The sequence below is a fragment of the Vanessa atalanta genome, chromosome 4, assembly GCF_905147765.1.
Source record: "Vanessa atalanta chromosome 4, ilVanAtal1.2, whole genome shotgun sequence".
NCBI lineage: Eukaryota > Metazoa > Arthropoda > Insecta > Lepidoptera > Nymphalidae > Vanessa > Vanessa atalanta.
The window spans coordinates 5,899,282-6,043,460 of record NC_061874.1 but is presented as its reverse complement, the minus strand read 5'-3'; the positions used below and the strand labels follow the sequence as shown (position 1 = coordinate 6,043,460).

Genomic DNA, 144,179 nt, shown 5'->3' with positions numbered 1-144,179 from the left:
TGTATGATGTATGCGAAAGCGGATAATTAATATTTAAGAGTTTATGGACAATTTTTATTCACGTTTCGTGTTGCATAAAATATCGTCATGACGAAATACATACTGTAACGTATTAAAATCTGAAATACTTTTTACTGTAAAGGCAACTTAAAAACAAGAATATGCAACATATAGCTTTGTACCTTAGAGTAGTTTATATATTTTTGTAAATTTAATTTATCGCTTTAGATGGATTATTGTAGTAACTACGAAAATTATAATAGATTTGATAATGTTAATATTTAGCTATCGTACATTTGTAAACATAATATAATTAATATATTTCATATAGTAAGTATTTATTTCATTTATGTTAACATATGACCTTATTCTCTTTAGAAGAGTATATATAGCATACGCCCTAGAATAATATGTTCAGTACCTACAGGCCAAGCACTTAGTTTACATGGGCCATATTTGTGTTAAAATTAACAATTTATCTTGTATTCGGCTGCGAACAAAAACATCATATATGTGTCTAATCAAATTCTGCTATTTGTCACATAAAATATTGGATCATTGCGGTAGAAGAAACTCCAAAATATCTACATCATGATTAGCTTTGCAGCATTTTTTAATAAATATTACATTGTTAATGGGCTTTCAACTGGCTCCTATTTTACCTTTCAAACTTGAACACAGCTGTGTGAAGAATATATGTTCGGTAGTAGCATAAAATTAATGTCGGTGTTACATACATAAACGGTCTTGCATATAACCTCTTCATATTCAAATAAATTAAGTTGAATATTATCAAGTGCTAGCTAAAATTGATACATTTTTACGTTAACGTTAAAGAGTAAAAATGAAAGACATTCTATTAAAATTGGTTTAGTACGTCAATTTTAATTCTTGTAACAAAGATTTACAAGGTTATAACTATTGTTATATATAGGAATTGTGATACGATGAGATGACATGTACAAAGCGGAAGGGTGACGAGACGGTGACCGCGACCAATTGCTTCAATTGCGAAAAGAAATCAAGTTTTGCTTGTGTGCGGGTCTTCGTGCGCGTGCGTGTGCTAGATGAGCTTAATTTGTGATGGACAGTTCGAATAATTTTAACAATGTTGTTTGTGCTTTATTAGTATTTGTTACGCAATGGTTTTATTGTATAAATCTATATTTTTGATTAACTTTTTTGCTATATACCTATGTCTTATGTGTTGAATTTGAATGTATTATAATTTATTTTGTACATTTCTTTTAATTTAAGGGCCAGGGTTACAAATTATGGTGTAAGACTGAGTTCTAAGCTATAAATGTTTTAGTATGTACTACGCCAATCTAGGATTACTATTATTATAGTTAATTATTCAAATAAGCAGCAAAATGCGTTTAAAATTAAGTATTATTTAATATGAAGTTTTTTTAGAATTAAATTTTATTCCAAATACAAGTTCAAATTGTAACTAATGATTAGAAATGTCTCTAGTAAGTGAGACAACTCTAATTAGGTGTTTAATTAAAGAAATGAAACTAAAATGACAATACTTGTTGAGTTTGTTGTTGAACGACAGATGTTAGTGGATGATGACGATAGTTCGAAAGCGGAAGGGTGGCGGTGTGTTCAATTGGCACAATTGTCAGTAATTGTGGGCGGAATGTCCGGGCGCGTCGCGACCCGTCGATGCTAGGGATGTATGTTTGATTATTGAAGGAAAATAAAAATAATACGGTTTTAGTCGACATCATTCGGAGTACTCATATTATTGTATTTTGAAACTGAAACTTAACGACATCGTTATTTTATGAATAAGGATGTTGTCAGGTTTCAGATTATATATTGAAGTAACAATTAAATACGTTTATAAAATTTTTACCATTCTTATGCTAATTTTTTCATAGATAAAATATTACCAAACAATAATTGTTGGTAGAGTATGTCAACCCTAACTGACACCCGTCTGCTCTAACGCACACCATGTATATCACAAAAACGTATCAAATACATTTCTACTGTCTGTGTGTTGAATGTAAGAGTGTGAGAGACATTGATAAAAGTCGGTTTGATTTGCTTTTATGATAGTCTGGGTTTTAGTTATTAAAATAAAGATAACCGTTATCTTTATCTTTCTACCCGGATATAATATTTCGCTTCAATATTTGCAAATACAAAATATAGTCGTTTTGTTCTATAAAGTTATTACGACTACTTAGTTTTCTTTGTATCAATACCCTAACCACGACGCCTTTAGTATAAATATTATGAAGGTTAACTTATTAGAATTCGATTGTATTTAATTAATTAAGGATACAACGAAGAGGAAATCGGTCTCTTATAGCTATTTCAATTCCGTGCCAACTTTAGTCAATGTAATGTAATAAATAACTAAAGCTATCTTAGCAATCGTCGCTTGGCGCTATTAAGGTAGATTAAACATCATTGGAATCCGTTGTGCGTCAAATTATAAATCACAAATCAAATTTCGGTCAAGGTAAAATATTCTACAATGACACAACGAGCTTACTCTATATTTGTGAATCGAATATTATTATGCGTTATAAAAACTATAAAAGACAAGTCGGTTTCTCTCTAATTATATAGCTTTTTAATTAATGGCAATCGTATATTCTTCATTTTTTGTTCATTTACTTATAAAATAATTTGTAAGATATTTAATGTGGCCATTAATAAGAAAATTCTATTATTAAATATGTTTTTTACCTTACCTGTACATGTAAGTATTCTTGCAGAGTGTTGCTCCCTGTAAAACCTATTCCTGTACACCTCACATATTGTACCTAGTTCTCAAGAAGCATAATAAGGATGTTGCCCGCATTATTTTGAGTAATTTCCAGTCATGAAAGCACTATTAACCGATTTAGCCGGCGCGATTCAGACATATGCACCTTGTTATGTCTTAGATACATTCGATGTACATATTATACACGTTAAGAATTTTTTTTTGTTAAAAAGTGTCAGTACTTAATGTTTGGGTAAACCTATATTAAAGTGGTAATTTCCAAAATTTGCTCACAATGTAAAAGTTTTTATCATTGCTTTATCTTACTATAATATAACAGCTTTATTACGTCTCTTTTAATATTTTATTTCAAATATCATCAATGACCTAAGTTTTTTAAAAGAGGTTTTATAAATGTTATTTTAAATATTTCTTACAATGAATCCAAAAAAAAGATGTTAACATTTAAATATCAAACTTATAAATTCCTTGCAAAAAAAGATCCAATCTAATAATGTCCGTCGTGTTTGTATGGTTTTTATTCGATACCATTAAATGAAGTCCTGTCGTAGTGTAGGTTTTATAATGTGTAAGAGTTAGTTAATAATGCATATAGTAGTCACGATCGGTGTGCACGAGCGCGGGCGCAGGGCGACGCGGAAGTCGCACACACTTCCGCGTGCCGCCATCTTGGCGACTCGCGAGATTCGCCCGTCTGATCTTGCTATTGAATGTCCTATCGACGTATTTAACTGTACCTACGTGCTAATATTACAATGTCGGATGAACATAAATGAGGAGTAACGGGTTATATAATGTAAACTTAATTTATTTTAATCATAGACTAAACAATAATTTTGTGACAATTTAAAAAAAATCAGACATAATATCACAGTCTATATGTATGTTTGTGTTAATAAAGAGAATAGTAAATATAAAGATTTGCTTAAGTTTTTCAATTTAATGTTGTGGGTCTCTTTTCCACTATGTCAATATTTGATTATGCATATACTGCATTTATTCAATGCACGTGATTACGGATAGAGTAATTAGCATTCTATGTTATAAATACTTTTTTGAATAGCACTAATCAACTAGGTGCTGTAAATCATCGTAATACTACATTAGGACCAATTATCAAATTCCAATTAATTCCAATCGGTTTGTGCAATAGATAGACTAATTTACATGTAGCATAATACTTAATGCAATATCTATGTGAACTGTATATGTACCCTCACCCTCTCTTTCTAATTACGGAATATGTAGTGGAACAAAAAGAGATGACCTACATTTGGGACCGGTCGTGCGAGATCGGGTGCGCACCGTTGAGCATATTACGTGTTAGAAGATGAGGTTATATACTCAACGAATGAACTCGATTAACGGAATTTATCGATGTGAATTTTCTCGCCCTAGAACTTTTTTGCGCGATTCTCCCGATTTTGTCAGCAATGCTCACGACTATGCTTGTGTAACGGTTGCAGTGGCACATTTGATATAACTGACATTACGTTTAATATGTTTTTTTTAGATGTTAATAAACTAAACTTACTAAATGTTTGTATGTTGTCTTACTAAATATGAAGATTCCTAAAGGATGTAAATTGATACGAATGTAAATTTAGACTTAGTAAGCCAATACTTCCGATTAAATTAAATGCATAATAATTCGAAATATTAAGTACGAAATACGGAACTATTGCAAAATTTGACAATTAAGATTATTTTTTTAAAGCTCGTTCATTACTTTCACTAATCAGTCACATTTATGAAACTTGAGAAAACAATTACTTACTAACTACTTACTATATATTTGTGAATTGAAGCAAGAATCGTTTAGACAAATTACTTTGTTTGTCTTTTGATTGAGTACTTATTATAAGTTAGAGATGATACTTTGAATATAGTAGGGCTCGTAAAGCGAAGGCGGGAGCACAGCAGGCGCAGGCAACGGCTACGTAACCCCTCCGCAACGGCACTCAGCACTTCCTGAAGGTGGCGCAAGCCTGCGAATGTCGGCCGCCGAGCATTTCGCGCCACTTTCGTAATTCGTTGCGTGGTGCGACCGGCCGCCTTGCCTGGCCCGCAGGAAGTAAAAGTTCGAAGGTAAGAAAGTAGGTCTCCACTGTAATTGGCAACGCGCCTGCATACTGATGTCTGCGTATAAATAGGCTGCGAGCACCTGTGTCTGTCCGCTCGCAGGACATGAAAAATTACATTTTAGTCCAATCAAGGAACACATATTGTATACAATGTAAAGAAAATTTAAATTCGTAACAAATTAGGTTTTTAATTTTAAGGAGATCAGCTGCGCTTCGTTATTTTTAACATTACTGACTAAGTAGATACTTATTGCGTAAATAGCTTACTTTAATTTGCTTAAATTACTGATTTTAATTTGGTTATAATAACTTTCTTGAAGTTATGATGTATGTTTTTTCATTGAACTGATATCAACAAATTGATACAATTTTATTTCTTTTGTAGTCTATCTCTAGGTATCGCTTTGTTGCGTGTTCATTCTCACATGTAACCGATTGAAACGAAGCCCTATTCTGTTAAGTAATTACATGTTAGCAGTATTGCCTGCTATTGAGAGGGCTCACACGGCACGTACGTTACGTGTGCGTATGACATAAGTTGCGTAGGCGCTCAGGCGCCGCTGACCCAATCCGTTCCATATGCTGTATAATAAGCCGTAAACTGGGTCACAAAGATGCGCCGAAACTAATTGTTTACGTAACTATGTCCCTTTTACTTGTTTCATTTGGTACAGAAAATAACTGTCATTAAAATATTTCTATATCTGCAAGAAAACGATTCGTGTAGTTCTGATGAATATCAAATATTTATTTCTATTAGAAATGTAGCCGCTAGCTGTTGTTGGTAAGGTGGTGTAAGGCTTATAATATAAATTTTATGTAGGAAGTGTCGGTCGTTGAAGAAATTGGGCGGAGCGTGCGGCAATACAGGAAGCATTGGTAACTGATGAGCTCTTACAACAGTCGGTTTACTTACTTTCAAAACTTGATGTATGATAATATAAGAACAGTAAATCTGTGAGGTAATTGGTTGAGGCGGTTTTGCCTCTTTATACTTCATGCAGTTTAATGTGATTTTCTATGTTTGACGAATATATAATTCAACACAAAATCCTCTTGGTACTTTATTTCAAAGATTAACACGAAGTAGAGCCAATTTATCCTACTCTAGAACATGTTATATACCACTAAAAGATACGATTTTACCCAGGTGACCTTGACACAGCATACTGTCTATAAAACAAACAACACTAACACTTTACTTACATTTATAGGATGCATAGATAAGTGTTAAACAATAAATAATAATCTACACATAAACTATTAAAACGAAAGTAAATAAAAAGAATAACATTCATAAATCCAATTGCAAATCTAGCGCAGGTGTAGAAATTTGGTGAGTTTCAGTAATGCAGGAAGCGCTGCTGCATACCGCTACCGACTTGAGACATACCGGAGGTCGTTGAAATAACATGGATAATGTTATAATCCTTTTTTTAAAAGCGACAGTGTACATAAGATGCTTTTGTACTATATCTGGTACCTTTAATTCATATACTTTTGATTGAAATTATTATTTTCCAGCTTAGCCGTACGCTTTCGCTTTGGCTTTAAAGTAATTTTTTTAAATGTATTTTGACCAAGGCGTTCAAGAGGACACCTCAATGGCTACTAACTAGGCAGGAAATAGTACTATATAACTTATTGGCTAATAGTAATAACACTACTATATAACTTATTGGCTTCAGGAATAATATCTTATATATTTTTTATTATTGATCGAATCTATAGTTTAACCCCATGATCTCGCGAACTTCAGCCTAATAAGCTAACCGTTAGAATAATGAGATGATCAGTTGATTCTTTGATGTTGATGTTTTTTATACTAATTCATAAAAAAATTTTAGAGGTTGTCTTGTCTCCCTTCTTTTAGGTTCTATATAACTATCCCACCACTAGACCAACAAGGCCATAGCTATCCCTTGGGCCACCGCCGTAGTTGGGGCTGATAAAAAGTTATTGGATTTTTGTATTGAAAAATTCTAGGTAACAGCCGAGAGTCTGGAAGTTGGAACTATGTACGTACACTTCCATGCTTTCCTAGGGAAAGCACGTAAAGCCGTTGGTCCTGCGCTTGAATTCTTTGGTCAGGGCGAAATCATCACCTGTTTTTATAAGTTAAAGATATATTGATAAAAAGTTTAAGTTAATTTAATACATTACTTGCGTTATCTTGTCGCTGGAAAAAACGATTGTTTCTAAGAATTATTATCGGTTTATTATGAGGTATAAGGATTATAAGTATAATACCTACACGATATTAAGGAAAATCTTCAATTCTATATTTCTTATGTTACCTTTATAAGTAAGTCTCTAAATAAAACCACCTTCATTTAAAATTATTTCAGTGGAGTAAGCCAAGCGAGCTGAAAACGGTATAGAACTAGGAAAATGTGATTTCAAAGGAAAACGGAAACCGGAAGCGTGGTAAGGGTTAGACCGGAGACGACGCCCGTTTCCGGCGGAAGTGCGGCGCCAGGAAGGTGGGTAGTAGATAAATATACAGACGCCATATTGCCATTCGCGAATCGATAAATCTGATCAGTTTTGCATGTTTGTTACATATTCATTCCGTTTTTTTTCTGTTTACTGAAGTTAAAAAATAAAATTGGTTATTATTATGTTATTTTTTATGTAAATATAGCATATAAAATGACGATAGCACCGGAAATGCGTTATTAATATTTTAAATCGTAACGAGATTATTTTTAATATTTTTCTTTAATTGTACTTGTATATGTTTTATTACATAATTAGGTATAAATGTAGGAGCATAAAAAAGTAATAACTCATGCATTGAAAAGTTATATACAAATATCGACATTTACTAAAATTAATAAAATAATTTACATTTATGACAACAGCCTTTACTTGGTTAAAGGTTTTAAGTACCGAATGTGTTATTTATAAAACAGCTTAGCACGAAATAGTTAAATCAACAGATGACAATATAATCAGATATTAATTTAAGTATCTGGACCGATCAGTACCTCAACAAAAAAATATATTGAGATTTCTTACAAATTATAAATTACTTCTTATAAATAAATACCTACAGCTTTAAATCGTTTTGTTATCGCAAAAAATATGTATTAAGTTTGAACAGGATTTTTAAAGGCGGAAAAGGAAATGAAACCGTTGCAAAGGTTCTGTAAAATTTGTAATAAAAAAATTATGTAATTTTAGGAATTTATATAAATTGATCAAAATGTATAGAGATTTTTTATAACCTATTTAAGATGTAGACTTGAGAGCGTATAATCTGTACAGTACGAGGAAGGAAACGTGTTTATATTTGGTCATGTCCAGTGCGACCGGTTATACAAGTGTTATTCCGAAAACGAGATGGCTCTGGACTTTCCGGACGTGTTATTTTTACTCATTCGTCGTCTCGCTTGTGCTCATTATTCGGAGGACGACGACAGCTTTTTATTGACGGACGTTGGTGAAGGTCACACGGAACATTGGTCTAGGCTTGTTTGACAAGTAGGTAGGTACGTTTCTGGTATAACGAACATCTTGTCTAAAGAAAAAAGGCATAATGATCATTCGTTTCAGTCATGTCATTTTTATTTTTATTAAAAAGGTATGCTGTTTTGGTAATAAGTCTGTAATTTATGTTTAAATAGCTTGTGTATCCTTAACTTTTAAATGAATAGCCCAATAAAAAATGCGACGTAAATGGTATTTCGGTTGCTAAGAATAAAATCTAAAGCCTAACAATGAAATATAAATCTAATGATCTATAAGTTTTAAAATTAATAAGGATTCATCTTTAGTAGCAAAACATGGGTTTTTTATTATTTTGAATAATGTCAATTCAGAAAGACTCAGCGTTCTGTGTCTGTAAGAAAATTTAGAAACTTACGAGAAAACTTTTTTTCCACATTTGTCTTTATAAATCAATTGTAAGTTTTAAAGTAGAGAATGCGAAAATATTTTTGTCATTAGATTTAAAAGAATGAAATCACATCATAGTTATATTTATATAATAGGACATGTGACACATATTTAATGAAGCTCTTGTTTGTCCATTGTTGTACTAAACGCTTAAAAAAACTTAAGTTATTACATAATTATAGATAAATTAATGTATACGTATACTCATTTTGCATAATATGCAGATGATTTTCTGAATAAGTATGAAGGTTACAAGAAGTCTCAGTGACCGCTCCAGAGGTCAATGTCGCATGAATAAGACAATCAGATATTTTTAATTTTAAGAAAGTATTTCGAGTATGAAACTGATTTAAGTTAAAATACTAAAAAATAAAATAAAAATATATATATAATAATAAAAAAAGAACAACGAAATATGTTAAACTGAATAATTTTATCTTATATTTCTGCCGGAATTTTGTCAGTTTTAAATATGTTTCTTTTGCACGCGCAAAAACCAAACAGTGTTGTAATAAAAATACAAGAAAAAAAAAAGCAATTTCCTTGTTTTGTATAATTGTAACTTTAAACAATAACATGATAATTATGATAGGAAACATAATCAGAGATAATGTAGATAAGATTATAGAAGTCATAGCAGTAGCAACAATGCGGAAATGTCCCACGACTAATGCGTTCTCTCCTATTATGCAAAAGGATTCTGAGTTTAATCCATTACTCTTTTCTATAACTATTTTATATCATGACGTTTTTATAATATTAAAATTTGTATAGTCTATGTAAGTACTGATATAGCAGTTTACAAAGTCAACAAGTTAACGAAGTCTTGAACTTGACCGTAGAGAAATGTGATTCATTACAATTCGCAAACAATTAACTTGTTGTTTCTTTTACTCTTTTTGTCAAGTTAGGTATGCAATTGATCTAGTAACTACTATTATAAATATAGAACCTCTTTTAAGCTTCCTCCTTTCAAATACGAGTTTACTTTCGAGGCATAAAATAAAGTGAATTACTAAGTTGAGGTTACAATCATAACATTCAGCAATGTATATACTTTGGTAAGTTTATTATAAACACTTAGCAAATATTTTAAACAAACAAGTCTAATATATCTTACGATATTTTTTTATCGTCGCATCAGAAATATTTCTTGATTTTTTGTACGAAATAAGGAGATTCTTATGTAATATTTTGTACATATTCAACTTAGGTTACGTCTCCACCTTTGTCGCAACTCTTTTCATAGTTTCACCTTTGTCGTTATTAATGTTGATATCTCAATTTTTCAATGTCGTCGTATTTGTCGTTGGATGGCTAAATGTTCACATTTTCTTGACAGTCTTTCCTCAAACGGCAAAAAAAGTCGAAGATGATAGTTAACCGTACAGTGTTGTATGTGAACACCAAGATTTGAATAAACAAGCCACGACACTTTAGCCAGAACGACTATTGTCACGACACAGTGGGAACTCATCCTTATAAATTATTTCTCTAAGGAGAAATCAATTTCGTGGTATTTTTTTGTCTCATGAACTTAACGTGTACGATGAGTTATCTAAAATAAATAATATTTATGGACAGAGCATTATTAACAGACTCGAAACGTGAAATTTGAATATAAGGGTAAATTGAGTAGTTGTATATATGTAAGTGTTAGGAAAGCTTGGTCTCGGCATGCGCGCGCGGCGTGACTCGGCGATCCAATTGGTCGAGATTGCGCATTTCCGTCGACTCGCTTCCGGCCGATAACAGCAAGTCCGTGGATCGGACTTGGCTACGGTCAACGGACTCTAAGCTACTTAAAACGCTATTAAGAGTAAAGTTAGCTCTCGACTAGATGCTCTCAACCTGACAAGTGACTTGGCTTCTAATAAGTGAGGCATTTTATATCGATACTCATTACTAAAGTTCATTATATGATATGTAATATTTGTTTTACTTTTATTTTATTTTAATTTGCATTAATGTTACGAATGATAAATTAGCTTTTAGCATAATAAACACATGGTTATACCTACTTTATTAGCTAAAAGGTTACTTTCTGCCTATACTCCTGTCGTGTATTTATTTTTAAACATGCCATCTTCACTTCACTAAATATAAATAAATAAAATATTGGACAACATCATATACATTACTCTGATCCCAATGTAAGTAGCTAAAGCACTTGTGTTATGGAAAATCAGAAGTAACGACGGTACAAATACCCAGACCCAAGATAACATAGAAAATTAATGAAATTTTTCTACATCGACTCGGCCGGGAATCGAACCCGGGACCTCAGAGTAGCGTACCCATGAAAACCGGTGTACATACTATTTGACCACGGAGGTCGTCGAATATTTAATATAAAATAATTCACTCAACTTAAACAAAAGTTGAAGATATACAAGATATATTGATTACTACAATATGTTTGCCTGTAAGATTGTTAACATTCAAGCAACAATTAAAATTAAAATATCATCTTTCGAATATAGATGTTACAATTCAGTTTATATTAAACTAAATGCAGTTAGTTGGCATAGTTTCATGTTAAATTTTCAAAATTTTATAGATAAATGATAACGTGGTATTTTTCAATAGTGAACTTTAGTGTTATTATATTTAAAAAGCTATAAAACTAACTGATAATGATGGCTACGTGATATATATGTACATATATATATTAAAATGAAGTGAAGCGAAGACATTGCAAAATGACTTCACTGCGCAACATTGAGACGGTCCGTTAATAAGCGTAGAGGGACCAAAATATTTGATTAATACAGAGACACAGTGTATTGTATGTATTTATAGAAAATAATCGTTTATGAATTTATTTACTTGTGACTAATATAGTATTGCATATTTTAATATAAGATATATTTTGTTTATCTCTGTTTATAATTATATTTCATTATATATTAATATAATTCGTCTGCACTTGCGTGTCTCTAAAAAACTACTTAATAGATGAATCATTTTTTTATATAGGTGGATGTTTTAAATTGGAATCTGAAGGTGGCGCTACAAACGTTCCAAAAAATTAAAAAAAAATATTCGTCCGAAATCAGGACAGGTGGACAGTAAGTTGAGATACTAAAATAGTACCTAATACACTAAAATCAAATCATGCAGAAAGGATTGCGTAAATATGTTTTATAATATATGGAATATATCTTTAAATGAATTTCTATCAACACATTACCATATGATGCGCGAGCTTTTAAGCTTAGAACAAAAAAACTCTTGATGATAAAAAAAGAAAAAATATTTAGCTGTTGTTTGTTGTCCTTGTCCTTTTCAAGGAAGATCCGGGGCCAGGTGATTCAATGCAAAAGGTCAGACAATTCCGACTTATCATTGGAACGTGACATTCTTTATAACCTTTTATCATATACACTTTAATATCATAAAAAATAAATAGGAAGTGCGTTTGTTTCTTTTGCCATGTTCGTTAGGTTTTTTATGAAAATTTTTGAAAAAAATATGCGGCGGTTATAAAAATCAAATTAGATATCAATGCTAATTTCAAAATAATAGTCATTATTTATCAGTTTATTAAATATATACCGTTGTTGTGTAATTGATAGCCAATTACTAAGAGAAAAAACGAAATATGTCAAAGCGAAAATAAAATAATTGGAAGAAAAATACCGAACTACGTTTGAAACACGTTCAAGACAAACAGGAAAATGAATAATTTCACACATAGATGTTATTTCTGGTGAGCAACACTAATGATAACTTGATAGTTAAATAATGATTCTTTTGTCATGTACATAATGTATTAGTAATATTTATATTTAAGAAGTAAAGCTATTAATAGTACATAGAAAAACTTGTATATTTTTTGTATTCAAAATTGGACGAGCCACGTATTGGTAAATGGTTACCACCCTCTTAAGACCCCATATCTTAATGGAAAAAATGTTTACTATTGTTTGTAGTGCTCACTCCCGCTACAAACTGGAAAGTTCAAACAAAATATTGCTCTTTGGCGAAACTCAGTGAGAATTCGATTAAAGTCCATTAAAATATCCGTACGAAGAGTAAACAGATATACGGATAATATGAATGTCTTTTTTGGTAAAGTCATTACGGCATAGGAATTTTTAATGTCCAATTTATTGTTTGTTTATAGAATAGGAATTAAGTCTTTTAATATCGCGTGTATATTGCCTTTTGTAAAACATATTTCAAATAGTCATATAGTAGATATTATGAAAGTGTGAGACTTGCATTATAAGTGTAATTGATTGCCACAAACTGGTCACCCTACATAAAGGAAATAGCTGAGAGTGTCGAGGCGCGATCGCAAGCGGAGCGGAAGTGGCGGCCGTTCCCACGGACACTCATCCGTTACTTCACCTCGTCTCCTGCGAGCCTGATACTTCTTGTTCGCTTTCTTACACAATTTGCGGATATTCGAACGAAACACCGTCTATGGAATTTCAATCGTTAATCTTTATCTAAACAAGATATTCAATCGCGATTTTAACTTGTTATGTTTCAATTTCTTTTTTTACTTTCCATTAATAAGCGGCAATTACTTTATTTGGATTGACCTTGTAAATCAGATTAAAAAATATTTATTTATGATTAAAATAATAGTAAGCATATAATTTTTTTTACAAAACTATGAACAAATAGGTATCATTCATTGGGAACAACAATAGACTTATTGTATTTATGTGCTTCGAAGTAACATCAACACAGTTACATTAAAAACTGTGTCCTCGAATGTTAAATAACAAAACAGTGTGGCTAGTTGTTTACACGTAACACTATTTTAAATGTGTTCCAGAATCAATGTCGTTCGAAAACACCATGGTTCGTGTACTACTGTATAGGCTCAGCTGATCTCATTGTTTAGTCTACATCTCAACGTCGACCGAATAGTACATTACAATTTGATTTGTATATGTGCATACCGTTTAATTTTATAAAGTCGACTCTGTTAACGAATATTTTGGAACAGCTCATATATTTATATAATATTTTCTTGAATATATTATTATGAAGTGACCCAAAAAAATAATGGTAGACACAGAGAGCGATGTTAGGATGGGCAAAACTCACCCTTTATAAGCATTTTAAATATAAATATCGTATATTCCGCAATTGTTTTTATGGATACCTATTTATTTATTGGTAGAATATGTCACCTTATATCCGGATTTAGTTAAAACATATAAATCTGATACACATATTACATATAATTATCATATAATGATAGCTTATTATGGCAACAACGTTTACGTCACGATATTTTTTTAAATGTTAAATTATAATATGACGAATAAATATTATTATACAATCAGTGTCGATTGTCGAACCAAGTGATTTCTCCGCTGGTACTGCTATAACTATTTTTTTTCTTATTTCTTGAAAAATATACGATAGTGGTAGTCTAATTCACATTTACAAAAAAAATATATAATGTCTCAAAATTGAGACAGTGTTTCAATAAGCGTTTTTTGGTGAGAATTAATAAAAACATTGAACTAATTACCGTTTATCGATTCGTTTTTAAAAAAAATGGTTGGTGTTACTTATCTATAAAAAAATAAAAAATATGATGTCAGACTGTTCTCCATGTATATACATAAAAATCATTTTTAAATTTCATAATTATCTCAGGGACCTAAAAATATTTTCATACTATGTTTTCGTGTGTCTATTACAGTATTGAGCGTTCGTGTGGAAAGTGCGATGCCCGACATTTTTTTCTCTAACTATCTGGAAACTCAAAAACTATGAAATTTATAAACATACATCTTAGCCTATAGCCATTCTGAATGTATAAACTATCATAATGTGAACATATAACATAGATTAGTATTTATGAATGTATGAAATACCAAAATATGACAAGATTTATTTTCAATCTTATTTTATCCTTTAAACATTAGTCATACCACTGAATACAAAAAGTATAAAAAATATTTCTATTGCTTTAGGACGTTTTTATTAGATTTAGGTAGATGGATTGGCAAATGGGCCACCATTGCTGCTGTAAGAAATATCAACCATTCCTTACATCGCACATACAACGTACAACCTCGGGAACTATGATGTTACGTCCCGTGTGCCTGTAATTACACTGACTCCGGTACACAACAATACTAAGTATTGCTGTTTGGCGGTAGAAAATCTGGTGAGTGGTATCACGAAGTGGCACCACCACGTAACTTTTACAAGAATATTAAACTAATTCAAATGATAAATCTTTAGTATTTGGCAATAAATATCATATGTCCACTTTACAATTTAGACGCATCATATACATTTCAAATTTCATGTTTGTATAAATCCTTAATTTTCTTAAACTTAAAAAATCAATCAAATAAATTATTTAAAATAAAACAATAAAATATTAACGGACTATATTCGCTTAATATATCGTTTAAACAATCGGTCATCGTGCTGTGCTTGGGCTGCTTGGAGCGTGACGGTAACTCCCGAGGGAGCGGAAGTCTTGCGCGCTTCCGGACGCACGACCCGGAGATCCGTTGCCGCCCGCCGCCCGCGCTGCTGCTACCCAAGTACGGTGACTTATAAGATATACGTTAAGAAATTATTACAACCGACATTTTTATTGTTACCGATGTAATTTAATAACGAAAGTAAATCATTAGTTAAATTTAAATATGTCTGTACTTTCCGTTTGGTCTCCTTTGAATTTGAACTGGTATGGATTGTTATAATTATTTATTTTAATAATATTTACATTGAATGTTTAACTAAGTATGTATATACAACTTAAAAAATAAAAATGCATAGCTGTGGTACATGCCGCGAAGAATCGTAGTAAGAATGCTGACAGTATTTTGCCGTTGAGTGGAAAAATAGAATTAAAAATAATGCTTCAAAATAATGACGACATATTGTGCTATATAGGCATATATAAGGTTTTACGTATAAGTGTAATGTCAATGTCAAATTTTATACTAAATATATTTTATTGTTAACATACAACGGATTTGTCTAGTTATTAATAAATTATGCACACTCGAAGTTGTGACATGTTTGTTATTAAAGTAAAGTAATAAAAATACTACTAATTTATAAAACGATGTCATATTAATAATGCAAAATCAATCAGAACCTACAGAGAATGAAGTACAAAATACGTTGCCACCGGTGATAACAAATAATACCAGAGAAAAATTATTACCTGAACAGGTAGCTAATAGATTTAAAATAACGTCATTTCCTCGAATTTGTCCTTGGGTTTTCCTATGATATAACTTTAAAAATTTTATTAGCATTATTTTCATTTTTATTTACATATCATATGTTTCCTGTTAGTATAACAAGTTAACTTAGAGGAAATTATGTACATAAGTACCAATCAATTCTAGAACAATTTTTATTCAGGTTTCACTTGGATTCATAATATCACCCAAGAAAATACACGATGGAAGAAATAAAGTAAAATTCATACATTTATCTACACAGGCGCCAAAAAAACAATTACAATCTAATTGCCCTATAAATGTTGTTTATCATCCAAAAGCATTGAACTATGAATTAGGAGATATAACTACAGTTCACAGTTTAAGGTTAGATTTAAATACAACATAATTATTATGTAAATTATATTATAAATCATGCAGCAATTAATTTATTATTTATGTAACAGTGCATGCAATGTTTGTTTATGTATGGATTTCAACAATGATTATGTAATATTTTTTACAATTTCCGAGCCATAGTTAAAAGACAAACTATCCATGCACGTCTCAGACTGTCTGCTAGAAGTCAATTTCTTAAAGTCAAGTCTTAAAATTATTAATTAAAAAATATTATTAAGGGAATAATTTAGTTATACATAATTAAAACACGTATAACTTTGCGGCTTAAAATGGCAATTAAATAATTAATGCAATTAATAAAATAACTACACATTAATAGTATTGGGAATAAGAAGAGCTTCATAAACAAAATATATATAATATATATTTTACATCTAAAATAACAGCACACGCAGCATATAATTATAATGAATCGTTTTTTACATTAGTGTTGTCTCCTTTGATAATTCGAGTTCTTTGTTTTCTTTTAGAGTATGGAATGCTTCTATGCGGTCTCTCTACGTCAAATGTAACGGTATTTTGAATAATTCCGAAGATCATGGCGCAATTTGGTTTTGGTATCCACGAACTAGATCTCTTCTTGCCCCCGGCCTTGCGACGATATTTTATGTTAAAGCTATACCTAAAAATGTTTCAGCTGTAAGTTATTTGCGTTTAGGTCTACAATTAGCAGCGGCCTATAAAAGAGATAGCGATGTGAGATATTTTACAATACCAATAATAATAACATTTTTGAAATACACTCCGCCTTGCCTACCTGAAGAGGGAGAAAGCATCTCATGCCATCATTCATTATGATAACATTGTAATTGCAAAATTGGTTTAATATAACGTACCTACGAGTTACAATATGAGCTTTGATTGACTGATTGACTTTATTCTTAAATAACAGAACCTAGAACAGAATAAATAGAAAGCTATTTGTCTATTTTCGTTTATTTTTTCAATTATAGAAAATATGAGTCGATTTGTATATAATGTTAAAAATAATTGAGTTTGATAAATATAATAATTTAATTAAACATAATTATGATATTTATCAATCTCAAGCATAATTTTTCTTATAAATCTTATATGACATTGAGATAATCAATTAACTTGTTAATAATAGGTAAAATATTTGCCCTTAATCGTTTTTCTTTATCAAACTTAATAATTTGTGATCATCTAATGGAAATTTTATTCAGTTACTTTTGTATCATTCTAAGCTTTATACGCTCTCGTATTTCAAATATATTATTATAAATAAGTTACGTCATGTTTCAAGAATATGTACACAAATATAAGGATAGTAGTATGGGCGCTCGGAATAGTAATCAAGATGGATCACAATCCTCTTTCGCTTTGTGTCCGCGTGTGTATAATATTAGGCTTAATAATCTCGTCGATGAGTCAGTCGTCAGGCCTGCCTTTGTCCTCGAGTCGGTAGAAAACCGTGCAATTGATGATACAGAACGTAAAGACTGTTCCCTCAATTCACGCGCCATGTACTTCAATAAATTACCAAATAAACCCTTCCATTGGGTTAAAAAATAACACAAACGAAGATGTACAATTAATAAAGTCCATAATTGTTTTCTTAAAAAACTATGTTCGAATTTTATTTGTGCCTACCTATACATTTGACTTTTGTGTTATGTACTAAGTGAGCCGAGATGGCCCAGTGTCTAGAACGCGTGCATCTTAACCGATGATTTCGGGTTCAAACCCAGGCAGGCACCACTGAAATTTCATGTGCTTAATTTGTGTTTATAATTCATCTCGTGCTCAGCGGTGAAGGAAAACATCGTGAGGAAACCTGCATGTGTCTAATTTCAACGAAATTCTGCCACATGTGTATTCCGCCAACCCGCATTGGAGTAGCGTGGTGGAATATGCTCCAAACCTTCTCCTCAAAGGGAGAGGAGGCCTTTATCCCAGCAGTGGGACACTTACGGGCTGCTAATGTAATGTATGTAATGTTATGTACTAACTACTTGTTCTAATATTATAAAATATACTCGATCAAGTTATTAAATAAAGCGCACGGATAAAATTCTAATTATATATTAATTGTTTAAACGAGATTTCCGCGGGTTGAATACAATAAGAAATTCAGAACAGTTGTAATAAAGTCCTTATTGGATATTTCTTGATACATTGAAGTATGTATTGACGAAATGTGTTGATGGTTTTTATATAACAAAAAAAAATTAAATAGTACGTGCCGCAATGGCGCGAGAAATAGATTTTACGAGTGCGTGCGGCGCGATATTTACGCTTGTTTACACTTCAGACGATTTTATAGGCACAACGACACCGTCTCTGTACCATATTAGCATATTGAGCTAGAATGTATGGAACACTTAACGTTTAATGTATTAAGTTCTCAAAAAGATAATATTTTCAACTTTATTAGCTATTGATTTTAAGATGTCAGAAATTAACTAAATATAAGTTATAACGATTAAGTCTTTAAATTTTATGTTGTGAAACTTGCTTTTATTTGGTACTTTTCTGAAAATATAATGTACATTTTATATTTTATAATTATTGTATAGGTAGTCGATAATATTTTATCTTGTATTTATTATATGGCATGTGAAAATCAATTCAAAAACAGTAGCGGTAACAAATCAAACAAGTAACAGGGGCAATCATTCCGCCCACCGGTAAGGCTTCCTGCTGCAGATTGATGCTGATTGGTATCGATCTTTGTTAACAGGGGCCTCACTACTTTGAACACAATCTGCACTTTTGTATAGCTATAAATATTGTATTCGGTTCGAGAACAGAGAATAAAAATAAATTAAGATAACTTTCACGATAATTATTTAAGAGACATAATTATTTTGTCAACACAGCGTAATAATGTGACTGATATTATTTTTCTTTTGCAACGCTACAATTTATTAGGGCACCTTCATCTTCTAAACACGAAAAGGAATTTCTTTAACAATTTAGCTTCACAGTCGCCTGTGATGTTCTATACGGAACACAAATTATCGACTCGGTTTGATCCCACGGCCAAAATAAAATATCATATTTCCTGTCAGACGAACGAGCTTCAGCGTTGAAGTGTCTTTTTTCTACATTTTTTCAGGGCACCGTTTTTTAAAGGAACTGCGTCGCACATGTTTGTTCAACATAGGCGACGTCTTTCAATTATGTGTTTTTTGTCGTCTCATGTTCAACTCGTTGAATGTTTTTGGACTTAAATTTTATGAAAGTAAATTGGGGAGTTAGGTTTTCAATATGCATGTCACATTATGAAAATTCCTTATTTAATTTCTTAAGGTAATATACTTTATTATATTATAATATATTCTTGTTTTATGAAATGTGCATTAGGAACTTTAATAGAATTAACTGTGCTTAGTGAACCAGAGTAATAAGAATTGCTTATTGCCGTTAGAATGAGCATGCTTGGTGTTAGCGGGTCTCAGTGTTGCGAATGTTGCGCCGCTTCTCACGCGCGGCGTGCGCCTGCGCCGGTTCCGCGCGCCTTGCATAACGGCCGTGCACGTAATACGCCGTAACATCAAACATTATGCATGTAGGGCGCGTGTCGACAACTACACGAGCCCCGCTATATGAAGTTAATCTATCCGACCGCAAACCTAATGCATAACAAGCATCAATATATCAACTAATTATATTTTCACGGTCAATTTTATTTAGGATGCAAATATTTTACAGAAAGAGAAATATGCTATTTGTACCTGAATTAGGCATATGTAATATATTTTTGAGAATAATAGAAGTTTTTGGTGACACTTCATTTATCTATTCACAAGGACACTTAACGCATGTTGCTTTTATTGTCTTGCTACCACAAAAGGCTGCCTCGTATCAAATTTCAAACGGAGATGATGAGCGCACGAGACATCGCAAATCTGATAAATGTATATCGCCTCCGACAACAAAAGATCGGATTGCAGAAGTGCAATCGAATCCGCATGCAGTCCTCGGAAGCTCCAGGCGCCAGCTGCCGATCCTGTATCAAATACCACACAGATAATAAAGGATTCTTTAATACGAAAAACGTTAAGCGAATCGAAGGCATGTTCGAAATGTTTTTACGCTAAATCAAATTCAAACAGAGAGATTCTGTTGTAAGTTATACCGACCTCGCTTTAAGTAATCGCATTGAAATTCTCCTTAGCATTTCATACAGCCGAGTATTATAGGTGATGTAACGCAAGTATACCTACCATTTTCGGCTTATTACGTAGGATGTTGGGAACGTAACAGACTCAACAAGTAAGTATTATTTATTACATTTATTTATAAATATGAATTAAATATTTTTGACTGCCACTGAAATCATGATTCATAATGTACTACGTGATTATATTTAAAGAATAAATGCCTACTTTTTTGACGGATGAATTTATGGTCAACTAAAATACCAAATATTACGTTTACGTGCATCTATTACGCTGGATCTGTATCTAGCGTAATTGAATAAGAATGATATTTAGCAAGAACTTGATTTATTTTACTTGATTATAGTAACAGCCCTTAAATGTGTCACATGGACAAAGATCTCCTGCCCTGTTTAGTAGAATATACTCCATTTTTTTTATTCATCACCGTTTCTCTACTATTGGTAAGCTGTACGTGTGTTTTATAGCTTTCCTTACTATGTATAATTTCATAAAATTTATTTAAAAAAAATGAAATACACCAGTAATGATTGCTCGGTTGTAATCCCGCGATTTTCGATTAAGATAACCACGCATTCTATCAAATGAGCCCTCTTGGCTTATTCAATCCCGAAATATTTGGATAAGTATCAATCATATTAGAACTCGTATGATTCATTAGCTAAGCAAGTATAATGATTTATTATAAAATTATCTAATTTATATTAAAAAAATCGTAATTCAATAATTATTCAACTATAAAACGAAATTAATAGAAATAATTAATAGATATCGTTCCTTATAATAGTTTAATCTGCCCGCCCTGCAGGTCTCATGATCGCATCCTTTCTTTTCATTAACTTGCTCAAATATGTATGTAACATATTCTTGAAATTATTTTTATTATTACTTCCTAAGATATCATACTACGTTTAAGAGGTGTTATAAGTAGGAGACGAGGTGATCAACCATCTTAACCTTCCGTCTCAAACCGGAAACTTACCTCTATAATTATGATAATATGGTGAAACAAAGTACAACATTTGTACCTACCGGTTAACATAGTTCATAAATTAATAGTTGTAGATTATATTAGTTGTAGAAGATTGATATTATATCAACGAGGACGGTAAAGGTAAAGGGTAATTGGTTTATTGGCGCAAAGGTTATAGACGCCGCCATATAAATACAATTTAGCCAATAAATAAATTGAGTTATACGCAAATCATATTTATATAGAGCCGAGATGGCCCAGTTGTTAGAATGCGTGCATCTTAACTGATGATTTCGGGTTCAAACCCAGGCAAGCACCACTGAATTTTCATGTGCTTAATTTGTGTTTATAATTCATTAAAGGCGGTGAAGGAAAACATCGTGAGGAAACCTGCATGTGTCTAATTTCAACAAAATTCCGTCACATGTGTATTCCATCAACCCGCATCGGAACAGCGTGGTGGAATATGCTCCAAACCTTCTCCTCAAAGGGAGAGGAGGCCTTAGCCTAGCAGTGGAAAATTTACAGGCTGTTAATGTAATGTAAAATATTTATGTATATATTGTTAGGAAACATTTATGATGTCTATATATAGCTAGAATAGAATAAAAATCTACTCGGTATACTAATTATAGGCGGCCGAAGAAAACATTTGACATTAGATTTACAGGATACAGTCTTTGTCTTTGATTTTTACAGGTTACTGTCCATTGTGTTTAATATAGTTAAACCCCATAAATCATTTTGGAAACATACTCCTTCAGTTTTAACGAGACCGCGGGAGAGCTTGTGTTATTAATATTATTACTTTATTATAGTTCGATTGAAGCGAAGTGCATCTCATCTTCTGGCAGACATTTGATGGTTTAGATAATATTATAAATATAATTAAAAAATAAGCTTATTTGTTAGTAACACGATCATAAATTACATTTTCATGGCGCATTAATTACTTATAGATAAATATTTTATTGTAGCTCCATAATTTTAGAGTATAAAGATCATTCAACTTGTATAAATGTAAACATAAATATGATTGTTCTATTTATTATACAGTAGTTATTTCTGATTATAACAATTTCTTTACTTCTAAATCTTAAACGTAGTCTACGGAACTTATTTTTCAAAAGTAATCCATTACACTATCGGATTTTATTTCAAATATAAGTTTGAAAACCGCGAAAAATCACTAATGAATGCGGACATAAATTCGAAAAGTCAGATGTGCGTGCCGTGCGATCGATCTTTTGCGTTGCAGTGCAAAAGTCTCAACACTAGGTTATTGCTGCTTCCTAATATTTTAAATATGTTGTGTCTATAATTTAAACATATATATATATTTAATACATAAAAATAATAATAACTAAAGTTTAAATTGGCACGTAAGCAGTTAGAGGATTTTTATCACAAACTGAATGCTTTGCGGGCAAAGCTGCGGAATCAGCTAGCTAGTATAACGCATACAAAGTTGCGAAGTTCGTGTGCCCGCGCAATCTGTTATAACAAGTGCACTGACACAACGTTTTCGTTTATTTCTCTGAACTGAGTTTATTCTCAGCGTGACGTCACCTTCTGCTCGCCACTTCCTTATCCTACTAGCTTTATATTTAAATATTATTCATTTTATATTATGTATAATTTAATTCATAATTTAAACAACCGATAATGACAAAGGCAATACAAACTTTACGGGAAGAAATGTAAATAGAGTCGCACATAACAGATAGTAATTAAGGCTTAAGGTTTTATGTTACATGCATTTGGGATAAAGTAAAATATTTTGCAGCCCTATTTAAGATGAAAAAATAGTATATGTAGCTAAACACGACAGATGTAGGAACAATAGGGCGCTGCGGGATGTCCACGGTTATGACGCCTCATTGACTTCGCAATTGACGTACATTCACACTGCATTATTATTTGTACCCCTCGAGGGTCCGAAACAAATAAAAAGCCACTTCATTCAAGGTATGGCTTGGTAATGTTGAATGAAACTTATGAGTGTTGGGCTTATCTATATTTTGTATACATATCGACAAGAAATAATCTAATTGAAACTTTTAACACGCATTAAAATAACAAAAATTAAACAAAAAACTTAATTATCTAATTCTTTCTAAGTCAGGCACATAGTTCAAAAATAATCAGTTACTAAATTAGTAAATATTGATTGAAAAAGTTAAAAGCCTCGTCGAGCCCTGATTGGAACCATATGACGTCGCCGAACGATGAAATAAATTAAAAAACAATCACCAGATCATTTAAGTAAACACAAAAAAAAGTTTGAAGCCTCGATGCCACCGAGACATTTGCTCCCGAAAGCATCGCGTTGTCGATAAAAAAAGTTAGAGTAACGTGTTCTAACTAAACTTTTACTGTTTGTCGTTAAGGAAGCGAACATAAACGTTCTCGTTTTTGTTTCAAGGGCTCAGATATTCTCAGCGTGGGAAAGCTCAGTGAGGTCAGGTGGCAACACATGTGGTTCTCTTCTGTTTATGAAGTTTAAAAATAATATTTAATAAAATGAAGGTGCCGAACAGACACTGGAGTACGTCTTTGCGGGGGATAATACGTATTACACCTATCGCATGCCCGGTGGTCCGTAAACAATAACAACGCATTATTTTATCTTCTGCATTCTAACCATTGTTTAGAATTGAATCACAAAATGATATTTGTGGCTTAGCCGTTATTTTCACGATATGAATTCGTGTTATAATTCTTATTACATTTTTAGACAGACGTGGCTATGGTAGGAGCTTTCGAAAATTTTAAGGCGCCATTAAAATGTAAACCGCAATTAAATTTTTTGTTACGATGATGATCACTTGCGAAGCCATATAACGTTGCTTACATAATTTTGCGAAACTTTTATGGAAAAATCAATTCATGTGATCAGCTGAGAAAAAATTTACTAAACAAAAACTAAATCCCTGCGCTGAGGCACCGCCCAGTGCTAGCTCCTGTTCGATACATGAGCCCGTGGGATGGAATGATAATGGGCAAGAATTGGCAACGTGGGTGTCCGGCTTGCTTACGTATTATGCAGCATTTTTTATACTTTCACGATGCGTGCGCTTCTTAAATTCATCGATGCATTATAATGCTTGTTTTGTCAATGAAAGCCAGCACAAGCACACCAAGCCCCGGGCATGTTATCGCTATTGATAAGTAGAGACGCGTGTTACCGATGTCAATGTACAACCACGCATTTTAAAGTAACTGTTGTAAAGATTACTTAGAAAAGTTGTTTTATGGTAAAATTGCGAAGAATTAAAAGCCTAAAAAAATCTATGTTAGTTTTATTTACCACGATAAATCGGTAGCTTGCACGAGTAATGTGCCGTGAGATCTATCACAACAGCGATAAGGAAGTTAAAATGTTAATGTATACATACCTCCTTATGTATATGATTGCAGTTGCTTACGTCACATATAAGCTCCATATAACGTAAATATATAAGTATTATAAATAAAAATCGCTTAATAACATATTCAAAATTTAGGGTACATTTTAATAAAACTATATTTTGTGTTGTAAGTTCAGTGCTTTTGAAAGATTTTATGTGTTGTTTACATATTTTCATACATATACAATGTTGTTAACACCTTTAAAGACGTATCACTTTGAATGTTACCCACATCAGTTATTAATTTTAAGTGCTTAGTGATAAATTGATGGTGTAACTTGTTCAATAAATAAATACATAAATAATTAAGTAATGAAGTAGTACTAATGATTTTGCAAAAGGAAGTTATTTACTTAGTTAACTAAATATGTGTACTAAATTTATAAAGACTATTGTGAACCTAATTTTGCTAAAACTGTTACCATATTGAACGTATATTTGAATGTTATAAAAATATTATTCTCTCCAAGTGTTCACTGACAGAATTCATTGTTTTTTTTTTTATTGAGTAACGCATGACATGATTTATTGCGAAAATCGATTGTATGTATCTACATATCTATTAGTTTAATGTAAGGAAAATATCCGTATTGTAAAATACATGAATTTCATAAATTTAGTGAAATTATATAAATAATTACGTTTATCAATGTAAGTATGTAACAGTTTAGTAGAGTGAGTCATTACTTCAGTATCAGGGTCATGATAGGGAAATACTGGTCTTAGGAAATCCTATCTTGCAAGTTATGCTAGGAAATATAAATTGTTATTCTACACGAACGGCATAATTTTTTGTATGTATTAATTTTATAATAAAACTAATAATGAATTCATTTACAAACGAAATATTGGAGATTATTAATATAAAAGAAATTAATTTACGTTTTAATATTGAATGTCAATAAATGCTGTTCTTTAAATTTGTGTGCTTTATTGAGATTTATATAATAGTTGTCTTAGTTTGTAAATAAAAAAATATATATATACGTAAAACACATAAACATTAGTCACGCAAATTTAGTATTTTCGTAGTTTATCATAAGAGATATTTGTAATGAATATGGACTTCGACATAACTCTATGTTCACCATTAAATAAACTATAATTCTAAAGTTAGTATTAAATTAAGTAATTTACTATACTAACTTTATCATGTTTATTATTTGGATTTTGGTTTATTAACGAGAGATGCGGAAGCGCGCAGGTGACATCAAAGTACCTACTCGATGTTTAGGTCAAGAACAACCACCAAACATCCTTCACACTATTACCCTTGTATTTCATAAATTACTAAAAATAGCTTATGTCCGATAGTTACAATTTATTTTATAAAACTAAGTTTGTAAGGTTTACAAAACTAACAAAAGTAAAAGTTACAGCCCTTATTTATGTAATAAAAATAAATTTCTGCGCAATATAACGCCGAAACTGATTGGTGCACCTATTTGGAACACGATTGCAGTCATTTTTTGTTAAATATTTTTTAATTTTATTGTGTAATGTACACTGTGCATAATTTTTCGTCGGGCTTTATATTTATTATTGATGTCTGTAACTTTTTCTTTTTCTCATTATTATCTAAGCATACAAAATAATTCAAGTACTGTTTTAATTAATAGACGAAACATTCTTAACATTAATGCTAAGTAACGAATATAATTTATTTAATTCAAAACCTATTACCTAATCATAAATTTTCATTATCATCACATAAAATTGGTATTAAAAACACACACAAAAATACAAACATTTTCATAATATTACCATTCAGTAGCAATATTAGGTAAATTAGTACGCTGCGTTTTTCTCTACTGAGTAAGTTTTTTGAAATTCTTTTAAGAAGTGAAGTTTTAAACCACTTTTTCACTGAATATTGTTCAAGAAAAGGTTAATTGCTGATTAAGTACTTGTCTTAATTTACATGTGAAGTTGCTGCGTGGTGATTTATTGAAAAAAAAAACTTAAATACTCGCATTTCAATTGACGAATTGTTATCTTAGTTACATCAGATCTATAATGGTTTTATAAGTAGCACGTAACATCGTATCGTGGAGAAAGCACGGCCTTGGCAGTGAAGCGTGCTCAGCCGGGCGCGTCGCGCCGTCGCGCAATGAGTGCGCCCGCGCAGCAAGCTTAGTATTCGATACACTAAACTTTAAAACAAAACATCATAAATGGTTAACTTCAATTTGGTAAACTTGGAGTTATTTACAAACAACAACTGTGAACAGATGAATGAGATATTAAATTTGCTAATAATTATTAGATATAGGTATATCTTTTGTAAAACATGCATCCCGTTTATTTACCTATGCTACGTTAAATTATTTAAACGTAGCTACCAGTTAGATTAATAATATATTTTAAAGTATGCGTTAGCTAAACCAGAATATGTATTCATAAAAAAATTATTCATTCACCCAAGATAGTCTAATAGTTGGAGTATCTCTAACCGATGATAGAGTGTTTAAATTGGATAAAATTCTACGTAGAGATGAAGCCTTAACAACCTTTTATTTTCATTCAGATTAAATATTACCACTCATATAGACGCAGTAAAAATATCTAAGAGCAATGATTTAATAGATCTCGCTGTGTAATTGTGTTCTTGTAACGCGCGTTTTCACGCATACAACACTTTCGTTGTCATTGAACTTGGAAAGCGGGGATGCGCTCATTGTTATTAGATAGCTGAGAATGCACTCTCGCTGCGTAACCTGCTATGATCATAAGCTATTTACACGCAATCGATATAAAAATGAAACAGATGCCATTGTATGTGTTATAAATAGAAAATAAACTTCTGCTACGATATGATAACTTGTATTCACCGTTAAATTATTACTATTTAACAAAAATAAAATGTAGATCAACCTAATGTACCTATTCAATTAAATTATTAATGAGTAAATTTGTATTATTTTAATGTACATTTTTAAACTATAATAGTCATTTGAAATACGATAACAATAATGTTTTTTTATGAAACCTTAATAACTTATTTATTATAGGCACTTTGATTTACTTTTTATTAGCTAATTAAGGTAGAATCGTTGTAAGGCTTCGGGTGACAGAGTACGGGTCGCCCTCTCGGTGGGAACGTGTAGGCGTTTGGGCGCACTTGACGCTTCAGCGACCACGAAAACTGCGCTCCCGAGGTTTAAAAATACCTTGAGACGCACATTTTTAATATAAAAATTATTTTGTATTATAAAAATAAAATCTATACTATATCTAAAAAAATTATAATAATGTATCATCATAAAGAGGTAAAATTTGTTTGTTTGTATGTAGACGGTCCGGAACTAATGATCATCAACTCTAAAATATTTGTTAGAAAGTTTCATTAATAGAGTGCATAAATCATATTTATACGATATCGTTTTCCTTATAAACAAATCTCACCTGTGTGAAGCCGGTGGGCTAATAACTTATTATAATAAATGCCGAACAATAATTCCGAACAATACACATTTTATGAAAGTGCAATTGATGTTTAAGAAGACGTACTTTGGTACACTAAGTCATTAATTGTATCTTTTTGTCTAACTGATAAATTCTAAACTATTTTTAAAAAGGGAAGGCGGCCTTAGTTTAGCAGTAGGACATTAACAGGCTGTTAAACTTATTAATTTGTTGTTTAGAACTCAGCATTAAAATATCCATTAAAAATGTTAATGTTCATATTTAATTTTTATGTAGACCAATCTGACAAAGTGCTATAGTAATCATACAAATAATCGTAGATGTAGTTGTATGGATACAACTACTACAGCTCTCAGTCAGACTGGAGTGTGACTGAGAGCTATAGTAATAAATTATTCTTTTTTGGCAGCGTAAGAGTTTTTTGTTGGGTAGGTACGAACGAATTCACTGTATCTATAAACAATTTTATCATAATATTTATACATAAATATACATAAATTCTCTACAGTTTTTCTTATCCTTAAATCAGTGCTTATCGAAGAAAGGCTCAGGATCCACGCTCCATTGGTCGCAGTTACGGCATCCCTTCTACACAACCAGAACACCATCTGACGTTTGTAAACAAAATACCTACGTAAACTTGTAGTTTTGACTTTTAATTCCTCGATTAATTTTATAATTTAATTTATTTTTTAAATATACAATTTTTATAACAATTACTGAAAAGCGTTCAAATTTATATGGTAAATAGATGGTTTTTAAAGAATAAATGAAAAATTACAATAAAAATAACATTCGTGTTTTTACAGCAACATACAATAGCGTGTTAGATTTAAAAATCAAAATTTGAATAATCACCATATCACTATTATGACGAAAATCCTCATAAATGATTTTCATCCCACATAAGTGTAGTGGCACAATACGTGCAACAGTCCCATATCGCGTAACTAGTTGTCCTATCAAAACATTATATTACCTTTCACTAGAATTAATCGCATAGAGTTTTGGCAAAGTCTAAATTATTAAATAAATATAATTACAACTAGTAATTATTAGGTACAGATCTGGTAATTTTTCTGATAACTATTGATTATATCAAAGTGTAAACGAAGAGGAATAAACGAAAGTATAATGATTAGATCAACAATAAAAATAAGTACATGTCAATTTTTAAACCATTTTTACTACATACTTGGTTTTATATTTTCTTTTTTATGAAAACATTGTTGTATATTACATTTGTTATTCTTAAATGCAAGCTGTGTTACGAAAAAAAAATGTTGCCTATTTACATTGAGTTTCTAAAAATACATGATACTATAATGGAACAAATAATTGCTATGTACATAAATAAATAAATCTTTGTTTATGTAATATTTTATAATAGGTACAGTTTTCATATCAAGTTTATTCAACTGATTCGTATAAAGTAATAAAATGTTAGAATTATATTCGTTCATGCCGAAGTGATTTAAAATAAAAAATAGGTTACGTAACATGACTTTCAGTCAAACGAAATGAGTATTTTAAAAAACTTATAAAAGTGATTTCCGCACAGCTCAAGATTAACGCGGCACTGAGGTAATTAATCATCAACCTTGACAATCTCTTATCGCTCAGGAAAATACTCAGGAAATTACTCAATAACTACGTACATACTTATACTAGAAATTTTGTACGAATAACAGCAATCTGCAAAAACTAACATTTCCTTCGGGGTTTGATAATGAAACCTTAGAATAAAGTAATTATATAATTCAACATTCTCAAATACACTCTTTGTGCTATAAAACAAAATATTTGAAAAATATATAATGCATGTAAATTACTAAAGTGAGAAGTCAGCTGTTCAAGAGGCTTATATATAAACACCGTTGTTAGAAGATAATTTTATAAACATAGATACGCTTGCAGAGGTAAACTGACTTCGTCAATGGTAAATTCCATTACATTTTTCCGCAACAGTTGAATTTATTGCTTATATTTATTATCTATGAGACGGTAATCACAATCGTTGGCAGTAGGAGGCAAAGGAAGTGAGCGGACGAGGCCTTGACATTTCCCGCCACGCAACGCAGACATAGCTGATACGAGGAAGTGGGAGGCAGCTCCTTTACTCCTACCAGCCTTCCATCCTTTGTCACTGAAAAGTAACTAACAAACAACAAGCTTTTAAAGCAACCGTTACCGAGCATTATATTTTTATAAAAGTAAAAGTAGTGACTATAGCTGTTTACATACTATACTATACCTAACATTGAAGATGTGGGTTTAATGTTCCCTTATACAATCATTAGGTAATTAAAGGCTTTATTGCACAAACATGTATAAGTATCTATGTATATACCTGTCATATTAAATATTACATAATCTTTTAATACAGAATTAGCTAAAAACGAAGCTTTATATAAGAGCAAGCGATCGCGGTATCGTAAGGAAGGGTCCAATGACGTCTCAATAACAAAATAAAAAGTCAATACGGCATACGTACAGATGAGTGCATTTATGCACACAATATGCCCGCAGACCACAGCTACTTGAATCGGAACGGATATGTGATGAAGAGATGACAAAACCCCTTTTAAGACCTTTATTACTCGGCTCTGGCACACGAACACGGCAATAAAAAAACTGACCGAGATCCGGCTTCCTAATGTTAAATTACTTAAATTTAGAAAGAAGGCACAAAATAACCTTCGAGTTTTTTTTTATTTTCGTTATAACGTTTTATTTTATTCATAATTTTATAATTATAATTTTTACTAAGAACATATATATATATATATATATATATATATATATATATATATTGAAATTACTATATTCGCTTTTAAATTAATTTATTATAAAAGATATGCTTATCAATTACATATAATTGAATTGCAACGTCATTGAATTATAATTGAAAGTATAACCATCACGGTTTTGTTTTCAAATATAATGGGTTAGTATTGTACCACTAGCGCCATCTTGTGTTGAATAGGATATATTTATACAAGTTATTCACGTGTAGATGTCACTCGATTATGTTCATCAATCTGAGTGATGATGAATGATGTATTAGAAGTACATAGGTATTTCGATAAGAAATTGAATCTAAGTACATTGAGGTAACTTATGTTTTCCTTATTTTTCTTAAAGGTAAGAACACTTGTTAAATTATATTTAAGAAAGTAGGTATAAGTTGTACAAACTAGTATGCGTTAATTTTTGTTATTACTTATAAGTAGGTCCAGTATCCACCAGCACAGGTTGGTTGAATAAACTTTAAGAATCTTGTAAATAAGAGAGCAACCCTTATCCCTTGTTGTGGAACAATGACAGACTACACCTATTTTCTTTCACTTTATTATTGTATAATAAAAGAATAATCTCGTATATCTAACAATATCGTTGTGATATTTTCAATAAAAACCACTCGTCTGCCTCCAAGGTAGAATCAATAAACAAAGTTAAAAAACTTTGATGCCATAGGTTTTCCTTGAAACTATGTGACCGGAAGCAATTATGATAGCATTCCAAGTATAAATTCCCATAAACCGATTTTCTCATACTACATACGTGATACTTCGTATAACGTCACCGTATACTTAGGTAATAAATTAACTTCAGTACTCCGGCTGCTTTGACCGCCAAATACAATAATTTGTATTCAACGTACATTGATGCGCAACAAGTCCGCATTGTAAGTTGCTACTTACATTTGCTTCTGAGTCTTTTAGATGTTTTTATTTTTAAACAAATGTCATGTCCCGAAATGTATCGATATAGACACTTGAACTTTTCAGTATATTTTTTTGCGTGTACCTATGTTCTGTTTCCTCCTGATTGATTTTCATCAAAACCACAAAACCTAGATTCAAGTCCCAGATTGGTAAATTACTTTGTAATGGACAATCTGAAGTATGTAATGTGAAATAAAACGACAGTAGCATATGCAATCAAATAATAAAAAATACTTTACCCGCCGAAATGATGAATTGACAATTCATAGAATTTAATTCAATGTAAAGCTACCACAAGCTTTGGAATATAGTTTCTAGAGAAGAATGCACAGCCTCAGCAACAAAGGAAGTTGTGATTTCATCCGATGTGGTATGATCCATCCACATTGTCACTAAAGATCGAGCTACCCAAGTAAATCTGTATTGAACATTAAGTCTTTTTTTTTTGAAAAAAGCAAATTTTCAATAATAGTCAGTAAATAGGACTATAAATACTAAAATCTCAACAGAATAGAATCGAGGATTAAAAATTTTAAAACAAAAACCCTTATAAACTTAATTATAATACGTCAGGAACTGAATCAGTATTCAAACAATTAACTAATAATAAATAAAATATGTGTAAGGAATATGCTCCAAACCTTCTCCTCAAAGGGAGAGGAGGCCTTAGCCCAGCAGTGGGAAATTTACAGGCTGCTAATGTAATGTAAGGACCGATATCGTTTTCTTATATGATACTAAATAAGACGAATGAACCGAAATACTCTATAGTTCATTAGTTCACTGAATTACGCTTGTTATTTAATAATGAATTAAGTTGGTTCTTTTGAAATTTCATTACTACTTATAGATTTGTCGGAAAGGTTTTTATTAACGTTTTATATTTTAAAGTATGTTCAATATTATCCTACAATATATTTACTACGCAATTAGGACAAAGGTCCTCGAACTTTTATGGCCTATTGTTTTACTATTAGAATATTACACTTAATAAGTACTGATTATTTTTTATTAATCATAGAACGCTTAAACAATGAGTCAATTTAAATAGAAAATTAGATCCGTAATACGTCATAAAAGGATTTAAAATAAATACATATATAAAGGTTACTGAACTTACGCTATTTTTATTTATAAAATAATTCTATGCACGTACGACTCAAAACATTGACAACTAGCAGCTTTATTATGTATGTTGGCCATACAATTGGGTAATAAATAATACCTAAGTACATTGAAATTATGTGTGAAATCATAAATTACAATAATTAATTATAATAATATTTTACGAAGAAATTGTAACACTTTTTAAGGAAATGAATAAACAAAACTCTTAACAATTACTGTTAGATTATCGTTAAAGTAATATAAGAACATCCGTCACTTTATATGTAAATATTTCCTATGTTCAATTCTTGATAAATCCGTAATCATCATTTACATTCCCTAGACAAACAAGGATCTGAACGCACTTGATAGTGCCACGTGTGGGTCGTCCTGTACATAGTTATTATTCACATTTGGCACATCACACGGTGTCATCGCCCCTAAACCGTAGGGCTCACATAATAGCTGGGGAAATCCAGCTGCAAATAAGAATACTTACCCGATACTGGCGTCAATATAGATTTTATTTTACGGAACCTTCAGAATGTACTACACTTATTGATTCTGTAATTCCTCTTTTACCTATATTGTAGAGCTAAGTAAAAAATATATATGCGGTTTCTTTTTGCAATTAATATATGCAAAATGTATATTGGTTAAAAAATAACGCTTTGATGTGCTTATACTGACAACATAATACTATTTATTAGGTAGAATTATTTATTTAATTGAAATCTAATTTTGCTACCTTAATTATTTATTTTGTCTAAAACAAAGACCAGGCAATGTGTCTGGGCTGTGAATCCAATGATGAGTTCTAGATTGAAGTATGATGAAAAACTGACTCGGATCAACTAGTATTGAGTTTGAGTTTGTGATAAAGCTCCTCATCCAGGCAAGATAAATTGCATTAAAAATACTCTTAGAAAATCTTTGCCTCCACAGAAGTTCAAAGAGAGTAAGAGGAAGCATTATAATATTATTATTATATATTTCCTTTCACCGCGGTGATAAAAGTTTTGTGAGGAGTTGCGCATTTTACTACAAGAAATTGTTATTTGATCACTATAATCAACTGAAGTAAGCTAAATTTAAGGATGATGATACTTATTTGCACAAATCGCTGTAGGAATTCGTCTCCAAGAGGGGGTTAAAGATATTTTTGCTGATGTTCTAAAATGCTGCTGCATTTTAATTTATGCCTTCCACAATTAATGCAAGACGTTCATATAACAATCTAAATTGAAGAAGATCAAAAACAATTGCTTTTATGTTGTTATTATTTATTCAAAAATATTTTATCTGTATTCACTTTAAGATAAACGACGTTAGCCCATTGATTGCACTTGGTCAACGCCGTCGGTCGAACAGCGTCACGCCGTATCCCGCTTCATGATGCTTACTATAGAAATGTACCATGGCAGCGTTAACGTAGTCACTAGCAAAACAGTACAAAACCTCAAAAAATAAGAGTTATTGAATGAGTAAAATAAATGTTATTATTTATTTTGAATGCCGCTTAATTAGTTGGAGCCAATATTATTTGTCCCAAATATCAAATGAAAATGGGTAGGATTTCATAAAACGTACCATTATTATAAATCCATTATCACCAATTATATATAAATTATAAACTATATTAAATTATACTAAGTACTTATCTTGCTCGTTGACCGAGGTTTAGATATTTAATAGAAAAGAAGAACACAATGAAGCAGACATCCGAGCCAATGATACAGAATTCCATTTGAACTCTACTACTTGAACTTTGAACTCCATTACTCTACGACCTACTTTAGCATCAACCAGCAAGTGAAAAATTCAACGTGTAGAAAATAATAGTAGTTTTTATTTAATATACTAATATCGATCGACGGCTATATTTAATCAACATTAACAGCCTTTAAATTTCCCACTGCTGGGCTAAAGCCTACTCCCCCTTTGAGGAGAAAGTTTGGAGCATATTCCACCGCACTGCTCCAATGAGGGTTGGTGGATACACATGTGGCAGAATTTCTTTGAAATTAGATACATGCAGGTTTCCCCACGATGTTTTCCTTCACCGCCGAACACGAAATATATAATCAACACAAATTAAGCACATGAAAATTCAGTGTAAATAGTGTAATATATTTAACATATATTTATTCAAAAAAATATACATTGGGAAATGAAGCCTTTCTAGTAGGTAAATACTAGTTCGAAGTTAGCACAGTATGAGTAACTAGTATGTTCCAAATTATTTCAGGTAATTGTTACATAATGTTACTTATTTATCCAGTTTGATTACAGAACTTAAAATATATGTGTTACTAAATAGATAAAAGAACGCGTAACATAAGTTTCTTAAGCAAAAGGCCCCAAGGTAAGTTCACTGACGATCGCTAATCTGAACTACAAATATTATCTCCAAATATTTGTGTGAACTATAACGTTAATATATTTTAATAGAACTCGCGAAATCATTCCACATAGTTATCTATTTATTAATTTAAATACCTACATGACGGTACCGAACCCTAAGTACATAAGCAGTCATATTAAATAACTAACAGAAGTTCTGTAATGGTTGTCACTGACTCGGGCGAGGACCTCTGACCTAAACGAAGATAGGAGTAATTGGACTGGTCATACGGTTTTTCCTGGTTTTATTCTGATTCGTGTCTGATAGCAGTTGGCAACGTCTAGACAAATTATACAATTAAATTACCATAACGGACGGGAACGCGGCCAGCAGGAAGCATTCCTCGATCACATTCAGATTCTGCAACTTTATAGCTGTAATACTTGCGAACATCTCCTCTCTCAACCATTTATCATAATAGAGGTCGCTGTTAGCGTTTGCATGAATTACCATTCCTCTTCATAATCTATTGTGTCTTTATCAGAATGCTAAAATTGTGAAAGATAAGTATTGTTACGCCTTATTTCGTAAATAACTGGAAATTGTATCCGTTTTGTTATTTAAGCGGTAACTTAAGTCGTTGCATAACACTACAATAATATAGTAAATTATTAAATATACCGACGCACGCTGAGTGCTTCAGTATATTTTCACAGAATTTTCGTATGCTGAATTTGTGATTATAATTTATAGTTGTCTGTGCCGACTTTGAATATGTATAATTTGTACAAAGTTACCCCTTTATTCTATTTCCCTTCCGTGATGTTGAAATATCCCAAAATGCTTTCTTAGATAGCGTCTACGTCACGAAAGGGCTAGCTGTGCTAAATTTCAAGTCATCCGAATTCTCGTGATGATTCAGTCAGTGGTATTTCGCTTATTTTTGCGAAGGAAACTTAGTAATAAAACCTGCATGTGTTGTTTAAAAAGTTTGTCACAAAAGGAAGAGGAGGCTGTTGCCCCATTGTGGGATACAAATATCTTTTTGCTACAATATTTTTTATTTACAATTATTTTTATTCCGCTTTATATCGACACATTGGCAATACAGATTTCCTAGCGACATATCACAAATAATAACTTATAACCAATACAAATACAAAATATATTATATTTTTTAATCATTACTATTTTTTACTTTCAATTTAAATATACAATATATTCAAATATCACAATAATTGATATCTAGATATAAAATAATGAAAATTAAAAACAGGAAACACAATTATATTTACTAATGCGATATTAATATACTGTGCTTTCGTGCAACTGTTTGCGATTCTTCAAAAAATCTATTGTTTCGATTTTTCAAACGACTTAACAATTTGAGGAATATTTGAGTTGTTATCTATCTGATTCCACTATGGAGTTTTTTACTTGCCTTTTTAAATAATGGGAATAAGTGCTAGGTATATTTTTATAACGAGTTAGTTTTAGTATCAAACACTAATATGAACGTAGGAAATTGTTCAGCAGTTTTCCGTAACTGATAAAATATGATAGAACGGAATATAAATTCTTTGTCAATATAGCAATTATAATAATTGGAATCGGGACGCCAAGATGGCTCAAGTTGATTGTTATTATGTATCATACGACCATTGTTTTTATCAAATAATGCCGTACTTAAGGTGTTTATAAATATTATAAAATGATTACAAAACGCATATTGCCTCAAATAAATATTGGAATATTTATATGCAGCATAGTAGTCTAAGTAACAAATGTGCCTTTGCTTATCAGTAGGACGGACTCTTACATTATTTAAAATAAAATATTAATTAATGCGCAAGTATACTTATTTGCATATTATTATAATGTATTCTATTTATTAATAAATATTACACGCAAGCCACACGTAACACTTATGCATTGAGTGGCCGCATTCATATCCAATGACAACAACAATTGATCAAATGACAAATGTTAACAACAGGTACCCGAAGAGTGTCAACGTCAATAATTCTGTGCCATTCTCGCTAGTTGGGCGACCGCGACCTTACTAGAATACAAAGGCTGGCTGACAGCGGCTCCTGGGTCCTTATGCAAGTCAACACGCGCGGTCACCGACTCTAACCCCTCCTCCCGCTGACACGTGCACCTCTATACCGGTCACAGCATAATATTTACCGCGAAAATGACCATTTCCACGAAAGCACCGGAAATCGTAGCGCCCATGGAAATACTATTAAACTGATATTCAACTTTTTTTTTCAATTAATTAAGTATGTGCGCATGAAGTTTGATGTTATGAATAATTTAATAGAGTATAATATATATTCTCGAAAGCACTTTTTCTAGGATTCGCTTATAAATATTTTATTCAAGGCATTATTGGTTTCACATAAAAATAGTCCAAACAGCATTCTATACTAAGCTGTTAGCATATTAGTGCGTTTAAATGATTTTATAAAATTTAAAAGTTCCAACTTACTATTAGTTCAATGTCTGATGCATTTACTTTTTACTTTCTGTAATTTTCAAAATATTATTCAAATAAACATTAGGCATTGTTGAATAAATGCTTTAAATAATGAGGTCACAAACATTGTAATGACGGAAGCATAAGGCGCTTCCACGACTTCCTGAATCATAGTACGGGAACTTAGGATTGCCGCAAGCTTATCTCCATCCGTATTGGGTAACTGAAGGAGGCGTAAGCAACACTTGATGTAACCACAAGTGCCGCAACCTTTCCGCTGACGCAATCCCCAGCTGGTCCTACAGACGTCGTATTAAATAGTGTCAGCCGTACCGATGCGGAAATAATTAGACTATTGCGTCATCGCTCTGAACAAGTTTCGTAAAGCTCCATTGAGTTCATAATTCTAATATGATTTAAATAAAAAAGTCATGTCTTCCTCTTAAAATTGATAATGCATAAATTACTTTAAATGTCTACTTATAATATAGTTTTAGGTACATCATTTTTACGTATGTACCTACCTAATGCCCATGTGGTAAATAAAACATACGAGGCGCCCACTCTTATACTTAACAAAAACTATCTACATAACATGTAAACCACTTAAAATGCAGAAAACACACCGATGCCCTCTAAGATTCTCGATACACAGCATTTGTCATTATTTAAAAACAGAACACACTCGTTGACATAATCGCGCTTCCATATTGGGCAAAAATACATTGTTTAGTGTATGTTCCCGAACAATAGAGTTAACAGTAAGGCTGCTTCTTATTCCGCTCGGATACGGACACAGAGGGACCGGTTGAAGTCTGTAAATTCCGTACATTGTAATTCAGATTGGATGTCGAAACGCACGAGTCGGCATGCGGCTATGCGGATGCCTCGGTCGGGACTAAGGGTTTAACGCACTTTGAAGTATCATATAAAACTATAAACTTTCCGTAAAAGCTTTATAAAATAGTAGAATTTATAAATTACGTTAGATATGCCATTAAAAATAATAATGAACTACTAGTGGCATTCTAGGAAGCCATATCGTTAGCTTCTTCCGCATCACCATCCACTTTAATAATCAGTAAATGTCTCGCGGCCAATAAAAGTGCGGCATTTATAGACCTGCCATATAATTCACATAAATCTCGAACTAAAGAATGGTCTGATCCCGTGAACCGAATCCAACATCACAGAAACTGATTTCAAAGCCACGTTGTTTTTCATTGGGTCTTTAAAGTCAGGTGCTTAAAGACGTTTGTCATTTTTAAAACATATATAAAACTGTTTGGTAGACTTGAAATATTTTTATTTCTTAGAAATATTTGGATGTTCGTATGCTTATAGTTTTACAAACTGTAAATAATTGTAGTTATTTTTAGAATTATAATGCTAGGTATTTTTCTATAACTAAAGTAAAAAAATAATTAAAACCTAAGTTATCTTAGAATAGCTCAGAAATATATTATATTTAAGTGATGGTATTAACTATTAACACAATTTTGTTAGTTAACTTATCATTGTTTTAAAACTTGTTGAGACTTTAATATCTATTGATAGAAATGGTATGTCTTTTCTTTATATTTCTAATGCACAAAAAAGGTATAATATTGTTGTGAATCGAAATAAAGGATGTGTAATTGGAACCTAAAAAAATCGCAAAAAGTACCAACTTACAGCCAAAGCTTAAGATCACAGCTCTCATTGTTTGTCAACATATCATATTAAAGCGTTGTTCTCAAGTACTACACAATAAATCGGCAATTTCATACAAGTGCCATTTCTTTAGTTTTCATATCAAACAATCAAAACAGAACCTTTGAGTTCCATTGCAAATGTCTGTCGAAGTTTTGACAAAGAGCCGCCGCGTTTGCCGCCAAAGATAAAAAAACGGGACGCGGCGATTGTTATAAGTTGACACAACATTTATTGAGAGAAACCGCCTTTTATTCTATTTTATATACTTTTGTATGTCACTTTTGTTATTCAATAAAATCTCACGTTCTTTTCAATAAAATTATATCATAAAATAATAATAGGAGACTACTTAATATTATGTTGGACGTATGTGCTTATTTACTGCACAAGTATATACATTATTTATAATTTGTATAAATAAACCACACATCATTCGAATTACACGTTACATGAACGTGAAATTCACGCTTCTAAATTTAAGGCGGATGAAGCTGTGAAGCGCATCTGCTTAAATTATAATAATAAGTATTATATAGCAAACCATTTCCTAAATATTATAAAATAATTATCTAAAGACTTATTTATTATAAAGTATCCTGAATATACCTAGTATACTATAGTATATATAGATATCAAGCGACACGCCCCGGCTTCACATGGGTGTAATCCTGAAAGACCTTTTAAAAGTGTACAATACTGTAGTACATTATTTTGATCGATCTCGTAGGGTTCAGTCAGCGTTTGCAATGTAAACGCAAAAAAAATGTGTATTTACAACACCACTTTAGAAATCTCTAAAATTATCAGTGTTTCTCTACTTTGTTGTGCATGTATTATACATATAAACCTTCCTCTTGAATCAATCTATCTGTTAAAAAAACTGCATCAAAATCCGTTGTGTAATTTTAGAGATCTAAGCATATGTACATAGGGACAGACAGCGGCAAGTGACTTTGTTTTATACTATGTAATGATACCTACTGATAGAATCATATTTATTTTATAGCTTTTTATTTCTTTAAACACCAAACGTGAAAAAAATATCCAGGGCAGAGGAACACTAATATCTTATTAATATATTATTAATATACAAGTGGATTTTTGTTTGTTGCCAGCTCGACTTTGTATTTGCCAGTTGTGCAGTCATCTTTTTTATATTTCATTTTAATTAACGTGTTCTGTCGTCAATAACTTCTGGTGAAAGATATAAAAATACTGAAATATTTTCGAATTTAACTCTATTTTTGTAACTATAAATTTTTAAACTTTGTTAAGTTTGAAAATTCCTGAGAAGAATTAGTAAGTATAACGACTGACTTAAAATCAATTTCAGGGAAAATTTAATTTTACTTATATTTACATTTTGTAAATTTAATCTTTATAAAAATTGAATATCATGAATATTTGTAAACATACAGTCTTTTGCTAGAAATGTAAATATCGAAAAATTTGGACAAATTTGTTTTTTTAAACAGGGCGAGTGCAACTCTTTTTATCAAAATTTCGAGTCAGGTTCATAAGTTAAAGCATTTGTCGATCAAAAAATTCTAGCCCAGCGGGGTAGTCGTATGTAGATTGTAGACTCTTCGTATACCTCGGAAAGCAAGTAAAGCCATTGTTCCTGTGTTGAACTCCTTTCGGTCATAGTCAGTGCATTCTAGTTAGCGCACACTCTTTTGCACTATAATATGGATGTTCTGTGCAGATAGTCTCCCTTCTTCCTAAATCCTTTAAGTATTTACGGGAGTGTATCGACTTTAAGATAGTTTTATTTCTTAACGGAAAACCTAGTAATGTTTGTGGTCCCACCTGGGACACGGCCCACTAAACCAACGAGGCTGGTAATCACTGGAAAATTATTACCGCGATTAACGTATCAAAGGCCACATGGGATGTTATTGGTAGTGTTTATGGAAAACCTATAAAGGAAATGGTACCAATCAAATTGAAAATACATAGTAGATACACAAATTCTGAATTATGGAATCATCATATTTACTTTTATTCTATAAATAAAGTAATTTGACTAGTATTTTCAGCAGTTAGTATTCATTAAGTTAGATGGAATGAATTTAGTTATTGCTAAACTTATAAAACAAACACATGAAATACACGGAGGACGTGTAACGGACGTTGAGAGTAGTTGCCTACTGCCTAACGACAAATATCCTTTTTTTATGATATAGGTAGGACGAGCAAATGGGCCACCTGATGGTAAGTAGTCACCACCGCCCATAGACAATGGCGCTGTAAGCCCCTTGTGCCTGTAGTTACACTGGCGCACTCACCTTTCAAACCGGAACACAACTATATTCAGTACTGTTGTTTGGCGGTAGAATTTCTGATGAGTGCAAGCCCATCTGGGTACCACCCACCCAGATGGGCTTGCACAAAGCCTTACTACCAAGTAAACATGTAACAAACAGTCTTGAATGGTCATTTTCAGGACAAAATTGGATGTAGATTTACCACCACGGTTCAGAATGTAGACTCTCAAGAAAGTGAAATTAGATTATATAATAATTTAAACACTTTCATGCTGATATTATTATATTAGTTCGACATAACAATATATCTACAAATACTATGTAATCTTGTAGTTATAATATTAATTATAAATTATTGTTTTTTTTTAAATTATCTAAAGTCCAACTCAAGCAAATAACACAATACTTATATAATTTCTATATAATAGTTATATTTGTTTGAACATAATTATTATATAGTACATACATTCTATTAAATTTTGATAATATTTCAATTCAAATTTCATGCAATGAACGAGTAAGTTTTTAGTTGAACAATTTAACGCCATCTAGTGTTATGTATGAAGACTATTTTATATAATCGACCATTTACTAAATAAATTTTAAATCATATTTTAAATTTATTTTAATAAGCTATATATTATGTCAAAAAGCTAGTAAAATAATATAAAACGAAGCAAATTCTATCGTACTAAAATTGCGTATATTGAAACGTATACGTTTCTTTGAAATTGTTATGATAACTGTCAATAATGCCATCTGAACTGTCAAAAAAAATATAAATGAAGCGTATAGGTATTTTTGTTCAGTTTTTATAATAAATGTTTCAAAATTGTATTATACCTAAAGATAAGATGCAAAGCACCATAAAGGAGCTTCTTGACGCTTTGGGGTAATTTTTAAAAAGCATAATTGAAAATACTTGGTTGTAATTACGCTTGTTTATCACGCTCAATTAATTCAATTTCAGATGTAATTTAGAAGCAGATACGGTATTAGACTATATTCAAAACGATCCCAATTATGGGAATAGTAATCTCTCTTCAAAACAAGTGAATGAATACGCACAAAGATTAGCACTAAAGGCATGTAACGCAAAAGTATTTTTAAAAAAGTATGAGGAATTAAAAAATCGCAAGTATGTTCTATTGTTTTGTTATAATTTATAAATATTAACTTAGTTATGTCGAATCAACAATTAAAAAAAAATACGTATTTTTCTCAGCACTGATAACTTGTCGGATCTTGTATTACTATTTTATAAATTGGTTTGTGATGAAAAGAAATCTCGAATATCTAAGCCAAAAGTAGCTCCAAAACCTGTCCTAGGTGATAACAAACATCAGATCACCAAAGAAGATGTGCCACAGGTGAGATGTTTTAAGAAAGTTTGTATGAGAACTGCTAAAGCAAAGTTTTGTTGAAAGCATACTATAACAAGATAGTAAGATTTAGTTGATAAATCAAAATATTATCAATAAATAATTTATTAGAAATTTTCATTTCATATACACAGTATAATTGTAAAAATTGGCATACATTACCTTATTAAAGTTTTAAAAAAAGATTCTTTTGATATATCATTAATTTTAAAATTGGAAGACTCACATACAGCGATAATATGTTATAGATAAAGGACAAATTACTTAAAGCTGTCGATGAAAGTAAAAAATTAGTCATGAAGTCATTTGAAGAGAAGGAGTCTAAGCTGCGTCCAAACTGGTATAATAGTCTTGATTTGCCAAATTGGCAAAAAGATCATCCTGCTATGTCTTGGGACTTTCCCAAAGAATCACTACCAATAACATTATCTTTATGTAAGTACAATGAAATAAGTAATACTTTTAACAATAATGTATTCTATGAAAGTAATTAGAAACAAAATATTATATAAAACTTTCTTAAACTTTAGTTTTAAATTGATTGATATATAAGAAAAATGGTTTTTTTGTTTGATTATTGGGACTAATTGTTGATTATTATTGTAGCTGGGATTCCTGTCACATCTCAAGAGAATATAATAATAGATGAGCTTTTGTATGTTTTCTCTGGTATCTCTGGTAATTTTATTGTTCCAAAACCAGCAAAAGACACATATGATCCCCGTACCTTCATAATATCAGATGACTTAGATGATGCTCTTAAACAAATAGTGCAGCAGATGTTACCATTAGCATCAAACTACTCCATAGTGCGGAGATTTATAGAACACTGTAATATGTGGTCTGGGCAAGTTTTACATGCTTTAGTGGCTGCTATTGAAGTTTTGTTAAAGGATTATTATGTAAGTTGTCATTATATATTTTGATATTCTATATTAATAAAAAGGGAGATTTTTTGCATAGATAAATAAAAAAGGTTACTAAAGCAATATACATAAGACTTATACACCTGAAGATGTGGCACTATTCATAAAAGTATGTATAATACATAACTAAGCAAGACAATGTCTGCCGATAATTTTGATTATTATATTAGATATATCACAATACTTATCTCCACAAATTTTGTAATTGTTTCATAATTTGTTAAAACAATTAAAAGACTTTTCATTAATGGATTTTATGAGGAAGGTTTAGGTATATAATTAATTAAGTTGTTATATAAATTGGCTGAATAATGATGATTGTTATGTAGACGTAATGGTCTACATAACAATCATTGGGTTGAATAATTTCAACCCATATAATGCCGAATGCGAACTATCTACCAAAGCTAATATACCATAATGTATTATCAAAACATAAATTGCTATAAAAAATCAATGTTTCAGACAATGATAGCACAACTGGAGACAGAACATTTGTCAACAAACTTGACATTACAGAAACTTTGGTACTTTGTACTGCCTACTATGCACACTATGCAGGTTTTGGCAGCTATTGTTACCAGCATTGGAAAGGTAATCAGTGAGATTCAATTATTTTTTAAATACTTTCGAAATATTTTCATTAAAAATTTGCTGTTATTTTTCAATACTTAAGTATGTGCCCATACTTATAACTGTTGACTAAATTAAAAAAAATTACTACATTTGAACTAAAGAAAATGTATGTAATTGCTCGAGCAATTTAGTATTTCAATATTTCATCATTTATAGTGTGTACTTAGTCAACTTCTGACTGACCTGCAGTAACATTAATTATAAAGCTTAGTTTTAAATGTACTTTAAATTGTAAGACATCTTTAAAATAAATGAATGTTTAGAATGTTTTTGTTAATTACCAATTTCAACATTTAATCTTAAAAAATTAATAACTTATATTACAAAAGTATATGTTAAGCAATATCAAGTCAGAAGTAATGCTAAAAAGGTTATATGTGTACATAGTTAGAAATTTCAGAGTGAACTAAGAGGGGGGGCAGTGTTAACTGTGCTTCATGAAAAGACAAATACCTTGATGGGAGATGCTCGTGCACAAGAAATATCTTTATTCCTCACTGAGCGCTCCTGTCGGCCTTATCTTAGTATCTTAGATCAATGGATACACAAGGGTACTATTGTCGATCCTTTCCAGGTATGATAACTGCTAAAAATCACAGTAATAAAAATGTATTAATATTTATTAAAATCCTCTTTATAGAAATCTTAAGAATGTTTTTAATTTTCTTTCATTCAGCCTTTATTAGTATGTATGTAGAAATGATTCCTAATATATATTGTTTTCTAGGAGTTTATGATAGAAGACAATGAATTGATAAACAAAGAAGAGTTACCTGTTGATTATTCTGCTGATTACTGGGAGAAACGCTACAGTGTTCAAAGAGATAGAGTACCAAAATTCCTGGACAAATTTGCTGACATTATACTTCGTACTGGGAAATATTTAAATGTCATCAGTCAATGTGGTACAGTTTTAACATATTTATTTATTAAAATTTTGTTTAATTACATAAAAATAATTCTATGTAATTTTGTAAATAATAACAACTTCTTTAATTTTTACCTCATTTTGATTTACCAGGTAAATCAATAACAAAATCAAACACTGAGGAAATAAAATATTCCCTTAGAGAGCAAAACTATGGTGCTATAATTCAAAAAGCATATGCATTTGCGAGCAAGTCCTTATTGGAATTATTATTGAAGGAATATGATTTGATGGGTAGATTGAAATCTGTTAAGAATTATTTCTTAATGAGTCAAGGAGATTTTATAGTACAATTCTTGGACGCTACAGAACAAGAGCTATCGAAGAAAATTGATGACATTATACCATCGAAACTTGAGTCACTTTTGGGATTATGTTTAAGGTAAATTTACAGTATTCCAATTCTTTTTATATTCCAACTTTTTTTTAGAATTCCCATGTTCTACAACGTGAAAAGATACTCAGTAGTTTACTTTTCACCAATTGGTTTGAGAGCCCGCAGCAATTTGTTTCCAAAGCCTGCTTCTTTGAAAACCGATCTTACATATGATTTATATAAACTCATTTATTTAGATCAAAAAGTTTATAATCAAGCATTGATTATTTTTTATAATATAGGTAAATAATATATACCTCTTAAATAGTCAAATTAAAATGTGTAACCTTTTTACTTAATATATTCCAGGCTGTCTGCGGCAAGTCATGATCCTTATAATGAAGACATGAGAGTGGAACTGCTTCCTTATGACTTACAGTTCCAAATGTTTAAAATATTGTCAATTGAAACGGAAGAGGAGAAAGGTTAGTAGTTTATAATTAATATAACATTTTTTAAAGGACTTGAAAATGTTTGGTTCATTCCATAAAGTTAAAGTATTAAAGTAAGTAATTTATTTTTACCACTACATGAACTGTTGGTGTTTATACTCCATAATAATATTAAGTATTAATCATAATTAATTTATGTTTTGAGATGACTATCATTATTAAACAGTTTAATTTTATTCCATGTTAAAGTAATATGTATACGAATTAAACTAAATAAATACTTGTGTAATGTTATGTATGTTTTGCAGAGTACAAACAAAATAAGGACTGTCTACCACTGACTGGAATTGAAACATTTTCGTTTGGAATGGAAGTGAAGTGGCCGGTGTCACTTATATTGAACCACAAGGCCATAGCATGCTATCAGATGATATTCAGACACCTCTTCTATTGCAAGCATGTGGAAAGATTGCTTTGCAGGTCAGTTAACATGGGTCAATGTAATCTTACTATATCTATGACAGCCCTAGAGCACTGCGGTCGTATGAAAGTGGTTACTGCTTGTTGCTGTGCAAATGGTCACGAGTTTTAATTCCTTATCGTGACAAATATTTATATTAGCTATAAGTGTTGTTTGTTGGTCTAAATGTTTAAATTGGGGATGTTTTCGTACTCCCATTGCATTCGAAAGAGGTTGTTTTGTAAGCATTTTTCTTACAATGATTATTTAAAAGCACTTAATATTTAAGCTCTATGGCCATATATGTATATGTAGTTGTATGTATATAGTTGATGAATCTTATAGTATTAGAATTAAAGGCAATCTAGAATAACAATTATGTCACTTAAGTGTACAACTTGGTTAATGGATAAAAATAGAGTGATGTTGAATTTATAGAATCTTTTTTGGTACAAGTAGTAAATAGATATCCAAAGTTTTTCCTACTAGTGTGCAAGCTTGTCTATGTTGGTACCACCCACTTACTAGTTATTCTGCCGCGAAAGAGAAATATTTTATTTATTGCTGAGCCAGTGTAATTGTTTTTCACACCGTCAATAAATTAATAAATGGTTACTTATGGTAGCAAGTTTATGGCAGGCGGTGCTACCTTACACTGTAAATCTTTCTATCACTTGTCCATTCGTCTCGTCTAGTTTTCAACTATAAATTAAAAAATATATCCGCCTTAAGAGCGCAATAATATCATCAAGCATGCAAATCCCTCAAACAATATTGTTATGGCGGGAAAACAAGTTATTAGAAAAACCATAGGCCGTAAAAGTTGTCAATAATTATTCATGCAGTGTTATGATAGACTGCGCCGAGCGCAAAGACGAGCGATTGATATCAGTGAGTGAGTGAGTAAGTAATGCGTGAATGGCGCCCAGGGTGTGGCTGTACAACAAGGTGGTGAAGCGCTTCTCGGAGGCGCGGCTGTACGCGGACGCCTTCGCGCTGCGCCAGCGCATGCTGAGCTGCGTGCAGCACCTGCAGTACTACATGTGCGTCGAGGTCATCGAGCCCTCCTGGTGCCAGCTCATACAGAGCCTCGACAAGGTCAGTCAGTTTAACTCTAAAGAAACATCTTAACATTTTAAATCTATTATTAGTATGTCTGGAATGCTTCAATCATTATAAATGTGCTGAAATCATTGACTGCTTCGTTACTTTAGTGATTAGTCTGTAAGACTGTTGGCGCTTAAATCGCAGGTTCAGCCCCCACGTCGAGTTAATCTATCATCAAATCGGCTTAGAGAGGTGTTCTTCTCAATATAATTTATCAGTAACACCCCGAAGTTTGGATGCTATCTAACGCTTACACTGCCGCCCCCTGGAAAGCACATAAAAGCGTTGGTCCCGCGCCTGTATTCTTCCCATTCGTGCCGCCCCAAAATTAAGAGAACAGAGAACATCTCTGTTGAGGTAACGACCTGTGATTGTGCAGACAGGTTTGCACTTTCACCTGCTAGCGTTGACGCCGCCTGTAGTTGGCTAGTCTCCGTTAAGATGGTCGTGAGTGACATCGGTTAATCGAACGACGCCATCATGCAATCCAAAAAACCATTTTAACTATATATATATATATATATATATATATATATATGTCGGAGAAGCAGGATGCCGAACAGTTGGGTTCGGGGATTGATCCGACATTTGTAAGACTATGTGGGCGTGCAATGGAGATATTCATAAAATAAAAGGTATTTAATATCGTCTAATCACTGTATTCATTGATTCAATAATCGTACACCACAATAATATCAAAGGATTACAATCATTAATTATCCGATATATATATATATAATCATACTATTAGTATGAGACTTATAATTATATGTAGTATGATTTTGAATAATCTGAAATATTTTAAAGTTTCATTACTGACGTGGGCTCGCTACAAAATGTTTTTGTTGCATATTTTTTTAATGTATTTTTTATATAAAAAAAACAAAGATAATACAGTTCAAAATCAGGCGAATAACGGTTAAGGCACACCAAGCGTAGGTATGAGTGAAATATTATTTTTTATTTTATTTATATATCCTAAAATCCTTGAATCCTCCCGGGTCCAATCTGAACTACCTTGGGATTCACCTAAACACAAAAGATTCATTTATACAAATCTACAGGAAAAAAAGTACAAGATATATGAATATACATACATAATACAGGCGGAGAGAGTTATACTTAAAATGATTTAAGCAATTCGACTTGGCCTGTTAGCATCTCTAGAAATAATAATAATAATTATACTTTACGAACTCAGGATATAAATATATTTGGATTATATACCATTTTATCTCAGGGCATAAATATCTAATTAATTCTAGAGAATTTAAGAATCTAAATATGGGAATATAAATAAAAGTCAATATGTAATAAGTCAATATATTCACTCTCTTGTATAATATAGTGTTTTTTGTTTGATATCAGAATTAAAAATGACTACTGTAGCTATTATTTTTTACAGCTAAATTGCCTACATTCAAGATAAAGTAATTAGACACCTTTTAAAAAAATATTTACCATTAATATGTCAAAAAAAAATACGAAATTTTTTCAAATAGTTTATTTTGAGTATCGTTAAATATATTATAAAACTTAAAACATCATAGATATATAAAATTCATAGGCTTCATCTTAAATATAAAGCAAAAAATAACTAAGATTTACATAAATAATAATCTTCGAGAAGAACAAACTTAAATTAGTACATTTAAAGTAAAATAATGGAATAAATGAAGTTTATTCTAACTTTAGTAAAACCTTTTTTAACGTATTTTCAAGGCTTACAATTTTTGTTTCATATTGAGCAAGCTTGTTCTTTATGTCATCGAAATCAGATACATAGGTCTTCTTATTTATAACAACCTTTGCTTTTTTAACAATTTTTCTGTCCAATCTATAAGCCTGGCATCGTTCAAAACAACATTTTCCGCTTTCGATGTCTTCATAATCATCTCCGTATTTACCAAGTGGTTCCGCGTGAGGAATTTCTATTCTATTATCTTGGTTAGGTTTTACAATGATTCGATATTTCGGCAAAAAGAAAGGAAATAAACTTATTCTTCTCGCAAAAGGCTTAATACAGAGCATTTGTGGCTTAATAATATTCAGATCTTGTAAATATAATGGTAGCCATGACCAGCATTTCATAGGTTTTGTGTATATTTTACCAATCAGAACACTTTCGAAATAAGATATGAGTCTTACTCGAGATACATGTCCTACCAACTCAGCGTTCGCTCTTATCTCTTGAGTATCACTAACGGCTAAACCATTTAGCAAATTGAATAGCACTATAGGTATCATAAAAACAAATACAATAAAAATGACGTGACTTGTCACTGGGAATGTACTAAATTTAATAGATCCAGCGTCGAATTCTCCTGTCAACATAACAATAGTTTTGAATAGCGAGCGTCCAGGGTCTTCAAAGAAGTCTTCCTCTTCTTCTTCTTCGCCATTTTTGTTAGGATTCGGTGGTATTTGTTCCTCGTCTTCTTGATCTTTTCGAAACAATGTGTAAAAACTCAGAGCGAATGCTATAATCAGAATGCAATACCAAAGCAAAAACTTGAAGAAATTCCACGAAACAGTCCGTAACATTACAATATTTGTTGATAAAGTTGGGAATTGGCCAATGAGCAAAACGAGCTCGGCTGACGATAATAGAATAGCAACTGCAGACAACTGTTGTTTTGTGGATTCTTGCGCTGAATCATAACAAACAATCCAAGCTGTTACGAAAATTAATGCAATTTCCATCCAATTTTCAATACTTTGTAAATATCTTGTAGGAGAAACCAAAAATTGAAATAATTCTCTGATAATCAAAAGAATTAAGCCAATAATAGCTCCGATATGGGTCACTACGTTTAAAGCTTCATATGAATTAAACTGTTGTTTTTCGGTTCGGTATCCTAAAATAATATATAGAACTAAACATAACCACAAAAGTGAGTAAAACGTTATGTTTGCATAAAACAGACTGCTTATTCGTTGCCATTTTAAATATAGAAAACTAGTAATTACTGGATGCTTAAGAAGTGGACGTAAATCCTCATTTCTGGTCATGTACAATAGTGCTTCTGTTTCAGGAGCTAATATAGCGTCATATTTTTTCGGTGTGTTATTGTTATTGTTTGAGTTATCCATTAAAGGTACTTTACATACCTCGTTCTCTAAAGAGTTATTGGGATATACAAGGAAACTGTATTTAATATGGATCTCGTAATCATCATCGCTGGGTCGTTGGCTGTTTGTCGTAATACATTCGTCTAAGTATGTCTCAAGAGTTTTAGCATTTATATCAGCTAAAGGTGGCTCATTGAACTTATTATGTAATCCGACACAAGCTCCCTTTCTAAGTAACTCTAACACAGTATCGCTGTCCCCATTCCTTGCAGCATAATGTAAAGCTGTATTATCTTTTATATCTTGGTGATTGATATTTATGTTGATTTTAGGATGCGTTAATAATAAATGTAGACAGCCGTTGAAATCAACTTTTGGACTATTTAAAGCTGATCGCATACCTTTTACTGTTATTTGTATAAGAGATTCGCTATCGAGTCTACTTTGTTTGATACTGTCTTGATTGATACTGTCAGTATCAAACTTAGTAGACTCATTGTCGACAAACATTTTGAGTATTTTAGAATATCCATTGCGACAAGCTAAAGCTACCGGTCGATTAGTATTGCTTGCGCACGTGTCATTTGGATCTGCTCCAGAATTAAGTAATAATAATACAACCTTTTCAAAGCCTTTATCGACTGCTAATTGTAACATTGTATTCGAACCGTTATTAGCAGCTAACATAGATTGATGTTCGTCCTTTTTAACAAGTTTTGAGAAATCTCTGATAAAGTTATCCTCTTCGTGTCTATTTAAATAATAGAATAATTTATCCACATCTATAACATCTTCACTTTCGGACATAGAATTAAATTTTGGTAGAAGATGAGGAAAAGCTTCTTGCAAATAATACCTGGCTGTTCGGCCTCTAATATCTTTATAAGTATCCAAGTCAATTGTGTCTTTAGAATAATCTAAAATATATGTAACAACTCTCTCAAGGCCTTGTTTGGCGGCCGAATAAACAGGTGTAACGCCTCTTAAGTCGGGAGCATTAGCATTGCAACCAGCTTTAAGTAATTTTTCAATCATTTCTTCATACAAATCTAACTCACGTTCACGGTCGTCATCTAAATCTTGTATTTTTTTTATTGCCATAAGCAATGCAGTATTTCCCTTTGATTTGATGTTCACATCAATTCTATCATCTTCTAAAAGTATTGATAACGCTTCAACATTACCGTTTTCTACAGCAAAATGTATTGGAGCTGCTCCGTGTGTTTCATTTATTTTGTTAACTTGAACTTCATGTTGTAACAATAGTTTCACAAATTCAACTCTATTAGGTTCTGATATGGCCAATTCAAGACAGTTTTTATAGTCAGGATATTGATAAACATGTTCAAGATCCACAGCTCCGTAGCTAACAAGCTTCTTAAACGTTGCGAAGTCATTATTTCGAAGCGCTGTTCTTATTTGCACTTCAGGATCACTTCCGAAGAGAGAACCACCTCGCGACAGGCGGTTGGCGTTCATCTTGTAGCTGTCCCGTGTGATGTCTTATAACACACTGGCATCTGTGAAGTGAAAAGATTTCGTCCCTTATTTAGGTCAACCAATTTTCTTATAAAAGAAAACATTTAGATACTATTATTATTAAATTGAAGCCACTAATTACTGCAATTGAACAATTAGTTACAATTAACAATTGGTCACAATCATGTTTATTTACTCCTTGTAAATAGTGTTTTTACGTAACTGAAATTTCTAACATTAAACGTATATTGTAGTTGTCAATTTGATTAAAAATGTTAAATGGCAGCTTAAACATTCGTGTGAATGTAAAATGATCGGTGTAAATGAGCCGTTAGCTACGTGTTAATCTTTGAAATAACAAGATACCGGTTTAAGCTCAAAGTTAACTCACAAAAGAAAGCTTAGATAACTAAATAGAAACATCTAGACTGTATTCTTAATAATGTGTAATATTATTTGGGTTCTACTATATTGTTTTGATACTTTTATCATTTATTTGATACTTTATATCAAAATATGAAATGGCAATAAAATCTTATACAATAGTCGGCATAGTAAGCCGTTAATTACCTAAAAAAAACGAATAAGGTCAATTTCATCATGTTCTTTAATGAGCTCCTATAATATAGGCCGGCGTGTATAATGAAGGTGCAATTATTCAAAATTTCACCCAATGCCATAAAATTAATGCTATTCTCGTATAGCACGCGCCGACCGCTTACTAGTATCAAGTAATTGCTCCCATTTGCACTCACCATTATGTTACTTGTGATTTAAATGTGAACACAAACCTTTTCTTACTTTAAAGCCTATCCAAAATAGATCTTTTATTTGATTAAATTGTAACTTAAACTTATGTTTTTTTTATATTATTAAATTTGCAATAAACTCAAAAACTATAGAATGAGTGTTCATACAGTTTCTATCTATTAATGGAGCGCATCTTAATAAATCGGAATATGACGATATGTTGAAGACGCCGGACGTGGAAAAAATCCTGTCGATTGCGAACTTTACGGGCAATAGATTTATTTCGATATAATTGATTTAGTCTATTCCAACCATAAGAAGCAAAAAACCTAATAAACAATATTTGACATTGATTTGACGCGATACTATTGGTGGAGCTAGAATTGTCTCTGATATTAAAAATGAATTTTCGAAAAAATTGCATTTCGAACGTCGACGAAGCTAATATCGGAAAATTGCATATAAAATTAAAGTGTTTTAGTGGAATAGTGTTTTTTATAAATATTTACATATTAATCAAGGACTGTCTGTAGTGCCCAATTTAACCAATCGAATGAAATACGTAAATCTAAGGTTTATTTATCTTAATTCGTTCTTCGATTGGAATTAACTATAGATTCTTATTCATCTCGCGCGAGATAAATAAATGTATAAATATTTTAAATCTATTACTAAATAATAATACAGACAGAATAACAATTACAGTTTTAGGTGGCTGTGTGTTGGCTGTTTGTTAGCCGATTTTTTGGTGATTATTTTTTTTTATTGAAAGTTTTAGTTTGAGCGTAATTCCATATAAATTAAAATATAATCATATAAAATATTATCATAATAATATTTGCACTTCTTTATTATAAAATGACACGTAAATATTTGAATTATTTTAGCTTAAAGTTGTATCGCGTAATGGTATATTAGTATGAGGTAGTTTTATTTGCTAAGTCTGGGCTTAGTAGGTGAAATATTTGTCTTATGCTCTTTCGTTAATACACCATGACTAAACCTCGCCTTGAATTCTGTTACTATGGCATAATTATGTAAAATATTTTAACATGTAATTAAGCCCAAGTATTTAATTTTTTTGTAAAGAATAACAGATTCCTCTTTTTAATAACTAAAGTCAAAAGCAAACGTATTAGCACTATTCATATTATGTGCGCGTTGGTTAGAATATAAATATTAATTGTCATCATAGAAAATACCGTTGGTCAAATAAATCAAGAATATGGTACCGCAGGGGGTATTATAGTGCACTTTTATACCTTCGCTTTCATAGTTCGAGAAGTCGGTAATCCACGAGTTTATGTGATTTTTCAAAGTATAGGACATAACGTTTAAGGTAGCATAAGCAAGTACTATAAAATACTCTCAACGCAATGAGCAACTGGGACTTCAAGTCAGTAATACTAAGTTAATAATTTAATTAACTTTCGATATAATCTTATAAAAAATAAACCAGATTCAATAAATATTGGTGCTGGAGCCAATTCCAATCAAAGTAAGAGTAATTAAAGTATTTTAGAAGTAAAAGTCATGTGGGTATGAATAGTTAGTAGGATAGTATGGTATTAAATAAAGGTATATTAATTAACATAACACATGAAATATGTAAATCTTAGATTTGATCCTTGACTATTCCAATTTTGAATGTAGGTATACTTAAACTTATATGTATCTGAATAAGGACTTAAGCCCATATAGCTCTGCTTAAATGAAATCAATCTATCTGTATTTGTTTTTAATTATTCATAGTGGAAAATTATTATTACCAATTACGTAAATTCTCTGATCAGTCAACGGAACGGTGAAGCATGAGATACTGCACATGTTTACGAGAACAACAATGTACTTGTGTCCGCTTTCAGATGTCCGATGATCCCATTGTCCGACGCTGTTTCGAATCGTAAATACCTTAGCAACATAACATTAACATTTTTCGATGTAGGAATCTTTACTTTTTATTCTTAATTCTACTTTATTAAATAGAATGACTTGTAATGCTTTTATGTCTATTAAAATTTGTTTACATCATTACCATTGTTTACATATTTTCTCTTTTTTTTTGTACCAAAATCTTAAAAATATCTTAAAGTAAAACCTTTTTCAAAAGATCATCTATTTCTTAAGGTATTTCATTAACTCTAATAAATAAATACTAAAATAAATTATCTGAAATATCACAATCATAAAATTATAATTTATAACACAATATCTTCCGCCTGAATAAAAAAATAAATATTGCCTCGTCTGACACATTATTAACTTAATTTTTTTAACATGAATACTACTACTAATCTCACTGCCATTTAATAAAACCGCATCAATAGCATAATAATTATTCAAAATATGCGAGAAGAAAGAAAGTCTATGAACATCGTACATAAATACACACAATATTTTGACACAATTATTTCACAATTATATGCACATAAGCTCTTTAGAGAGACAATTTTAAAATTAAAATGTAATATAACGTGAATAAAGAGGGCAAAGAATTGACTGAAATGTTATTCGGTGACTATAATTTTAAATGACAACATAAGTATATACCTTAAGCGACCCTTGACATTTAGACCAATAATGATAATGGCTATTTCAAGATGTCCGGAGGCGTGTCTTACGGCTTTTATTCCATCTTAAATTTGTACACATCTCTAAAAATACTTGGGCACATTAGTCAAGCTTTTTTTTTAAATTACATAGTTCAGTGTAAAGGAGTTTTAACCTATTTCCTTCAATAATATACTTCAAATAGTATCTTCAAAGGCCAAAAGTCCATGGTAATTTTACACAATAAATATTCAGGCTCCACAGACAAAGGGCTTATTTTCATATGAACCTTTATTCATGTCAAGGTCTCCACTCCAAGGAAGCTGCGTATTGATGTCTTATCTTTCTCTCTTTAAAAGTCATGCCGCCCGTGGATAAAATATGGTACATACATAAATATTAATTCCTCCCATAAATTACTTATGTATGAACTATTGAACATATTACTGATATCATCAATGTTCAATTTAAGTGCTAGCAATTTACTTTAAAATATATGAGAGTATTTTTACCGTTTATTTTGCTTTTTAAATTGTAAACGTTAACATTACATATAAACCATATTTAGATTTCTAAACAATAAAGTGGTTTTCAGCGATTTTTTGTGTCTTAGATTTCCTATTTGAATGTTATACCATGAACACTCTTACAGTTCTACCGTTTGTCTGTCAGCAAATCCTATCGCCTCTTGTTTGCGGCTTGTTTATTTAAAATATAAACATATTTGATTCATGGGAACACGGATTCCTATATTAGCGGTAGTTATATATTTTGCTTTTGAACTATTGTTTATTTTCAATATATGACGACGCACGTATTGTATTTTCGAACCTAAGTTGCTATGTTAGCTCGCTATATGTTTTGCATTTTATGAATTCTTAAATGATGTTACGTTATTTTTAGTGGATACTGATATATCCGTTATGATAATCTCCTCGTAATTTGTAATGTATTACATTACAAATATTTGATATCTTTATATTATAGCCTCTAGGAGTTTTTCAATATTCTGTACTGGAGACTTAAACCATATGTAAGTCTAAGTCTCGATACAAATCCCATAAAATTTAAATTCAATGAAAGTCATTAGATTTTTATCCGTAAAGAAATTTTCAATAACAGTTTTGAATTCAGCATTAAGAAGTTACTCGAAAAGAATGTAAAGCCTTTATTCCTACTACTGATCTGACTGAGTCGGATTGTAATATTGACACACCTTTGAATTAAATGTTTTCTTGACGTGTGTTTGTGATTGGCCGCGATAGCCAATATTCTTTTGGGAAAACATTAGTGTTATTAAATAAGTTTCTAGAACACTTTTACTGAGTTCGGTGATAATGATCGACCGGACATCATCATTACCGACTTCCGTTGCTGTTACACATTATTAAGTTTTATCTTGTTTTGTCTACACGTTTGCGACCCGCATATCATGATTACCACAATATTTTATTACTATACCGAAATCTTAATTATGTAATGTAAATTATTTTATGCTTCCTTTTTTTAACTTTTGCTAAGACGCTCAACTACATGAAGGCGTGAATACGTAATCTCGCTTAAAGAAATAATATGTACATTAGGTATTAAAATGTATCTTTATATTGTATGTTTTTTGCCGAATTCGTAATTTTAATTCCAAATATAAATCAATATAAACTGCACATTATTAGAATAGGATACAAAATAGCTTTCCGCCTGTACGCTTAGATCTTATAAACTACACTAGGTTTTCATCAAAAAAGTGAGGGTATTGCAACTAGCAAAAAAATAAACATTTTGTTATTTTTTTATTATTCAATCCAAAAGTTGTAGGTAGACCCTTATTTTACCCGTGTGAAGCCGGGACGAGTTGCTAGTTGTAATGTTTTTAGAACCGTAGCAAATATACTGAATGTGCTTGGAATGTATCGTATAACATTTGCTTGTTGATGTTTTTATATGTTAAGTAGTTTTGATGGCATCTCGTTATTTATGTTTAGGATACAGATACCACATATGTTAGTTAAAAATATTTCAAATTAATTACATCATAAAAATAAATAATCTTTACATCACAGATATAAATCTCATAAACATAACGGGTTTGTAATTAATGCAAACCGTACCGGTTTTTAGGTAGTTTAGGTGAAAATATTATAACTGTGCTGTACTCTATGAACAGCCTTTAATGTTGCTAACCGACTGCTCTTCCATTGAGTATTAGTGGAATGACTCCAATTACTATGTGCAAACATAACGAAATGTCTCGAGCTTTATCTGGCATCGACCTAATCCACAATTCGATAAGTGGTCGGTGAGTCTTACCTTAGTCTTAAAGTTAATCATAAAATGTAATCAGTGACAATGAGATTTGGACGTATTTTTCATCTTTATTGGTCCAAGTTCATTAAGTGCGTCTTTCTATTTGTTACAGTCAAAAGATCAAAGATCAATCGATCAATTTAAATTAAATATCTCTTATCAAAATAATATAGGTAGTAATTTGTACCTACGTAGTGTAAAATCAACTTTGAGGACTAAAGGAACTAAAGGAACTTCTATACTTTAGCACGTGTAACATAAATTAATAGCATTGTATTAAGTTGTTTAAGTAGGGTTTATGTAGTTACAAGTGTGTGTACAACAGTCTACCGATACCACCGATAGCCTCTTTAAAGCGAAGAGTATGCGGGCTCCGATTTATTTACTCCAATAAGATTACGAGCGCTATGTATACTATTGTTTGCTGAAAAGAAAAATGTATATCATTATTCTAGTCACGTTTTTTGGATACTCATAAAAAGAACATCTCGTGCAGTATGTTATGGTATGGTAATGTAGATCTCCTCTATTCTTCACCATATATATATATTTAAAAATCTCTAGAGAATTAGTTATGGTTGCCACACATCCGGCACTTGACCAACTAAACAGTAAAAGCCTTCCGTTCCGCACACGATATTTCAATTTAGACTCGCGTTCCGACGAGTGAGTCGGACATTTTTGGTCAACATTGTACTTAATTTCGTAGGCCCTAAATATATAATCGAGTTTTTAACACTTTCGTAGGAAATTTAGCTTAAGTACGAAGTAATGTGTTCCGCTATACCTGTTACCCTACTTACTATATCAATGCTATTTTTTTGATCTTGTCAAAATGAATATTCATTCTTATAAAATATACCAAATTGTTTAGGAAATGTCAATAATTACGCATACGAATTACTTCGCGTAACACGTAAATGTTAACTTTTTAATTCAATGTCAGTAATTACGATGCAAGTACATTGGATCGATCGGATACCCGTATAAAAGTGCCTAATAGCTCATAAAAATCAAGTAAATGACGGCTCTTTAACGATATCCTGAAGTGCGAGTGAAACTGTGTTGTTTTGAGTTTCTATTTTGAGTCGCTGGACCGGCACAGACGCGGATTCACCCGTTTTCTGATTAACAGTTTTTTACAGAGATCACTGGTTCATTTATACCAGTGCCTCTAAACACTTTCCATCTGTCGTTACGCACGACGGGCCCCCGACGAATTTGCTCGCTTCGTATGTTTTAGTTTTATATTGTTTTTGTACTTGCTCGAAATATCGCTTTACGGACCAGCAATGATGAGTATTTTTTTTCTTTTTATTCTGTCCGAAATAGAAGTTATTACTCATATTTCTTTGAAATTATTACCTTTATTTTAGCCGTACATTTTTGGAAACTCTAAATTTTGACCAAATGATAATATGTTCAAAATTGACACAACCAAATACAACCGTGGCATTTGAAATAACCTTCAATTGAAATTGGTGACCTGTGAGGTGATAACAGCTCAGTCGCCAAATTCGGTTGTATAGGTAACAGTTTATTGGTTTCTGTTACGGAAGTGAATATTGTATTCAAGTAGCAAATGAGAGCGTATTATGCATTATTCTCTGCTCCATATTTGGTCTGTTGGCCGATGTGGGCGAAATGTTGTCATCGTTCCATCAATGTTATTAATGCGACAGGTATTCGCGGTAAGGCAAAAATATCTAATAATGTATGTCCACAGACTTAAAACAAATGTAAAATAATTTATGAAATATCAAAACGTTAAAGTTATACCGAACCTAAGCCACGACTTTAGAAAATCAAACAAGTCTTAACTTATCTCAGACGAAAATAAGTTAGCGGAATCAGCATTCAAATAATTACTATTTGTTTTTAACTAAGTTATAAACTACTACTAATATTACATAATAAAGGGTTGTAAAAGCTCAAGATTTCAGAATCGAACGAGTTCCTTTCACATCACTGTCTTGCATACCGTGGAGCATTATAACTCGACATTCATACAAATGCGAATGTTTGATACTGTTTATAAAACAATATAAAACCACGGAAGCTAAGGTTGCGTTTGTAAATCAATCTCTACAAGTAAAACCATTCATTCGTCACACTGAATACTTAATCGCGTTATACACATAATTTTCAAATCAAACTGATGGTTTGATGATCACGTAAGAAAGCCGTGGGAAACAAGTAACCTATTTCATAAATCGTATGTCCGAATATTATCGCACGAATCGATTGATTACTTTCAAAAGCAATCGAATCGCTCCTGTCAGAATCGCTATGTTACCAGTACCTTTAGGGCTTAAAGGTCATTTATTTTCACCGAGTTAATTGAAATACTTTTGTATTGTGACCTGTCCAATATGATATTTAAGATTGATGTTGTCCGCATAGTTATTTTCAAGAAATTAATTTATGGTCTACTTCTGATATAATTGTTAGCAATTATATTAAGATATTTGTCACAATCGCATAACAATTTAAACAATTTATGGCATAATTCTTAAAATAATACGGTGCATATAAAAATGCTCGAGGGAGGAGGCCAAACCAAGAAGTCCTAATATATGTACTCAATAATCGTATGTTCATAATTATTTATACATACATACATAATTAAGTATGTTCTATTTAGAGAATAGATTCCTTCAAGTAGTGCTTCTACAATCTTATCAATATCTAATCAACGTTAATCTCTATCAATTTAAACGCTGTGTCACGTTTTTAGCAATAATACTGCCGATACGGTTTTAGTATAATTGTGTATGAAATACAAATTAGACTAAAACTAAAGATGTAGTTCATTATGTCTTTTAACTCTTTTCTTTATAAAATATATTTTCCACCACAAAACCACAAGTAGTATTATTTAATACTATAGATATTAAATGAACCTAACCCAACATTCCTTCATTGTAAGTCAATCAGCCAGCATACCTAGGCTAAGGCTAACCAGTTTAATAACTGAGCTTCTCGGACATAAGATGCGTAAATATAAACTTAACGTCGTTTTTTTGTTTAACTAACGCCGGATATGTCGTTGAATGTTTATTATACTATATCGTGTGCACAAGTTAGCCCACTTTATCAATTACCATAACACTTCCCGCGAGATCTACTCGTCGACCCGTATGTCCTGCATCATCATAAATATGATGACGTCACCCTCGTCTCGTCGACCTTGTTCGAGGGCTTCAGTCATCGTATGTTAATATCCCAGTTCAATGTTTACACCCACATATGTTTGTTATATTGCCCAATTTGGTAAACTTTGTTTTAAATCGTATATTTCTTGCGAAATCGTGAAACTTTTACGCATATATTCGCTCAACGCAAAGTGCAAACGCGCTAATTTAAGGTCCCTACAATGTGATATAAATTAAAGATTAGTAATAATATTTTATTGACAATGCTATCTAATTTTTAAACGATGTTTTAGTTGTAATTATTTTGATGCGTTTGTGTATATATATATATATATACATGTATTCATTAACAATATGTAATATGTTTTAAGAACAATTTTGATGTAAAGGATTGTGTATTATTTAAAATAAAATTTCGACTTCGATTTAAAAAAAACATGTCGACGATTGCAATTGCGATTAACTTGAATCACAACATAAATTACAAACATCCCTTATGGGATATATGGTGTTTAACGAAACGAATTAGGTAAAGAATTTTAAACCAACCTGAATTAGGAAAGTATTAATGATATCACTGAATTATTTACACAGTCACAAGCACTTATTCACTGGCTTTGTCTGCTATTGGTTTACATAGCTTCTGCGCAACCGTGCAACTCGAGCTCGATGTTAGAATGAGGCGGTGCGCGCGCGCAGGCGAGTGGGAGGCGAGACTTGCTGATCCTGCGCTACTGGCAAACTCAATTACCGCTCATATTGCTCTACCATATCGTACTGCATTCGAAACCGATTGAATCACCTAACTATTGACCATGCCTCGTTATGGAAACTTAATGGTTTTATTCATTTGTTAAGTTTGAAAATGAATGTATAGCGAGTGTACCCATGGTTTGGGTCATGCTTTAATATAAATACATTTTTTTATACCTTATTCTAACAAAAGTTTTTTTTATAATTCAAACTCTGATAATTGTTTATATTTCCCAATGGAAGTTTTTTTAACCTTTCCATCACCTTAAGTTTTTGCAGTGGGCGGAGCGCCTTGTAGACCGATGTAGGCGTTTCTTTTCATCTCATTGTACGTCACAAGGTTACATTACTCATAGTTTTTATGTAGATAATGCTGATTGTTACACAAAGATAACTATTAGGGGTTGGATAATGTTTTCTTTATAAAAATAATACTTTAATTTTGGCTGGTAAGAATTCAAACTAAATCTGAGTCAGTAATGCCTCGTACAAAAAACCATTAGTTATCTGTTCATTCTTTAAAGATTAACCAAATGTTAATATAAAATTTGAAAATGTTTTTGTTTGTTTGTACCGGTGAATACAAATTATAGATTGATGATATGTATTCTCAGTAATAGTCTGTAGATGCTGCTGCTGGGCAACGTCCACTTCTTCTTTTTGAAGAGAAGTATTGGACCTTATTTCACCACGCCACTCCAATACAGGTGGTTGAACCATGTGATTAATAAAAAAACACTTTTATTTTTTTCTAATATAATTATCACAAAAACGGAACGTATTTTCAATTATAATAAATTTATAAAAAAAACATAATATGATCAAAACTAAATTATTATCATTTACTTTCACTTTTATTGAAAATTTACAAATAAAATTGTTACGCGTAGTCACTTAAGAAATTTAACATTAACTGGCTCATTTACCATTCAAACGGGAACATACATACATACTTACATACATAGATCCTATGTATTGCTGTTTGGTGGTAGAAAATATGATGTATTATCTACACATACGGGCTTGCACGAAGCCACCAAAAGAATATTATGACAAAGTTACTAAAATATTTTTGTTCACAAGATAAAAACCGAAATAAAAACTGTACTTGAAATACAAATATTATTTTTGATTATTTTCAACGGCAATTGTTTATATGAGCGTATAGACTGTGTGGAGACTATAGTATACTCGACTCCGATATAATTATATAACATATTATTTAGATTTAATTTTTTATGTTACAGGTGAACAACGTAGACGAGGTACTGGAGCGGCATAACGACTTCCTCGAGTCCTGTCTCGGGGACTGTATGCTGACAAGTCCGCAGCTGCTCAAAGCTGTCACCACGCTGTGCCTTGTGTGCGTGCAGTTTTGTACTTTCATGCAGGTATGAAGTTTTCAGTAAATAATGCTTGTGATAATCCGCCGTTATATATGTAAATACTTAGAAATAGAAACACTAATGCATTTAAAGTTTTCAATAAATTGATAATGTTTTATAGCTTTTATGAATAACAAAGAAAATGTGTTTTAAGCGTTAAGTATATAACAATGCGATTTACATAATATAGATGCAGAAAATCGTAGTATTTTATTGTGTCTCAAAATAATTTAAGTAAGGTTGGGGATAAATATTTAATGGTGCCGATTTTTTCGTACACAAACTCTAAACTATAGATTACCAGTTGTCGCCTGTGCCTTCGTTCATAATACCGAATTTCTTAAAATTCAGTTCAGTGGCTTGGTCGTTAAAGAGCAACAGACACATAAACAGAGTTCCTTTCGCATGTATAATATAAGTATATATTGTTGTATAGCAGTGCTAAAAGTCTCGGTATCCTCTCTTAATCTCACGTATGAGAAATATATAAAATAATTATATTATACTCTATATTTGAAATATTGCGTAAAACATAATTAGCACTATTGATGTTTGTCCACCAAAAGCCTTAGAATCCTACTTACCTTACTTTACCTAATTAACCTTAGAAAATAGCGTGAGATCTTACCGTTCGCTTATTTAAGACAAACCACGCTTTTATATAGAGAAGCATATACTCGTATTTAGAAATATCTGATGCATTTACTCAGGTTATTATAATAAATATATTTTAATATATAGTAATATTTTATTTGTAATTCTATCTCTTGCTTATGTATGATTTATATGATTTAATAATTAATTTTATTTTGTATTGTTTAACGCAAACAAAACACGTTAATTGGCAAAAGGAGATGCACAAGTACTTCGTGGACGCAGAGCTTAACAGTATGCTTGGATCAACGTATGACAATATTGACTATAGTGAGGTACACCACAAATATTAGACATCACATGCGCACTAATTATGTACTTAGATCACTGATGTAACCGTACCTATAACATCATATCCGTGAACATGAGCCTGTCTAAAATAAAAAAATACATGTTTTTGTATTTAAAAGTAATTTTACCAAGATATTATACTTCACGTGTTATTCAGGTCTTTGAGACCCAAATTCCCATTTCTTAAAACCGACTGTATGTTTTTTTATGAAGCTGCAAAATGGGATATATTTTACTTTATACATACATGGTGGTATGAACCCATCTCAAAAAATAAAGACCACGAAGGAATTGACATTAAAATTATATTTCAAAAATAAGAAATTTTACATTCTTTGTATAAACAAATCCCTTTATTCTATTTAGAACTATCTATTTTTTTTAGATTTTAACCTTAATATCTCTATAAAGATAGATATCGTATATTCGAAATCATTAAACCGCAGCAATAGGCCATGTTCACATATAAATGATTATCACTCAGTAATGACAATATTAACTTATTATAATCGTATATAATGCTTCCATGTAGTATTTGTGTTATAGCGGAATCATGACGGATTTACTCTTATTTTTCATGACTTTTCTGTTTTAGACTTTCACGGTGAGTCCATTTTACTTTATCTGACTTTGCTTCTTAGCTCTTAAAGATAAGCGTTAGGATTTTGTTTTTGAATGTTTTTGAAAAATTTTATGTTTCATTCAATATTAATTTTCGCAAATTATATTACACAGAATTATTATTGATACAAATCTTTATCAAATTTATTTATGTATGACGAGTTTTATGATTGTCCATATAGCTTAGTTAAGAAATCCTTCTTGGTGAAATCTAAACAGGACTGGTTGTTAAGATATATTAAGTAATGAAATTAAACGTATGAAAAAAAAACAAAAATAATAATATTCTTATATTTATTAAGAAGTCTAGTTTTTATTCCTGTGGAATAGTTCGATGTTTTCGTGTGAATAACAAATGACATCATGTGAAATATAATTAATTTGTTTTATTTACTACGGTTTCGCCGAACATAGACATATAAGAAATAAGTAAATAAGGATAATATATACATAGAAACATATAAAATACTTCCCATTTATGGTATTTCTGAAAACAGCACAATGAATTGTGATCTATGAATATGACGAGGAATTAATATTTATGATAAAAAATAAATATTTATTAAAACATTTACCTTAAACATTTTAATTTTATGTATTAAATTATTATTAGTGGAGAGATATAAAATATATGTTTTTACAGCATTTATCATACATCTAATAAATTGTCACAGTTATATATTTGTTTTTAACAGTACAAATCATCACACGTCTTTCACGTCAATTAAATAAAAGCACAATATCATTTTGTTCCATTCGTTTTTGTAATATGTAATTATCATTACCCACTTATGAAAGCAGGACCCTAGAAATTGACGTAATGTAATTAAATATGTAATTAATTTATCAAAAACCTTTATACATACAAGTATTTGCTAGCAGGTAGCTAGTAAAGTTTGTTATTAGTGATTTCATTGATTTATATTGTATTTAATTTTATCAGATTTAAAAATAAATCCTGATTAGAATTAAATAGATAATATAGTTTAATAATGTTTGTGTATTAAATGCAGGGTGCGAACTGTGGTACTACTACTGGCGGTTCAGCGGATTCTTTTTCGCGTTCAGTATCTCGCTACGGGTTGAGATTCACCGCAGCATTGCTTTCAGTGCTCGCCTACATTGAAAGGATGGCTCGAGACAACAACACCAATAAACTACTCAATATTTCCGCAAGGTATGTTAGGAATATTAAGTTATTTCGTTATTCTTGTATTATTTACGTCTGCATTCAGCGCCATCTGTTGTCGTATAAATAAAGTTACTGAAAAAAATATGACGTACGAGATAGTTACAAGATGTGTTTCTGACAACTACGACACCAGCTGGTGGCAAAATTTGTAACTAGAGTTGCTTAAGTTTAGTTTACGTTTTGGTTTACATGGCTAGTTTATTTTTTATTTCATTAAAAAAACTATGTAAATAAAAAAAGACTGAATATGAATAAAACAAATGGAATATGTCTTACAAAGATTGAAAAATTATACTCGAAACATTAGAAGAGTAAGTTGAAGCATAAGTTAAAGCTATAATTATATATAACATTTAAATAAAGTAATATTAATGTACCACTGTGCTGGGTAACTGCCTCACATCTAAAAAGCAGATTTGAGTATCCGCGCCAATGCAGATTGGTAGGTGCATACGCATATGTAAAAACTCAGTGGCTCGTGTCTAGGATTGAACCAGCTTCAGTTTTTGTCTTCTATTTGACGGGTTCAATGTATATCTATGTTGCCAAGAGCCATGTGAACTGCAATACAATACTTGAGTTATTCATATTCAATTGTGACTTATAAACAGGACTCGGTGCTCTTTCTTAAGTTCGTAGTTCTCTTCTCAAATAGGTACCATTTGAACCTTTTGGAAACAATATATTTTAATATTCCAATAAAAAATTAACAACACGAATACAACATGGTATTGTCAGTTTTTTTTATCATAAAATATATAAACCTAATGTAGTAAAATTTACACTCCAGTAGAATTAAAAAGAATTTCTACCTCACGCCTTGGCACTCCCAAGCAGCACCGAGACCAGCGATAGCCAATTATGATCGGCTTTACTTTTTTTGCTGATTAATGTCGCCGCAAACATGAATGAATAATATTAATTGTATTTTAAAAAACACTTTTTCCAATTTCAAATAGTTTTTATAATTAAAAAAATATTTTCAGATTAAACTTCAATACATACTACGTGAAACAATTGGAGAAGTTTTGCTCTGATGACAAATTGCTCGAAGCGGACAAGAAGTCCTAGCGGTCAGCGCCGCGTGTCACCGCGGTCTAACTCTTGTAACACGATGTTAACGATTTCATACCAAGACTTAAACAATAACAAGAACACCAATCAAAATTTATGTTCAAAGATATTTTAGCTATTGCATGTAACAAAATTAATTTTGCCATATTATTTTAACGTCTTAATAAGACATTAAACGTAGTTCGAATATTCTTTTTTTAAATATCTATCAGTTCAATCCAAATAATATTGCAATGCGTTTCCTAATTATTAAAATAAAAAAATTAAGCTGTAACTAAAATTTTAAGATATTAAAAACGGCTTGCTTTAATAGTTACCAGTATTAGAATTGTTAATCTCACCTACGAATAATTACACGATATTAATATTTACATATTTAAATTGGCACAATAGCAACACTCAATTATTATTAGTAGAGATCCATCCGTATAATTGTGATGAAAACGTACTCTTGATACAAGTACAAATTAATCTTAAAATACTCAATGCGTTATTTTTTTATGCCAAATTCCGATTGAAGTGCAGTATACATTTTAAAAGTAATTAAATATCCAACTAGATACATTGCTAATTTTTATGTTTTAAAAAATTTACACGGCCGCAAATATTTTTATAAGTAAATTTGTCGTGCATGTATAAAATCTTTTAGGCTGTCAACACATATCTTCAAGATTAGCATTAAAGATACATACGATTTTGACTATGAAAGTGTATTTTATTGAATATGCTATACTTACGTTAGATTTTATCTATCGATATCAAATAGCAGTTAATAAAGTAGAATCTCGGAACAAATATTACGAAATATCTCAGTTTTGCTCTCTATGCAATAAATATTTTAGGTTTTTGAATATACTTGCCATAATACAATCAAGCCATGATAGACGTTAAGTAAATGTTGTGAATGTGATGCGTGTTGTGAAGTGTTTGAAAGTAAATCTTCCATAGTGAAACAATTTCAAATTGGCTGTGCAGTGTATTAAAATTTTATTGCCACTGTTTGTACAATTTTGTTATAAAAATGTCCGACATGAATTCCTTCTATTGTAAGTTTATTTATCTTTTTTTATCAATCGCTGTCACTTGAGAAAAGCAGTTCTTTAACATGTTTTAAGCCCATTGTTTTAGCTTTTTTTTTTACAAAAGTTTGTTTCATATGTAAATCTTGTATCGTAGAATATTTTAGCAAATAAATAACTAACACTAATGTGTTTTTCATTACCCTTAAATTGTCCTTTCTATAAATTAAGTTATAAACTTTGAAAAGTATACCAATGATGAGTAAGATTGATCGAAAATGCGCTTCAGTCTAGAAGTATGTACAGCCCATGGATATTCATGATAATCAATCATGGATGAAAAACCTGTCTGACTGCAAAAATAAGGCATTATGATGTTCTGTCGTCGATTTCAGGCACGGCTGTCAATTTCCAGGGAGACCAGCCAAGACATCTTATAGTGCACAAGTGTTTGCGTAAACACAGGGGCACTCTGTTCCCTCACGCTCCTAATCCGATAGTAACGGTAAGAGTTCAACCACAGGACCTACAGCTTTACGTGCTTTCCGAAGCACGGGGCTACTTACTTCTAACTTCCAGACTCCGGGCTGTTATTTACAATTTTTTAACAGAAAATCCCAATAACTTTCTAACGGCCCGATCTAAATTTGGCGTTATATCTACCCAAGACCTAGATTAGACCAAAGATAGTCGAATAAGATATAATTATCTATTGTATAAACGAACTAAAATTTTACATATACAATAGCAGTTAAGTCAATGGTATCAAGATGTTCAACTGCATCATATTTCATGGAATTTAACTATTCAAACAATTTTGCGTTTTGCCTTGCTTAATACTACTTTTTTTGATATACCGTAATCTGACAATTTTTAGTTATGAGTGCCCCTTTGATGTATTAAAGCGTCTTACAACGGGAGTCTTTAAGTGCGATACTTCAATTTTTGTACACTCGTCGTTTAAAACGATCACGATAATCGCAAAAGGTGAACCTCAGTCATTATTTTGAAAATGAATAATATACAACCGGTCTCCTCTAACAGAATTTGTATGAGATACCCAAAAGGCTTCTGAAGCACTTTATGCACGGGTCTCTGAGCTCTTTCTAATTGAAGTAGGGAAGTTATTCCTCAGCTTTTAACAGTAGCTGAGTAATGACTGTTAAAGCAACATAATCTGATTTTAATATATCTCTCGTTACCGAGACACGAGGAAGGCGCACTAAATATTGCTGTTTGGATGTATGTAACGGTATGTAATGTTAACATCACTGGCTATATAAACCGTTACTGTTAGATACTAGCTGAACTTGAGAGTTACTTATTTGTTCATTCTAGAGTCGTGCAGTTGCCAAATATTTGTATGTGAGCGGAGGGGAAGAAGAATGTAGTTTGTATGTGTTGTGTTTGTACCATATTTAGTTTTTTTTATTCGATGTTCTTGAAATAATATTTTTTTCGTAGTAGTTTTTTGTGATTTCATTTCTTTCTTTCTTTCTTTCATACATTTCTTTTTTTGAACTGTTACAATTAGCTTTGATGATGACCTGTGTCATCTTAACTGATATCAGAAAATAAAACAAAGTATACATCACAATATTCTATATTTTTTAACAGACTTAAATACATGTTAACATCAATTGTTTACGATCGGTACATAAAGAACATCACACTTCGGACTATAACAATAAATACATTTTCTAACATTGGAATATTTACTACTCTCTAAATTGGCGATAGTAAAATTTTTAATAAATACAATGCGACTTGATGCATGCGAAATCATAACAATATCAAGTAGTGCACGAGGAACTCTGGATCCGTTTAAAACGTTGCAAACTATATAACTATGATGTTTAAAACTACCACCAGCCCTGTATACTAAAAAAATATGAATGAAAAATTTATTCACGTAATCGAACATACACGACACGTTACAGAACCGACATTAGGTAAAAAAAAAACCACGGACACTCAATGCCATGAATATTGCAGGAGTTACAATTAATATCACTGCGAATTAATTACTAAATAAGTATAATGAAATTTAAGACTACCCTACTCAAATCGCAAATACATGATTAATAACGAAATGGTAACTAAAAAAGCAGAATATTTTTGTGCAATTAAGAAACACTACCGACAGAGTCTATAGACTAGCTAAGCCGGCCCGACGCAACCCTTTGGGCGTCGATATATATAGTAAGGGAAATCTTACTTAAGTGCAATTATCAATCGAGCACATAAACGACTCAACCTCCAAATCAGACTAGGATAGCATCAGCAACGGGGTCGACCGTACAACTTGCTAACTCCTTTATTAATTATTTTCCCTTTTCCGCGACTAACAAATACATGCACAAGCGAATCATGATGAGGGCTTAGCGTTTAATATTGCTTGAGTTAGTTTTATCTTCCATCTTACGAATATAATATATGTGACACGTGAATATTTCGCATACAAATTATTAATAATTGAATAATTTATGGAAAAAAAAAGAAAACGTTCGAAGCTTCTGCATTTTTAAGCATGAAGCTCAATTCAAGTATTTAATTACAGCTAACACAAATTCACTTTCATATAATTATTCTGTCTTGGCTCTGATATTTGGTTTTCTTATATAAATTCGCTTTTAAATAATACTATGCCAGATTGTCATGAAATTATTGTATTGAGAGAGCTGCAGATTATAAATATGAAAGCGAAGGTGTGTGAACATTTAAATAAGTAAAGTGCCTACACAATTCACCTAGGTTACAGGAGTATGTACAGAGCTCTGAGCTCAAATTCACTATTTCACAGACTAGAGTCATCATCATCGGCCAAGCATCACCACATGTGTGTTTCGCGGATTTCGCTTATAATCTGACTGGCGCGTTGCAATGCCTGTAATAATAAAGAAAATTATAAAAAAAAAACACATAAAGATGTCTCAAAACAAATATTCAAGAGGTCAAAATATGGTCCTACATTAAAACCTACATGTGATTAGTAGTAATCGAATCGTTGAGGCACAAATTTGTTCTTTTAACAAATTGCTAATGTATTTGCAAATTTAACAATTGTCAAAAAATTACAAGATTTTAAACTTAAGTAATATTGAAAAACGGTTCAAACACATCTGTGCAACATTTGAATTCAAAATATACAAGCACATTTGAATCGAAATTTTACATGTTTAAATTAAATTTAAAGCTACGGCTCTGAAAATCTGACAAGAAACACACTAGCAACTCTGTTCCGACAGTCCAAGAAATATTACCTATCCGCATGGGAATTAACGAATACTAACTCCACACACAGATCGCTATAATAGAGTCCTTGTGAGTTCCTCACCTTGAGCATGTCGGCGGCCTCCTTGCGGCGCTGCGCGATGTGCTCCGACTCGTTGAGCATGTTCTCGGCCTGGTCGGACTTGTAGAGGTGCGTCACGAGCTCCGACTGCAGGTTGTCCTTCACGAAGTTGACGAGGAAGTGCATCACGGCCTTCGGTACGGAATCTTTGATAGATTTGCGTACTATGTAGAAGTATGATTTGATCAGCCGTTCTGAAATATATATGAGTAAAATAATTAATATAATATGTGAGTATTTTTATTACAAATTTCCATTTGCACAATCTGAGAGATTTACGTACTAAAACATTAAAACGAAAATAAAGTTCATTTAATGACTTTCTATCTATTTATATATTTATAAATGTTTTAAGGCATTCAAATTTAAAATCACAATGCATATTGAATAATAAGTATATTCAATTATTCGTAAATATACATTTATATTTATATTATTTAACTTTTACTAACTTCAAAACACTTAAACAATACACAGCTACAACATATAACAGGCGACATTCAGTTATTTGTGTGTGACTTATGATGATGATGATGAAGTGTGTAAAAAACATGACAGTATAATAAGATACAGAAGAATTAGGATAACAAGGATAGATTAGTAAACATAAATAGCAAAGAATACCACTCTTATTTACACATTATTCATTATTTTTATATATAATTATAAAACGTACCGATTAGAGAAAATTGTCAAAGTGGTAATAATATATTTAGTCAGTAAAGTAAATAGAAGTGGTCCAATCTGTACAAAGCAGGAAGCGGCAAGCATAACAGCAATTTCGATGAAAGGTGGTCGGAAACCCTATCAGTGGAGATATGAAGTAAGCATTATTTGCATTGCCACTATTATATCTGTCCTCACCGACTAAATCACCCATTTGGTTCAAATGCATCATGCTGATGCCTTCTACAGTCTTTGTATTACATTTTTGGTATGTCGTGTGGTCGCTCCGTCCACCTAGCATCACAGGAATATAACCAATCAATGTATATATCGTTTGACTCGTATCGTGTTTAAATACATAATTATATAGGCATTAACGTACATGTCTGTTAATGAGTAAAATGATTATCGAATGTTATTTAAATGTATAGTAAATAAAATAATCAGCAAACAGAACGAAACAATGCTCACTAGTTTAACCTTGCAAATTTTATTAGCCATTGAATTCAAATTTTTTAATTGTTAAATAGATGACAAACACAACGCATTGTATTAGAAATCGGTAGGATATGTCGTGTACACGTCACACATCAGTTAAGCGTTAAGTAACATTACATCCACGAAAATCAACGTAACAAAGTGAAGGTAAAATACAGAACATATTCTGAAAACTGAATCTTAAAATTATATTTTCTATAGTCCATAGTAAATGTTTGTTTATTATACTTTGTGGTCTTTACTATATTTTTATTTACTAGTACAAATGCAGTACGTTCTATTCGTTATGACACAAACATAGTTATAAATGTTGCGTGAAATATTTACTCTCCACAATAAAGAACAATCACTGAACAAACTATTCCCATCGAAGGAGTAAAGATAAACAAATTAATTTATACTACAACACTATTCCACTTACTACTTATATCCACTTTACTTTTATTTAAAAAGATCCGAAAACAATGTATAAAAAATAATTTTGTCACGAATTCATAATGAATATCATAAATGTTTGAAGATCACGGCCATTAAATGACAAAGTTGTGTTAATTTATCTGTACTCCTCTTGTGGTTGAAATACGCGATCCTTACCTAAAATTACTTTTAGTGTTATTCTAGAAGACATTTTCAAACTTGATTTATTTATCAGTGATAAATTAATATTAATAGTTTACAGTCATTAAGAATTTGTTTTAAAGCATAATCACTGGATTTAGTAACTCCAAAACAAAAAACTCAAGAGTAATTACGAAATTACTAAACTCATCATTCGTATTTGGTATTAGCAGTATTTAGCATTTTTTTACGGCTTTATTTATGGTTTGTTTTATTTCAATAAACAAATTTAATGACAAATTGTTATAAAAAATTTAAAATTTTCTCACCGATTACATCGCAGTCATGCTGTTCCCTGTCAGAGAGCTTCCTAGAAGTGTGGCTTGGGACTTCAGGCAGCAAATTGACCGGTTTCTGTGGAGTCATCGCCTTATTTTCTGGACTACCATTCACCTATTTAAAATGTTTCAAATTCAACTCTGACTTTAGTTACAATACAACATTTCAAATTATTGATTATAGTTCCTTAATTAAACGCAAATCACAGTATCGACTGAATGAACGTTACATGAAGATGTGTGTTACCTGTGGAGTGGCAGGAGATTCGTTACTGGGCGGGGACCTGTCGTGGCCGTCGGTGATGGCCGGGACATGCTGAAATATTAAGTGATAAACTATAGTATCAGAGAATAACCCCCATTTAAGTTTTTAAGAATACCCCATGCATTGGAACCATGTATTTATGTCATGACTTATATGCTATCAAAATTTCTTTCTAGCTATAACATTCGAAATTTAATAAAGTAAAACGCTTTTACCTGTACAGTTGTATATCTTATGTTACTTTACGAAAATATACAGTGTTTTTATATTTATATTGAAACTAGAGTTTGGAAAGAGAGCCCATTTTGTGTAAAGCCATGAAAATAATCAAAGATAATTTAGTATGTAGAGATGAATTATGGAGTTTTAACATGGAGCACTCGCAGTCAATACTCAATTACCTGGTACGTATCCATCATTTTTGCCAACAATACCAAGACGGACCCTCTTTCACCCATTTGGCGAAGAAATTGCTACGAAAAATACGCATAATTACTTAAACTCATTACATATTTTTAATAATTATTATATTCCATTATGAAATAATATCATGATTTAAATCTTACGACTAAAAACTAATTTCGCTGTTTGTTAGTTAATTAATAATGGCACAATTTATCGAGTGACAATTACGATTTAAATGTGAGCCCGCATTTACTTACCTGTTTTAACAAACACCGTAAATTTTAATCTACTTTTATATATAAAAGATTGAGGTTTAGTTTTGGGATTGTAACTATGATGATGGTGATGTATGGATCATTTATGAATACTAATGAATCTATTAAAAATAATGTTCCTGAGGAATGGACAATAAAAACGTCAAATTAACGTAATGTTTAAAAATGGTTGAGAAATGTTTTAAACTATATCCATCATAATTTTTTTCCGCAACTCGTTCGATAACATTTTTAATGTTAGTAATTATTTACTGTTTAGAACTAAAACTTTAACCAATGACATATATTTGGGACATTCAACAAACATTACGGGTTAAGAATTTTTATCACCCATGAATGAAATATGGTTTTTCCGTTTCGACATTTTCTTAGATCTTCTATTAGTACTTAGTAAAGGCTTGATTTGGCTTTTACAACGGTAAAAAGGCAGTTAGCGTCAAAGTCTGCCTAAAAGTTGCCTCATGTAACATGGTCATTCTTTAACGAAGGATACCGTTTTACAAGCCACTCTTTTCATCAAAGCTACTCCTTTAATATTTGTAGGTTAAACTTGCAACTTAATTTGAAATCACTAATCGATCTAATGTCGAATGAGCTACACAAAATATACTACAGAAAATAGTTTAATAAAAATTAGTTTATGTTAACTGTGATTACTTAGATAAACAGTCCGACAAGGATATTCTAGCTTTATGACCACAATCGGAATTGATATCGAAATTTTTACAAGTGTCGTATTTTGATAGCCGCTGCTACAGAAAAGTTATACCATATCTAATGGGAAATCCAAATGGACAATCATATAACATAACACATTATAATAACTACCAAAATATACCGTATAATTGTAGTTACTATTTTGTGTTCTTTGGATATCTGTTTAGCTATTTATGAAAACTGGAAGAAGCACTAGGGGTGTATAGAAAACAAAGAAAAGAAAACTTGTTGGATATTTTGACACTTAGGTCGAATAGCGATGATGGGGATGATGGGGATGTAGACTTTAACACGCGAAAAATTGATTTGAATATAACTTGAAATACACTTTCTGATTTTGTTGATATAAACCTAAACGTAACCTAACCTTGATAAAGAATAAAATAAGCAAAAGGTATTTTTTTACCTTTTGCTTATTTTAAAAATGCCCCATAAAAAGTCTTTAAAAAAGTTATAGCCTTTTAACAAAAAAACAATAAATCAACCACTATCACCACATTGATTAGTAGATCTACTCATGACATGGACAATGCACACTTGTTATAACGTTTTATGAAGTAGCTTCCTTGAATACCAATCCATCACATCTTGTCAGCCATTTTCATTAGTACAGTTAGTGGATTCCTCACCACGAGCTAGAAAAAAATGTGTATATACTTTGAAAAGTGTGGATACCGGCGTAGAAGTCGGCCGAGGTGTCTTCTGCCGATACATCGGGCTGTGTTCTTCCACCAGCCCGTCTGTACTCTTGAGTAGACCAGAGACTAGTGCGGCTTCGCGGTGGAAATCGGGGTGCTTAGTATTGATGTATGCAAGTTCGATGGCCACTAGATTTTCGACCTGTATACATTAAAAAATTGGTTTAGAATATCTGTAATATATATTTAATAGGATACTCGATTTAAGTTTCAAAGGCTGACAACTATATGATGCCATTAATCAAATTAAAAGTCGTAGGTACATCATGATTACTATTGTCGTGCGTTTAAGTAGCTAAATTATAAAGTCAAAAACCCGAAGATCCTAGATTCGAGCCCAAGGTTGATCAAATAAATAGGTCATTAACATTTTTCGTCGCACAATTCTCAGTAGCAGTCCGGAGTCTGGAAGTTGTCAGTGTTTATAATCTCGTGCTTCGCAAAGCGTATGAAGCATTTGAATCTTTCCGTTCGAGTCGAACAATGTGCTCGTGTTTGCCCACACACTTATACAATTATAAAGGTCCTGTGCTGAACAAAATCAACAACAGGCAACAACTTGGTGGTAGGGCTTTGTGCAAGTTCGTCTGGGTAGGTTACACACTCGTCATATATTTTACCGCACAGTAGTAATACTTAGTACGATTGTGTTCCGGTTTGGAGGCACAGGCAAAGTTAGGTGGGTGGCGCGTCTGTGATGTAAAAATAGTTAAAAGTACACACGGCGTCAACGTCGCCGACAAAAAACAGGACGAATGAGTGCAGTACAGCTGCCCGGGCTCACCATGGAGTTGGTGGCGGGCAGGCGCGTGCGCAGCAGCTGCGTGACCACGTCCACGATGCGCTGGTGCAGGCGCGGGAAGCGCTGCATCTCCTGCTGCACCTCGGTGCCGCAGTGCTGCACGATGCGCTGCATCTCCTCGTGCACCTGCGACGCTCGGTTACTTACATACTTGCTCCGATTTTGGGTCCGGCCGAGTATCGAACATATGCGTGCGTTTACTAGTCATAATATATTTTATGCAAAGTAAATGATGCAATCGCTTTACACCTACGACTGTAGCCAGTGACTCATATCGGGCCTCTTTCAAAACTAGTCCTTACTGAGGGGGGTGGGGTCATTATTGGTGTTGTGCTTTGTGGGACCAGAGACACTAAGTTTTGCTTTGTTTCTGGCTTCTGTTTATGAGTAAAAGGCAATAGTTACAGCTTTTGTTGAGATAAAATAGGCAATGAAAGTTTCCTTAACAGTTGGTCATTTTTGAAGAAAAATGGAAATATTAATTATTTCCATAATTAATATTTCCATTTATGCTTCTTTTTTTTTGACTTAAAGATGGAGAAAGGATTAAATTAGGGTTTGTATGGAAGTTTGCCATTTCAGATTGATGAAAAACGGAAATCGATGGTTTGTGAATAAGAAAGAAAAGGAGGGTGTTCTTGTTACTAAATATTTCTATGGAAATTGATCATTTTTATGTTAAAAAATGGAAACATGTATGTGTCTTTCGTTTTAAAGTAAAATATATTAATATAACGTTTTAAAAAAACCACCACCACCATTTGTATAAATGTTTGCATAAATCACATTCAAAATGTGGAAGTTAATAAATACTAATTTTAAATAAATACATTGTTACTCCAAAAACTGAGAGATCATTTTTTTGAATCAGTGTTGTAAATGTTAAAATAGTTTTACTTTAACCACACACACTACCCAAAATTCTAAAGTATTATATATTATTATTTACATAATGTAAGTAAAATTACTCAGCGAAAAAAACAAAGGGGTTTTTAAAGGTAAAATAAACACAAAACCTTCCCTGCCTAAGGCCATGCTAATACTATTCAACTGAGGATGTGAGGTTCATTACCAGTTCTACGCAACGTAGTGACGGATCTTCCAGTCTTCTGATCTGTCTCTTCACCAGTAACTCGAACGAGACTTCGGGAACAAATAGCGCCGGCCTAGGGCCCGTAGCATTGCGTATTGCAGTTAATATGTCCATACGTGATAAACCTGAAATATTAAAGCATTTCATAAGAAAAAACAGTTAATGAATATATTTCGGCGACTCTGTCGAAATGGCGATTTGTATATTTTGTTATAAAATAGAACTATACATTTTTAAGGAATCTTTTGATATATATTTTTATACATTTTATTGGTTTCTATGTGAGATTTGTTAAATATTTTAGTGTGTGTATAATTAAAATTATCACCCAAAATAATAAAACAAAATTCTGATGGTAGTTAACCCGACATTTATCGATTACCCGAAGTTATAAGAATTATTGTTGAATTGTACTGAATTGAAGTCAGCATAAGAATATTTCATGTTTACTGATAATATAATTTAAATCTCTCACCTACTAAAGGATGTATAGAGTCCAATGTACGGCCAAATGTCTCATGGAATATATAGCATATTCGAGCACCACCACAAAGCTCTGTGGTCTCAATGTTCCTCGCAGTACCCTCTATGGTGGAACAGTAGGCGCTGGCGAACTTTGTTATAATTTGCAGTAGAGTTTGGGATTTGTCCGAAACATCTTCTCCATATGAGTTGAGTAATGATTGGAATTGTGAAATCATAACATTGACTCGCACCTAATAATCAAAGCAGTGTAAATTTTATGTCATAAAACATATTATTCATAAAAACTCCTTTTTTAATTTAACACAGATAACCTTATTGGCCATTGTATGTATAAACACTTAGGGATAGCCTTGTAAAAAATTTTAATAAGTCTTCAGTCGTCATTATCAATGCTCTACCAATAATAAGATCTAAAATGCTATATTTCTTATGCCTGTAACTGTAGACACTCAGTCTTCATTAAATACAATTAAAAAGAAAAAGCACCGAGTAATGGTAGACTAGACAGTATGTACCTGAATGGGCTTACACAAGTTTTAATCTGGGCTAAGAATGATTCTCATCAAATAACCTTGAAAATGTATACATTGAGGTCATGTCATGTGCAAATAACTCTTAATGGAATATAAAGAAAGTTTATATAATGTACCTTTAGTTCGGGTAAGCAATCCCTTATATGGTGCATCAAAAGCCTGTTCAGCGTTTTGGCTAAGTAGGGAGTGCCATTGCGAGTTGCAATCGTCGGGTACTTCCTTTGAAGATATGTGGCTTCATCCTTAAGGGCATCCTAAGCAGTAATATTAACAATTAATAATTTATTCAAAAAAACTTTTAAATAAAAATAAAGAATACTATTGACAAAAAGACAATATATTTTACATTATCAAATAATTCTTTTAAAAAATCATCATTTATATTGTTGACAATTGACATACAGTAAGTAATTGATACTGGTTCAAGCTAGATTTCATTTCATCATTGTAAGCAATCTTAAGTTTCCTTTGTGAAAGCATATCATTTTACAAGGCTTCTTGGAACAACTTATAAATGTTGTAAAAACTACACATACAATTTGAAATATTATTATTTTCTTCTTTATAAAGGTTTTCAGTGCTCACACTAAAAAACTAAACCTAAATAAAAAAATAATTATTTTATTGTACCTCAATAGTTTTTTTATCTATTATATCTTGTTGAGATCTGTTAACAACACCAATGATTCCCAGTTTCACGGGAATCACACGTCCACATAGAATATCAATGGCATCAGTTCCTAAAATAGAAAACAACATTAAGCACCTCTCAATTGAAGTAAATATACCTAAAAAAATTGTGATATTTAGTATTTAAAAAAGTTACCTGCATCCATGAGATCTAACTTTGTTACAACTGCCAAAGTTCTCCTACCATCAGGATCTACCTCTTTGGCCATTTTAATGGCTTCACTTGTAGCCATATCAGTGTTGGCAGCTGTTACTGCTAAGATTATAGAATTAGGATTGGAAATATACTTAATAATAAGATTTCTTATTTGGCTTTCTATGTCTTCCGGTTGATCTCCAATAGGTACCTAATGTATGAATAAGAAAAACCATTATAATTATTTCTCTTTTGCAACAAAGTCATGGATCTCTCATATTAGTCAATAAAAATAAATTCTTATAATACCTTGGTAACTCCAGGCAAATCTACAAGTGTCAAATTGACAACTCTGGTGGAATAAATCTTCAAGTTGATTGGTTCTGGACATATTCCTTTATTACTACCGGCCATACGATCGGTTTCTCTTTCTATCTCCTGCCTTATTTCGTCGAAATTTGCATGAATTCTTTCTTTTGTATGGAGAAACTTGCCCCATTCTTCTAAGTTTATTGTACCTGTAACAATATAAAAATAGTTTATCAATATTATTATGAATAAACAATAGTTGCTATATACTATTAAGCATAAAAGACCAATAATGGTATGGTTTAAATTTTTTTGATTATCAGCAAACATTTGGGGATCGAATCCAATCGTGAGAATGCTATTTTTAAAATGAAATCTTTCACCATAGCAATAAACACTATCTCATTTAATCAATGGACAAACATAACATAAAATATGTCCATTTAAAATACAAACCTTTTGAAAATACGGTTTGAGACAGTTGAACTAATGGATTCCATGATAAATTTTCTGTCTCCTGCTGTCTATATACTAAAGTATTATATTCATCTTGTTTATTATGGTTTTTTAAAAAAATGCTAAATAAATAACATAATAATCATCAAATATACATACATATATTACATAAATACTTTGTAAATATTCAGAAATAGTGAATATAAATGACTGATAATATTATTATTATAAATGTAGAAACAAAAAACATACAATAACAATTTTTTTTTAATTATTCAAATAATAACCTCATGGTTTTCATTTTAAGTTATTGCAAGTGAGGCTATGTGAATTGTATCATTGTGAATCCGACATAACAAAGACTTACATTTAATGAAAAAATGTAAACATTGTTAATGAGTGTGAATCATTTATCTCGGAAATGAGGACTAGGTTATCTGGGTTTAATTGTATTACATGCTTGCATAGTTATTGTTGTAACAAGTTCTATTGATGTTTTACTTTTGTTAGGAGAAAAAAAGATTTTTATATTTATTTTTCATTTCACAAATAGAAAAATTTATAGAAATTATTACTCAACCTCTACAGCCTTACCAATATATATTTATAGTTTTCCTGTTTGAGAATTTGATTTACACAATATAATTTTATATATTATATTCATAATTTAATACATTGTACTTTAATAGGAAAAAAATCGGGATAAACAAATTTTTGTCATGGTTAAGTGAGTTATATAAAGAGATAGTGTATAATGCCATGTCATTCATAATTGGTAAAAAATATCTAAAGTACAATTTTTATCAATGATAGATAAAATGTGCCAATTGTAATAAATAATTTAAGAAAACCAAATTAAGATATGAATCAGTCTGTGTACCTTCTTCAGCTGAGCGATGTTCCTTGCTATCTTTAGGGCTGTATACCAGCTGAAGAACAAGAGGACGACGTGTAACGATGCCAGGTCCTCGAGGTAGAAAGGAACGTCCGACAAGGCTCTCTATAACGGAACTCTTGCCAGAACTCTGTAAAGTAGTCAGATTTTTTATTATAATTAACAACACAAGCAATTAACTAATGATAGAATAAATATACCTAACTGTAAAATATAACGTTACTGTTAATAAATAATGCATGCATTTCAAATGTGGACTTATAAGATGTTGACAAGAAATATTCATAGGCAAGTCTATATAACGGAATGGGGACAAAGACTTTCAGTGACATCTTTACATAACCATTGTCTTAATGAAGAGGAAAAAACTGATACACGTGTTTATTTGTTTATGAGAAATAGGAATAGATCTGATAAAAAATATTATAACCTGAGTTCCTAATACAATAATTTGAGGTAATTGGATGGCATCAGCTCCGACGGTGTTAAAAACGTCTTGTAACTTATTAATAACTGGTATGAGTGCTTCCATAGTTATTTAAGCACTATGATTTAATTCACAATTATCTCAAGATAAAAGCACAACTTTACTGTAAAAATAATTATTTCATTCAAATTAATAATTATCAAAACACTAAACTGACCGGTAAAAGTCGGCCATATTGATTCAAGGAACGATAGTGAGGTACTGATATTTTAATTTATTAAATATCGATAAAAATAAATACTTTACTATATTTTTCGGTATTAATATTTTATCCAGATATTTTAATCTGATAGTCAATATCCAGTCTTCCTAACTAAAATGTTGGTTAAAACCATAAAAGAGATGAGAGTGAGAGAAAGAGATGAGAATAAAAGGCTATAAAGTAGATGAGAATAAGAGGACATGAATAGTGACAGTGTATAGCTGCCAATTTTATAACTCCAGACTTTGACTACGTATTTCTCACACACAAAATTTTTAATAATGCAAATTAAAAAAAAGTCATAGTGTCCCAAATATGACACAACGCGTAGAGAACGTTTCTCCATTCATTTAGTATATTGGATTTGATTTTTTATGCCTAAAACCAACAAATATGTTCAAAGAAAAGGAGAGGTTACAATAATGAAAAAAGTCTCTATAATCTCGTTTAGATCATTAAAATTTATATCAATAATTTATGATTTTCAGAGAAAACCTGGATCATATTATAGAATGAATAAAAAAAATGGTATTCTGTCTGTTTTTTAGTATCGATGATATTTATTACTTCACTATAAATATGCGTGAAGTGCTGCCAGAAAAGAAAATTAAGTCTGTTGTGTGAAATGATTACCATAAAAAAAACATTTTTATAATATTTAAGGTGTTAAATATGGTCATCATTATAACACACTACATAAATCGACACTTATTGATAATTAAATACCTAAGAATGAATTCTAATTACAGGAATTCTAGTGACAATCTAGCTTTTTCTCAATACCAATTTTACAAATAAATAAGATCAATGGCAATTATTTAATCAATTCATCTTTATTTTTCATAAATATTCAGTCTTTCATCAATATTGATAAAAGACTAAAAATGCTATTTCTAGAAAATTTACAATTAGACGCGCCAACATTGACCTTACGATCCGTGCCCAAAAAGAAAAATTAATGGCAGTATAATTCAGATTTACGTGCTTCTGTTTTTAACTTTATTTTAGCCAGTTGTATGGATAAAGGAGTCTCCTAAATATAGATACATTTATAAACTCTATTCCAACCATAACAGGAAAAAAGCTAAATAAACAAATTGACAGGATATCATTGGTCGAGAGCTTGATAAGTCTATGATATTCACTATGAATTTGCGACGAATTGAACGTCGACGAAATTGTTACCCGAATTTCTAGTAAACATAAAGTGGAAATAAGTGGTTAAGCGCCAGAGTGTTGTATTATAAATAAAGATATATTCATCATAAATTCATAATAGTGCACTATTGTGCAAATAGAGTTATTAGCTATTAGCAAATAGAGTTATTAGCAAATCGCATGAAATACGTAAATCTAAGGTTTGTTTATCTTTTTTCCTACTTCCATTGGAATAGGCTATAGATGGCGTCACATCACTCATGACTATTATCTATTTATAATAATAGATGTCCATGAAAATAAAAATAGATGTAATTTTTTCTGTCTTTAATAATAAGAATATTAAATATTGGCAATGTTAAAATATTCTTATTATTGATGTTACTAATTTTTAATTATAGTAAATACTTTTTATCGTTATATCTGTCGTTTTATGTCAATTATTTCCAATTGTCAACTTCAGAATCTGTTATTTTAGTCAGATATCAGCTTGAGATTGAGTTTGTAATGTGTATTTTATAATTCTGTTGGCATATTGTTATAATTGGAAAAAAAGTATGTTTTATTCTTAACTACATATAATCATAAGTACTTTTTCGAATTTTAGTGTCTCTAATTACATATAATATACTGGTGTTAAACAAACTGACAATAAAAAAATGTTTGTAACGGAGGTAAGTAATTAATTGTCACAACTTTTAAAAGTATTCAAGGTGTATTAAATTGTTTGTTTCTGTTTTTCGAAGGCTACAATCGATTCTGGACGATATACTACAAATTCAAAATCCATCGAATTCGGTCCCTGGCATATATCGTACGATATTAGTTGTATATTGCCGAGCGTGTGTTCTACTAAAGTTGTTTGTGAACGAAATGATAACCAGTTTTGTCAATTTTGTATGTAAGTATAGGTTTTTGTTTTTAGTTTAAGAATATTGTAGTCAATAGTTATTTTTTATATGAAAGTTCATTAATTATTTTCATATACAAAAGTTTACATGAAATTACTTTTTAAATATATTTCAGATACTCGAAAGAACTAAGCCTGCCACATTTTCCTGATATGGTATTTCCTAAAAATGTTTTGAACTTGGAACATAAGAGTGGTACTAAGATCCAGTTCACCCCATTGGATGCTCTACGCAGAGTTTCCAGTAAAGTACAAGCTATTGAAGTAGCTTGTGCTGAAGCTTGGCTGGAATCAAGGTATTAATGCTTGTATTATTAAAAAATATATTTGTTTTATATATTTAATATTTTATATCAGTCTAATTTATTTATATTTAACACAATTAAATCATCAACATTTATATATAATTATCAAATGTTTCATACTTGGCAGTAAATACTTTGATACATTAGACCAGTAGAAAATTTAAAATATACAGTAGATAATTTAGAACTATTGAAATATATTTAACCTGACAAATTGAAATAAATAATTCAAAGTATAAGAATTTAAATAATATTTTGAAACTCAAAGAACAGTCACATAACCATATTATCATTATGTAAAGTTTTCTCTGATAAATAATTAGTATAAAATTACACACAGACAATGCATTGTATGCTCTATTCCAACAATAACAGGAAAAAAGCCTAATAAACAACATTTGACAGCAAATTAACAGGATATTATTAGTACAGAGCTTGAATAATCTATGATATTCACTACGAATTTGCGAAAAAATGGGGGGTTTAAACATAGACAAAACTGTTATTTGAATTGTGGAAGTAAAATTAAAGTGAAAATAAGTGGTTAAAGTGCAATAGTGTTGTATTTTATGTAAAGATAATCATAAGCTTTAGTAGTGCACAATATAGCTGAGTTATTAGTAAATTGCATGAAACATGTAAATGTAAGGTTTGTTTATCTTTTTTCCTAGTTCTATTGGAATAGGCTATAAATCATAACTTGGTCGCTAATTAGGTCATATGATGGCAACAGATTAAGTTGTCTTAAAAGTATTAATCTGTATTTGGTTACAGATAGTTATAGTCAATAAATATATTTAATTTTTTTATAAAGACCAGATGCAGCAAAACCGAAGAAAACATTTGATTGGACCTTCTCAACAGACTATAAAGGTACTTTATCTGAAAACATCACCATAGAGCCTACGGATGAGACCATAAATTTTGATCTGTTAAAACGTAAAGACCAAATTCTCTTTTATCATGATCTTACGCTGTTTGAAGATGAGCTTCATGATCATGGTATTTCAAAGTTATCAGTGAAAATTGTAAGTGGTATTTATATATGTATAGTGTTTTCTTTCAACAATGCAGACATTTATTTTTTTATATGTTTCTACAAAAACATTCATCAAATTAAATTAAATAATACATGGGGGTACCTACAGCTAAAATTCGTAATATTCTTAAACTTAAAGAATGTTGCAGTGACAAAAATATTCTGTCTATGTGATATGCCAATTTATAAAGTCTTTATAGACAACTGAGCCTATAAAATTATATAATATTACTAGCCTTGTACCCAATGGTATATCCTATCGGAAAAAACCGGAACATTGGTGTTATACTTATGAAGAAGCTGATGGTCACATAGATGTCTCAGGCAACTTAGCTTAATTAGCCATCCAATTAAACGGCGCTGTTCAACCAGCGGCCAGAATGACACACAGATAATTCATTTTCCGTTCATAGAATAGGGACACTCATCTCATGTTCTCATAAAAATATTGATAGTTTAGATTGGAACATAATTATTTGGTTAAATGCCAAATATTTATAATATCGCGCCAAAATACAGTTTTTTTTTTAAATATTTTATATCATAACTACTCATGGTACTTACATATTAACGCCACAATAAACGTTAGTTAAATAACGTTTAGTTTTAATTGGACGGCTAATTTAAAAACTGCTACATATGTATATATAACTTAAAAAAATGAATAATTATCATACATACTTTCATCCGCAATATTATCTCCTTCAAGAATAGATTTTCGTAAGTGCTTTAATGAGTGATCTTGTTACATAATAAAATATTGTCTTCTATATTTCATTGAAAAGAGTCGAACTTCGATACAAACTTTCATCTGCAATGTCACTCTTTCTTTTACACATTAGCCTTTGATATTGATTTCCTTATTTTTAACTTAAAAAAAAACAAGCTTACTAACAAATTTTCATCCCAAGTTTAACCCACCTAAGAAGTTATTTTAAAAAAAAATCTTTAACATCTGTAACTCATTAACTAAAGCCTAAATACTAATTTCTATACTTCTAGTATCAGAAATAACAATGATCTATTCATAATTGTATCCATTAAATTCCCTTTGGTAATGTATTTTGAAATATCTCTAAGTCCTCACCTATGTTACATAGTTCCTGCCCTGGGAGTCCTGTGCCAAATTCATCCCGTCAGACCGCCCGGTTTAGGCATCAGGCGGCAGTCAGTCATTTTAAAATTATATTCATTAGATATGTAATAGAGACCAGTGCGTTAATTTTTAAAAAATAATCAACTTTTCTACACTTACCAACATCTATCAGATTGTCAACTACAATCAAAAGTTTCCGTTAGGTTGGAATCCTGGCAGGGTAATCAAATCCACCAAGTAATGTGAGAACGAATGAGACAACAGTTAAGCTCCATGGTTGGTTTAGTAGTCCCTCAACAAAGAGTTGTTGAGGGACTACTAAACCAGGTTGAGTTCGAGTTTTATATGTGCTGGGGAGGATTACACAAGCTACAATATTATGATTTAGTTGTTGTAATAGTAATAATACTTTGTTACTATTGAATTTTTGGATTTCAGAGAGTAATGCCGTCATACTGGTATGTGCTATTGAGACATTTTTTAAGAGTCGATGATGTCTTAGTGCGGTCTCACGAGACCAGGATGTTTCATATGCTTAACTCGGACTATGTTCTACGAGAATATACCATTAAAGAAGCAAGAGCGCAGGATATAAATGTACGTATTTTTTTTATTATACTTTCATTTTTATATTTAGTATTTTTTTTAGCATTAGCAGCCTGTAAATTTCCCACTGCTGGGCTAAGGCCTCCTCTCCCTTTGAGGAGTAGGTTTGGAGTATATTTCACCATGCTGCTCCACATATGTCGACATACACATTTCGTTGAAATTAGACACATGCAGGTTTCCTCACGATGTTTTCCTTCACCGCGGGATGAATAATAAACACAAATTAATCACATGAAAATTCAGTGGTGCCTGCCTAGGTGTGAACCCGCAATCATCGGTTAAGATGCACGCGTTCTAACCACTGGGCCATCTTGGCTCAATTCATACCTGTTTGTGAAAAACGATATAAATAATAAATTAGCTTGTATTGTTCTTCGCATAATAAAAAAAAAAAAAACTAAAATTGTGTAATAGAAAAGTATATTTTTTTATTTAAAGATTCCTACTTCTCAAATGAAAGAAGCTGATGACGTCATACCTATTCTTCCAGTTAAAGAGAAAATAATGGAAAAATTGATTGTAAACTTGGAAAACAATTGATAGTGTATTTTTATGATCTCAACTTATATAATATTATGTCTAAGCAATATAGTTTTATGTATAAAGTGCTAAGTTAGAACTGTGTTGTTTTTTTTTATTTTTACACCCCTTAGTTTAGCTTCACTTGTACTAATAGATTATATTTATGAAAACAAGTCTACCTTTTAACCTACTTCTAATTTAATGTATGATATGGTTCTCTGTTCATGGAAAATTCTGATGATATACAAAAATTTCGCTACTATCGAGGAGGGAGTTATATAGTGAAATTATTTAATGTTCACTAGTAAACTTAGAAATGGAAAATTAAAGGCCGGCAACGCACCTGCAACCCCCCTGGTGTTGCAGATGTCCATGGGCGGTAGTAATCGCTTTCCATCAGATGAGCCTCCTGCTAGCTTGCCCCCTATAACATAAAAAAAAAAATAGTCAACTCATTACAAACCAAATTCAAAAGTTTTTTTGTTTCAAAACTACAATTGAAGTTACACTATGCATTACTATGTTATATGACATACACATGACTTGGTAGAAAGCTGGTTGCTAATTATTAGATAAAAGACATTAATAAAATGAAATTAGGAAGCCATGGTATTATATTGCATAAAACATCAGCAAGTAAGGATTTTTAAAACGCATGCTCTATCCCCCTTGTCTTTAACTTTATCCTATCAACTCGCCGAATGTCTAATTATTTTCTATTTTAACACTCCACTATGGCCTATGGAATTATGAAAATTTAAATAAAACACTTAAAAGTCTTCGACGCTCCATTAATACTATTATTATTTTGAATTGAAACTGATTAGGTAACTTTATCAGTCTGGCAATTGCTGATAACAAGTTCATACCAGATTTTACCAGACAGAAACCTACTTCAAGTTCCGTATCACATAATTACATCGATATCGGCAGTGATCAATTATATGACAAATTGTATAAAAAGATGCTTGTCTTTGACGTGGGCGACAGTGAACGCTTTTTTTTCATATGTTATATATTGGTCTTTAACAGTGAAATACCACATACCACCCAAGTTCACTATTGTAGTTTGTAAGGTGATTTTCTTTTACGCAGAATAATTAATCAGAAGCTAATATTCGTTTTATTTATTAGTTTTTAGCTCAAAAATTAAATTAACTTTTTTCATCTAATCAACGTTTTCGTTGAAAACGAGCGATATTTGTCGCTATAGAAAAGCCAAAAAAAAAAAACAAATTCTGTCAGGTATATATTAGATAAATTATAATTCAATGACACCTATCTATTATGAAATCTGTTTCACCTCTATTATTATAAAACTTTCCTCACGGAAAAGTCGCTGACTTATCGAACAACTCTCGTATCAGTAAGCTTATTCGAATCGATAAAGGAGGTAATCACAATATAAAAGTGTCATTGCGGTTGCAGTCATTTTGCCGAGCGCAGGACATTAAAGTAGCTCTCATTAAAAAGTGAAATGACTCCAAAATATTTAATGTACTATCTTTTCATCGGTAAGATTACCGTATGGCTCATTTAAAATAGTTTTCATACGTACTATTTTTAATATAATATAATGTTGCTAACAGGATTATTAAAAAATGTGAAGTGCCAGATTCCTGTATTCCCAATCGCTCTGGAGAATGAACTCGTTGCTCAAAATGGTCTTGGATGGCCTTCAGCTATTCAAGTGGCAAAAGGAAATGAAGTTCTCATGAAGTTGCGTGTCTCTTTGGAGAATCAAAACACATGTACTGTAACTGATCCAAAAGGGTTGAAATTTGATATAAGTTCACCGCCTAGTAGTAAGTGAGTAGGCACTCCATATTAAATATAATATTAAACTTTCAAATTTTAAGAAATAGCCTATACTATATTTCTTAATGTTGAGCAAAAGTATTTTTCTTGTCTTACTTTATTATGGATTTTGTTAATATTCTCGGGAGAGAATTTCATTCGACTCATTATGCGGGTTTTCACAAAGTGTTTTATGAGCCGAGCACGAGATGCATAATAAACACGATTAGGCACTTTGAAAATCCGTGGTTCTCGTTGGCATACGCAGACACAATCTCCAGTTAAAATCCAAGTGGTCTATCCAGAAGGAGATTGTGTTTCTAATATTTAAGAATTCCTAAATAAAAGAACAATATTTATGACTTTACGATTATCATTCGCTATCATATCATATGAAATTTTGTTATTTGAATATGGCCGATTTTTCAATAAAAGTATGGAAATTAAACTACCTACTCAAAAAAATAATGCAAGTACCTATTAATTGTAGAGTCAAATAGTTTTAAAACTAAATCAGTCTAATTTTATCCATTTTAACTGTCTCAATTTAATGCTATTGAAACTTATAAATATATTATCAAGGTTTAATTTTAAAGGTATCAAAAATGGAATGATGGCTGCAGTATTAGAGTCCGGAACATTACATTTGAAGACGAAGGTCGTTGGCGCCTGACAGCTTCTGAAGGCAGTAAATCAATAACAGGATGGATCGAAGTTACTGTGCTAGGTGAGCGCAATTAATATATCTATTGACTATATTTAATTTTCTGTTCTTATTAACGAATATTGTCTTATTTATAGAAAAAACAAGTACGTACACAGCACCGCCAATATCGCTCCAAGATGGAGAAACGCAAACTAAAGTGGATTTGTCATCATTAGACAATGCTTATTGTGTTGTAGCGAAGCCATTTTCAGAAAGTTCTCTAATACCTGGTAAATGTAGCGTGACTTTAGATCGAACAACGAGAGCTGTTCAGGGAAATTGGCAAATTTATTTAGGATTGCCCGGTACTGTATCCGAAGTCCAAGCTAAAAGACACGTTACCGTGCAAAGTAAGTTTAAAATTTATAGTGCATTTTATTTACAAGTTATTTAATAATTTAGACCATACAATGCATTCTGTTTAAATTATATATAATTGTCCGAAAAATGCTTCATGAATCTAACGCATTTAATTTTGTTAAATATAAATTCTTATAAAATCGTTTGTGTTTAATTACAGCGGAGCACTTAGATGTCGGATATGTTCGTGATGCGAGTAATCGGTTACATCTTTACTGCAATATATTGCATACGACAAAGAATATAACTTTTTGTCGCTTTCAAAAGACATCTAATCCTTATGGGTATAATGTGATCGACGGACTCAGTGATGGTAGTCATAGGTAATGAAAAGTGATCAGTATATAAGTGTTAAAGGAACAAAATATTGTTGCTATAAAATTTATCATGGAATTTTGTTTAATGAAATCTTAGTTACTACGGCAAAGGTTTTGATTTGAAGCAATGTGGAATGACAATAGAGAAACCAACATCTGAAGATTACGGAACATGGCGTTGTTCTGTGGGAGTGCAAATGTTTGTAGGCACTCAGATCCAGCAGCAGACCCCTATGCAAGCCTTAATAAGTGTCACACATACTTCAACTTGTAAGTCAATCTTATAACTATTAAACATTCGAACATGTATTTTTGGAGACATATTATCTTAAAACCTCAATAGCTTATTTAAAGAACTTATTTCCATCTTCCACAGCTACATTCATTAGAAAAGGAACAAATGAAGACAGGCCAAGAACGATATTTGTTCAAGAAGATTCTTCATTTACAATAACATGTAATTCTGCTACTTCTTTGTCTTATTGTTGGTTTCAACACCCCAATGGAACTCAGTATACTCCCGTGAAACTTGTTAGCGAGGAACAACTATTTTGGTGATTATCTTGTCATTTAGAGCTTATTTTTCGTCACGTTGTGATGTAAACGTTGATTTAAAAGTAAATGAAAATAACTGTTAATAATTTACATTTAGGTATACTGGTGAAAGTCTCGTAGTAGGTCATTGTGGTATTACCTTTGCGCACGCTTCGATTGAAGACGACGGTAAATGGTTATGTTCCATGGGGCCACGGTCGAGTTTAGGTGTAGAAATGACGGACACCGTTCAAGTAAGAGTCACAGGACCATTAGCTGCCAATCAGAAAAACGTACCGGTACGAATAGGAGGAAATGCAACGTTGTATTGCCATACGGCGAATGGTAGGAGACCATTAAAATACTGCCGATTTTTGTCGCCTAAATTTGTCGGCATGAACATTGATTCGTCTGTTACACCTGAAAAGTAAGTTTTCTAAACAGTTAATAAAATTAATTTGATTTATAATGTTTTACATTTTATTTATTTTATAATAACAAAATTTTGGTTTTAGCGCAATCCTAAATCGGTATTACTTTACTCCTGAGAGAGAGCTCAATTTTGGGGATTGTTCGCTAAGTATTTTGTCCGTCGAAGAGGATGATATCGGGTCTTGGACATGTGCAGCCGTAGTTGATAACGAGATTTTGGAGTCAAGAGATACTATACTGGTATCTATTGATGGTAAGATAATATGTCAAACTAAGATCAAAAATCATATCAAAACGTGCAGACTGTGTCCTCTATTTAATTTATTCGAAATCGAAAATCTATTTAAAGTTATCTTTGGTAATAAAAAAATAATTTTCTATATCATCACTGTTACATAAATTGTATTCTTGCAGATCAACGCCGCAATTATCAATTCCAAGCCAGTATTATCGGAATGTCTGTAGGTCTATCGGTTCTTGTTATAGTTTTAATTGGTATTATCGCGTACAAACGAACTTGGGTACAATATTTCTATTGTACAAGGAAGCCAACAGTTTCAGATGAGTTTTCTTTACAAAGACGTATTGCTACTTCAAGCAGTATTCAAAGTGGTAGTAGCAACGAATAAACTGAACAAAGGTCGAAAATAAAATCATCATCGGAAAGTGCAAATTAACAAAGCCTTGATGTCATCGCTTTTACGGTCAATTATTTACTTTAAAAAACATTTTAAATAAATATTGATGCTGTTTAGATTTAAATTGTTACTCACAGACAGAAAACGTAGCTAGGTTTATTGGCTTATTTGAAGAAGATTTACACAATGAGCCGTTTAATGTTTTATTATAACGAATTGGACTTAGTATTTTACGTGAAACACATAGGGATCCACAACAACGCCCAGAACGAAATAATTTTCGGCGAACCGCGAATAACGACTGCTCTGGGTTGTTAGAATTAAGATGTATTATTGATCTGCTAATGATAATTATATTTATTTGCTTAGCTTATTGCATTAATTTTAATAAAAGTATTTAATTATATTAATAAAGTGTTTTATTATGATATACGATAGTGTACTGTATATGAAATTGAATCTTGATGATATGATAATAATAATTGTAGCGCAGAGACGAGCCTACAAAAAATGTTTATAACTATAATATAAATCTATATTTAAGTGCCGCACGCCTTTAATGAATTATACACGTATAATCTTATGAATTATCCCGTCATATTATGTGAAAATTGTTTAAAAATCCGAAAGTAATTTTCGAGATTATCGTGTTCAGAAAGACAGCCGCTGCGGTAGAATTTGTTTTACAATATTTAGTGATTACATCGTGAAATATCAAGGGTACATCAATCACATACTATTTTGTAATTTTTATTTGAAGTCAATCACCTTTAATGTACGCTGATAAGGGGTTTATATATTCTTATTGCTAATTCGAGTATGCCCTTAATATTAGACCAAGGTCATTGATAAATTTGATACGGATTCTTAACCTTCGCTTTAAATGCAACTTGTATTAAATAAGTACATAGTTTACTTATTCGAGAGACAGTTTTTTTGTGGAATGCATATTTATCGGAAAGCTTATAATAAATTGTTTTGTTTTTCACGCTACACATTTGTGACGACATTGTGATAATTATATACGGGTGCATGCATAATGTTATGTTTCTCTTTCATGCAAGTAGCGTAAGTTACATACTATATATTATTTTTATGAGACCTTTTTCAATTCAATACAGACAGCGCAGCCGTGGATCTTGGCGATACGCACATGCACCTGCGATTTGCTTTGTATCTCATGTAATAGTTAAATCTTTTTCAAAACAGTTGTAAGTAAATAAAATATTAGGTCGCCTGGAAAGTTGATACTGATTATTTGGGGGGCAACATAAACATAGGTATTCAGATATTATTATATATTTATATTATATGATTGAAAACACATGACAAAGACTATGCTTCTGGGATATTTATTTTAGAACTGATTTGCAACTGTAAATTTAATAAATAGGTATATGGTAACTTTAAAGTTTTGATTCGTTTCAAAATACGCAAGAACCTACCGGTCACAGCACGAAAGTGACATAGTAAGAACTTAAAATAATAAAGCAATAAATGAAATTAAGTTTAAACAATAAAACCGGTTTAATAAGCTTGCTTGCCCTTGAAAAACTGTTAATAAAATTATAACCATACAAATATTGTCCGTGCTCATAAGATTTGTTTGCCTCGCTTTAGTTATATTTATTTTATTTTATTTATAATTTATTTACAATCACTCACACTTATATATTTGCAGTATTATTATATTAGTATTATTAAATACACACTTATTTAAAGCGTTTAAACACCGACGCGGGTCTTAGAAAAAGAGTCGGTATAAAAACTTTGTTTTATCTCTATTGGTCGTCAGCCATCATCATCATATTTCAACCAATTAACAAAAAAAAAACTTTGTGAATTAAACACTTAAACCGTCCTCATGAATCATTCCGTCCATTAGTGAAAACCGTATAAAAATATTGATTTTATAAAATGTATTGTTTCGATGCGATTTTTTTATCTGAGACTATTTTTTTTTCAGCGCTAATCTCGATATGCATTGTACAAATTAAGTACATGAAAATTCAACAGTGTTTACGCAGATTTTAACCCGCCATCTTCGGTGAAAAGTTTTTAAAATTTAAGTACATTAAGGAGCTGTTTTAGAGACATCTTCATCCTCCTGCCACGAGTTTGGTCCGGTAGTGGACACGGCGTACCACTTTTTTATGTTATAGGGGGGCAAACGAGCAGAAGGCTCACCTGATGGAATGAGCACCTGGGGCTTGCAGGTGCGTTGCTGGCCTTTTAGGAATGAGTACGCTCTTTTCTTGAAGGTTCCCAAGTCGTGTCGTATCGGCTCGGAAAACCGCCGGCGAAAGCTGATTACACAGAGTGGTTGTGCGAGGTAGAAAATGTCTTAAAAATCGCGCTGTTGTGGATTTTTGGTCATCTAGGTGAAGCGGGGGTGATATTTGGAATTTTGACGAGATGTCCGAATTAAAATTATTCCGAACAATTCCTCGAAACATTCCTCGTGAAAAATTCTGCAGAAGATGCAGAACGATCCAACATCTCTATTCAAAGCCAAAGGATCAAGCATTATAATAAAATATTCGAAATTATATGGATTCCAAATCATCAAGGAATAATTGGCAACGAAAAAGCTCATAGAGAAGATAGAAAAGCAACTAATGAAAAAGATGTTTGTTATACAATCAAATCAACTCCAGATCCAGGGAGATGAAATTAAAAATACTTCCAACATAAAATAAAAATAGTATGGGAACAGGAACAGTACTGGAAGTTAAAAATACATCTAAATTAATCTTTATAAGAAATTATTTTTTGACAAAGCCCATACTTCATTCTGCTGTAGGAGAGAACAAGTTATAATTACTAGACTCGCATTAAACACACAAATATCATCCACCCAACAAAAATAAAAATGTAAATGTGAATAATATAGTCAAAATGTACTTTGAATGAATGTTTAAATCAAGTAGTATATTCCGAATCCTTGAAATTAACTAATGTTCATATAAATATATACCTACATATGTGGTCGCTAATGACGATAGATGTTAAAAAGTGACCTAAAATAAAAGAAAAAATCAAAAAAAGACAGACTTCTTCAGATATCACATTCATGCTTTATTAAATACAATAATAAATTCTATCAGAGTTTTAAGATGTTTGCTTGTAACCATTAACAATGCGATTGATGGTGACTTTAGAGAAGAATTTGTTGATGGCTTTAACAATAGTCTTAACAATCTGCTTCACAACTGGAGGTGCCAAATCGTCCATAAGTTGTCGCCAGTTTTCATTTGCAAACTGCAATGTTGCATCCGCTGAAAAAAGATGTAATTAAAATGATCTCTGGAACTTTATAGATATTATTCTTTATACATATATACTAATACATTGTTCGTATATTTTTTTTAATACTTTTGTATCTACGACAGATCAAGGAGGTGCTATTAAAACCCGCGATGAGTAAAAGTTTTAATGGGTCAATATTATATACATACTATACTATGTAATACTCTTAATCTTATAAGAATCTGTGTTTAAATTAGTAAAAACTCGTATAAAGAATAATATTTTTTACCAAGTTGCTTGTTGCCGTTGAACAAATTCTCAAACTCGAATGTCGTAGATTGAATATCATATTTATAGTTTGGCGTCACAAGCTTGAAGTGCAGTCCTTTGCTACTTTTAATGTGACTCAATTTACTGTTGATTTCAACCTCAATGTTTTCTGTGAAAAAAAAGTTGTATGGATTGAACAGGTGAAGTAGTCTAGAAGGCTCGATCAGTTAACTGACGCTTTGGCCCCATACCCTACGTCACAATATTTATGCCATAAACGGTTTAAATAATTCACAAATAATTACAAATAATATTTATGTACCTGTTTTTACATAAATATATTAAAGTTGACTTATATAAATTATAACAAAATAATTCAAAAAAAGTGTTATATCACATTTCATATTGATTCTGATTAAATAATAAAATTATTATAAAGGAAATACTTAATTACGAAAATGTTACGATTGTAAATGTCAATTTAACTGTTTATTTTTTATGATATAAAACTGTATGATTTTTTCTCTTATTATTACTGAATTTTATTTAAGAGTTTGGCCTTCAATTTAAGTCTATATAATTTTAGAAAATTCGAATTGTTTAATTTTATCATGTCTTAATTCCAGTTTTCACTAAATGTTACTATTTTTCCCTAACAATGTGATACCCACCGATGTAATACCTAACGTTTTGTTACTTTTGACAAATACAATATTTACTTACATTCAGTTTTCATGATGCAAGTAAATAATAACTATTTAAATGTAGGCAAAGTGTGATATTAGATTTTATTGCTAAGCTAGTTTTAACTAGCTAACTTCCTAATTTATATTGTCTGATAGTACATATCTGAATTTATAAAAGTAAATTAAAGTATTATTATGTAACCATAGCTTTAAAACTTACTGCACGTTATAACAGCGTCTCCATCTCCTTTGATAGGAAGTATCAAAATTTTTCCATCTGCGTTGTACTTGGCTGTTAAGCTTAGGTTTGCTATTATTCCAAGATTAAATCTCTCATCTTCTTGTCCGATATCCACTCTGTTATGTTATATTAATATTTAAATCATGTCTTAATATATATTTAAATACAAATTGATAAACGTAATTAGCATACAATACAAATACTCTGTTATTTCATAATGCAAATCTTGATTCATTTGAGTAACAATTATAATTATTTCATTGTTATATTTATGCATTGATTTGCGTCAAACAATTGGCTCACGAACATATAATTTATGACTAAATTTTTATAGCGTATATTGTTTTTTTTTTATATTTATATAATTAAAAGTTTTTTATCATCTCATTTAAATCACACAAGCACTATAAGTATTAAGTATTATGTAGTTTCACACTCTATGTAGCGCATCTTATCTGATATATGCAAACGACTAAATACCAAAGCTTTTTATAACACAGGCACAGCTTGGACGCGTGTATCTTAACCTAAAGATTCAAACAAACTTACAAGCCCCATGAATTATATAATTTGTGTTTCTAATTTATCCTGTGCTCGGTGGTTAATGAAAACATCGTGAATAAATCGAAATGTATACGCCGATAATTTACCACGTGTTCGCTTGCATTGGAGGAGAAAATGCTTTAGTTAGCAGTTTCCACTGCTATTTCTAGGCTGTTACAGTATTAAAGTTGTGTGACTAATTAATACATTATTTACACTTACTTTAGTTTCGTCAGCATAGTATGGCTAAGTCCGTGCATTTGCGCTTTATTGAATTTTAATTTGAGGCCATTTCCGTCAATGGTTATATCGTCCAAATTTACTGGATCAACCGAAGGAACTCCAAGTTCCGGAATGCCCTTCGAAAAGTGTGGCAGACTGTCTTCTATCTGTTGTTTTACACATTTTGTGAATTCTTCCTCCTTCAAATCGCACGGTTGGATATAATCAGCTGCAAAACCATTTATTATATAAATATTTTTTATAATACGTATATAAACGTATTTTTGATAAAAAAAAAAAAAAGGGGAAATTAGGTTAACGATCTCCTAGACTTTGCACGTATTATATTAATTACACAATATAACAAATCAATCAACGCATAAGAAAAATGGGTTTTTGTATAATTAAATGCAATAAGTTGTTGTACACATTACTTGGTGGTAGGGCTTTGTGCAAGCCCGTCTGGGTAGGTACTACCACCCACTCATTAGTTATTATAAATAACAGTACTCTGTATTGATGTGTTCCGGTGAGAAGGGTGAGTGAGCCAGTGTAATCACAGGCACAAGGGACATAACATCTTAGTTCCCAAGGTTGGTGGCGCATAGGTGATGTAACGAATGGTTAATATTTCTTACAGCTCCTTTGTCTATTTGCGGTGTTGACCACTTACCATCAGGTGGCTCATATACTCATCCGCCGACCAGTCATAAAAAAAACAATACCTACTTGATTTATGCAAACGATACCTACAATAGAGATATGATCTTATATTGGGTCACAAAAATCATATGACTAAAGTCAACGAGATACGAGGCGATGTCCATAAACTACTCAATCATTTTTTATCGACAGGATATTGCTTGAATTATATTAATACATTGTTGCAGACACGAAAAAATATTAAAATGATAATGATCAATAATAAAAAGTGCCAATTAGTATATCGTCTGCCAATTAGTATATACAACATGTCTATATTTGTTTTTACAAAATTACTGTTAAAGGTTACGCTGAACTGTCAGCGACGACAAATATAATCCATATTAATGTATTCGTTTTTCCTCCAGATAAGATGAAAGAAATTATACCGTATAATTTATAAAAAGAGGACAAGGATTCAATGTAATTCTAACTCTTGTTTGCCTAAAGTGTATAAATGCATAAAACACTATACGCTACAAAGTTTACAGTTGTTGTGTGAAATTAAAATAATGTAAATTAAATAAAACATAATAATTCTAGACGTTAAAAATATGCATGAGATTAAATTTATCAAACTGAAAAAAAAAGTAAGTAAAATTTGTGAAATGTTATAAAATTTTAACCGTTGTCGGGTCGACAACCTGTCTTGAAATACCATTTATATTATAAAAATATAACTGAGGAATTTAACTTTATAATACATAAATAGGTAGATACACATACACGAGGATTATATGCCAGACGTAATAAATTAGAAAGGCTTATAAATACGTCTATTAAATCAAACTGATTATGGAGATAAAATATTCAGTGATGATTGATAAATTCAACTGTTTATTATTTACCTATAGATTAACACTTGGTTATCGATTTTAACTTGATTAATATATCGTCATCGTATTCGTTAGTACAGGAATAATTTTAAATATGTAATTTATTCATTTAATGATATAGTGTAAAGTATTACGTAAGCAATAAAATTGCATTAGCGATTACAGCACTTATCAAAAGATATAGATACGTTTTGTCCTTCATGAACTGCAATGAGTCGATGCATGATCAAACATTTAAAATTATTACAAAAATTAAAATATATTATATAACAACATGAACGGCAAAATTAAAGTTATTGAGTAATTTTTATGCAGTGTAGGCTCGCCCTTATTAGAAAATCGAACTAGGGGAGAGTGGCGTCACTTTATATTGATTTTGTTTAAAATTGAATTTTACCTTTAAATTATACCTTTAAATATTAAATTATACGTTATTTAATGTTAAATACTAAAATTTCAAATCAATTATTATGTAATTTATAAAAAAATTAAGCGCTGAGGTTCTTCGTACTGACTTCGCTTTAAACTTTATACGTATTTATATTTAAGTTATTTTATATTATAATAAATCAGATTTATGTATAAACAGTATTTTATACACTTGGCACTTTACGCACCCAACGGGCATGGATAGTAAGAATATTTAACACCTTTTATGGTCGCCTTACGCTTTTATATGCACATTATTTCAAACATTTATACAAAATTTAACATAGCTTAGAGAAAGGTTGTTGTTCATTTACGAAAATTGCTTGAAATTACTCTCCCAATTATTTTCTTAAAACATTCTATAAGTATTGCAAATATACGACTACTGGTTTATATAATACTCGTATTATATGGAAGCAATTTACAACGTCTTTACACATAAATCAACTATTATATAATATTTGTACAATAACTTACTGTAACACATAAAATAAATAAAACTTAGTAAAATAGACACGATTGCAAAGTAAAGTTTCAAAATATAGTTATAAATCATAGATAAAGAAATTCTATTTATTGAAGTAGATAGTTACATTTTTGATTTGTATATATATATATATATTTAATGCCTTAGTGTAGATAGCCACATAATGTCACCGTGACATTTTAATTTGGCGTATAAGCGTTATCGTAACGTGATATTTCCATGTTAACATGAACCGGATCTGTTTGCACTTGAATTAATTTAAAAAAATAACCCTTTTTATGTTTGAAGAGTAAGTACTATTTATTTTTATTTCTAAAATGCCCTATTTTTATTTTTGAATTTTACCTGTACTACAATTTAACTAAATTATAGGCGATAGTACACGAATGTTCGTGACAAAATTAATTCAATCTGAATAAGATCAGTAGTGTAATATCATATTATAGTAGTTTAATATTTAAGCTATTCTGGAAGTAATATTTAAAATTTTGTTTTATTTATTTTTATAATTTTATTTTTTATAATTTACGGATTTATAAACCTCGTCGAGAAGAACGGACATTTTAAGTAATTTTTTTTATTAGTAATTTTTCAATTATTGGCAATTTTAAGTAATTCTATAGTTTTCTATTGTTTAGTTTTATGAATATATATTATTTTATAAATATATAGTATCATTCGACATAAATACAATTTAATGATGACTAATTGCTATTTAATAAATGTATATTTTTTACTAAATATTTTCAATGGATATAATGCACAAAATGATTAGTTTAAATTGAGTCACCATTGTTTATTGTTAATAAGTAGATTTTCCATTTGTACATTAACTGCATCAACACTTCTTGGAAAATTTATTCCAAGAAAAATACGTGACACGAAATGTTTTGTGGTTAGCTCGATATTTTCCATTTACTGTTTATCTAGATAATTGATTACATCTATTTAAATGAATTGTGATGTTGACACGTGTTAAAGTTTATAGTTGTGTTTTAAAGGCGTATTGCTGCGTAAGCGTAAATATGTACGAATGCACATAGATAATATACAATTGTTAAAAAATGAGATACTTTGGTGGTGATTTTTCGAATATTCAATTCGAAATGAAGGATGAGCAATATAGCAAAGCAAATAATGGACCCACTAAAATGTTTAGAAATATTCGGGTAGAATTGAGTAGATGAAGACTTTGATTTAGTGGTATAAAAATGTCTAATAAAACAAAAAATTTAAGTTACAGAAGAAATAATTTTAAAACAATTTATAAATAAAAATTAATTAAGGCAATGATAAAAATCTTTGAAATTGATGAAAATACAATGACATTGAAAATTCATTTCAACTTAATAAGATAAAACACTTTAAGCTTATTATTTATGATGATTCATTTAGTTTTTTTGATCTACAATGAGATTTTTTAGGTACTAATATATTTAAACAGATACAACATAAGACCAAAAAGAACTGAAAAAAATTTGCTTCAAATTACTTACAGTAATGTATAATAATAAAAAAAATGCTTCTATTGCTCAATACAGGGGTAAAGAATAAGAAAATTAATATTACTTACCTAAGGAAGTACATAATGCCCGACCTTTGTGGGCATATGATTTAGGTAAAGTTAAGTAAGTAACCCACATAGTGTCTGAACCTAGGGCATAGCCTAATATATTGATTTTCATTTTTTAAAAGATATATATACGTTACAAAATTGAAAAATGAGATAAATGTAAAATTATACATTAAAAATTATAATTATGTAAATGTAAGTTAGAGGAAATCGATACTAAAAATAAATATTTCACGGCATTGAATAAAGCCTTCAGTAACTCTTAATTAGAGTTAAGACTTATCTATTTGTAAGTTATAAGAAGACTTAAATCCTAATAATATATGTTAACGAGGTTATTTAAAAAAAATCTTTTGGGTCGAAATACTTTGAGGTGTTAAATGTTTGGTACAAGTAGGTACTCTAAGACCCAATTTGCTTTAAGAAAAAGTTGCTTAAATAAATCGATTGAATAATCAATGATTTTTAACATAAGTTAAAGATCAACATTTTCCATCGAGAAATGGGTTCAATAATGGTATTCGTTTCGTTATTTAGAGCACTTTATAAATTAAAGAGGAACATACTAGTCAAATGCGTGATAATGTTCTTTTTATGAAAATCATCAAATTAGTTGATGGTTATAAAGAGAGTGGTGGACCTAATAAAATTAATACCGAATAGATATCCGCTGATTGACGATATAAAAATGATCTAATAAATCACAGTAACAGCTAATAATGCTATCTAAAGCTTCAAATTATGAAGGTATACAAAATGAACATATAAAAGAATGAAATTTAAATAAAACTGAAAAGACCAAATTTTGGAGAATGAATATAGTCAAAAAGAGCAAAGCAAATAAATGTATGTGTCGTATCGGAGATGTGAGAGCAAAAGTAAAGTGTTGAGGCTATCATATTTTTTGAAACAAAGTGTCGAACTGGTTCAGACATGCTGGTAAAAAACAAACCGACACGAGGAGAAACGGAAATTGAGGCAGTTTTAAAGGTAAAAAATACAGGCCTAAATAATCCGTAAATAAAGAATCACATCATTGGCTTGCCTTATTATTTTTTGTAGGGGGACACAGTGTATAAGATGAAGGTACAGTTGCCAAACTTTTATGGCAAACCTCGGCTACAGATCTGTTTAGAAGTGCTTTTGCTGATGGATCGGTTTAAGCGCTTCCAATTAATGAGAGTTTTACAAAAAAATCGACTATAACACACAAATTGTTGACACAAGAGCAGATCTTCCACGAGTCCCTCGCTGCTCCAGAGAAATATTTTAATAAACAGTAAAAACATACAAACATTATAAATGAAAATATTCTTACTCGATAAATGATCGGTCAATCCAGTTCATGCGCCCAGAGACTTTTCATTTGCATTGTTTCAAGCGTCTTTTATTATATTTGAAAACATTGGTTCAAAATACAAAGGTTAAGCGGCAACTATTGTTTAATTTTTAAATTATATTTTGCAAAATTTGTCAGATATCTTGTTTTTATTTAAAAAAGGTTTTTGAAGATTGGATATTTAGATCTGTGCAAGCACTCTTTTCTCATCATCAGCGGTGATGGAAACAACACAAACCCGCATTGGAATGCCATGATTAATGAATGAATGGAATGAGTATTTTTCTATAATTTCTCATTAAAGGCGCCCGAAAAAAAGAATTTATATACGCAATTTTCACCTTAAAACTGTAATGGTAAGGTTCATCTTAATCGAAATCTAGGTTTTTCGTGATTCTGAATAAATCAACAAAACACAAACATAGCTTTTACATATAATGATTAAGATTAGCATTTTCGAGGAATTATTTTTATTCCTATTCCTCAATTCAGTTTAGTGTAATGTAATGTAAAACTTGTGTTGTAGTGCGTACGATAATTATTGTCATCCTCGTCCATCGCCTACAGGGTCAGGATCGAATACGCCATTACATCACAATGTTGCCTGTACATGGTTAAGGTTTTAAAACGTTTCGAAATAAAATACGTCAACATATCTCGCAATAAAGTCTTGTAATATTTTAATTACGGAAACAAGTGCAACTGGTACACTTGAACTTGACTGATAAATTTAAATGTGGTTTATAATTTATATTTCAACGTTGGTTAATGGTTAATTTATTGGTTTGTTATATTTTTGAATATCGTATTACATTGTTTATTTTTGTATACAATAGTGTACCAAGATATTTTTTATTATACATATTTTTATTATGTAATTTATTATAAATATATTTTGATAATTTATTTATTGCGCATGCAGATTTTATTAACAAATTCAGTCCAAGTATATGTACATTAGTTTTGTGCTTTGAATTACATTATTAAAATTAATTAGGATTTTATAAATCTTTGTACCGCAATTTACTTATTTTATTTTACAATGTTCGTATAAAATAAAATTTTGTATTAGGTATGATTACATATACCTATATGTAATTGTTAAAATAGTCCAAAAGATAGATTGTTCTTTTTTTTAAATTAATAATTAATTATTATACTACGTTACTTCGAATTCTTTTCTAACTATTTATCCAATTACAGAAAGCTGAAAAGCTTGCTTGTTACTATGCTTGTTTGTTTGAATTAGCTAATCTTATGATTTACCAGTTCTTTTTGAACTAATCTCTAGTAGTCAATAGATAGTCAATTTATTTAGATAGGTTATAAAGTTAAACATTACGCTACATCCCTCAGAGGTGGAGTTTAACGTATAATCCCGGGAGTAGTGGAGCATCTAGTGTTTTATACCTACCTACAAATAAACAGAATATTCATCAAGCAGTTAGTGTCAATATCAGTTACTAGATGGCTACTAATTATGACCACGTTCTTAGTGAGGTGCTTATTTTTATTGTAAGGATATTTGTTAGAATTCAAATATTGAATTATCTTATCTGTATAAATAATAAAATCCGCATATACCTTTATAAAGCCTTAAATTCTGAAACTAATTTCACGCATCGTTTTTATTTTAATTCTTAACGAAAGAAAAATTACATAATCGATATACCTACCTATATTTTCTTCGCGATGCAGACGTTAACTAAGAAAGTATTTTCGGAAATGTCAACTTCTAGAGGGAGAATTGGGAAGGAATTAATGTATTTCGCTCTTAAGAAGTTGGGACCCGCTGCTACTTTATTATAAAAATCTTTGGTACAATCCAAGGTGGCGGTCTGTTAGTGATAAGACCAGCGTTATATTATCATTTTCTATTATCTGTTATCAATAGAACAAAAGGATAATTCTCCAAATTCGGCAAAATTCCATCAATAAAAAACTTATGTTTTACTTATGCAATAAAACTCAAAAGTCTTGGTTATTTTCAAGAAATAATCGTAATAGTAATAAAACTCACTATTCCCGGCGTCCAGACACTAGTCATAGTGATAAAGTGTTTATAAATAAATAAAGTACATTGTATCAAAAAACAATTATGGCGAAAAAAATTTATAATAATAAATTATTAAAATAAATAATAATTCATACAAAATTTTATAATTAATTCAATATTTATATATCAAGCCTTCGCCAGACAAGGAAAGGGTAAAAAAAACCTACAAATCGCAATTATTTCATTATTGGAAATCATTATTGTACGAGTCGCAAGTTGTTGGATAAAAAATATTTATCAAATAATACGTCGCGAAAGAGTTTCATACGACTATATTCTCACTACATTCACTACAATTTTTTCCGTAAATTATTAGATTAAAAATATATTTAATATAATAATATACGAATGTGATAAGAAAATTAGCTAACTACTAATTACGTCATTCAAAATAAATTTAATACTTCCCTGTTTTGGTCTCAATAAAAAACTACTGAAAATACTCCTAGCTGTCGTTATCATTGCATTCTTATTTAATTTTAAGAGAAGGCGAAGAAACATAGAAAAAAATTACGCTCTCTTAAGAGCGAGCAAAAATTAAAGTAAGTAAACCATTTTATGGTACAATGCCAGTTTAATATAATTAATATTTAAATATGGTTATTTATTTTTTGTTAATAATATACCTATATGTTAAATGTAAATAAAAATCTTTTTTTTATTAAATTCTAACATTGTCTCACTGCCGCCAGTACGATTCTCACTACCTTATTTTTATATATAAAAAAATAAAAATGTTTCCATGAAATTATTGTTAAAATAATATATAAGCCGTACTCGTGGCGTTGCATCCATAAATTAGAAATATTAAAATAAAAAATTGAATTTCTCAATTCCTCATTATCTCTCCGGTTTTTAAGATCTACTCAAAACAATCCTTTTATTCTTTACGGGAACCTAGAGACACCAAAAAGATCGACAGATAAATTATTTTACTACATTATATTACAAAAATAATACTTTTCTTTTTTTAATTTATTTCATTTCTAGTGTGCCTTCTGCCGTGCTTCCGTTGAGAAATGTATAGAGTGTTTTTCAACATAAAAAAGAAGTAAGTAGTTGATGAAATTATTTATACTTAAACACCAACAACAACAAGTATAATGAATAAATTCATCATTGCATTTACATGTTACGTATATTACTTTACGGCTACTAAAAAGCTTGCGACGGAAGCTCTGTTTTCTAAAGTCTATTAATTATGTATCAAGTAAATTCTAAATAAATTAAATATATATATAACTGATCCTTGATAAATAATAGGTCAAAATTAAATCGGTATAATTTTCGTAAAGAGTTTATACAAAACATACAGTAAAAAGTAATAATTAAAACTTACGAAAAAAATCATCTTCAGTTCTTACATGGCAGATACCAACAAGAAACACGATTGCTATTAAATACTTCATTGTGGTGATGTGCTTTTGTGCAGGAAGTGAAGAACTAATCTGGTTTTGAGAAGAGCTCAGTAGCTACTGCGTCGAAGCGAATACTGTGCTTCATATTTATTGTCTTGATGTTCGAAGTCGTTGTACCTTGACAGGATTGACGAGCTAATTCTATATATTTTCCTGTAGTTTTTATATGCTTACAAATTTAATTGGTAAGCTTAGCAGTAATTACCTCTACCCTTAAATATAGAAGCAATCGAGATATTATTTATTTTAATACTTTGAATCTACATAACAACTGTCTTGAAAGTGTAGAAGTTCAATACTAATTTCGATCAGGAACGATTTAAGGACAGTTTTAAGTCGTTATTATGCTAGTATCGTAGCTGATAATAAACCGATTGGCTAAGTTGTTTGTAAAAGAACGAAAAGTTGTGAAATAACATTAGGCGCATATTCTGTGCGTCAACGTCACATTGTCAACTATGGTAGAGCAAAATTACGTAAATAAATTTCTGGTTTAAGCGATCAAATTTTTTATCATTATTTCTTAAATGTTTGTCGTTTTTTCATATTAAGTTTTTTTTTAATACGTGCTTCACAAAGTTTACTCTGGTATTTTCCATAGTTTGAATTCTTAACTTTAAGTTGTACCGCATTGAAAAATTGCTAATGTCACGTAGGATGTAGACAACACAAGGGAAATCGTTTCGGTCGAGGTTACAAATTCAATTAAACTGTAAAGTCAAGTATAAAAGTAGGGCTTTCTTTGTTAATCCATATCCTAAAATAAACACGTGACGTAACCGAACTCAATTATATTAGACTGCATATTTTTACTCAGAATAAGTTCAATATACCTTAAAAAATGTTATAGAAGATTTAATATTAACATTGTATAATGGTCGAAGAGTTTTTAAGGCTTTGATACAAAGTTTGGTATGGACCATCGTCTAGCTACATTCACATTCGCCTATCTAACCCTAATTTTATATAAATTTAAATAAAAGCTATTTTATTAATTTATAACATATTATTTTTTACCTTACACCATTACAGTAACTATATCAATAAGATTAAATATAACATTAACATTTTCATAAAGAAACGAATTAACAAAGTTTATTATCAATAAATATAACGTTCGACCTTTATCAATAAATATAATTTAGAAGTCAGTGCTAAAAACTCATATAATTTGTTCTTAAAATGCACGGACGAAGCTTTAATTTTCATTAAAGAGCAATTTTATTTTTATCCTTTAAAAACGGTTTCGTCCATTGCCAGTTATATTTTTGTTATAGAAGTTTCTCGCTAATCTAACCACTAGCGTAACATTGTAAAAGTCACATTTTCATCATTTTTATATTTATCTATTTTTGTTTAAATTAAAAATACTCTAAAGTTTAATAAACAGTTTAAAAAATTCCTATTCTCGTATAATTTTTTTGTTCTTAATCAACAAAGAACTGTATGATAATGAATTACTGTAAAATAATGCTACTTAACCTCAATACGGAGTTTTTATTGTAATATTCAACTATGAATATTAAGTCAGGTCATTCAAGAAACCTCGCGGAAACGAAGAGGCATTGACATTTGACATAAAGTATTGTAAATACATTTATTTACCTATATAGTACGTTTGGTATTTTATTCATAATCATTAATTTACGTTCCTTAAGTTTGTAGAATTTTTTAATGATGTAATTACATTTTACTACCATCTAAGGTTATGTGCTTTAATATTTGGAAGCTTTTGTATGTTTACACATTTAATTTAATCACCGTCTTGGTAAACTATCTTGTTTTAATAATCTATATTTAGTACGGACTATATATAGGTATATATGTATGTAGTAAAGGTCAAAACTGTTTTCAATTTATCGTTTCCGCCAATTAAATAAATATACATACTGTTGATTAAATTACTTAATCTTTTTAAATTAATGAAAATTGTGTGGCAGATTTTAATATAAAAATAAGTAGAAGTTCACAATAAGAACGTATCTCCTTATGTATTAACCAACTTCAAAGAAAGGCGCACGGTCTTTCTTAACATAGGATTGCCAACTTAATAGGAGATATTATAATCCTCAAGTGTGTGCCTAACCAATGGGTTAATAAAAGATTAAATTACTTATCACAGTGAATAAGTGGTAACGATTTACTATGGTAACACCACTCGACGGGTCATATACCGACTTATACAGGTAAGTCGATTGTTTTGGCGAATAGGTACGTAAGATCGGACGAGAAGCGGCAGACTGCGCCACTGTTGTGGTGCGAACAATCTATTTTTACACGTCCTTACTTGAAACTTGAACCTAAAAACATTTTTTTTTCTCAATAATAAATAATGCATAATCTCGAATCTAAAAAATATTCTAATGTTTATAATAAATATTAATATTATCTTCATATATGATGGCTTAAAAAAAATATCGACTACTTAGTTTCAATGTTAATCCTTATTTATATATATTTTATAAATCGTCATAAAATATTTTAAGTAATGTTTTTATTTAAATAATTTCGTTTCTCGTAGTGCTTTATTTTTATTTTATTATTCCTCCATTTTTTATTTACCTTCAACACAATTATTAAGTCCATTACAAAAACCAGGAGAAAATATTGTTAATTCCCAAAAATCTGTCTACAAATCCTTCAATAATTGTTAGTATAGAATACAAAAATTAAAACTAATTAAGGTAAATAGCATTAGACAGATATTATATAGTATTGACATTCCAAAATATTTATTTACAAAAGAATGATTTCTCTGGAATCGCAATTCTGCTCCTCGGGGCTACTTTAGTGTACTGTAGTATTACTTGTAGGGATTACTTTACAGAATTTTTTTTTACAGTATTACTCTGTGTTTCAACTGCGAATGGCACAAAGATATTATCAACTAATGAGTCAGTCGTTCGTTGCATGCGGTTCCGTTAAAGATCTTAGTAATCTTTCGGACAATGAATGTTTTTGCATAACAATAGTTCTCCATCTGAAACTACTTCTTCATTCTTCTTGCCCAAGGTGTACAGGTAGGCGTTTCCGATGATTTCTTGTGATATAATAAAAAATACTTTTACTGGCACAGTTCATTACTTTCATTGTACTATAGAAAAAATCGTGATTATAGAAAAGTAACTATCGACTGAAAATGAATTCATAAGAATTGGAAAAGGTCTTATTTTGGACGCTACATGTAACGACACATTGCCCAGTCTCATATCACAGGAAGGTCGGTAAATGTTAAAGCGAACATATGGCACAAGTAGTCTCATCTTATTCCAAATTGTCTTTTAATTTGTAGCATAAATACCTATTATTTTAATTTAAAAGAGACATTTAGTCATTTGTCGTTTATACCGAGAGCTGGCAGCCACTTAACCAGTTTATGACTAAAATTTTCTTTGTATTTAATTTTATCAACAAAACAAGATATTCATACTCTGAGATATTTATTCAATATATATTTTTTGTTTGAATTAGTATATAACTTATTCAAAATAATTTATGCGTTTATTTCTTTGACAAAAATATTTCAACCAATAGACAAAATATTCTTAGAGATATTTAAGGAAAGTATATTAGACAGCCAGATGGTTTGGTTAATTATAATGAAACCTCAGTCAAATTGACCATTAGCTCTTCTGCTATTTCATATTCTTTACATTTACGTGAATATTTGCTGTTAATGAACATAAGCATATATTAAAATGCGAACCGGTTTGTTTGTACATTAAAAATAATGGCGATGTCTTTTTTGGAGCCTTTCATTTCTCAAGTAAAATAAAAAATAAAATACAATACAGTACATGTATACTACATATAGGATTATAATCAATATAGGTATTTTATTAAATATTTTGTAATGTGAATCACAATAATATTATTAAGTGTATGTATATGTTAGTTATTTTTGGATTGACGTATAAATAAAATAAATAATTTCAAAAGGTATGATTCGTTTATTTTATTATACTAGTAGTTTGTATTTTCTGGATAAACAAATACGAGTTTGCTTATTGATTTTATAAATTTTATATCTTAATATTACAAAAGACGATTTAAAACATTAAAGCAATTACAAAAATTAAAAATATCATTTTCCGTTAATATAAATTGTGATAAATACTCTGTGAATAGATGTAGGACATCGTATAATATAAAAGCAATTTTTTTTATTGTAAAAATTGCCTCCTATCGAACGATCTTATCACAGAGACTAACATTTTAATTTTAAAAATATGTCATGATATGATTTTTGTATATACGACCTATAGGTAGAGCAATAATCATTAAATGTCAATAATCATAGATCTGACAATATGGAGGCAAGTGCGTAGTTATCACAACAACAGACATGCATTATAACGGGTTAAACCAAAGGCATAGCTAGTTTAGTTCATATCATGAGTACAAAGATACAGTATGTCAATAACCTTAATGTTATGTACAGTTATACATACTAAAAAAAGTTTGTTGGTTACGTAAATAAAAAATTGGTTACTTTATTTATGGTATCGTAATTACAGATATCTATTGTTATTCTTGAATATCTAAGGCAGTTCAATAAATACTTAGGTATGATTTGTCGACGTATCTAATTGTAATTTTAGACTTGATTATATAACTTTTATTAAATTAAAATGAATGTAACCTTTATGTAGTTTCTGTAATCTCTTATTATATTTATGAATGCTACCCGCAAAATGCCTACTTCCTACATATATTGTAGAAAAATAAATATTTACTTATTCATTACAAATGTATGAAATTAATTTATCATGTACCTAGTGTTAGAAATATATCATGAAGTGTTAGGAATATGTCATGTAGTGTAAGTGACTTAAAAAATAGGGTTAGGTAATTGAAACATAATCTTTGAGCTTATTGTAAATTATCTTCAATCATCGTAGATAAGTACATAAATGGTGCATAAAATACAACATTGTTTTAAATAAAGGTTTTTTTTTAAAAAAAAATAGTCCATAAAACGAGTTATTAAAAAAAAAAAATCATATCTGGAATCATAACAACTAAATACCAAAGTATCAGTTTATTAAATATAACAAATCAACTAGCGGTGCATTCTTACTTTTACTATCAACAATTTCATCATTTGATCTCGAAAATGATCTCTGAAATATAAATTAAATAATCCAGATGAAAAACAAAAGTTTATAAGATCAATTGCTTTCTCGACTTCAATATTTTTTTACTCTTATAAAGTGTTCTTATAGATGTAATAAGTAATCCCAAGAACATATCAATCATATATTTTATCAAGCGACGTTTAATTCGTGGTATAGATTTACTCACGGAGGCGCGCCCGGCCCGGTGTGCATTAGTATGAGCGATTGACGCTCGTGCTTTAAAGAATTCTTATTGTACGTGAATAAAGAAAACAAAAAAAAAAAAATACAAATTAAATTATATTTGTTAAGTTAATTATCATTACATTTACATTAATAGCCTGTAAATTTCCCACTGCTGGGCTAAGGCCTCCTCTCCCTTTGAGGCTTGGAGCATATTTCACCACGCTGCTCCGATGCGGGTTGGTGGACTACACATGTGTCAGAATTTCGTTGAAATTAAACACATGCAGGTTTCCTCACGATGTTTTTCTTCATCGCCGAACACGAGATGAATTATAAACATACATTAAGCACATGAGAATTCAGTGGTGCTTGCCTGGGTTTGAACCCGCAATCATCGGTTGAGATGCACGCGTTCTAACCACTGGGCCATCTCAATTTCAATTACCTAACCCTATTTTTTAAGCCACTTAGCGTGGTGGACTTTGGTAAAATATGAAATGGCAGTATTTTTCATTCCGTGTTTAGAAAAGCCAGAACTCTCCAATCGTGTCGTATTGCCATCCTATCTCATAATTTAGCAATCATAAAATATATTACCTGGCCAAAATGAAGCGCTATATCACTTTGCTCTCAGCACTGCCTGGCGGGACCATGACTATGATTAAAAGATAAATAACTTATGAGACGTTTCACAAAATATGCGACTATCTTTCAGTATACATTAAAGTAACAAGATATTGCTTAAGATGTTTAAATAGAACTACACATTTATAAGACTACTGCAATTTTCTAACATTGTTGCTGTCTGATTTACTAGTTTTTCTTTAGCGTGATTTCATTTAATTAACTATAGATCATTAATTTATCAACTCGCTTAGATTTGCTTTACAAGCGTAATATTGCTTATTACAAAGTTTGACCATTCATTTAGACTAGATTTTTTTTTATCTACACATTGTTTTTCTGCGACTAAATAGTTATTACAAAATATGTTCTAATAATAATCAGAACATGAATGCTATGCTTGGATATTATATTACCATCCCACTAGTAAAAAAAGAGTAGGCATTTTTTATTTTGACTTTATTTTTCTGCAATGACATTCAGCTACAGAATTACACTGGTTTAAAATGTTCCTGTATATATGTAATGTTATAGCGGCGTATTATTTATTTTTAGTAATTTTGCTTGATTCTTAACTATAGTAAAGTGGAAAAATACAATTAAATTTTGTGTGTGCTGTCGTTCATAAGTACTATTATTAGACGTTATTTTTCACGTAATAAATTTGCAGTATAAAGTTTACATACTTTTAGTTTATAAATAAAATATCACGAATCTTAGAATGTTAGAGTTAATTATTTAATTTTATATCAAAATAAAACAACAAAATATATTGTGCAAGCTTGAATATGATTGTTATCGATAATTATTATTATATAATAAAAGTCAGAAAAGCGCCTGAATAAAACAGAGAGTGAAGTTAATGAGCTGCGTTCATTATTATCAGCGTTCAATACCAGTGGGTTGCGTGTACAGAACGAATTTGCCGCAAGGCGCAAGCCCGCAAACCTGTTTTGTAAATTAGTGCGATAAAATGCCGAAATTTTAATATAATCGATGTTCAATTTAGTAATAGGAAATGATAAAAAGGTTATAAATCTTTAAAAAAAAGCCAACGCTTCCTTATTCATAAATGCGTTTTTTAAATACTATATTCTGTGTATGAGGAATTTAATTAAGTCTTTTGACTCAATTAGGTAAATGATTATGATAAAATACATAAAGATGTAGGACGAAAATGATCGAATACATGTATGTTTTTTTATTAATTCTGTTGTATAATTAATAAATATTTTTCCCTTTTTTTAGCATTGTTACTAGAGTTTTATTTTATAAATCTAAATAAGGTTATTTTAAAGTTATTTTCTCTTTAAAACAAATCATTAAGAACAGTAAAATTTTCTACAAAAAGCTTATCATAAACTCGGTTACAGCGAAATAATTTCAGTATATTCAGTTGTTTCCGAAGCGTAGCCGGGAATGGATGTTCCCGAATCTTGTTTTATTTTAGTCTTTCTGCGAACGTAACTTCGTGACTTGAGAATACGTTATTGTGAACTATATTATAAATACTCCTTGTTTCATCATTGTGACAAACATTTATTGTGATTGCAGCGTTAATTTCAACTTAGTGCATAATAGATTTAATTAAATTGTTTGACTAAATTAAAAAAAGCGGTACGTCCCTTTTCCTTTTTATTTATGCTATAATGTGAATATATTGATGTGTTTATACTCTATAATTATGTCTCAATACAAATTACCTTAAAGTAATTTTTAAGTTTAAAGTGTTTGACTTATGTAACTTTACGCATTGCAGACTTTTATGTATTAAAATTAAAGCTTAAGGTACAAAATTGTCTGCTGATATGAACATTGTATTAGCATGATTGGCGAATATATATAATAACTGGTATTATACCCTTTTTTACGTGCCACTGAGAATAACGTCTTAAAGCCTTAATGTTGCGTATTCAAGGGCATCATCACATATCAAATTTAGTACACCGTTTTAAGAAATTTATTATCATTCATCATATCGTATATTTTTATTATAAAATTACATTTTGGATGTCTATTTAATCTTATTTGCTTGGTATTTATTTATTATAATATAAATAAGGTAAATTACTTTAATACAAGATAATAAATAATTCAGTTAAATGAATTATCTATCATAATTTCCGAATGCAATCTCATATAGATCCCTAAGTACACAAGGTTTGGCAACTTTCTGTAGGCGCCCGTTGTATCTGGTACGTCCATACCGTATAGTTTTAAAGATTACGTTAACAATACATGTATGTTGCGTTAAAAGAACAAAGTTAAAGAGGTCTGTAGGATAGCGTGAACAAGTGACTGTTACTGTGAAATAAAACTACTATCTCGAATGATCTCACCTAATTTTAATATAAGCATATTAAGAACAATCAAACATTAACAAAATACACATTTGAATGTGAAAGTATATTCAGAGCGTTATGTAACATCATAATTATAAACGCTGAAAAGTTACATTTTCTATATATTCAGTCATTTTTGGGTAAATAATTCTGAGTGCATGCCACTTTCGCGTGAAACATAATATCGCAGCGCTTTTTAAATGGTAGCAGCTTTTAGTTTCAGCAACGTATATTGAAAAATATAAGTATTTTGTTCGGATGACAAATAAATTGCATGAAATTATTTTATTTAATTTCTAACATAATATAGACATAATATAGTCTTATTTTTCAGATATAGATAATGAGATTGAATTTAATAATGAAGTGTAAAATTTAAAGCAAAAATATTTGTAAAGCGGTTTTACGTCAATTCTGGGAGTAAGAAGAGTTAAAGGAAAATGTGTAAGGGAGTAAATAATGTGAATTGGGAAACCGAGACCCTGATGGGTTCTACGACGCCCGTATCTAATTGGGAGCGTTTTATCCCAAGAGCAGCTCTATCTCATATTGGGCTATTCGTTGCTCTTATGTTATATACAGCTGGAGGTGGATTGGTAAGTTTTTCTCAATTTTTTAAACTTATCTTTGTATTTATATCATAACACTATAAATTTAAATCATAAAACTACTAAAAGCTTTGAGATTAGAGATAAATTTAATAATACAATTTTTAATACCTTATTAATATTTAAGAACTAAACTAAAATAGAAAATATATGCCATATGCATTAATTTACTTAAATAGCAACAAGAAAAGAGGTGTTAATTATATGTAAGTCGAAACCTAAATTAAAATTAACCCGACGTTCCAGCTTAAACTAAATTGTGATATTCTTATTCACGGTACATTAAAAAATAAGAAAAAAAGTATTCTGTCAACAGCTCGTTTAGAAGTCAGCAAATTCTTCTTCATATAAACATATTGGGCTCTCTTTTATTTTTTCTTCATCGTAGCTTTCAAAATAAGACGAATCACCCGGAGATCGAATTTTTGGTATGAAAGGTGCTGGAAAGCGACTGTTCAGTAGGCTATCCCAATCGATTTCACGAAACCATTTATGATTTTTAAAATCTAACGCTCCGCTCTTAAGGTTCCCTAAACGTCTAGTTATATCCGTCTGGAGTATACGCGATATCAAATCTTTTAATTCCAAGGAAAAGTGGTTAGGACACCTGTATTTTCCAGCAACAATCTTTTCATAAATTCTCATAGGGTCTGACGCATAAAATGGTGGATGACCAGCGCTCATTTCAAATAAAAGGACTCCAAGGGACCACCAATCAACTGACATTCCGTATCCCTTACTTAAAATAATTTCTGGTGCTAAATATTCTGGAGTACCACATAGTGTCCAAGTTCTACCACGAATCAATTTACAAAAACCAAAATCAGTTATTTTTATGTATCCAGTTCGTTCGATTAAAATATTTTCCGGCTTTAAATCTCGATAAACCAGTTCACAAGCATGTAAATATTCGAGTGCCAGGATCACTTGAGCGCCATAAAATTTTGAGGATGTTTCCTCGAATTTTCCTAGTTTACGTAAGTGCGTAAACATTTCTCCTCCAGCAATATACGGGAGAACGAAATAAAGGTATACATTATCTTTGAAAAAGTATTTCATATAAACACAAAATGTAAAATTGAGACCGCATAAAATTTTTTTTTCATAATAACTGTGTTCGATTTGCTTTAACTTTACAATTTTTTCTTTTTCTAGCATTTTCATAGCATAATATTTTCCAGTAATCAAATGTTTAGTTAAATAAACCACTCCAAATGCACCAGTGCCTAATATTTTTTGTTGTTCAAAATCACCCAATTTAGCTTGGTCCTGTGGCTTGTCATTCCAAGAATCTATAAAATCTCGGTGTAGTTTCTTGAGGTATTGGTTATATTGTTCTTGTTTTGCATCAGAATACCCCGCAATGAAAGCTGAGCTAGCATATCTTTTGGCATCATCAGCCATAGCGTCGATATCTTTTTGTGAAATCAGTTTGAGGGATTTTTTTTACGATTATAAAATAAAATATTTCGCCTCAATTTTGACGTTATAAAAAGACGTTTTTGAGACATTCATACTGAAAAAAGTTTACATCATATTATATATTTATATAAAAATTATATATAAATGTGATAATTTACAATTCCTTGACACTAATTATTTTAATGAATTTACATTAAAAATAGTCCTATTTTTTTTAAATAAACCTATTATTAAATTAATAGAAATAAAAATTTTATTTGACAGTATTTGTAATAAACATTGTTGTCATAATGAACACAGAATACAATTTATTTTATGGTCATGTTTATATTTACAAATGATTTTACTAATTTGCTTTCGGGATCATGTAACTCTAATAACATTTTTATAACATATGGCTAGATCTCCGTTCACGCGTCAGAATCATCAGGATCACCGTCGTTACTTGGATATGTTGAAATCTGAATTTTTAAAAAGATACGATGATCCTACCCAGTCGGAAAAAACTTCAATCGATTATGATAGTATAAAGGCAATTGGGAACGGAGCTTACGGAGAAGTATTTTTAGTCAGAGATAAAAGTACATTTACATACCATGCCATGAAAGTCGTTGCAAAAGAAATTGTCGTTGAACGTAGACATGTAAAACATTTAATACTGGAAAAGAAAATTCTTCAGGCTGTTCAGTTTCCATTTGTTCTTTCGCTTGATAACGCATTTAAAGATAATTTATATCTTTACTTTATATTACCCTATGTGGCTGGTGGAGAACTATTTACGTACATACAAAAATATGGTAATTTCTCAGAGGAGATGTCGAAATTCTATGCTAGTCAAGTAGCGTTAGCTTTAGAGTATTTACATTATTGTGATATCATACACAGAGATATCAAACCTGAGAATATATTGATTGATACGAATGGGTATATAAAACTATGTGATTTTGGATTTTGTAAAATACTTAAGAAAAAAACGTGGACTTTGTGTGGTACACCTGAATATTTAGCACCTGAAGTCATAATGGCAAAAGGTTATTCATTTGCTGTGGATTGGTGGGCACTCGGAGTTTTAATTTTTGAAATGTGTTCCGGTTACCCTCCTTTCTTTGCTTCTGACCCAAGCAAGTTGTATGAAAAAATTCTAGAAGGTCATTATAAATGTCCAGATACTTTAAATTCTGATTGTAAAAATTTGATAAAGAGTCTGTTACAAGTAGATCCCACGAAACGTCTAGGATCTTTAAAAAACGGTGTCTATGATATTAAAGCTCATTCTTGGTTTAATGATATTTGTTGGCAATCTATATTGCATCAACGGGTTCAAGCAGCATTTGTGCCTATTTGTTCTTCGCCAGGTGACACCAGCAATTTTCCAGAAATACAACAAATTAAACTTAAAAAAAGTTCAAAGTATTATTACGCAAAAGAGTTTGAAGAGTTTTAAAATAATAAATCTAGTGCCTATTATTAGTATACTTATTTATACTAGTATCTCTACAGTATATTTCTTATAGAATTTATAAAATATTCCAAGTATTGCATCAGATTTTAAAATGTTATACATTTATTTAAATAAAAGTTGTTTACACAGAGTAATGAGCTGAACAACACAGTATATTATAACTAGGTTACATATTTGCCTTGTTGGTCTTGTATAGTATAGGATATGGCTGCAGATCTTGAAGTTCAGAGAGAGAATCACGGATGGGGCTAAAAATGTATTTTGTCTCAAAAAAAATCAATAGTAGCCCGGAGTCTCAAAGTTAGAGTTGATGTATACTCCAGTGTCCCAAAAAGTACGCAAAGCCATCGTTCCTACGCCTAAAATCTTTCCAGTCGATTCGTTTGCGCACTCACTTGTGCACTATAATATATCCTGAACAGTTAACTAGTGTCCCTTGAGAATTTCCACCGTCGTCTAAATCAGTCAGCTGGACATCATCATTATTATCACTATCGAATGCAAAAAATGCATTTAATGCTTTATTAAGTTTTTTTGGAAAATATTATGCATATTTATACATCGATGATGCGTTGCCAGAAACCTTCAAGCAAGTGCCAAAAACAACTGTACAAAGCTTAAGTCTAATCGAATAAGCGATGCGTCAACGTATAGATACTCGTAAAATACGTACAAAAATAAGCGTTATTGCAATGTTGCAATTCATCTTGAATTCTTTTTGTAAGCAAATATCCGATATGAGTTAGGGTTACCTATGTATGTTACTTAACAGAAAAAAATAACGTAAAATACATCAACTGTATGAAGTTTAACTCAATTGACATAAACAATTATAAGACAGCATTAGTACGATACAAGGAATACGAAAATAAAAACCTGATAAATGGATATTATTTATTATAATATTAATAGGATTACTAACAACAAATAAAGTAGTAGCTAAATATAATTTAGCCTTTACAGTTGTAAAGGCTAATGAACTACATTAAGATACATTTTTTAAATATATATTAAATATCTATGATCATCCGTTAGGATTAATGTTGTTCTGGTTCTATGATGGCTGTCATATTCCTATATTTGTCACTTTTTCAACTGTCACCAATATTTTAATAATAAGGAGACCTCAAAGCTTTGAATCTTTGAATTTTTTTCATGGTATGCATAAATCTATTTGGGAATGGATGGATTCAAGAGATATTGTAATTAAGAAAGTTTTAATGTAAAAATGATATTTGATAAAAAAGAAGAGAAACCTGTACATTACACATATGATTCACAAATCAGCCATAAACGTCATTTAGACGTTTTGAAACAAGATTATTTGAAAACTTACGCTTCAACTATAAAGTACGAAAAATCATCTGAAGATTTCGACCTTGTCAGGATTATTGGCGTTGGTTCCTACGGGACAGTATTCCTCGTTCGTGATAAAACTAGTTTTGAGTACCACGCTATGAAAGCTATTGAGAAAGCACAAGTAATAAAAAAGAAAAATATCAAACAGCTTTACCAAGAAAAGAAAATTTTACAGAGTATCACATTTCCGTTTTTGATAACACTAGATTTTTGTTGCAAGGATAACTCGTATATTTATCTTGTATTGCCATTCGAAGCTGGCGGCGAACTATTTACATTAATACGAAGGATGAAAAATCTGTCTGAACCATTGGCACAATTTTATACGGCGCAAATCGTTTTAGCATTAGAATATCTGCATCATTGTAGTATAGTTCATAGGGATATTAAACCAGAAAATATAATGATTAATGAGTCTGGTTACATTAAGCTCGGTGATTTCGGTTTTGGTAAGCCGATAAAAAGTCGCACGTGGACTATATGCGGTACACCCGAGTATATAGCTCCGGAGATTATCTTATCCAAAGGATACACGTATACCGTGGATTGGTGGTCGCTGGGGATTCTTATTTATGAGATGATAGCTGGCTATCCACCATTTTATCACTCAGATACAATGAAACTTTATGAAAAAATCCTTAATGGAATTTACAAGACCCCAGATTATATGACACCTACATGTAAATCCTTAATTAAACATCTTTTGGATGTGGACCCAACTAAGCGCTACGGTTCGTTGAAGGCGGGTGTATATGATATTAAAAGTCATGTATGGTTCAGTGAATACAACTGGACTATGATATTACATCAAAAAGTATACCCACCATTCGTGCCTATATGTCGGAATCCTGGCGATTCTAGTAATTTTCCTGAAATAGGAGAAATGAAATTAAAAAAATCACCAGTATGTCTATTTGAAAAGGATTTCGAAAACTTTTAACTTGTCATAACACAAATGTTATAAAAAGGTTCCATCATAAATAAAGTTATAATTTGTGTATTTTCTTTTAATTAAGATTATATTTCGCTCTCATTACCCGTATTTAATTATGATCATCATCATCTCAAACTATAATATATTTAATAAAATTAATTATTAGTGACTTTTTGGATTGAAATAGTGAAGGACAATATGAACAATTCATGGAGAAGGAATTCGTTCTTACGCTAAAATCCCTTATATAATATCTCAATTATTAATTTAAAATTATTACTATTAAGTACAAATATTAACGTTAAAATATCTATACAACACTATAAAAATAGTATCGATGAAAATATAAAGAAGAAATTATAATCTAAGATATGTGAAAATGTATAACTTCAATTTTTTTTATAATGTTACTTATTAGGCTATTAACGATTACTTTTTCACTTGATTAATTAAGACGCAACAGAAAGTTTATATAGCTTGATTATATAGATTTATAATCTATCTAATCTATATGAATAAAAGAATTTGCAGATTTTTTTGTAGAAATCAACATATAAACATATTACGTATTATGTACTTATATACTTTAATTGGTAAAATTAGTTGAAAGAGTGACTGGTGAAGACTGGTTTTGAAGGTTTTCGAAGATAAGTTCAAGCTGAATTCACTCTGGTTCTTCTCGGCTCAGTAAAAAGTATTTGTTTCAATAATTTAATTTGTTTTATTTTTTAATTATTTATTTATTTATACATAAAAGCTTACAAAACAAAATACTTATAGCTAGCATCAGAAAACCACCCAGGTTTGTAATAAATGTTAACATAGAGTTAAATCAAGGTTCGTGATACATGTACGAGATAAATTGAATGTCGTTTTTTATTTGCTATGAGTTAAATTATATAAAAAATGAAACAACGAACTAGCAAAGGCAATGATTAAAAAACGATTAAACTGTATACAACCTATAAATTATATAAACGATTAAAGAAGTAGTTGTTACAAGTGCACTTCAAATTTTATTGGTGTTATTATAAACTAGTTTTAAAATACACCTTTATTTTGTTGTAGCGATAAAATATAATATATTTATGTGTATGTTGTCTATTTTGTTCTAAATATATATATGAGACAAGTTAGAAACGTTTTTTATCATCGCAAAGGGTATATTTAATATAAATTACACAGTAATTTATTTTGATTTAGGTCTTTCGAGCGCTTGAATATCCAGCCGAATTGGCGAAGCAAGAAATTCTTAGAGATCGTCTCTTAACGGAAAGATGGAATCTAATTAGAGTAGTAGCCGATTACAATATGAATGGGACTGAAGTCATAAGCTTAGAAAAAGTTTTAAGTGACCAACTCGCCGTGTACGAGAAAGTAAGTTGAAAAACTTGAAATATATCAGAATGTGCTCGTATTCAATGATCGACCAATATTTATTTTTTCTTTTTTTACTTCGCCCTTGGAAAATATTATTATCAACATTCTTTGCAGATCTTGTATCTTGAGACATTATAGTTTACTCACTTTATTCACATAACTAACAGCATTTCTTAATGTCGTTCCGGTTAAGTTTCCTAAGAGACGTTTTCATTAATACTCTGAGCAGTAGAATAAAAAATACGTAAGGTGGTTGAAAATCAGAAATGTGTTTCTAAAGGTAGACAGTAGACTGGCGGCCGACCGTATTGATCTGCCAATTCTTGCAGTATTCTAAAACATGAACAAGGACAATCTAATGGTAATAAATACAAACAAACTTTTAAACCCCTAGAAGAAAATCAACGAGGGATGGCAATGTAACCTATATTCAATTTATACAATTAATAAAACAAAAAATCAGGTTTAGCTGTTACTATAAATTTTAATTGCACGGCGTCATGCCATGTAGGTAATTGTAGCTTTCACCACGAAAAAAAAAAAATAAACTAGCACTGATAATATCGATTAATTTTGATATATGGTATTAAAAATAAATGTTTGGACAACGTAACGCAAATATTAATGCACACGCAGCGTCCATAAGCCACATGGCCATGTTACCCTCTTTTTAGCTAATCCAATGCGGTTTTGATCTTGACCCACCCAACCACTGTACGTCTGAGCATGTTTATATTCTATCTGATCTAGATATTTTAATGTATATTTTAGTATAAAATTAGATATAGATTATTCAATCGCAATTTTACAATATAAGAACTAAATAGTGTAGATATTTTAATTGAACAAGTAGATGTATACTATGTAAGTAGATGTAAATCGAACAGAAACAATGTGATATTCATCTATCGCTTCAAAAAATCTTACGTTTTACTTGTTTTGGTTTCCAAATAAACGTTAATTATAATGTTAATCTACATATAATAAATATTTACAAGCTTAAATTATTTACCGGAATAGTGATATTATGATTATATCTTTATTTATTTTATATTAATGTTTCGAAAGGTACTAGAGGACGCATCTGGCAGTGGTATTGCTTTGGAAATAGAAAGAAATTTTCCTCCACTTGAAGAAAAATGGAGTATATTACAAGCTGTGTTCTTTTCATCAACTGTACTCACCACAATAGGTGTGTACGACCATGTAAGCATACACAGTATAAATGTGTTATATTCAGAAGGATATTTCTTATTTCTTCAATGTATTATTAATCGATAAAGACGTCGACCAACAAATATTTATTTTATTGAAAAACTTCAAACGAAAATAATATTATAATTTATATATCTATTACATGCAATACGTACAAGTATTAGAAAAAAACGCGAAAATGCGATTTTTATTTATATTCATCTTTTATTACAGGATACGGTAATATTGTACCAGAAACATTCTGGGGAAGACTATTCTGCATTGCATACGCACTCATTGGAATTCCACTAACGCTCACAGTGATCGCTGATCTCGGAAGAGTATTTGCAACAGTTGTGTCTATTGTAGCCAAACACTTGCCTACAATGCCGAGTAAGTTTATTTAGACAACGATTTATGTGCGGCTTGCGGCCACGCGTGCTGCACATAAATTTTCCGGTAATGATGCAAAAGAAATATTCTTATATTTATTTCCAGTAATTGTTTGTTGTATCTAGAATGGTGTAATCGACTGTCAGAAACAAATCCGGCGGGTCAAAGATCTTTGTACGCGTTTTGGGCCGTGTGCTTCCTATTCGTATATTTATCAGCTGGAGCGGGACTCTTTAAAATGTGGGAAGATGATTGGACATTCTATGATGGATTTTATTTTTGTTTCATTACAATGACTACCATTGGATTCGGTGATCTAGTTCCAAGTATGTATTTTTGATGAACGCTTGTGTTACATAAATTGAAAATAATTGTAAAAAATCACTAACTTTTGCCTTATTTTTCAGAAAGACCGAAGTATATGTTGTTATGTACCCTATACATTTTGATAGGGTTGGCACTTACATCTACAATTATCGAGTTAGTTAGAAGGCAATACGCTAGGTCTTGGCAACAACTACGAGCTCTCTCAGGACCCTTGGCAGACACATTAAGAAGACTTGGCGACGCCGGGCGAGGAGTCGACGTGTCTGCGTTCCATAACGATCTCAGAAAGGTCTTAACTGTCGTAAGTAAAGTTTATGCTTTGTACGAAATTAGTGCCTAAGCCTTGACCTAATAAACTTACAGTACTTTAAAGTGCCTAGGCTGCCAAAAATATATTTTACTGTTTTTCATATGAAACCGTTATTACTATGTCTTATTTAGATATTTTGATATTCGTACAAATGAGCGTTATTCCCTGATAAGTAAAAATATGTCGTATTATCAATATTAACTTACTATTATAACATTTTTTTTTTTTTATTAAAAGTTTAAAAAAGATTGTGAAAAAATTTAAAGTTGATTGATGACAAAGGATTTTCTAATAAAAATATTCAGAGATTTTTTACTTGTCTATATTTAATAATCAAACTTTGTTATTTTCATAAACATCAGGAGACAGACACATTTTAAGATTTATTGAGTGTTCAATAAGTGTTTTGTTATTATTTTGTCGAGTTCAAAGCGTAGCTCGAATGATCCGACAGCATTGCAGACAGACATCCGTCTACTTTGTAAACAACTAAACGGTCTCCTCTCTTTGATTATTGGAGTTCAGATCAATACCGGAGATGCGTACGTACGTGACAGCTACAAGTAAACGCCTGCGATGATAGACTGTTGCATATTACGCTTATAAGTAGTTAGATGCAATAAATCAGTTCCATATACTTAATATTTTACATTACTTCTACATTTTATAAGATAAGAATTTGTATTAGACAGCTTCGTCTATTTTTACAGCATTGATTGTATTGTGTTGCTTGCATAAGTAAAGATCGAGGTCGACGAGTGCTTCAATGTCGCAATAGCCACCCTTTTAGTTTTACTACACCATAAAATACGTCAAACGGTTCTATAATAGCTGAAATGAAACGACCAATGTTTTTTATTCTAAGGAATAAACTTGATTGTATATCGGATTGAAATCGATTAATACCGTACTGATTCGAGCAACGAAAAAAAACTCTGAAAGTATTATGAACTAAAATATGAATGTTATGGGATATTTTTATAAGTTTCCGATCTGATGGTTATAAAATTCTGTTTTAAAAGTGCGTCAGTGTTTCTATGACCTTCGACGAGATCTATCCGACATTACGTGTCAATGTTGAAAGATTATTGCTTCTGAGCCTTTTGAGCTATTATTTTTACGTTTTAAAATAACTTTAATAAATATCTGGAGCTCAATTGCATCGAATATAGGTATTCGGAATACAATCATATGTATGAGCATAATTTTATAGATACGGATCAAAGAATCTGAAAAAAAATAATGTATCGTAACCTGATAGATCTAGTATATTAAGAGCCTTGATATGAAATTTATTTAAAAGTCAGATATTAGAAATCTTGTTAAATTTAATTTTCAGTGTTTAGTCTGCGAGTATGTAGTTAGTATAAGTTAAAAATAATTATTACTAAGAAAATAGAATAGTTTCATGACTGAATCTAGTTGTTGTCTTCCTGTTCATATAATAGTTTGACGTTACTAAAGTAACATTTTAACAATACATTGCTTAGTAACAGTGTACACTGTACATTAATGCGCTTTCCTGTCAAAGCAGCAAGAGCTTTGTTTAATCGAAATTTAAACTTTTGACAGTGGCTTTATTTTGATAGTATTCTTTGTCAAATTATATTTATAAGAAGTTTTAAAAGAAACATACTTGTAATAGAAACGATTTAATTTTAGTGTTATTATGTTGTTGTTTTATTAAAGCATTACTTGACCAATTAAATGCGGCTTGTATCACCATGTTTGTTGAAAATGACAATAAACTGAGTGTAAAGGTAAGTGACGAAGTAAGTCATTGGTATAGGAGGAAATACGTAGGTATATCGTAATCTATTTTGGGTATTAAGATATATATATTAGGTATTACGAATACAGGCTTACTTTTAAGCTTCTCTTTGATTTTAAATAATTGTATTTTATATTATTTTTTTTAAATAAGTTTTCATTTAATTATTATAATTAACGAATAAAATTTAAAACAGTTGTTACATACAATTTGTAACGTTTGTAACGACGATTGCGTACCTATTTTTCTTGGCACGGTTTATTGCAATTGTATACTTTATTTTTTAATCTGTTTTAGGTCACCATGCCCAGATTTAGCGGACGTGACGCCCTCGGTGAGAAACGTCAACTGGAGTGGGAAGCGGCCGTCGAGGCTGTAATTAGAGACATCACAAGCCCCGTGACCAGTCAACCAAAACCACCTATAGTCCAAATTGTAATATACGAATCATCAGTGTAATGTTTAGGCCTATTGTAGAAATACTTCTATACAATTTAATTTTTCACCTTAAGAAGCTTCAATTACAATTTAAAAAAAAATCGATAATGTTCAATCGCCTCAAATTTGGCGATGATGCATCGCTATCTCTGATGTAATAGTTATAAATTAACTACTTACAAAGCACGGAAACTGCGCCGTAAATATGTTTCATAGCTTTTTTACAATGAAGCACACACACGAATACAACGTTTGTTACTCACTGTCAAAACTCATACATAATAAATGGTTCATCTATTTCAACTAGCAGTTATTTTACTAATATTTAAAATATTACTAGTAAAATAGCTTAAAAATAAAATATTCAACGGAAATACTAAATTGTCTAAATATGTTGTATTCGAATATTAGAAATTAAAAAAATAGGTCAGGCTAGAAATACATTGTTTAAACTTAGTATTATTAAGCTAATTAGTATTATTGTGACGAGCTGCTACAAATTTAATGATACAACATTGCGAGATTACGCGGTAGTAGCTGTGATTTATAATAACAACATAATTTCATAAACTGTGACAGCTCCAATTTGAGTGAAGCATTGTACTAAAGAATGCTTCCAAATAATTTGTTTTGTTGTAATATATTTTGGGATGATATTAAGCGGACTATTGAGATTTCATTATTGGATTCTTTCATAATAATACTGTAAATTTATAAATAACAATTATGGTGTTTATGCTAGTTAGGTATATTTACTCTAGGAAAACTCAATTCCTACAATACATTTAAGACAAAATAAGTTCTTACTTATTTCACGTCGTTATTAATGTTTTCGTTATCGAAATTCCCTATCTTTGATGGAGCTTAGCAAGCCGCGTGTCAAATCGACATTAGGAGAGCTTTATCAGAAAATGTCAGATAACTAGAATTAACGTGTATATCGAATTTCTGTCTGATGTCTTTGATTATATTATTTGTTGTGCTGTAAAGATTTGGGTACACTGTTTTAATAGCATGGGCTATCGTTACCTGAAAATCTTTATAATGTTTTTGTAAGCCAGTGCCTAGGAAATAAGGTATAAGTATTAATTCAAATAAAAATGCGAAAGATAATGAGACTACTATAATGATAACTTAGATGTTTTTTTCTTCGTAAAGTAATTATTAATAATATAGCTTGGATCCAAAGAATAAATAATATTTTTTTGCATAGGAAATCTGTGAGGCAGGCTAAGTTTTATAATTTATTTTATCATAAGCAAGTTACACCGTACAACAAGTACACGTACGTAAGTATACGTACAAATAAATGAAGGTCTTACAATTACAATTTTGGGCTACCTCCATACTTTTATTATAAAAGATAAAATACAAAAAAAATAACCGTATTGTATTGTGAATTAAACTTCAACAAAATAAAAATACAAGTGATAAATAGATTTAATTTCACAATTTTGTTATAGTTTTTATTATTAATTATAAATTAAATTGACATACATAATAAGGACGTCGTCAGTTACGGAATCACGCACACTCATAAAGTGGACGACTATTTGCATGACCCACGAATAGTTAGACGGGGTAGCGTTCGTAATTTTTAGGTCAGACTACTACTTAGGTGGCTATGAGCTAAATAGCTGTCCCATATTTATAAATTAGTTATTTTCACACGAGAAAGAGATAGCTATATTTTTAGCCATGCGAAATAATTGATATCACCGTATCAGTTTCATTACTTAATTATACCTAATTAAGATTTAACACTATAATTTGATTCAATTCTTAAAAAGACATCATGATTGTTGATTGTGATTAAGATTTGTCAATAATGTTTGTGATCTAAAACTGCTATACGTGCTGATTAAATGATTTGCGTTCTGTATGTTTGTTTTTGTTTATTCACATTTTAGGGGAAATATTCGAAATTATTTTTTTATAATGATAATTATATATTAATCTACATGGTAAGCAACGTAAGTAAATTAAACAGGTCCATGTTTCATGTCCATAACAAAGCTATGCTTATAACATTATATTATAATTGTAAAATATTTGCTCAGCAACCAGTTTTAGGCATAACTAAATTCTTAATAATATAAACACGTTTCTCGGTGTTCCAATTATAGAATCGAATACTTTACATAATAAGAATAACATTTAAAGATAATATAATTTATTATTATATGTAATAGTAGTAATAAGTAAGGAGCAGCTTTACTTTCAGTGTCAAATGACATCTCAGACTTCAACTGATTCGAACATGGACAATGGGTTATACTATTTCCTCTGTGGAAAAAACGTATTTGTTCCATTCCATTATTCCATTCTGATTACCTGTTTTATTTAATCTACATACATACAGTAATAAGCTTTGCTTTACGTTGATTTGTGATTTTAGTGTATTATACGCTAAAGTAAAGTGAACAAAATTATAATGTACATAATGGGCCATTTTATGTTTTTTATATATTTACATATAAATCTACTAATATCCGTCTAATCTGTATATTGACTCTAATATATTTTATTAGCTGCTAAGTATTACCTGTCATTCATACCATTTGACCTCCATGACCCTTTTAGGACAATACAAAAGGGTTAACGATTACTATCTGGTGTTACTGATATTAGCCCGAAACAAGGGCTTAATGTGTTCCCTGAGGCAAAGTAGACCCTTTAAAAGTTACGACTGTAATTAAGTCAACGACGCGCGTCACAAACTATATATCTAATAACATACCTTTAATGTATATACATTATACAGGTTTTTGTTCTATTATTATGTATGAAAAGTATATTTTAATGGTTTAATTTGCTTATAATTTAAAATGTTATAAATACAGACATCACTAAATTAAAAGAAATGCTGAAAAAAATAACCGGTTTTGATAAAACTCAAAAGATCAAATCAATGCGTCAAGTTCGGTTACTAATAAAAAAAATATAACTAGTTTGTGGATAATCCAGTCAGTAAATAGGCCTCAAGCATCAAGCTGATCCATATATTTCTCATTCGTACACATTCACAGTGGTTTTCTATTAAGTTGGTTGGCTGCCGTAAAATGTTTAGTAGGATTAATTTTGTCTCAATATGTAGATCGTGCACGTTTACTTTAATTTGTAATGTGAGTAACGTAACGACCTGTACCTGTCTCCTATTGTTTAAGGAAACTGTTTGGAGTTTATTCCACTACGCTGACAACTGCGGTTTTGTAGATGTGGTAAAATTTCATCAGATATGTGCAGGTTTTGTATTTGTAGTTCCGCTACCGTGTGCAAATAATTTAAGCACTGAAAAATCTGTCGTGCCCGAAATGGAAATCACGATATTCGTTTGATATTCAGCTCTTATTTTCATATAAAAAAAAACATTTACATTTTCTAATTTATTTCTACAAATATCTACTGAAAACTCGAACGACTCAATCAATCAATAAATAACAGCATTCATGACTATTTCGTGGTATGATGCGGATACCACATTCGTACTTCGTCTTTCGATTTTATAGTGTAATAAAATATATCCCAATGTTTGTGTAATATCTATAATTTATTGTGTAAACACTGCCGGTCGGTTCGATGGTTTTAAGTGGTGAATATAACAAAATATAACATAGTATTTTGTATGGCTGAAATAAAATGACCTTGCTCGTTTTTGATTACATACTTACATTAATTCCGACGACACTATTTTGAATTTTTTTCTTTTATGTATATTTCTTCTATTAATTTGACCTTTCATTATCAATTGTTAGGAATTCAAAGTTCCTTTGGGTAGATTTTGATCAAATTGTCACATATTTGTTACTAACAAATTTGATCAGGATTATAAATAATAATAAAATATTTAACTTACCGATCAAAAGTTTTTGACAGAATCAGAAGCAGATTATTTAGACCATTATAAAACTACGACCGAATTCAACATTGGGGCTTAAGAATTTTAAGAAAGTGAATAAAATCAAGTTATATTCTATTCGAAAAATATATAGGGTACTCAAACCTACATTACTTTTAATAATACACGTAAAATCAGTAAAAGTATCGAGCTAATATGCTCGTACATCTTGGCCCGTACGCAGCCAGCATATCAATTGTTAATATATAGCAAACAACACGTGTTGCGGTTTTTCTAGAGTTCTTTTATTTTTTTATTTATTTTTTTTTATGTCATAAGGTGGCAAACGAGCAGGAGGCTCACCTGATGGAATTATGATGATGAATGATTTTAAAGACCATTTTGTTATTTCATAGAAATGCGTGCCATATTATACATATATTACATTTATTTTACTTACTTTAAAATATTAATGTTCATTTAAAAATGGGTTGATTAATATGATTGCAAAACTGGGACAAATAAAAATCGCTAATGCTTTAGTCGATGAATGAAAAAGTTCCCAAGATTGGTGGCGCATTGGCGATGTGAGGAATAATACGTTTTTTTTGGTGCCATTTCTATGGACAATGCTGACCATCAGGAGGCCCAATGACACACTCATTAAAAAAACATTAAAGGCACATGAATACAAATAAGCCTGATTTTCGTTACATGAAAGCGTGATCACGCTGGTCGACTGTGATCTGGTAACAATTCTCTGTGAGATGAATAATTTCCGAACGCGAACTTTATGGCACACTTTGAACGTAAAACATAGAGATGGGTAGTAAATTGTATAAAATCTCTTTGTTATCGAGTTCGTGGCAATTATATTGCTTTGCAGAATCAAATACAAGCACAAATTTTATTTGTTAATGCAATAACATCACCAATATATTGTTCTTCCTGACCAATTCCGACCACAAGAGCCATATCAACTTAGACAAGACAACACAAGATATAATGTTTCAGTGCTTGTGTGTGTGTCAACATACTAGGAAGTCCAATTTACTCCCTCACTCTCATAATCCGACGACACAGAAATCTGGCACGACTAGAGTTCACGTGCAAGACCAACGACGTTATGGCCTTTTATTGACTTGTGCAAACGTGTTTATGTTACTTTAGTAAATTTTCATGGGACAGTTGTCGTATTATCGTATATATCGATTAGTTACAAGTAATCGTGGATTGAGATGAGATAAGAGAACAAAGAAATACAGAGCTACTGATACAAAATGGTAAAGATATTTTTTATATTCAAAGTATCGTAACTTTTTTAATTTAGACGCAAAAAAAAATCACGAAAACTTATTGTTGATTGAAACGATATATATAAATATCACAAATAAAATAATTAAAATATGACCTTAAATACTATACTCGATGACTACATTGATGGTATACTAATACCATAAATATTTATTTATAAAATATTTCCTTCAGCTGATATATAACTGTATTATGAGTCATTTCCGTATATGAGGATGAATTCCTGATATTTATGAATAGGCACCGTAACTGACCTGATTCACCCAATCTGAGACAAGTAATTGTGTACACACAAATGATTGAGTTGTTTGGTGTTATTTATTCCGTATTAACTAATACTAGATTTATTACCAAACTAATCAAAAAACAGTGTGTATTTTTGTTTATCAAGTAAAGATTATATAAAATGGTATAGACGACGCTTTAAGATATTTATGAACTACTAAATTTAGATTTTATGGAATAACATTTTGATGTCAATGATCAAGGCAAGTAAAAACATCAAAGACTTCATTTCACTTAATTCTCAACACGAGTAAATGTTTATAAAACCCAACAAAGATAAAGTGTAAGGGAAGTGCTTTACCACACAGTTCTATAATTGTTTCTTGTTTAATTTTATAACTATGTAAATATCGAAGAAAACAGGTAGACCGAAAGTACAGAGTTGCAAACCAGAGAAACGTTTGTGTTGTTTGAAAACATAAAATAGTATTGCACCATTCTTTTTTTTTGAAACGTTTACGAAGTTTTATATTTATTTTCTTATAAAGTAATGGTAGGATGTGGGCGTTTTATGTACAATGAAACATATGTTTAATTTTATCTGTCACACCAGTAATCATTTACAAGAAATATTTGTTTTTAATAGTTTTTAAAATAAACGCACAATGTCATGATTAAAATATAAACATTTCATGTCATTGACACATTTTTCTTATAAATATTCTATTACAGATTTAGATAAGTAGCCATCAAGAATTAGCAGAATTTTGCTTCGCTTTTCTTCCATAAATAAAACTTATTTTTTGTGTTTCCAGGATAAACCTTTATTTACAAAAGAGAAATATTTTTATGTTGCTTATTTTTAATATAGGTATTTGCAGTATAAAGATAATGGAACTTTTCTTTCTTCGTTTCGTTATGACTTCCGTTCTTTCATTTCCTCTTTCATATATCATCCATAAAAACCTGATGATCTTATGTTAACTTTTTGTACGTAACGAATTGTCTATGCTACTTCATTTACTAGCAAATATTATATTTGTTGAGTTTTAGGAGATATCTGACATAAGAAGTTTATAAGAGCTAACACTAAACATTTTATCAAAATAACAATTTTTATTTAAACAATACGTACAAGATATAACATTTCCCAAAACAATTTATTAGATTACCTCGGGTTATTTTACTTCGAATTTTATTTTAAATGTTTTCATATGCGCTTTATTTTTAAGATGAGTCAATTAAAATGTGTTCACTTTAATTTTAGGTCACGTTTAAAAATAATTACTGTCTCATAAAATCTAATTTATCGCGCGTTTCGTTTTTACAAACAAAACATTTATTTTAATTAATCATGTTTGTCTCAATTATTATAATTGTGCTTTTAAAAATGTACACGAGCGTTTAATTAATCAAGTATTTTTAAATGGAATAATAAAATATTCTCTTTACCTGTATATTACCTAATTTTTAAAGTAATAATTACATGATATTTGTCAAACATAATAAACGAATAGCAAATCACGCAATCATATAATTGGAATGAAGTTAATTGTATAATAACTTAATTATAAAAAAATGCTATATAAATATATCAGACAGTGATTAGTTGATACTATTTCAAAAAAATACATCTGAAGTGGATGACGCATTATGTCGAGGGAACGTAATTGTGAAACAGATTTATTCGATGAAGCAATACGGAAGGTGCAAGCATATTTAAAACCAATTGGACTGCAAATTGATTATCTCAGTCATAGAACTATCTGGAAACGCTTACGAGTTATGTGGTTGTTCTCAATTAATACATTGTGGATAATTACTAGTATATGTAGTCAGATGGCATGGCTGATACACGGTATTGTCACAGGGAAGAGTTTTATACAACTTACAAACTTAGCTCCATGTCTCGCTTTTTGTCTCCAAAGTAATATCCAATCACTTTACTTCGTAAAACATGGTCGTAAGGTTTGCGATTTAGTACAAGCCATACGTACTCTTCAATCGATGACCGCTGAAAACAAACTGAAAGAAGTCGATATTCAATTTTTAAAAAGTCAAATGAAAATGTTCTACTTTGCTGTAAATAGTCTAACAATTATTATTGCTATCGGGGTACCGGCATTTGGAATAAGCCCTTTAATAACAATTGCTGTGAATTACTATAGTAAGGGTGAAGTTGAACTAGTATTGCCTTTTTTACTGCTGTATCCGTTCGATTCAACTGATATACGATTTTGGCCGATTGCTTACATACATCAAATGTGGGCAGGTTAGTAACTGTTTAATACTTTCAAAGACAGTATAAATATTTTTTATAGGCGTTCACGGTCTAAGTGTTAAGTTTTAAATACTTAATGTTTTTTTTAATATTATTTATTTCAGCGGTATTTGCAGTACTAGGAGTTCTGGGTCCATACTTTTTATGTTACGCTTGCTCAGCATTCATAGTTTTCCAATTTCATGTCCTCCAAAATGATTTGGAAAACGTTATACCCATCAACGTAAATGTTCAATTAATGGACGAAGACTTTAAGAAGAATCTATTGAAAATAATTGATCGTCACAGAAAATTGATTGAGTATAACATTTTGTTTAAATTATTTTTGGACTTATTAGATTATTATATTTTGTGACGATACAAGTTAGTGTAAAACTGATAGCGATTTAAGATCGAATTTGAAATTATAAGAATGTTCTGGTATTTTGGTTTCTTTAGTCATTAGGAAAATTAAGTTTGCCATGTGAACTGATAAATTAACCGTTTCCTGTGTTTTAGGTGTGTGGATCTTATGGAATTTATTTATACGGAGTCTATTCTGCTTAATGTCGTTATGAGTACATTACTTATATGCCTCACTGGATTTAATGTCATGGTATTTCACTGACTCATATTTTATTTAAAATTATTTTGATATGAAATATTATTTATCGTTTAATATACTCATAGTATCCTAAAGCTATTTTCCCCTTCATATAAGGTTTATCAACTAGGGGTAGATAAAGATACACAAAATGAGCCCAATTTGTGAAATTGAAAAGATTATTATTAACTTAATGTCTGAGAAAACCTTCTTCGTGCTGATTTAAGTAAATTGAATAACTAAACCATAAATTTAATAGTATATAATATTACCTTAATAAGTGTAATAAATTAATAATTTTAACATTGAAAAATAGTTCGCTTAATTTATCTCTTATATTAATTTCAGACTATTAAAGACTTCACTCTAGTCGTGCCTTTTTTGGAGTTTCTTATGATGGGCTTTACACAAATATATTTTCTGTGCTATTATGGCGATATGATTATGATTTATGTGAGTAAATTATAAAAATGACAAAATTAATTATTAAGTAATTATTGATTTATTTGTGAACATATTATCTTTATTCAGAGCATGAAAGTTAGTGATGCGGCCTACAATTGTCAGTGGTATAGAGCAGAGAAGTCGATTGTAAATTATCTGATGATAATATCTACCAGGTATAAGAAACTATTGTGCTTTAAATGGATGGTATTATAGTATAAATTTCAGGAACTTTTTAAACTTATACTTGAGGTCTATATTACAGAGCTCGGAAACCATGTAAAATGACTGCTCTCAGATTTTCTGATGTCAACTTCAAAACGTTTACTAAAGTAAATATACTTTTTTTTTCACTACTTAGGTATTAATATTTACGAGGACTAGACTTCTTTTGACAATTTCTTGTAGTGCTTGTATATTTAAAAAGTTCATATGAATTCATGAAAATTATAAATACATGACAAATCGAATTGTTTGATATCATATTCAAAAATGTCACGTCGGTATATACATATATTATCTATATGGTCCATATATACAATGTGCAATCGGTAGTAGAGTCGATTTATTATTTTCGCTCAACAATATAAGTGCAATGCACCCGATAAATTTCCTCAATATGTGAGAATAATAGTTGAAAGGAAGCCAAATGACGACGTTTCATATATCATATTGTATTCACTATTGTTTACCATTGCTGTAGAATTTATTTGAGGAAACGGCTTTAAACCTTATTTATTAAATTTTTTTTTCAGATATTAAGTTCTTCTTGGTCATACTTCGCTTTGCTGACATCACTATATCGCGAGTAACCAACTATTTGATCTTATAATTAATAATTCTTTCAATATTTAATTAACTTGTACCTATTGTCATGTGTGGGTTAACCATTGGATCTGAATTTTCAGTTTCACTCAACTGATTGAGGTGAAATGTTGCAAACACTTTTTGTTGGAGATAAAAACGATCTAGTATACAATCTCATTATAAGTTTTCAATGTCCTTCAAATAAAAAATAATTAATGGATTTTTTTTTTGCAACTAAATATTTTATTATTAAATATTTATTATTATTAAGAATTAAGCGCTTAGTTATTCTTTAGTTAGTGCTTCGTTTTAAGGAAAAGTTGAAGTAGGTACTAGTTATTCTTTGAAAACATTAGTCGTGCAGCTTACACTGAATCATTATGTTTAAAGTAATTATAAAATATACATAACATATATACACATATCAATATTTACTAATATCAGAATAAAAAAATGAAATAATGATTTAATATTAAAATAATGGTTTACTCCAGTTAAAAGATAATAATTACACATATTAATAGTTTTAGTTAATTAGTCACTTTTCAGCCATGCGGCAGTTTTGTTTCACCGCGTGCCAAATACTCAGAATTCTTGACGTAGCACTCCAGTCAGCGGTGAGAGTCACAGACAATAATAAAAGAAACATTCCCGATGATCACTGTACGAGGCAGTAAATTTCATGATTTACAGCGCACTTAAGTCATCTTGAAAGACGAGTACTGTAAATAGTTCGGAAAATGAGTTCTCGACGTAAACGTAGCGAGGCAGTTTCGTATCATTAATTCTTGCTTATGGACGTACGTACTAATAATACATATTGGCACTTAAAGAATATTGATAGTGAAACCATTTGTTGTATCCAAAGCATATTTATATCTGTTTCTTTTTAAAAGCTCCTTAGAATGATGCGTAATGATATTGTACGCAATATAAAGTTGATTTACTTATCGTAGTCTAGAGCAAGTACTGTTATTATTTTTACAATAATTGTTTTGTTCTGAGTAATTTTATAAGCTTGACATTATAATAATTTAATTGTTTAAATAAATTAATTAATTTGTATACATATTATTAAAATTGCTAATTTATACGTGTGCTATGTACAAACTAGGAAAAAATTAAATTAACCAACAATTTTTTTTCTATAAATCGTGAACGCGTATAATGTTCGCCGGAATGCTCCAATTTTTTTTGATTCTTTGTGTCAAAAAATGAATTAACTCCATTAACTGTATCTGTCGTAATAAAATTATTATGTTAACATTACATTATGTATGTTAATTTATTGATTATGAATAAACAATTGATTTCATTTGCAAACTGCAAGAATCATCTACATAAATATTAATTTACAATTACGTTGCTATTATTTTGTGAAATAAACATTATAATTGATTGTAGAAGCTTGTTTTTAGACATTTTGCAAAACACTTAATTAAAGCAAAAATTCAATCAGAGGTAATTTGATCAGTGTGTTACCTGTAATTAGCGGGGGTGTGACCAAATTGCTGTAACGTATATCATGTGTACACCTTATATCATTAGTGTAATTGAAAACATTAACACCATTTCATACGATTTTAGTAAAGCTACACAATCGTCTTAATTTATTTTATTATCTATCAATAAGAAAAAAAGCATAGACAAGAATAATAAAATAGAGGAAATTCCGAGAGAATACTAATGGGCTATGAATTACGCAAGTGTGTACATTTTTTTGTATAGTTTTCTGTGTGGAAAAGTACATTATTTGTTAACAAGCAACACTTTATCTATGAAACGGTAAAAATTAAGAAAGTTTTCAAACAATACACACATCTGCTGTTTGTTTGGTTTAGTTTTGTAGAACTATTTTATTTAACAGATGCAGGGAACAGGAGAACACGTTAATTAAATTCGTGTATTCTATATATAAGCCGCCTGATAGTACTGTGGTAGCACAGTTACCGGCAAATGTATTTGATATATGGATATTTTATGTAATAGTTTCATATCTACAGATTTATGTTACGAACCTGTAAATGTTTTATACGTACATATAAACAGGCAAACGACTTTATTTTCAGTAAATTTAGTTCAGTACGTTGTTTGTTGACATATCAATAATTATAGCCTTTACTGACATAAAACTCATGAGGGAAATTAACAGGTTGCCGTCAAAGGTTGAAGCAATTGCACTTTGTTATAGTTCGAATCACAAAAAAAAAACGTAAAAATAGTTTGTAAAACATATGTTATGTTTATTGTTTATAAATAATTACAACGTTTTACGTTTTGTGAAGAACATAATACGAGTAGCATTAAAAAAAATTGGAGGGCAAGACATGGACCGATTTTTTTTCAACGGACGGATGGAACAAAGGACCGATTTTATTTTTCATTTATCTGTTATAATTGACGCTTTTTATAGTATAATAATTGCGATATTGTTTTATCAATAAACAGTATAAAATAGGACTATTAATTCTCATTCTGCTACTAGTAGGAGACCGTGAGAGCCAGTGAGAGCACGAGGAAACGTGAAACCTGACGATTACATTATTTAAAATAAAATTAAATATGTCAGCATAATCGATTTAATTCATACTTAAAGTGTTATGTAGGAAAGAGACATAAGATAAAATGAAGAATGAAAACATTAAATTTTCTTCTACAATAGGTTCAGTGAACTCTATGAACGAGATCACAAGTTTTTAAAAGTTTTTATTGCAATATCTACAACCTTGTTCCATCGCTGTTCAATATCTTGGACAAAATAAATAAAGTGGAGTTTTGCGGACGTTTTCTTAAATGTATACCTTATTGAATTGGTTTATTGGACATATTCAAGCTTGGTATTGATGACACTATTATATTTTAATATATTTTAGTATAATTAATAGTTATTTGCGTCGACAATATCAAAGCCAATCAAATAATGAGAAGAATACGTCGGTGATTGTTTTGGAAAGATTTATGTTTTGAATGCAAATATTATTATATTCATTTAAATTTAGAGCATTTCTTGTAAATTCGAATATTTAATGAATTATTTAATATAAAGCTGAAAACTATTTTGTTTTTTTTATTTTCAGATATTTTTATATATAAAATGCCCTTTACCTTAATTTATTTATTTATTCAAAAGTACACAAACAGAATACAATGAAAACACACATTAAAATTACGGACTTACACAATTTTGAGTGAGATTTATTTAATTCTTAAAATTAAATAAACTTAGTAAAAAATAAAGCCTTTTTTGAGTACGTAATCTGCTAAAAAAATTTTAGCCTTGTAGATCAAAAATTTATTACATCCGTTATTTTAAACTAACAAACAATTGTCATAATATTTGTAATAATAGACTTTTCTTCTGCTTCTCATGAAAATATTCTGATTGTCTGTAAGGTTCAATTATTTTAACCAAGTAAAAATCGTTTTTCTTTTTTAAAATCGATACATACTGAGAAAACTTTATTTGCCACATACCAGATACGAAGAAACTTCTATATTATCAATTATAAGTATAAAAAAAAATTACGGTGTTGTAGTAAATAATTATATATACTAAAATACTAGTATTTACTACTTACCTAACCTTTGTGGATGTCTGCCTTTCTCCAGAAATAAAAAAAAAGTTATGTGCAAAGTAACGAAGGGAAAGGGAAATAAAAAGAATAATTACAATAGTAACCAAGGCGTTTTATGACGATGACAGTTTTACATTTTTTAACTAGATAAAAGCTATATTACCTATATTACTATTAGATGTGGAGTATTTTTTATATACACAATATTGATGGAATAATGTATACAAAAGAAGTCGATGAATAATTTAATGTAATATAATAAGGTAAGCAGTGTACAAGCTATCTCCTTCCCTCCAAAAAAGACTGAAAAACATTCTGGGACGCCTCAGCGATAATAAAAGAGTGGATAAAACACCCCCTAACGCGCGGCAGGGGGCGCTCTCTGCAGCCTGGATGGGCCTGGTAATTATCGATATAGGTAACATATTTGGTACTGTGGTTAACGTGCCATGCTGTCTATGGATTATGGGGGAAGGTTTATAAAGCTGTATTTAATTTAATATCACAAAAATGCGTTTTTAAATATATATTTTTATATCAAATCAAGTTATCGAGAAATAATGTTGATATCTGTTTATTTTGCTATATAAAATCGGACGGCGCTATGATATCAGAAACATATATATATTTGATCTTGTTGGAGCTATGCAGATAATTCTCTTACCAATTCAATTCTAATTTATTTATTAAATGAAAAATTGCTCAACCATTAACTAGAATCGAAAATAAGCTAAGAAGAATAAGCGGAAGAAACTAAGCGTTATTTGGCAAAATTCCTAATTGAGTTCCTAATATTGTTAATGGCAAATTAAGAAAGAAATGGAAATCAGAAGTTTTATTAGCAAAATATACTATCAATTATAAAATATACGCTTTAAATATACCTAACATATATGATATATCTTTGTTTTTGAGTACATTTTAGCTCAAAATATATTATAAGTATCTATATAATATTGTAAATATGAACGTTGTATGTCTATTAATAATATATTATGTCTGATATCGTATAAAAATGTTTCACGTAGGAATATATATTCATGCCTGTTTCAACGATTTGCTTTCATTGTTAAATGGTTCATAATTTATGTATTTCTTTAAAATATTAATTAAACATGACCACACAATTATGCTGAACATAGTTTACATAAACTAATGGCAATTTAATTTTGATTGAAATGTATCAATTAAAAAAAAATTAGAAATACATTTAACATTATAATTAGTGTAAAGAAATAAAAAAAACAGTGCGTGTTTTTACCACTATGAATATGTCTATCTCACGAATTAATCTCAAACTAAGTAGAGATTAACTTCAAGTGTTTATTTAAATATAGTGCTGTCCAGTGTCCACATTATAATTTTTTTATTAATATTATATTTATTTACATTAAGGCCATAATAATATATTATCCATTGTTTGAATTAGTTAAATAACGCCTAGTGTACTGCATAAACTAAAATTTTGCTATGGCAATTTTACGTAAATTTTTCTAAATTTAGATTGCTATCCGTAAGCAACTTGGTTAAATTTAAATAAATTATAGTTTCTTCCCAAGCAATGCTTTAGGCACTGAATAAGCTGTTTTTTAATAAAACCAAACTAAACCTTTTTTAAAATGTAATGGTGAATGACCGTATCTAATTATGACTTATGATGAAATATGTAAGGATTTTTATAAGAATACTAATCATACATTTTATTATTTTATTTATATTCACAATGTAACGTAAGTATTAAAGATTAAGGTGGTTACTACAGAAATAAAACATTTTATATCTCGGCTGTTATAAGTCTTTTTTTAAATAATAAACATTTGTCTTTATTAATTGAAATGATGAGCGATGAAATGAGGATGGATGAGACCTTTTAAGTAAAATCTTTGTTAGAAGATCTAGCTCAACCCTTAGTGTATGTATCTATAACTTTTATCATTTATAATTGTATAGATGAACATTGTATTGTTCTTTAAATAATATTAAAAATTGAATACAATACAAATATACGTACTTAATTAGAAATTTATAACAATTGAAGTCATATTAATAATGAAAACAATGATGTATACAGTAATTTCTGACATCAATTGTATGTATGGAAATGTATAATTTATAAAGTTTAAGTTTCAGCTTAATAATAATAGTATATAACCGAATTAAATATTTTCACGTTAGGAGTGGATTTAGGATTACGATGATTAGGTTTTATATGAAGTTATTCGTTTAGATACATTTTAAGCCTCCTTATTTTGCTTTCAAGAAAGCTCGGAATTACTTTAATATAAAAGTATTACAGTCTCAGAGGAAATGGGTAAATTCTAACTCATTTAAATTCCTCCCAAGGGCGTTCTTGTTACAACTGCAATGCCTTATTTCCCAGGAGATACTAGAAAAAGGTTTTGAAACTCTTAAAGTATAATTTAACTAGAAGAAACAAATTGTTTCTTTTTTTTTTAGTAGTATAATTGTTACAGGAAATACTCAGTACTCATAGAAAACTCTTAACTCGTATTTATAATATTCGTCGTACTTTTCTTATGCTAAATGTGGCTTACCTGATGGATAGCGACTATCACCGCCCAGATGTCTATCTGCAACATTGAGGCCCTTGCTAGCTAACCCTAGAGAAATGTGTCGACTTTTTCCTTCTTCTCTTTCTTTGATATATCGCTTCGGAAAAACAGGAGGCAGAATGTATGAAAAAATATTTGTCGTGGGACAATTTCAACTGAAAATAAAATTACAAGTTACCTTCAAACGTTGAAAACTTAGTAAAAATTGAGCCTGAGTTTATTGTTAGCTTAAACCACATCATTCATTTTATTTTATATGATGAGTGTATCGCATAAGGTAATTTTGCAAATAAGATTTTTACTTTATTCTGGTCCACCGGGGACAATGTATTTGTTTGTAAAAGTGTTCAAATTATTTTGTCAATCTTACAAATGTTAAAAATGGGAAAGTTTGAATGGAGAATGTATGTCTGTTACTTAATCAAGCCAAAATGGCTGAACTAGTTTTTATGAAATTTGGAATAGCACGTACATTTTTATCTCGGAAAATTACTTAACCACTGTCCCAAGCCCTCTCACACGCGAGTGACACCGCGGGCGGAAACCAGTAAATTACATACATTTTTGAATGGATAAATAATGGCGATATTCAGTACGATTATTTATTATTTGTTCTCTAAAGATAACATGAAAACAAGAAAATCTTTGTTAATATCTCAATAGCAAAAGCGAAAAATGCAGGGGTGTGGTTGTGATTTAGCTCGAAAAATTTCTAATAACTAAGGACACTGTACTATTATTTATACTATACTCGACATTCGATATAATCAGTGTAGTCAAAACTGTGTGAGTTTTTCTTTTGCAGAACCACAGTAATAATAATATATTTTAAAAACAACATTAATAAGATTGTGCATAAGTGAAAGCTACAAAAGTGAATATGACAGCAGAAACAGCAGGAGTTGGAGCCTGAATTTTATTACAAACATCTCCGTCTGCATGCTTATAATTATGTATTAATACATAATATTGCTAAGTGCTTCTTTTGTTTCGTATATCATAAGATAAAAGTGAAATTCTGGTTATAAATATTAACCGACGAATAAACTAGTAAACGCATAATTCCTTCTCGCACTCATTACCTGCTTATATTCCTAAAGTCAAGTAAATTTTGGTGCGTAGTTCTTCTGTGATATGGTAGCCGAGATGGCCCAGTGGTTAGAACGCGTGCATCTTGACCAATGATTTCGGGTTCAACCCAGGCAGGGACCACTGAATTTTCATGTGCTTAATTTGTGTTTATAATTCATCTCGTGCTCGTCGGTGAAGGAAAACATCGTAAGGAAACCTGCATGTGTCTAATTTCAACGAAATTCTGCCACATGTGTATTCCGCCGACCCGCATTGGAGCAGCGTGGTGGAATATGCTCCAAACCTTCTCCTCAAAGGGAGAGGAGGCCTTTAGCCCAGCAGTGGGAAAATTTACAAGCTGCTAATGCTATGCTAATGGTAGCACTATAATATTTGATAAGACAAATACAATTATTATTTAAATAATATAAGAACAGCCTGGGATCATAGAGATCGTTCCTATTTTTTACTTTAAACAATAAAAAGAATACAATCGACTGTTACAACATACTTATTTGTATATTCATTTCACGTACAAACAGCTTTCAATCGGAAACCTTTGTCGAATTTAAATAACACACATTTAAAGTAAAATTGAAGTGTAATCTTGACGTTAAGATTATATTGATTTAAATTATAGCGATTCTATTTAAGTTTCCTAGTTTTACAAACCATGTTCTATTAACTAGTGAAAGATTATTAACCAAAGAAAAATTTGTATGTTTCGTAATGTTGAGTAACGATGCTATAGAAGACATGTTTTGCAACACTGATTTCGTGACGGAGAACTATTAATCTTTCTTACAGGAATTTGTGGTCGATAGAGTAACATGTGTACTAACACAAGGTGTGACCTAT

The 144,179-nt window shown here is 30.6% G+C and overlaps 10 protein-coding genes across 17 annotated transcripts; 6 read left to right on the top strand and 4 right to left on the bottom strand.

Moving 5' to 3' along the window:
• Nucleotides 1-42,660: 42,660 nt before the first annotated feature.
• LOC125077552 (gamma-tubulin complex component 2-like) lies at nucleotides 42,661-68,584 on the top strand. 3 transcript variants are annotated; one of them, XM_047689475.1, is made up of 17 exons: nucleotides 42,661-42,791; nucleotides 42,870-43,037; nucleotides 43,125-43,269; nucleotides 43,530-43,716; nucleotides 43,888-44,183; nucleotides 44,673-44,801; nucleotides 45,244-45,417; nucleotides 45,571-45,748; nucleotides 45,865-46,153; nucleotides 46,457-46,572; nucleotides 46,848-47,019; nucleotides 47,929-48,097; nucleotides 63,417-63,560; nucleotides 64,406-64,483; nucleotides 65,095-65,103; nucleotides 66,134-66,297; nucleotides 67,299-68,584. In XM_047689475.1, exons 1-17 carry the CDS (start codon nucleotides 42,721-42,723, stop codon nucleotides 67,381-67,383), a joined length of 2,574 nt encoding a protein of 857 aa, XP_047545431.1. In that variant the 5' UTR covers nucleotides 42,661-42,720; the 3' UTR covers nucleotides 67,384-68,584. The 3 variants fall into 3 exon arrangements, with proteins under 3 accessions (XP_047545431.1, XP_047545432.1, XP_047545433.1); XM_047689476.1 differs by lacking the exon at nucleotides 65,095-65,103; XM_047689477.1 differs by lacking the exons at nucleotides 64,406-64,483; nucleotides 65,095-65,103.
• Nucleotides 49,680-62,173, bottom strand: LOC125077550 (transient receptor potential cation channel protein painless). 2 transcript variants are annotated; one of them, XM_047689474.1, is made up of 3 exons: nucleotides 61,966-62,173; nucleotides 51,652-52,698; nucleotides 49,680-51,615 (listed from the first exon to the last, which is right to left on the bottom strand). In XM_047689474.1, exons 2-3 carry the CDS (start codon nucleotides 52,655-52,657, stop codon nucleotides 49,787-49,789), a joined length of 2,835 nt encoding a protein of 944 aa, XP_047545430.1. In that variant the 5' UTR covers nucleotides 52,658-52,698; nucleotides 61,966-62,173; the 3' UTR covers nucleotides 49,680-49,786. The 2 variants fall into 2 exon arrangements, with proteins under 2 accessions (XP_047545430.1, XP_047545429.1); XM_047689473.1 differs by having other exon boundaries at nucleotides 49,680-52,698.
• A 1,408-nt stretch (nucleotides 68,585-69,992) lies between the features above and the next one.
• LOC125077555 (dynamin-1-like protein) lies at nucleotides 69,993-82,236 on the bottom strand. Of its 5 annotated transcripts, none has more exons than XM_047689489.1 (16): nucleotides 82,011-82,236; nucleotides 81,566-81,710; nucleotides 80,230-80,438; nucleotides 79,921-80,131; nucleotides 79,725-79,834; nucleotides 79,211-79,348; nucleotides 78,551-78,791; nucleotides 78,055-78,200; nucleotides 76,965-77,108; nucleotides 76,140-76,322; nucleotides 74,487-74,558; nucleotides 74,068-74,136; nucleotides 73,812-73,935; nucleotides 72,625-72,720; nucleotides 71,743-71,954; nucleotides 69,993-71,292 (listed from the first exon to the last, which is right to left on the bottom strand). In XM_047689489.1, exons 1-16 carry the CDS (start codon nucleotides 82,110-82,112, stop codon nucleotides 71,236-71,238), a joined length of 2,259 nt encoding a protein of 752 aa, XP_047545445.1. In that variant the 5' UTR covers nucleotides 82,113-82,236; the 3' UTR covers nucleotides 69,993-71,235. The 5 variants fall into 5 exon arrangements, with proteins under 5 accessions (XP_047545445.1, XP_047545446.1, XP_047545449.1 ...); XM_047689490.1 differs by having other exon boundaries at nucleotides 76,158-76,322; XM_047689493.1 differs by lacking the exon at nucleotides 72,625-72,720.
• A 1,651-nt stretch (nucleotides 82,237-83,887) lies between these two features.
• On the top strand, nucleotides 83,888-87,999 carry LOC125077556 (TIP41-like protein). The gene is made up of 6 exons (XM_047689494.1): nucleotides 83,888-84,101; nucleotides 84,174-84,328; nucleotides 84,454-84,633; nucleotides 85,457-85,670; nucleotides 87,216-87,374; nucleotides 87,825-87,999. Exons 1-6 carry the CDS (start codon nucleotides 84,087-84,089, stop codon nucleotides 87,924-87,926), a joined length of 825 nt encoding a protein of 274 aa, XP_047545450.1. The 5' UTR covers nucleotides 83,888-84,086; the 3' UTR covers nucleotides 87,927-87,999.
• Nucleotides 88,000-89,385: 1,386 nt separating this feature from the next.
• Nucleotides 89,386-93,031, top strand: LOC125077975. The gene is made up of 10 exons (XM_047690109.1): nucleotides 89,386-89,422; nucleotides 89,498-89,717; nucleotides 90,302-90,432; nucleotides 90,507-90,761; nucleotides 90,932-91,094; nucleotides 91,186-91,358; nucleotides 91,465-91,642; nucleotides 91,741-92,049; nucleotides 92,138-92,307; nucleotides 92,469-93,031. Exons 1-10 carry the CDS (start codon nucleotides 89,386-89,388, stop codon nucleotides 92,681-92,683), a joined length of 1,851 nt encoding a protein of 616 aa, XP_047546065.1. The 3' UTR covers nucleotides 92,684-93,031.
• Nucleotides 93,032-95,749: 2,718 nt separating this feature from the next.
• Nucleotides 95,750-106,820, bottom strand: LOC125077652 (circadian clock-controlled protein daywake-like). The gene is made up of 5 exons (XM_047689640.1): nucleotides 106,665-106,820; nucleotides 97,904-98,132; nucleotides 97,118-97,254; nucleotides 96,231-96,380; nucleotides 95,750-95,970 (listed from the first exon to the last, which is right to left on the bottom strand). Exons 1-5 carry the CDS (start codon nucleotides 106,732-106,734, stop codon nucleotides 95,804-95,806), a joined length of 753 nt encoding a protein of 250 aa, XP_047545596.1. The 5' UTR covers nucleotides 106,735-106,820; the 3' UTR covers nucleotides 95,750-95,803.
• Nucleotides 106,821-115,404: 8,584 nt separating this feature from the next.
• Nucleotides 115,405-126,886, top strand: LOC125077915 (TWiK family of potassium channels protein 7). Its single transcript, XM_047690029.1, has 7 exons — nucleotides 115,405-115,608; nucleotides 122,001-122,174; nucleotides 123,246-123,369; nucleotides 123,606-123,764; nucleotides 123,890-124,090; nucleotides 124,172-124,392; nucleotides 126,470-126,886. Exons 1-7 carry the CDS (start codon nucleotides 115,453-115,455, stop codon nucleotides 126,629-126,631), a joined length of 1,197 nt encoding a protein of 398 aa, XP_047545985.1. The 5' UTR covers nucleotides 115,405-115,452; the 3' UTR covers nucleotides 126,632-126,886.
• On the bottom strand, nucleotides 115,808-117,024 carry LOC125077626 (cAMP-dependent protein kinase catalytic subunit alpha-like). The gene has a single exon (XM_047689607.1). It carries the CDS (start codon nucleotides 117,022-117,024, stop codon nucleotides 115,942-115,944), a length of 1,083 nt encoding a protein of 360 aa, XP_047545563.1. The 3' UTR covers nucleotides 115,808-115,941.
• LOC125077916 (cAMP-dependent protein kinase catalytic subunit alpha-like) lies at nucleotides 117,437-118,486 on the top strand. Its single transcript, XM_047690030.1, has one exon. The coding sequence runs from the start codon at nucleotides 117,437-117,439 to the stop codon at nucleotides 118,484-118,486; it is 1,050 nt and encodes a 349-aa protein (XP_047545986.1).
• A 6,754-nt stretch (nucleotides 126,887-133,640) lies between the features above and the next one.
• On the top strand, nucleotides 133,641-136,107 carry LOC125077974 (odorant receptor 67c-like). Its single transcript, XM_047690108.1, has 7 exons — nucleotides 133,641-134,259; nucleotides 134,373-134,568; nucleotides 134,767-134,863; nucleotides 135,200-135,304; nucleotides 135,383-135,471; nucleotides 135,561-135,627; nucleotides 136,051-136,107. The coding sequence occupies exons 1-7, from the start codon at nucleotides 133,641-133,643 to the stop codon at nucleotides 136,105-136,107; spliced, it is 1,230 nt and encodes a 409-aa protein (XP_047546064.1).
• Nucleotides 136,108-144,179: the final 8,072 nt, after the last annotated feature.

Excerpts from the sequence above, each read along its gene's own strand:
- LOC125077552 (XM_047689475.1), top strand. The coding sequence starts at position 42,721 with ATGTTTCAAAATTGTATTATACCTAAAGATAAGATGCAAAGCACCATA. Across the intron at positions 44,184-44,672 it reads TTTTGTTAAAGGATTATTAT|ACAATGATAGCACAACTGGA; the intron begins GTAAGTTGTCAT and ends TCAATGTTTCAG. Across the intron at positions 66,298-67,298 it reads CTACTCAATATTTCCGCAAG|ATTAAACTTCAATACATACT; the intron begins GTATGTTAGGAA and ends AAATATTTTCAG.
- LOC125077550 (XM_047689473.1), bottom strand. The coding sequence starts at position 52,657 with ATGAACGCCAACCGCCTGTCGCGAGGTGGTTCTCTCTTCGGAAGTGAT.
- LOC125077555 (XM_047689489.1), bottom strand. The coding sequence starts at position 82,112 with ATGGAAGCACTCATACCAGTTATTAATAAGTTACAAGACGTTTTTAAC. Across the intron at positions 81,711-82,010 it reads TTATTGTATTAGGAACTCAG|AGTTCTGGCAAGAGTTCCGT; the intron begins GTTATAATATTT and ends ACTACTTTACAG. Across the intron at positions 71,955-72,624 it reads CCAAATGGGTGATTTAGTCG|AACGGCTGATCAAATCATAC; the intron begins GTGAGGACAGAT and ends TATATATTTCAG.
- LOC125077556 (XM_047689494.1), top strand. Across the intron at positions 84,329-84,453 it reads CAGTTTTGTCAATTTTGTAT|ATACTCGAAAGAACTAAGCC; the intron begins GTAAGTATAGGT and ends AATATATTTCAG. Across the intron at positions 84,634-85,456 it reads GAAGCTTGGCTGGAATCAAG|ACCAGATGCAGCAAAACCGA; the intron begins GTATTAATGCTT and ends TTTTTTATAAAG.
- LOC125077975 (XM_047690109.1), top strand. The coding sequence starts at position 89,386 with ATGACTCCAAAATATTTAATGTACTATCTTTTCATCG. Across the intron at positions 89,423-89,497 it reads AATGTACTATCTTTTCATCG|GATTATTAAAAAATGTGAAG; the intron begins GTAAGATTACCG and ends TGTTGCTAACAG. Across the intron at positions 89,718-90,301 it reads AGTTCACCGCCTAGTAGTAA|GTATCAAAAATGGAATGATG; the intron begins GTGAGTAGGCAC and ends TTAATTTTAAAG.
- LOC125077652 (XM_047689640.1), bottom strand. The coding sequence starts at position 106,734 with ATGAAGTATTTAATAGCAATCGTGTTTCTTGTTGGTATCTGCCATGTA. Across the intron at positions 96,381-97,117 it reads AGACGCTGTTATAACGTGCA|AAAACATTGAGGTTGAAATC; the intron begins GTAAGTTTTAAA and ends TTTTTTTCACAG. Across the intron at positions 95,971-96,230 it reads CAACGGCAACAAGCAACTTG|CGGATGCAACATTGCAGTTT; the intron begins GTAAAAAATATT and ends ATCTTTTTTCAG.
- LOC125077915 (XM_047690029.1), top strand. The coding sequence starts at position 115,453 with ATGTGTAAGGGAGTAAATAATGTGAATTGGGAAACCGAGACCCTGATG. Across the intron at positions 123,370-123,605 it reads AACTGTACTCACCACAATAG|GATACGGTAATATTGTACCA; the intron begins GTGTGTACGACC and ends CTTTTATTACAG. Across the intron at positions 124,393-126,469 it reads TCAGAAAGGTCTTAACTGTC|GTCACCATGCCCAGATTTAG; the intron begins GTAAGTAAAGTT and ends AATCTGTTTTAG.
- LOC125077626 (XM_047689607.1), bottom strand. The coding sequence starts at position 117,024 with ATGGCTGATGATGCCAAAAGATATGCTAGCTCAGCTTTCATTGCGGGG.
- LOC125077916 (XM_047690030.1), top strand. The coding sequence starts at position 117,437 with ATGGCTAGATCTCCGTTCACGCGTCAGAATCATCAGGATCACCGTCGT.
- LOC125077974 (XM_047690108.1), top strand. The coding sequence starts at position 133,641 with ATGTCGAGGGAACGTAATTGTGAAACAGATTTATTCGATGAAGCAATA. Across the intron at positions 135,305-135,382 it reads GCGATATGATTATGATTTAT|AGCATGAAAGTTAGTGATGC; the intron begins GTGAGTAAATTA and ends ATCTTTATTCAG. Across the intron at positions 135,628-136,050 it reads ACTTCAAAACGTTTACTAAA|ATATTAAGTTCTTCTTGGTC; the intron begins GTAAATATACTT and ends TTTTTTTTTCAG.